General features: G+C 43.2%; 5 protein-coding genes, 1 long non-coding RNA gene and 1 pseudogene across 28 annotated transcripts in view; 2 read left to right on the top strand and 5 right to left on the bottom strand.

Annotated features, from left to right (window-relative positions):
• MCL1 (MCL1 apoptosis regulator, BCL2 family member) overlaps positions 1 to 4,552 on the top strand; it is a 4,875-nt gene extending 323 nt beyond the window's left edge. The window contains exons 1-3 of one of the 2 annotated variants that reach the window (XM_010996730.3): positions 1 to 477; positions 822 to 1,069; positions 1,598 to 4,552. The exon at positions 1 to 477 is cut by the window's left edge and continues 304 nt beyond it. In XM_010996730.3, coding sequence (XP_010995032.1) covers positions 1 to 477; positions 822 to 1,069; positions 1,598 to 1,714 — 842 coding nt within the window. In that variant the 3' untranslated portion in view covers positions 1,715 to 4,552. The remainder of the gene's footprint in view (positions 478 to 821; positions 1,070 to 1,597) is intronic. The other variant, XM_031436495.2, reaches the window with a different exon arrangement.
• Positions 4,553 to 13,972: 9,420 nt separating this feature from the next.
• ADAMTSL4 (ADAMTS like 4) lies at positions 13,973 to 24,810 on the bottom strand. Of its 4 annotated transcripts, XM_064477727.1 has the most exons (19): positions 24,695 to 24,800; positions 22,858 to 22,981; positions 22,103 to 22,331; positions 21,827 to 21,884; positions 21,179 to 21,522; positions 20,322 to 21,003; positions 19,985 to 20,087; positions 19,089 to 19,225; positions 18,484 to 18,688; positions 18,099 to 18,271; positions 17,837 to 17,948; positions 17,551 to 17,736; positions 17,231 to 17,360; positions 16,690 to 16,894; positions 16,185 to 16,361; positions 15,649 to 15,855; positions 15,381 to 15,560; positions 14,967 to 15,126; positions 13,973 to 14,816 (listed from the first exon to the last, which is right to left on the bottom strand). In XM_064477727.1, exons 3-19 carry the CDS (start codon positions 22,120 to 22,122, stop codon positions 14,680 to 14,682), a joined length of 3,216 nt encoding a protein of 1,071 aa, XP_064333797.1. In that variant the 5' UTR covers positions 22,123 to 22,331; positions 22,858 to 22,981; positions 24,695 to 24,800; the 3' UTR covers positions 13,973 to 14,679. The 4 variants fall into 4 exon arrangements, with proteins under 4 accessions (XP_064333797.1, XP_031292352.1, XP_031292354.1 ...); XM_031436492.2 differs by lacking the exon at positions 22,858 to 22,981 and having other exon boundaries at positions 24,695 to 24,810; XM_031436494.2 differs by lacking the exon at positions 22,858 to 22,981 and having other exon boundaries at positions 14,967 to 15,111; positions 24,695 to 24,810.
• Positions 24,811 to 45,188: 20,378 nt separating this feature from the next.
• LOC135318962 (uncharacterized) lies at positions 45,189 to 54,050 on the top strand. Of its 7 annotated transcripts, none has more exons than XR_010377438.1 (5): positions 45,189 to 45,262; positions 45,891 to 46,059; positions 49,484 to 49,590; positions 50,093 to 50,957; positions 51,706 to 54,050. It is a non-coding gene; the product is annotated as an uncharacterized LOC135318962 (long non-coding RNA). The 7 variants fall into 7 exon arrangements; XR_010377442.1 differs by having other exon boundaries at positions 45,189 to 45,266; XR_010377443.1 differs by lacking the exon at positions 45,891 to 46,059 and having other exon boundaries at positions 45,190 to 45,262.
• ECM1 (extracellular matrix protein 1) lies at positions 46,581 to 51,828 on the bottom strand. Its single transcript, XM_010996728.3, has 11 exons — positions 51,697 to 51,828; positions 50,456 to 50,518; positions 50,273 to 50,374; positions 50,078 to 50,155; positions 49,903 to 49,983; positions 49,350 to 49,364; positions 48,875 to 49,197; positions 48,239 to 48,613; positions 47,502 to 47,722; positions 47,245 to 47,332; positions 46,581 to 46,811 (listed from the first exon to the last, which is right to left on the bottom strand). The coding sequence occupies exons 1-11, from the start codon at positions 51,764 to 51,766 to the stop codon at positions 46,581 to 46,583; spliced, it is 1,647 nt and encodes a 548-aa protein (XP_010995030.1). The 5' UTR covers positions 51,767 to 51,828.
• Positions 52,348 to 63,505, bottom strand: TARS2 (threonyl-tRNA synthetase 2, mitochondrial). Of its 10 annotated transcripts, none has more exons than XM_064477720.1 (18): positions 63,377 to 63,505; positions 62,854 to 63,050; positions 62,420 to 62,543; positions 61,587 to 61,711; positions 60,536 to 60,653; positions 60,353 to 60,417; positions 59,898 to 59,994; positions 58,608 to 58,754; positions 58,319 to 58,417; positions 57,796 to 58,013; positions 57,139 to 57,301; positions 56,783 to 56,920; positions 56,526 to 56,603; positions 54,802 to 54,902; positions 54,488 to 54,589; positions 54,304 to 54,376; positions 53,617 to 53,731; positions 52,348 to 52,715 (listed from the first exon to the last, which is right to left on the bottom strand). In XM_064477720.1, the coding sequence occupies exons 1-18, from the start codon at positions 63,440 to 63,442 to the stop codon at positions 52,567 to 52,569; spliced, it is 2,175 nt and encodes a 724-aa protein (XP_064333790.1). In that variant the 5' UTR covers positions 63,443 to 63,505; the 3' UTR covers positions 52,348 to 52,566. The 10 variants fall into 10 exon arrangements, with proteins under 10 accessions (XP_064333790.1, XP_031292357.1, XP_064333788.1 ...); XM_031436497.2 differs by having other exon boundaries at positions 59,916 to 59,994; XM_064477718.1 differs by having other exon boundaries at positions 63,368 to 63,477.
• A 4,982-nt stretch (positions 63,506 to 68,487) lies between these two features.
• Positions 68,488 to 140,117, bottom strand: RPRD2 (regulation of nuclear pre-mRNA domain containing 2). Of its 4 annotated transcripts, XM_064477717.1 has the most exons (12): positions 138,890 to 140,117; positions 110,496 to 110,625; positions 95,141 to 95,241; positions 94,201 to 94,278; positions 92,878 to 92,930; positions 92,138 to 92,264; positions 90,546 to 90,721; positions 82,130 to 82,412; positions 80,520 to 80,780; positions 78,403 to 78,603; positions 73,949 to 75,130; positions 73,572 to 73,808 (listed from the first exon to the last, which is right to left on the bottom strand). In XM_064477717.1, the coding sequence occupies exons 1-12, from the start codon at positions 139,092 to 139,094 to the stop codon at positions 73,720 to 73,722; spliced, it is 2,886 nt and encodes a 961-aa protein (XP_064333787.1). In that variant the 5' UTR covers positions 139,095 to 140,117; the 3' UTR covers positions 73,572 to 73,719. The 4 variants fall into 4 exon arrangements, with proteins under 4 accessions (XP_010995023.1, XP_010995024.1, XP_064333787.1 ...); XM_010996721.3 differs by having other exon boundaries at positions 68,488 to 75,130; XM_010996723.3 differs by lacking the exon at positions 94,201 to 94,278.
• On the bottom strand, positions 113,581 to 115,262 carry LOC135318953 (protein farnesyltransferase/geranylgeranyltransferase type-1 subunit alpha-like; annotated as a pseudogene).
• Positions 140,118 to 142,081: the final 1,964 nt, after the last annotated feature.

Here is a 142,081-nt window from a genome sequence, read left to right as displayed (position 1 = left end):
CGGACGCCCGGAGGGTCGCGCGGCCCTCGCCCATTGGTGCCGAGGGCCCCGACGTCACCGCGACCCCCACCAGGCTGCTATTCTTCGCGCCCTCCCGCCGCGCGTCGCCGCCTGAAGAGATGGAATCACCGGCCTCCGACGCCATAATGTCGCCCGAAGAGGAGCTGGACGGCTACGAGCCGGAGCCTCTCGCGAAGCGACCTGCCGTCCTGCCCTTGCTGGAGCTGGTCGGGGAGGCCAGTAATGGCCCCGGTACGGACGGCTCACTTCCCTCGACGCCTCCCCCCGCAGAGGAGGAGGAGGACGAGTTGTACCGGCAGTCACTGGAGATTATCTCTCGGTACCTTCGGGAGCAGGCCACCGGCGCCAAGGAAGCGAAGGCAATGGGCGGGTCTGGGAGCGCCATCCGGAAGGCGTTAGAGACCCTACGACGGGTCGGGGACGGTGTGCAGCGCAACCACGAGACGGCCTTCCAAGGTAAGCGGGTTAGTGGCGAAGGTCGCACTTGGTTTTCTCGGCTCTCTGGACTCACCCACCTTCGATGGGTGGAAACCGAAACGAGTCAGTTGAAATGACTCTCATCCTATTTCTGAAACCAGAATATTCTGGCCGTGAGTCATTGTTTCCGCCCACTTGAGTCTTCTGGAAATGGCAGTTCTGTTCAAAGCCCGGAAAGGGTGGGATGTCAATTTTTAAGCGGGATCGGCCTTAGTTCTATAGAGCCCAAATAGCGATTTCCCCCGCCGTGAGTGGGCAGGAGAATCGTGCCCTGGTTTAGACAAAGGAAGCCGTGAGAGCCTGCATGCTTTTCTTCCTCTCAGGCATGCTTCGGAAACTGGACATCAAAAACGAAGATGATGTCAAATCTTTGTCTCGAGTGATGGTTCATGTTTTCAGTGACGGAGTAACAAACTGGGGCAGGATTGTGACTCTTATTTCTTTTGGTGCCTTTGTGGCCAAACACTTGAAGAGTATAAACCAAGAAAGCTGCATCGAACCATTGGCAGAAAGCATCACAGATGTTCTCGTAAGGACAAAACGAGACTGGCTAGTCAAACAAAGAGGCTGGGTAAGTTTGTTCTAAGGTTGAAGAGGGGCCTTGGAGTGGAAGTGGAATGGAGAAAGCCCGGATGTCTAAAGGTTTTTAAGATGCATAATTCAGTTTTCAGGCTCTAACTTATGGACCTCTGGTTGCTTGATGTTGATATTAAGTAGTGGGTCCATAGAGAGTATGGTATCATTGTCTTGAACTGTTGCATCAAAAATCCTGTTTTTCTGTAGGCTCTTTTACTCGTTGAGCCTTTTGCTTTGGGCATTTTATTGTAATTCAGCTGGATACTCCTCACACCAGTGGATTCAAATTTTGAAGAAATAAGAATCACCTGGGGATGAGAGTAAACTACATTCATTCTTGAGGCCCCCTCCCTTTTAATTGCGTAATGTGTGTCTTTTTTGCAGTCTGGGAGTAAATAATAATTGATTCCATGTTGCATTTTGGGGAGAACCTTAAATACTTTTATCTTTTCTTTGTAAATAGTGTTTTTAAGCCAGTGGAAGCCCATACTTGAAAATGTGCTTTTTCTTTTTTGTTTTCTAGGATGGGTTTGTGGAGTTCTTCCATGTAGAGGACCTAGAAGGTGGCATCAGAAATGTGCTGCTGGCTTTTGCAGGTGTTGCTGGAGTAGGAGCTGGTTTGGCATATCTAATAAGATAGCCTTTTAAGTGCAATAATTGGCTCGACCAACTTCAGCCACCAAAACCATATACATCTGCTGTGATATCAAATGTATTTATGAATTGGACTTCAAGCTGTCCACGCTGTAACCTCCACAAGTTCTTCTCTAGCAAGGGAGAAAAACAAGTGGCAGGAGGATTATGGCTAAAAGGAATAAATACATGGGAAAAGTAATCCCCTCTTTCACTGTCTGAAGGAAGCCGAGCTTGTTTTCGGCAACAGGCGAACTTAAGGAGGCCATGGAAGAGGACTTTTAGTTTTAGTGAAGATGATAAAAGTGGAGAGACTATCTTGTCTAGAACAGGAAAGTGGCCAGTAGCCGGGGTAGTCACAGAGTTCATTAAATATGCCATTGAATTCATTAACTTTTTATAGAGTTTAAAGAGAAGCACTAACAACGCCAGTGGTGTGTGCACAATGGATTTAAGCTACAAGTGATGGAACTATGACTAGAAGCCTCAGTACTGTACAACAGTCAGGGGAAGCTGTTTCCCCTGTTTGCTTTCCCAGGTGTACTTCCTGAAGAATAGAAAGTCCAAGTGCTCAGGACGTTTATACCTGTTCAGATTTGACTTGTTTTGAGTGATTCTTAGTCTGTTAGCCTAGTGTAATGGCCAGGAACTTGATCTAAGGCTCAATTACAGTTATGAATTAGGATTATCCTCAGTTTTTAAGACAAAAACTTGTAAATGTATTTGTCTGTAAAAATTGTATATTTTACAGAAAATTATTTCTTTGAAATGTAAAGAGGGGAAAGTGGAATTTAGTTTTTTCATACCCTTGGAAATTTACAACTTCTGTAGTTAGGAACCTATTTCTTACAGCTTTTCTATTGTAAACTTTGTTCTAGTCCTAGATTGTATACAAAACCAGCTGATGTAATTGTATGCAACCTGGTTGTAGTGGAACAATTCTGATTTATAACTATGCAGGATTTAATTTTTCCTATCTCATTTTGGTAAGTATTCCTTAGATAGGTTTTGGGGCAGAGCGGGGTTTTGGTTTCGTTTTTTTTTTTTTTTTAAACCTGAGACAGAAATTGAGGAATAGAAATTAATCCTTCGTTATATGTGGATTGTCAAAAATTGAGTCAAGGCAGAGTTGTATTTGGGGAGTGGGGCACACAGGCTGATGACTTAAAAATAATGGGCTCTGATTGGGCAACTACTCATTTGAGTTCCTTTCATTTGACCTTGTTTAATTGGTGAAATTTAAACTGAGCTCATGAGCTAATCTTCAAAGCTTTTGCTAAAGCATTTTCAGCTGTTCCAAGTGGGACTTATTAGCAGTATGTATAAAAAGATCATATCAGGTGGATGAGAGACATTTGATCCCTTATTTGCTTAATAAATTGTAAAATGATGGCTTGGAAAAGCAGGCCATAATCTAACCATGGTGCTATTAGGCTTGCTTGTTAAACACGGGTCTAAGCCTAGTATATTAATAAAACAAGTACTTCATTTCTGTTAATGATTTTTAAGCTTTGTCTCAAATTTTTGTATTACATTGGCATCTCTTGTGGATTTAAGACTTGATGTTTTATCATACTTACCGTTTACTTCCTATCCTTCCTTGAAATTTCTTGCTGCTTGTTCTGCTTCCTCTACAGTTACTCATATACATCGGTTTCTGCAGACTTACCGTGCCATCCATGAACTCTTACTAGCCCTTTCAGTTTTGGCACTAGGAACCTAAGTGGCGACCCTAGAGTTCACAGACTTCCATCCTTCTTGAATTTTGTCCTCAGGAGGTGGTTGTACGATGGGTGCTGACAGTAACAGTCATGACGTGAGAAGAGTCCCTTTTCCTTGACTGATACCTTTTTGGTTGTTGCTTTATCCTATCTTGGGGAGAAAATTTCAAAAGTCCCGTTAGGGATTTTCAGAATGGAGAACAACATCTTAACCTCTCAAGTTCCTTTGCATTTAAATGAGCTCACTGAAAGTTGTAAAAATTGGTGGGCTCTGGTAGACCTCAGTTATATAAAAGCTACTGGTAAACTGAAGAAAGCTTCCATAGAGGAACTAGGGTCATTTGAAAGCTTCAGCCTCCAAATGTGACCTTTAGTATGTGGACGCCAGACAAAAATAGGCGTGAATAAAATGACTAAGAATGTAATAGGGAAGAATTGCCCTGCCTGCCCATCTCCGAGCCATAAGGTCATCTAGCTAGAGCTATTTTTACCTGTGTATTTATCGTTCTTGATCATAGACCACTTATTTATATCATGTCTGTCTCTAAGGACCTAAAAGCACTTTATGTAGTTAATCTTAAGATCTGGTTACGTGACTAAAAGGCCTGTCTCCCCATAGCCAGTTGTGGAATAAGTGCAGAGATGTCGATTGGTGGAGTTTAGGGGCCCCATTTCCCAGTTTACTAGGTATGACTGCTGAAATGTAGATGAGAATCTTAGGTGATACTTTGGGTCAGGGGCTGTGAGGGCTTAGGGAGCCCAAGTGCTCTGGGGGGGAGAGTGGGTGGTTCTGTAGGGAGAGGAGGCATGTGTTCTTAAGTGCTGACTAGCTGCACAGTTCAGGCAAATCCTCCAAAATGGAAAGGGAGGAGGGGCTGCTTGGAAAGATGGCTCGCTCAGCAACTTCTTCCTGATGCTTCTCTCAGGGAGAAACCTGCAGTCCTCTAGTGTCGTCCGTGCACATTCTATTGGGGGTGAACACCTTGGTTCTGGTTAAACAGCTAACTCTGTTGACAGCTGTGCCAGGAAGGGTTAGGACCAACTACAAATTACTGTGGGCTGTAAATGTGTCCCTAACTTCCTGTTTTTCCTGAGAAGAAAATAAACCTTTTATTCAAATACAAGGTGTGGTACGGTTGTTTTCTAAACCATTCCTGTTTTCCTTCCCCCTCTTAGGCAATTATCTGAGGCATGTCAGCTGAGCAAATAAGTGAATTAAATAGGTGAATTAAACAGCAAAAGCCCCATAAAACTGATTTGCCTTAGAGCAGAAGTTTCCTTCAGAAAAACCCCTTCTTTCATTCAAATTAGAGGTGTTGGCTTTTTAATTAAATGTATTACTGCTCTAGTTTGGAATAGTTCCTGTACATCTTAATACAGAAATCAAATTCCCTGTCTTGATATCTGCTAGTGTTGGTATAACTTGGGTTAAGAGGGTTCATTACAGGGGTTATTGAATCTCCCCACCTCATTAAACCTTTTGAGACGAGTGAAAGAGCTAGAAGAATTAAGACTTTTGATAAGGTTCTTCGTACTCACGCTTCAGTACTTTCCCCTTTTCCCTGAGAAAGGTGAGAATAAGGAAGTCAGTATCAGAAGCCCTGTCCTGTCTCTTATTTTCAGCTACCTTGAAAGGGAGCCAGTCACCATGGAAACGTGCAAATAGGAGCTTTGCATATTGGTTTTTAAGCCCGGGCACCAAATGCTACTAGTCATGCGAACAGGATTCTGGGCTTTCCCCCAATCAGGTTTTGTGCATTTCTGTTGGGCAGCCCCTCTTTTGCTGGAGCTTGACTACCAAAAGGGGGCAACTTTTTATCATTACAAAGAAAACTGTTTTGTACAGTGAACTCCCAAGCTGAGCAGTGGAGGGTGGATAGCACAGGACTTGAGGCCCAAATCTTGATCCGAGTTAAGTTCTGCACAGCACTACTGCACCTGTTGCTGTGTTGTGATGTGAAGCTCTTTCTATGGCGATATTCCTTAGTTTAACACCTTAAAACCTTGAGTCAAATGGTAACCAGCAGCATGAGTCACTGAGGGCGTCAACATAATCAGCGCTTCCCCTCATCTGACACAACTGGGCTTTTTATTTAGTTCCGTTTTTCAACTTTAGTGCCAGCTCTTGCTTCATAACTGTTTCAGAACATTTTTCTTTAAAGCAGTTGTGACAGCTGGAGGGTTTTACAAAAGTTGAAGTGAAATAATTTGTCCAACTGGTGTGTAGCATGGCTCCAGCCAGATGCCCAGAGTACAAGCCCTTAATTCCTGGGGTTGGAGCTGATCGGCTGTGTCTGTCTGAATTTATCCTAGTTCCTTTTGGCTCCTCTTGTTCAGTGATTGTAGAACTTTGTCTTCCTGAACCCTCCCACACTGTTCAAGGCTTCTGGTTTCAAGATTTGAAATTTTAACTCTGCCCCTGTTTAGTTTCCAAGCGGTTACAATGTTATCTTAGTTATGTGAAGCATGTGGAAAGATGGGGGTTGGGACTCTGCCTCTAGGCAGATGGAACAGATCTCTCAGAATTCAGAGTTCTTTACTAATGATTCTCATGAGGTAAAAAGAATACTTATGGCAGGCTTTTGTTCCCATGCTATCTATACTGGTTTCATTTTTGCAGTTACTTTCTTAACCTGCATAGTACTACCTGACTCGGGAAGTGTGTTTGGGCCAAGAATACTACTCTGAATTTTACCCCCTCCAAGTATCTGTTTCCATGGCTTGTTTCTGCCATTGGTTTCTGTATTCTTACCCATTTTGCCTTCTCTCCTCAAACCCTATTCAGGGATTACCTTAGTTCATTAAGAATGTTTTGACACTGCAGTGAGCTAAGACATTTAGCAAGCTCAAGGCAGTCAGATGTCTGTTGCATCTTCATTTATTATTACCTGTCAGGGGACTGCTTACTGTGCACCATGCACTGTTGGATGCTGGAATTATAAAGAGACATTCTTCCCCTCAAGGAAGTCAGTCAGAAAAGACTAGGGATGGGTAGGGTATAGCTCAAGTGGTAGACCATTTGCTTAGCATGTGCAAGGTCCTGGGTTCAATCCCCAGTACCTCTAAAAATAAACCTAATCGCACTCCCCTGCCAAAAAATTAATAAAATAATACAATACTAAATAAATATTTTTAAAATAAAACTCATTTAAAAAAAGTGTAAGAGGACACTGAGAAGTTCACATTTATAGTAGGAGATTTCAGTGCCCCTCCCTCAATAACTGATAGAACAAATAGGCATAAAATCAATAAAATAGAAATCTTGACAAGCACGACAACCAACCAGGCCAAACTGACATTTACAGACTGCTCCACCCAACAATGGCAGAATACATTCTTCTACGTGCACACGTAACATTTACTAATACTGACCATGTACTGGGCCACAAAGTAAATCTTAACTTTAAAATGATTTGTCCACCACAGTGGAATTAGATCAATGACAAAAACAAGAACAAAACTAGGGAACAGTCAAAAGAAACATGACAACTAAATGATCTTTGCATCCTGGATGAAAAAAAGCTGTAAGGGAGATGACAATTGGGGGAAGTTTAATATGGGCAGTGTGTGAGGTAGTCCCGTATCAGTGTTCAGTTTCTTGAGTGTATTGTATCGTGGTTATGTAAAAGATTATCCTTGTTCTTGGGACATACATCTGAAGAATTTGTGCATAACAAATCCATAGAAAGCAAGCAATTGTAGCACAACGTTAAAGCTCACAGTCTAGCAGGAATGATGACACAGACAAAAATAATCAGAATACAGTGTACAAAGTGCTATAATAAAGGTATATAGGACAATGGGTGGGACAAAGCAGGGTGACAACTTCTGGAAGTAGGAGGTGGTCAAGAAGGCTTCAGAATAAACATTTTGAGGTTGGACCTTAAAGTGAGCAGGAAACACGCACAAAAGCATGGAGTTGAGAAAGAACCTCGGCTGGGGGTAGGAGAGGGGGAGACGCACAGGTAATTTTTTTCTTCTCATCTCCCCTCCCTGCCTTCCCCTTCACCATAATGGCCAATGAATGCTGTGTCTCTCCAGTTTCTAACATTTGGGGCCTTATATAAAAGTACTGCAAAACATTGGTAGGAAAAAAAATGTCTCTTTTGGTCTCAGAAGTGTGAATTTGGCCCCACACCGCCAGGTGGGTTGAGTTTATTTGGGAAGTAAAGAAGATAGACACTGTTGTTTCCTCTGTCTTGTTAACCAGTTGGCCCTGAACACACACACACCCTAAGGATCAGACCCATCACTGGCCCCTGGTGTAGGAATTGGCACCAGCAGAGCTGCTTTGAACAAAGTCATCTTAAGAGCACCTAGGATAGCTCACTCAGACATCCCACCAGCCATCTCATCCTTTACCCACCCAAGTTCACATAAGCAGGGAAAGGAACCAGGTTTTTAAACAGACCTGCTAAGCTCTCTGCAGAACAGAATTTACTAACAAAGAACAGCCCCTCAAAAGTTATTCAGCTGGACCCCAAGATACTGAATGGTGGCTCCACTCTCCCTAATCCTGTTCCCGTGGGAGACTTGATCACAGCTATTCCCATCCTGGTTCAAAAAACTAGTTTGCTCTGACTGCCCAGACTTCCCCACAGGCTGCATTCTTGCCCATGAGCTCATTGTTTTGGCTTCTCTGCCTGTTTAAATCCTCAGCCAGTGCCAGAAGTCTCAGTCCAAGCCCCCTAACTAGCTGGGGCTGCATTCCATTCAGAATTCCACCACCCCCACTTGGTTTTCTTCCCGCCCTCCGCGGTCACATGTGTGTGTTTACTCAGGTTGTCCTGGAACAAGGTGTGCTGGGAAACAGCCAGGGAAGCAGACAAGGAAAAGAGTGTTTAACTGTTGGGTTGCTACCTGAATTTGATGAGTTTTCTACTTTATTTTGATTAAGAAATGCCTTTAATTCTGTGCCCCTAAAAACGGCTCATTTTCTTGTCTAGTAGGAGGAGCTGGTTCCAAAAATTGTGCTACACATTTCAGCCTCCCCTACAGGGCTGGTACGACTCAGGTGTTCAGATCTGGGGGGAGGTAAGGGGCTTCCCTAGGAAACATCTCCTTCATGAACATTTTATTCCTGAATCTCAATGCCCAGATCTTTCATGCATTCCATCCTCAGCTCCATTCCTGAGGCTGCCTGGAGCGGTTCCCACCCACCTCCTGTCCTTGGTGGGAATGAGGTGGTGGGGGGAGGGGACGGGGACAGCTGGGCTGCTGCAGGGAGCAGCTGTTCGGTTTCACTGCTTTGTTGCTGACATTTCCTGAGAGGATAGCTTGTTTATTTCCTTAGGCCCTGAAAGCCCAGATCTAAGACAAGGTGGGGCCCACCTCAGCTGGAGGGCTGTGGGAAGGGCATTTCTCTTAATTTGTGAAGTTTTAAGTCAATACTGTATGCCCAGGCAGCACACTCCTTTCTCTAACTCTTCTCTCCATCATTAAAACAAAACTGCAGACTGAAACTGTGGGAGGTGACGTTTTTTCATTTCTCAGAAATCCTCCGTGAGGCAAAGCAGAGAAACAGAAAGAGGGAAATAACTGTGTTGAAATGAGGTTTTGTCTGTGTGCATGTGTTTTGAAATGAGGTGGCTTGTTTTCGGCTTTAAGGAACAACAGCTCTGCAGAGGAGCTTGGTAATGGTGGAGGAGTGGCTGGTTACCTGCTTCCTGGCCCCTCTCCCCCCACCTCAAAGTGTGGTAGCTGGGGTCAGGTCTGAAACAGAGGTTCTGCAGGTTCCTTTCCCCACCGTGAACTGTCACAGTGCTACTGAATGAAAGGAAACTTCTAACACAAAATAAGGATTTGGTAAGCAATCCCAGATATAGATTATTTTAAAAAGAAATGCAGCTGCATTGCTTCTAAGTACAGAACATATCAACACACAATTTTGAGTGGTAAAAATCTGTCCTAAGGAAGAAACCTGTGACTCAATTATTAATACATAAGCCTATGTTTGCATGACAGTGTACCTTACGCAAAGACGGTATCTATATTTAATTATTTCCTGGGGCCTAAATGCTGAATGTATTTGAAAGGATTTTTAATTCCTTGAAACTGTGAGTTGAAAAATAAAATTTAGGCAGGATTTTCCGAAAATGCTGAAAAGTCATGAAAGACATTTGAAAACAACAGAAACACTTGAATCCATTCTGGATCACTGTGGCCCAAATAATTGAGTATTTTGATAAAGGGGTGCCCTATGGGAGTAAGACTGAATAACAGAACAAAGGAATTAGGTAGAATTTTATAAGTGAAAAGCGTAGGTCAGCTGTAATTTTCTCTCCTGTAAACTGGGCTGAGCTGTCTTCCCTACCTTATTATGGGGAAGATTTAAAGTCAGAATATATTCAAGTGCTTTATCTTAAAGCACTATACAAACATAAGGAATTTGGGGAAATATCCCTTGAGGGTTTATTAGCCCCTATTAGCTGTGTCCAAATCACTGAATTCCCTGGGAGAATTCCCACTAAGAAGTCAGTAGATAGGACATTGAATTAAAAGGTTCTACAGCCGTATTTTGAAGCAAAGACCACACAAACAGGACTTTCTATGGCTGAGCAGAGCAAGGGTCCACCAGATGGAAGAAATCCCAGGGGTAGGTAAACTCCCTGCCTGCTAAATCCGCCTATTGCCTGTTTCGGTATGGCTTGAAAGCTGAGAATGGCTTTTGCATCTTTAAATGGTAGAAAAAAAGAATATCTGGTGACACATTAAAATTATTTAAAATCAAAATTTCAATGTCATCAAGTCTGACCGGAGCACAGCCATGCCCACTGGTTTACATGCTGTAGACAGCTGCTTTTGTGCTGCTTTTGTGCTGCACAGTCAAGTAGTTGCAGCCAAGAGTCTATGGCCTGAAAAGCTGAAATATTTCCTCTCCAGTCTTGTAGAGAAAAAGGTTGTCCACTCCTCTACTAGAGCTAAAAAGGGGTCTTATGATGTCATGAAAGAGGGAGGCAACCAAGAATTAACAGGAGTGAAGGGAGGAAGAGATGAAGGGAGGAAGAGATGAAGGGCGGGCCTGGGTCTAGGGCAGATCAACTCTGCCCCATCAAGGGCGGGGCCTTTGCCACCTGGCCTTTAAGCCTAGGGACCCCAGGGGCACACACAGTCTTCTCCCTTTATGAGTAATCCTCCCTCCCACTCCCAGTTTCTTTTCCTCCTCACTTAAAGTTTTGTAGAGCTATCTCTTAAAGAGATTCAGGCAAGCTTGGAAGTATGCAACACACACACACACACCCTCACCCCAACCTGAGACCTTCCTGAAACGGAACACATACCTCCTCTAACACGGAGGTTCTTTCCTAAGACATGCAAACACTGCTTTCTGGTGCTGGCTGATAAAATGCTCCGCCTGTCTGGTTCCTGGTCAGCGCTGCACCTGCCCCGCAGCTGGTGTGGCCTATCGGAGCCCGTGGCGCTGGCGGCCGCGGCCCAGGCGTACCTTGCTTTGGACTAGTTTTGCACATTCCTCCCCCCAACCCTTTCTACCCTCTGACTGCAGCCCTGAGACACGCTCTAGAGTTTTCCCCAGTCTACAGGGCCAGGGAGCCCAGAGTCAGCTTGAAGATTTGTGCTGTCTCGTTTGAGGTTAACCCAAACTGTTTCTCTCTCCTGTTGACAGACTTAGACTTAGGTACTTTCCTGAGGCTTTCTACTTCCTGTAGAAGGTGCCTCCCACCCTTTAAAGCTGACATCTCTCCATCACCTGCCAGTGACAAATAAGCCCCTCAGCTCTGACTTCCCCACCCAGCTACCTCCCAGAGCCAGGGGTGGCGGATCTGAGGGATTCTGGTAGCAGAGAGGGCGGGAACGTAGGAACCCCTCACTCCACCCCAAAACTATAATCTCTGGTCTGGCATGATTCTCCATGCTTCAGGGAGAGGAGGGATCACCCTGATTCAGTTTGCTCAGGTTGGGGGGGGGTGTTAAGTTCAAATGAAGTCTCTATTTGTAAAACTGGGGAGAAGGGGAAAGCAAGAAATGAAAGAGGATCTGGTCGGAGAGAATCTGGAGGGAACTTCTCCTTGCATTTTGTTCCCACCCTAATCCCCCTGCCCTCCTAGTTCTCCAGGTCCTTCCCCAAAGGGCTCCTGAGAGACGGTGTCTTAAGGTTGAGACACTCATGCTGTGCGCCAGCAACTGGGGCCCTCGGCTCTGCTTCACCGCCAGTTGCCAGAGAGGCTGAATCTGGATGAGTGAAGAGTCCAGATCGCCTCAGACCCACCCCTGCAGCTGTGAGCACCTGCTTGTAGGGAGGACCCCAGGTGGGGGAAGTCTAGAAGTCTAGGAGCTAAATTTAGTCTGAAGGCAGTAGCTTAGCTGGGTGGGTAATTACCCTGGGGAAGCTGGGAGGGGGCGGGGAGAAGAATTCTGACCCAGCTGAACTGAGACCTCACAAGTTCATCCCTCAGTCCACTGACATAGAACCACAGCCCCTCCCCCTCCCCCAGCAAACACTCAGAAATGAGAAGCCCTAGCAATCTGCTGGCCTTCTGCACGCTTGATCTCTCCTGTGCACATCAAGTGTCACCACCCCACCCCCACCTCAATTCTCAGGGGTCCAGTTCCTCTGAGGTCCTTCCCTAAATTCCCCCCAGGGCACCAAACCTAAGGGCCCCTCCACCACATCTCCCTGACCTTGGGTTACAGCTTCCTCTCTCCCAAGCCCCTCCAGAAGGCTTCAGAGGTCAGCAAGGAGGTATCCGGCCACACTACTCTCCTCGAAGGGGACAGGAAAAGGGGTGATTGGGGTCAGGTTCCCCTTCCTGAAAACTTTCACACTGATCCGCATACTGGCCTCAGTGACCAGAGGAATGAATCCTTAGAGGATGCACTGAATGCAAGTTCTAAAATGAGGAGGGGAGGGGGGACCCCTCAGATGAAGGCCCACAGCCTGAGAAGTCAGAGGCTGGAGACTGTAGCGAAGCTGGGGGCTAGCAGAAAGAGAAGGGAGGTGCTGACACTGGGGGAGCCCTAAGAGGGGCTGTGGCTGCATTCGCCACCTGCGATTGGTTCTCAGGCTCAGGCCAAACTCCAAACCTGCCCGGCAACAGCCCTAAGAGGCCCTAAGAGGGAGGAGGAACTTCGGGGAAGTCAGCTGAGCAGGGGCCACCGCCCAGCCTTCAGCTTCCAGGAATCGCTGGGAGGGCCCCAGCTACTCAGCACCGCCCTCCCGAGGTCTCAGGACTCCGCCTTCAGCCCTCAGTATCTAAAGGGCTGGCTCAGGTCCCACTTCCCTGGTCCCCCCACATCTTGATCCCCTTAGAGGTTCACCAGAGAGAACACCTGCGACACTCTCTCTTTAGACTGAGCGGAGACACCGAGACTGGGCTTCCCTTGTACCCACTTCCTCACTCCCCACCCTGGACTCGTTTTCATTTTCCTCTCCCTTCGTTCTCTTTTGCCGCCTTCCTCACCCACTCTACTCCCAAGATGTTGTCCAGAGTCTTCCTTCTAAGCCGCTTCTGACCCAGAGACAGCCTAAGCTCCAAAGCAGCAGTATGACATGCAGGAGGAGTCCCGTCTCCTCGGGGAGCTCTGGGGGCCTTCCCAGCGCCTGGGGGTGTGTGTGCGCTCAGGAAACAGCAGTCACTGAGTTCAGCTGTTTCTGTAGGCCCTTACTCACGGTCTTGCTCAGCCAGACTGGTGGTGGTGCAGGGATGGGGAGTTTGGTTCTGTTGCACTGCCCCCGCTTCCTAGGCACCGGGACCCCTGGGAAGTCTGGCTCCCACAAGTGGAGACCTGGACTCAGACCTTAGACTTGCAGGGGTCAGGGAGAGGATCTGTGTTACACAGAAGGCTGCCTGCTCTCACACCACCTCTAGCAAGCTATTTACCTTGAGAGTTGACATGGGCGGGGAGGGAGGAGGGAAATTAGGGTGAGACATCGAAGAGGAATGTCTTTGGCAGGACATCCAGTACTGCCTTGGCTCCACCCTTGGCTCCACCCCTGGGTCCCCTAGAGCCAGGCCAGGCTCCCCCTTCCAGCCATTCCTGCTGAGGGAAGGGGTAGGGGTGGGGGAAACCATTTCCTTTCCTCCCACCCTATGAAAAGCAATAAACCAAGAGCTTAATAGGGAAGTGGGTAATAGAAGAAAGGGTGAGGAAGGCAGAAAGGCAGGGCCAAAGAGAGGGAACAGGAAAAAGGACCCCTGAAAAGCCAGCTCAGCCCCAAATGGAAGTAAGTGCTGCTAGATTCCAAGAAAATTTACAGACTCACCCTACCAAGAAATCCACCAGAGGCCATGCAGTGTTTTCCTCCACTCCAGACCCAAGCGCTCAACTCCATACTTAAACTGGGAGAAGTGGTGACCTCTAGTGGTCGATGACCAACCTGCAGGGCCTGCAATCAGCCAGGATCCTCTCCTGACCAAGGCTCCTGATCTCAGGTGACTGGCGCTCACTCATTAGCCTTTCTGGGCCCAGACTCTCTCCACCTGGGCTCTAAGTGCTGTTTCCCTTCCCACCCTTCATTCTGACCTCACAGTGCTTGCTCAGGTGGCCCGGATGGCTGAGTTCCCATGAAGACAATAAAGAGCCTGTTTCTCATTTGTCATAATCATCTTTAATAAAAAATAAATTAGTTGGGAACCATTTTAGGAGGTGGGGAGTGGGAGCAGGGGCTAGGCTTTCTTATTCTAACCTTTCCGTTTTCCAGCCTCTGCCCAGCGGGTCCCTGCTCCGGAGGGATAGTCTCTTCCTGGGGAAAGGCAGGATTGGCCACGGCTGACCCCCATCCCTAGCTAACTATGAGAGGGAGGGATAGAGAGACTAGGCAAGGGGAGAAGGGCTCAGAGACAAAAGGGTGCTTTAGAAGATGGGAGGCCTGAACAGGAAAAACGAGGTTTAGGACACAAAGTTGGGACTGATGGAGAGGCCAGACTCTGAGTAGCTTGGATTCCCCAAAGGCTACAAACCTGCTTTCCTCTCAGCCTAGAAGTCTCAGGGAAACAGGCATCGTCCCCTCTCCATTCCTTCTCTGTCTGTTTAACTTCTTTTGGGGAAGTGATACAGATGTCCGAGCGCAGACACATCCACACAGGCCCAGATACACATTTGGGGGCAGGTGCACACACCATCACACCACCACACAGTAACTGTCAGTCATCTCACCACCCTCGACCACCCTGGGGGACGTCCCTAGTGAGACCAGGACAGGCTGGAGAGCTAGAGGGTACAAGTTAGGCTGATTGATGGTGACTGATGGTGGCATGAGAAATCCTTGAGGAGAGGGTCTCCCGGACCCATTTCAGGCGGGCTCTGGCGGAGACCGCTCCAGGACATGGGCGCAAGAGCGGCAACAGGTGGCTGTGTAGTAGGGGTAGACGCAGAGCCGGGCCTGCACCACCAGGGGGCAATGTGGAGAGCTGTCCTTGCATTGATCATCTGGGGACAGAGGAGGCCAGTGGGCACACGACAGCACCAAGATCTATCCCGCTGGAGGTGTGCTGCCCACTCCCACTCATCCTTTCTAATCTCCACCCACACTTCAGCAAACTCCAGTCTACTGGAGGTTGGGGAGACGGAGCTCTTTACCAGGGCGCTGGCTGCAGGGTTGGCTGTTACAGGATCGTTTCCTGGAGGGCCGCAGGTGAAGAGGGCATCGTATGCTGAGGGTCTGGTTGGCGGTCAGGCATTGGACCTCCCTCGTCTGCACGCCTCCCTGGCAGGAGCGAGAACACTGGGGAGACCCCAGCTATCAAATCAACTCTTTGCTGTGGCCGGGATCCTCCTGAACCTAGGCCTTCTCCTCTGAAAGGAGGTGGGGGGGGCTCTCCCAGAGCATTATGAAGCCCCACAGGGAGAGGGCCCATCTGTCCTCCAAGTGAGGAGGCAGGACAAGTTAAACTGCAGCTGGCCTTAGCCTGGGGCCCAGGGGGAGGAACAAGGAGAGAAGCCCTCCCTCCCCGGGAGTCCGTGCTGAGCCAGGCAAGGGGGCCAGGGACTCACCGGGCTCCAGGGTGTAGAAAACCACCGGTCCTGGCAGTCCTGCCCCTGACAGGGCTGCAGGGCGGGGGGCCTGGGCAGGTGGGAACAGTTGCTAGGAGAAGTCACATTGAACTCAGCCCCCAGTTTGGACACACAGATGATGTCTCTGCGCCGAGTGCCAGAGCCACATTCGGAGGAGCACTGACGCGGAGGGAGGGGAGAACAGAGATTACTCCCACCTCCCCACAAGGAATCCCACCGCAGGCCCCCTCCCAGGCCCTCAGCTCACCTCGGCCCAGGGCCCCGTGTACCAGCACCACGTCATCTCACAGGGCCCCAGGCTGCAGGCCCGCATGTCAGGGGGGCGGCTTCCGGGGGCACAGGTCTGCTCACCAGTTCCGACTCCTGATTCCTCTGGGCCCACCCCACGGGCCTCTCCACTCCCCAGGCAGACAACAGAACGTCGTTGGATCCCCGTCCCACACTCGGCTGAGCACTGTCAAGAAGCAGAGAGGGCTGGGTGAAGGGAGGCTGCTGGTGACAAGTAGGGGAAGAGGAGGGAGCTGAGGACAGACACTCCCTGGACCTGGGCATTAGGGAGTGCCCCTGGGGTACCAGCCAGATACTGGGAAGCTTTGCCAGGCCAGGGGTCCAGGACTTTAATGGAAGTTTTTCTCACTTATCTCCTAGTTCCCAGCTGTCTCGCATACAGCAGGTACAGGCTCAATGAATGTTTATTGATCTGGGTCAGAAAGGCTCCGAGAGGGTGTCCTGGGTCAGGGGCACCAGGGGTGTGGGATTTGGCTAAGGGGGTGTGGGACCCACCTTGGAGCTCCAGTCACTGTGGAACCAGGCCGTGGTGCAGGGCCCCATGTCACAGGCCTCTCGGCTGGGGGGCCGCGGGGGGCCTGAGGCGCACTCCTGCTCGCTCACTTCATCACCGTTGTTGCCGACACAGCGGACCTGGCGGCTCCTCTGGCCACGGCCGCACCGCACAGAGCACTGAGGGAACAAGGGGCATCGGGGTCTGGGCCTCCCAGGCTTCCCCCAGCATCCAGCCCTGTGGCTTTGGAACCAGGATCTGCCTTTGATCTCTGGCTCAGCTGTTACAGGGCTTTGTGGGCTGAGAAGCAGGCTGAGTATGGTGCTCTGAGCCCCTAATCCCTGGTTCAGTCCCTTATCTGACAGATGGAGGTTCTATATGAGATCTCATTTGTAAAAAGTTCCTGCTGATTAAAACAGAGTTGGTAAAACCCCTGCTCTAGCTCACTGGTGTCCTCTCCTCTAGGACCCTCCCCACCCGAGCACCTCCTTGCTCAGTTCCACTCACCTGGCTCCAGGGGGAACGAACCTCCCAGTGGCCACAGAGGCGCAGCTGGCAGGGCTGGGTGATGTTGGGCCGGGGGAGGTGTCCGCAGCGCTCGGGAGGCACTGAGGAGCCGCCACCCCCAAACTCCTGGCGGCAGCGTAGCTGACGGTGCTGGGTGCCAGGGCCACAGGAGCGGCTGCAGGATGTCCACTCGCCGGCCTCCCAGCTGTGGGAGTGGGCAGGGCAGGGAAGAGACAGATGGCCAAACAGAGCAGATGTAGGGGGCTGCCATGTTGGGGGAGAGGGAGGGCAGCCTGGGGGTGAGGGCCCCTCAGAGAAGAGTGGGCATATTTAGCATTTGGAGTCTGGGATCCTTTGTGGGGCTCAGGTTGGCAGGATTTTCTTGCTGTTTATGGAATGTCAGCCTTTCTAATAGAATAACATCTCTCTGTAGCCGGGAGATCTTGTACTGAGTGCAGAGTCCAAGTGAGATCCTAAGGGCGCGAGGATGCGCTTCCCCGGTGTTCCCAGGACCCTCACCCTGCCCGTGGGTCACACTCACTATGGTGGGCACGGGGGGCCGTGGCAGGGTTCCTGGGAGGCTGGGGGCCTGGTGCCCACAGCACAGCTGCGTTCGTCCAGTTCCTCTCCTGACTCACGAGAAATGCAGAGGAAGATGGGGCGCCAAACACCTGAAGGGGATGAAAGGGAAGCCAGGAGAGGCGGGATGGCTCGAAGTCCAATGTCAGTGGGGTCCTGGGCACTGAAGTCTGATCTGGCAGAGTCAAGGTGTGGACCCACGATCCAGAGTATGGGATTGGTGGCAAGATGGGAATTTGGGCTATGAGTGCTAGGAATACAGGTTGCTGTGCGAAGTCTCACCTTTTCCACAGGATGCCGAGCATTCAGAGTGTCCCACCCGTTTCCAATATCCGACCGGAGACCCCAGGGGTGTCCTGGGAGGGGGTGGGGCAGGCATCTGGGGGATCCGCACCTGACGCTGGAGGGTGCCTGGGGTCCGGGCAGGGCGGGCTGCTGAAGCAGGTGGGGGCTCCACCCTCAAAATCTCTGTGCAGGGAGTTGAGTAGACAAATCAGATGCATCCCCACTGCCTTGCGCTCCCCCCTCAGCCTGCCCTTCCTTCTAGATCTGGGGATCAAAGTCTTACCAGGCTGGAGTTGGGGGGTCTGGGGCTCTGGGGTGGGGTTCTCAAGGTTTGGAGGAGGTGAAGAGATGACGTACTGATAAAAAACACCTGGGTTTTCCTCCTGAAAGATCATCTGGGGAGAAAATGAGAAGGTAATGAATGTTTGGAAGTGGCCAGGGGGCATCCACTAGCCTTCTACCCATCTTGAGACCCACAGCTTTCCCCGCAGAGGAAAGGCCTCCCCTGAGCAGGGCAGCTTCCCCAGGCCAGGCCCCAGGCTCACGTAGACATCCACAGGCTGGGTCGTGGGGCCTTCGGCGGACAGGCTCTCCCCGGTGCCCTCCTCTCGAGGAGGACGGTTATACCGGAATACGGTCCCACCGGCTGTGTAGGACCCAGGGGGATCCACAGCCCAGTTTCCGTTGATGATGGACCGGCCCCCAGGGCCTCGAAGTGCTGGAGGCAGCAGATCAGGACACGCGAGCTTAGTCATGCCGTCCCCATCTCCCACCACTTCCCATTTCCCTAACCGCACAGAGCCCCAGATACCCCTCGCTCTCCCAGCTTCCTTCTGACTTCACCCCCGGTGGCCTGTCTGCTGTGCTTAATAGGGGTGTGAAGGGCAGAACCAACAGACCAGGAGTGGGATGGAAAGCCTGGGGATTTACCAAGGTAGTTGGAGCTGGGCCGGAGCTGGGCAATCTGGAGCCGTGAGGCTCCAGCAGGAATCAACAGGATCTTCTGATAGCCCAGAGGGCCGCCCCGGTCAGTGAGGTTCCCCGAGACGAGGCGACAGGTAGAATCATCACCCCCACAGACTCCACAGCCATCTGGACGCCTGCCAGAGCCGAGGATCCCATCGCAGCCAGGGCTCTGGGGGAAAGTGGAGTGAGGCAGGGGCTGCCAGAGCCAGACACCACCTCACAAGCCCCGCCTGGTCCTCCTAGGAGACTTCAGCTCTTGACCTCTGCACTAAAAGTGACACTGGTTCTTCATTAGCCCCACCACCCCCAGCCAGCCTCAGGAAGCTTGGATGGGCCTGAGGGGCTCCTTCTTGCAGTTCACTGCTTGGCAGGTAAGAACTTTCCTTTTGCAGTCTCCATCTGGCATTTTGTCGTCGTGATCATGAGCAAGGAGACTGTGTGTGTGTGTGTGTGTGTGTGTGTGTGTGTGATCATGAGCAAGGAGACTGTGTGTGTGTGTGTGTGTGTGTGTGTGTGTGTGTGTGTGTGTGCGCGCACGCACATATGCAAGCGCACCCCTTCCCCCTCACCAGACAGCGTCCAGCCACGCAGAGGTCTAGGGCTCCAGGCTGACACAGGGTCCCGTCCTGGACCTTTTCGGTGTGACGGACATAGAAGCGGAAGCCACGGGGACGACAGTTCAGCTCACAGAGTTGGGAACCCTGAACTAAGAGGTAGGGTAAAAGGGTGGTTAGCTGGGGTCCCTGGTGGAAGGGTAACTGGGAAAGACCCCAGGGCCCTGAGAGGAGCTTGGCTTATATCAGCAATGGGGCATCCTGGGTGGCCTAGATCACTGTGGTTGGAGGGAACATAGCAATTCTTCCTTTGAAAGGTTAGTTTGAAGGTCACACAGAAGTTGGGTGGCGTCAAAGAGGTGACTGAGATCATAAAAGGGGGTGGGAACTCTGAGAAAGGAGAGATACTTGAAACCATGTTCATGTGAGTTCAGAGCCCATGAGGGGTTGTCTTGGTATCAAGGTGACACGGGGCTAAAATCAAACGGTAGTAACCTGGGAGAAAGTGACACACCACCACCCAGGATCCACGGCGCACCCCCCCACGGCTGTCATCGCGGGACAGGATCTCTCTGACCGCGCCCCTCTCCTGTCTTGTCTATCTCAATTCCTACAACGGACTTCTTCCCAGAGGAAGTCAGCCCAGGGCACCTCTGGATACATCCCTCTCCCAGCCTGGCCCTCTGCTGATCTTCCACTACCACCTGACAGCTGGGGGCCCTGCCTGAAACCCCCTTCCCTTTCAGGGCCTGTTCTGTCTCTTTACGCCAGCCCTGGGAAATAAGAAAGAAAATATGACACAGGAGAAGTACAAGGGCCTACAGAGGAGACAAAGAGGGGCTGGATGTCTCCCTCCCCATCACCCCCCAACCCTAAGCCCCCTTGTCTGGGGAACAGGCTAGAAACCTCACCTTCCGTGAAGGGCTCCCATTGGTACAGCTGGCCCATGAACTCCTGGGAGTCAAAGGCTGCACACTGCAGGGCCCGGGGGTCTGGCTGCTCAGGGGGGCAGGGCTGAGGTGGGGGATACAGAGGAGTCAAAGCTGGGGAGGAAAATGGGGGTGTGGGTCAGGGCTGGATTTGGGGGGAAGGGAGGAAGGGCAGGTCTGCAGAAGAGCTTCTGAGGAGGTGGGGTGCCAAGGCCCTTCTCCCTCGGGTCCAGATCCGACAGACTGAGGACCCAGACTCAGGGTCAGGGAAGCATTGTTGGAAGTCCGGAGAGGGACCAGTGTCCAAGAAAGAACTCACCGCTTGGATGCAGGCTCTCAGCTGCTCACTCTCCCCGGAACATCTTGGGACAGGGCTACTGGGAGCGAAGAGGCTCCACAGGGAGCTGGAGTGGGGGCCAGCCCTCAGCAGAGGCAACCAGCCATCTGGGTGGGGAGGGGCGGGCTCCATCAGGGACCCGTGAAGACTCCCCCCAGGTCTCCAGTGCTCCCGGCTCTGCTGCCCTCGGCTCCGAGGGGCAGAAAGGAAGGGATCAGGGGGTCTCTCTGCCAGCCGGGGGCTGGCCCAGCCCTGGGAACTTGGTCTTCGTGGCTGAGAGGACACGTGAAAGGAGCCGCCTTCTCCTGGGGCTGGGGGGGACCCGGAGGGCTCAGTGCCAGAGGCCTGGGCGCTGGGGTGCAGCCGTGTAGGGGCAGCCCTGGTTCTAGGCGGCACCTCTGCCTGAGCAGCTTCGGGACTTGAGGGCTCTGCTGAGGGGGACAGGGTGTGGGCAGACGCTTCCGTAGGAGGAAGCTCAGTCGGTGGGGTGTGGTTTGCGGAGAAAGGCTCTGCTCTTGGAGTCAGGGGTGGAAGATCTGAGGTCTTCAAGGGCTCAGATCTGGGTGGTCTCCTGGGATGTCTGCGGTTCCTATGGAGCGGCAAAGCAAAGGGCACTCTCCCATAACCAAACATTCCTGGCTTGATGGGGTCTCGAACCCGGGACCTGAGGAAGTGTTGCAGACAAGGGGTCACAGCGCTGGCCACCTCTGACCCTGCCTCCCCTGTCTACTTCCTAGCACCAAAGATAAGCCTTTCTAAGCCCTGGATCCTTGGCTCCCCTTTCCTTCATCCCAAGTCCCGCCCCTTGCCCAAGGCCCCGCCCCTACCCCACCCCTCACCTCCTGGTTCCTTGAATCTCCTGGGCCTCCTCTCTCCCTAACTGGGAAGCAGGACCTCGAAGGGGGCCACCCCTTCCCCGAGGCGGTGGCTTGTACAGGGGAAGGGTTTCCCGGGAGGTCTGGGGTCTGAGGCCCTGACCCCGAAAGATCCGGGCTTCTGGATGTCGTGGGGGCCGGGGTGGGAGGGGCAGTTGAATTGTAGGGAGCTGACAGGTCCGGCTCCTGCGCTGCACCCCGACCCCGCAGGGCTGGGAGCAAGAAGCCCACTGGTCCCAAGGACCCCAGACACCCTCAGGGGCCTGGCTCTCCTCGGGGGATGCCTGAAGAGAGTGTCCAGACAACACCTAAGTAGACAAAAAGTTCAGGCAAAATTAGAATGATTTTCGAGGGAACTGTGCAGTATCTAGTCCAAAACTTGAGGCTTGGGGCAGCTGTTACTGGGGCAGCTGTTACATTCAGTAGCAGAGGTGGGACTTGAAGGTATTTGGCAAGGAGGTAGGGTGTTGGGGAGGCTGGAAGGGCCACGTGTGAGAGAAAGGGCACCCGGCTTATCAGAGGCTGAAGAAAATGGAGTCATGGTCTGGAGATCGGGGCGGGGGTGGGGGAGTGGGGAGGTGAAGGGATCAGAGCCTCTAGTCCCTGGCTCACCTCCTGATCCAGGCAGAGCTCGGGGAGGGACAGAAGCATCACCAGACACAACCAGAGCCTGCAAACCAAAGGCAGGAGTGAAGGTGCCAGGAGCCAGAGGAAGTGTTACGCGTTCCAAAACAACCCTCACCCCCAGCAGGCTCCCCACGTCCTCATGCCAGCTTCTCAGAAAGCAGAAATTACTCACCACTCCCCCCAGCCCCACCCAGAGATCTTTCCCTCACTTCCAGAGATGGAGACAGAGTCATCACTCACCCAGGCCGCCCCATCGCTTACCTGCCTGCCCACTTCTCCATCGCTCCTCCCTTGATTGCCCCGGGGTGAGGGAGGAGGGGACCGGAAGTAAACACTCTACTCAGGCATCTGGGCTTGGAAGGGGGTGCGCTCTGCAGGGACAGAAGCCTGGTCCAGTCTCCAGAAAGCTGAGGGTTGGGATGACGCCTCAGAAGGACATCTCAGAGTGAGGATGGAGGGGTGGGGAAGGCTGGCCCACCCCTTTAAGATCCTAAGGGTGAGAGGGAGAAGGAAAACAGCTCTGTCCATCTGCCCAGGCTGGAGGGTGGGGGGTCTGACCTCAGCCTCCAGACTCAGGCTCAGACCCCTCCCCTCAGTGGTAGGAACCTCTCAGCTCTTCCAAGTCCTCACTTCAGACTGTGTCTAGGCCAGCTCAGGCACACACATCTTTCTTAAGATAGTTTTCATCTGGCTCCCCCTCCAGCCCTCCCAGAGGTCCTGGAAAGCTGGAGGGAGACTCAGTGAGGACTTGCCAGACACTCCCCCCCAACCCGTCTGAGGAGCTGACAGGAAGCCCCCTAGGCTTTCTGTTTCCTACCTGCCTCCCAGCTGTTTCTTTCCTTCTTAGAGAACCTCCTTCTGGAACACACAGGCACATCCTTGCCTCAAAATTTTCAGCCAAGGGATAAACTAAAATGGCTGATGGTTTAATCTCTAGAGAAGCAGGTGATTTTTCCCACTGAGATTTAACCTCCCCCTAGGGGCCAGGGTCCAGCATTGGATCATTGAGAGCTTACTTCAGGCGAGACTCCGATGGGCTGGGGAACCAGAAAGGGGAGATGCAGCTAGAGATGCCGTTGCTCCCCAGTCACACATGGGTCTATCTTCTCAAGAGCTGGGAAGTCCATCCTGAAGTCTAGCCTTCATCATCAGGGAAGCAGAGCTTGGAACCCTCTCCTGGTCTCAGCCTGACTCTCCCACCGCTCCCCCTTGCCCCCCAGCTCCTTCCTGCTCACGATGAGCCCTTTCCACCCCTAGTCCTCATGCTGCTCTTAGTTCTGCTTTCCAGGAAAAAAAAAAATGTTTCTGTTGGATCTGAAAGGCACCCGGGAGAGGAATCCAAGGAGCTAATGCCGAGGTGGGCCAGCTCAGAGGCAGGAAAATGACAGAGGGAAGGGCAGGAATGTGCTTGGGGGTGGCAACTCTCAGCCCCACTCCCCTCCCTGGGACCTCAGGACTTGGGATGCTGAAGGAGGGAGGGATCACGGTGGTTGAGCCTGAGCCTCAGCGTCTCCTCAGCTCCTTGGGGTTGGGAAGGGCTTGCTGATGGCTGCTCCTCTCCTGGCTGGGCTGTCCACTGAGGTCAGCCACTCCACCCTGATAGGGGGACGGGTAGGGGCTCCAGAGAAGGGCCATTGTTCCACCCAAACCTTCAGCCCTCTGCCTGACTCTGTTATTGGAGTTTGAAAGGAAAGAGAGGATGATGGTCACTGTCTGCCCAAAGGCAGACAAGAAGTTGCCGCTGGGTCCCCTCTCCACTCCCTCTCTGCCTCTGCTTCTCTCTGCTACCCCTGGTCTGTATCTTGCTGTCTCTCTCCATGGGTCTACCCAGTACACATAATCCTGTCCTGAGCTGGGTTTGGCTTTGGCAGTTCCCTGGAGAAGTGATGGGTGGGGGGTGGGGTGACGTGAGCTCCTGGGGCCAGGGCCAGGCCTGGCTCCCTCTCTGGAAAAGTCCCACACCACCCCCTGCACAGCTGGGCAGGGGGCCGACACCCTCCCCACTGTGGAAACAGGCACACATTTGTGCTTTTCACCCCTTTTCATGTTCCTCATCTGGTGTGTCTCACTGCCCAGGGTAAGGAAAGGAGAGGTCAGAAGTGGTCACTCTTGGGCCAGGCTGACACTGGCCTGGACAAACCTGGGCTCCTCCTGGCCACACCTCCACACTGGCCAGTGAAGATCGAGGAGGAGAGACTTGGGCAGAGGTAACCCCTTGACCCCTAGAGGGACCCACCTCTGGGGAATGAGTGGTGCAGGGGGCAGGGAGCTGGACCGCAAGTTTCAGGGCTGGCGGGAGAATCCCTATCCTGGGTGAAAACTCCTTGGTCCTCCTGGTGCCCTCCTGCGTCCTGGAGGCCCATCCCAACAGGTGTCCTTCCTTTAGAGTCGGCAGACTGAGCAGGATCAAGGGCACCCACCTGCATGCCTCCCAGAATCACTGTCCCCCAACTCCAGGACCGAGGAGGGTGACGGGGGCGGTGGGGGGTGGGGGAGAACACTTCCTCCAGGAGCACCCTGCTAGAAGAGGAAGAGGGCAGGAGGCGCCGGGCGCGTGCCGGGAGGTCCTGGGTATGTTTTCCAACTTTACTATGTGACTTAGTAGGAATTTTGGCTGATTCTCCGCCTGGGTGATGGGGCCAGAGTTCCAAGGGATCAGAACCCCCTCCCCAGGAATTCGACCCCAGGGACTGGAAGATCTTCTAAGGCTGTAAGAGCTGGGGCCGGGGTCGTGGCTGGGGCAAGACCGCAGGGCGCAGGGAACCGGGGCGGCGCGGATGCGCAGGGCGGGTGGTCTAACGGGACCTGGGAGAGAGGGCGGCCGGGGCCGGGGATCCCAGGGAGGGTCTGTACCTGCTCTGCGCGGCCCCGGCGGCCCGTTAACCCCTCTGCACCCGGGCGCTCTCTCGAGACAGCCTCTCTCCGCGGCGGCCACTGCGGCCCGTGAGCCGCGCTCCGGACACTGCCGCCTCCGGCCGGGGCTCCGCCCCCGCCCCGCCCCCGCTCCGCCCGCCAGCCCGCCCGCCCGCCACGCGCCCAGCCCGCGCCCCTCGGCGGCCCCCGGGTCGGGGCAGCCCACCCCGAACCCCCGGCTCTCCAGGGCCACCCACCCCGCGGCGGCGGGCCTTGGCCACCGCCGCCCGGCGCCCGCCGACGGCTCGGGGGTGGGGTGGCGGGCGAAGCCGAGGGGGTCGCAGCCGGGTTCGGAGGCGGCCGTCGCTCCCGGGTACTGTCCCCTGGCCCGGCTGGGCTCGCGACTCCAGGACCCCGGCCTCCCGACCGGCTCCGCGTGGGCGGTGCAAGCGCTGCGCTGCCCAGGCGGGGCGGCCGCGAGGGGCGCCACGGGGCTGGGTGGCTCCTGAACCCGAGCGGCGTGGGCGAGCGCCGGGCCCCACATCTGGGCGTTGCTGGGCGGAGACGGTCCCGCCCGACCCCAGATCCGCGTCGTCGAGGCCTTCTCCTCCAGGCAGCCTCTCCTGCGAGCCTAGCCATCTCTGCCTCTCCCACGTTAGGCTGTGAACATGTGGTTCTGACAGCTCAGGGACCTCTATGAGCCTCGGTTTCTTCATCCATAAAATTTTACACACGGGGCAGAGCGGAAGGAATGCGCTGACATAGGAGTCAGACGATCTGGATTTGAATCTCAGCTCAGTACTTGTCAGCAATGTGGTCTTGGATGAATACTTAAACCTTTCTGTGATGCAGTTTCCTCATCTGTAAAGTGGGGTTAATCTGATGTATATGACTAGGCTTAGAGATATGTCTGTCCATTCCTTTATTTCTGGAAGAATACACGCCAAACTCGTAATTGGAGGCGACACCTGGGGAGGAGTTGCGGGGTTGGGTGAGGGAAAAAAAAACAGGCTTTTGGTTTTTACTCTATATGTTTATACGTTGTTTGATTTTTTAACCACAAATGTGTATGTTAAATAAATTATGTGTGTGTGTGTGTGTATATAGGGCTGACCTAGATTAGATAATAATTGGTCATTACTATTTTTTTAATTTTCTTTGCCATTTATTCACAAACCACGGTCGTGTATTGTTAGGTCTACTCTATTTTAAAACTTTTTTTCAGTGACTCGTCAATATTTTTAAAAGAGGGTATTTTATAATTTCTCTTGAAAAACAAAAACTTAAAATAGCTGTCCTGCATCGAATGCATAAAAATGTGTCCTACACAACCTTGTCCTGCATCCCCACAAAATAACAGGGTCTCTAATGTTCGCACCCAACATTTCTTGAGCACTTTCTGCCCTAGGTGCCTAGGACACAGAATACAGTCTCCTGCCTCAGGGAGCTGGGTCTAATTGGAGACAGACAGTTCTGGGGAGGTAAGTACTGGACTCAACGGAAGCAAATGTTATCTGGAAGAGATGAGGGAAAGGAAAATATAAAATGCTTTTCTTTATTTATTGAATATTTTATTTTGGGGGGAGGTAATTAGTTTTTTTTTTTTAATTTTGTTTTTTTGGGAGGAGGTAATTAGGTTTTACTTATCTTTAATGGGGGTACTGGGGATTGAACGCAGGACCTTATTTAGGTCAGTCATGCACTCTACCACAGAGCTATGCCCTCCCCGCCAATGCAAGCACATGTTTTGCTTGTATTGTTTGTATTTTATGAGGGGGAGGTAATTAGGTTTATTTCTTGATTTCTGCAGGGAGGAGGTACTGGGGATTGAACCCAGGACCTCTTGGGTGCTGAGCATACACTCTACCAATTGAGCTATACCCTTCCCCCTGTTTATTTATTTATTACTTAATGGAGGTACTGGGGATTGAACCCAGGACCTTGTGCATGCTAAGCACGCACTCTACCACTGAGCTATACCCTCCCCCTAAAATGCTTTTAACATGTGAGAATTATATCCTTATTTGAAGTTTAACATCCATATTTTGTTTTCTCAATAAATCCCTAAGTACTTTCAAGACAAGGACTACTTAAGGCTACTTTGTGTCATCTATATTTTTTCATATTTTGTATTTGTGTTTTGTTTTTTGTATTTGTAGAGTTAACAGAAATATCTGAATTGGAATGTTATAGAACAGACAAATGAGTCCCAGGTGCCCAGCTTGCTTTCCAACTTTTTCACCGAAGCTCAGAGACCCATGGGGTGGTGGGTAAGCTGCTGGGAACACCTGAGGCTCCTGTTATTTTGTGAGGATGCGGGACAATGTTGCTAGAGCTTCTATTTTAAGTTTTTATTTTTCAAGAGACATTATAAAGTAACCTTGATTTAAAACATGGACCAGTCACCAGAACAACTTGAAGACACCAAGTATGTCCCACAAAACATGGCCGTTGCTCAGATCTGTCTGCAGGCCTCAAGTGTGTGCCTCTCCTTAAAACAGCCTCAGGCCTGGTCTCATGTTCCTAAAGAGCTTGGGAAGATAATGGGTTAATGCCCCCTCCGGATGGGGCGGTTTATCTTGGGACTGTTGGTGACAAGCAGTTCTAACCAGAGGCATATTTATAGTCATGGATTTGGAGCGGGAAGCCCCTTTGCTCAGACTTCAGAATACAATGCTGATGACGAGAGAGGCCCAGCCCACAGGGGCAGAGGAAGATATTTTAGGTCAGAGACCTTCCAGTGCCCCTAGTCACTCCCCATTAGCATTGACTTACTAACCAAGAGGCCAGCTGCAGGACCAAAAGGTGTGACCAAAGACAGCAGATTGGGAAGGGAGCCTGGGAGGAGGGAAAGTTCTGCCTTTGACATTTGTAAAGCCGTGAACTGAAGGTCAGAAATAGTCCTTTCCATTAAGATGTGGCTGCAGACCAAAGATCCCACGAGATTTACTACAGCTGTCACCTCCCATGACTTGTTGGTCTGAAAATATTGTATAAAGAAAGGAATTTCCTATGCCTCAGCAATGTGCAAAGTGCCAGACAGAATTTGTGGACACCATCTTGAGGGGAGAAAGAAATTTCTTAAAAGATTATGCAATAAGTAGATGTTCACCCAAAAGTATCTCCAGGGACAGGACAAATGAAGGACAGAGAGGGGATAGGCTGAGTATTCCCCTGACCTTGAGCTTGACCCAGGGCTGTAATCGTCAGAATAGAGCTGACATGTATATAGCACTTCCTGAGTGCAGTCCTTGTCGTTAACAGGTTTGGAAACAAGGCACAAAGAGAAATTCAGTAATCTGCCCCAAACCTGACAGTGAGAAGCTATTACCTATGTATGTCGCTGTGCAAGCAAAATTTTTGAGAAATTTAGCTGAGTTCACGTAATAATTTTTTTTCTGGTACTAAATTAAAAAGTTTTATTTGTGTTGAATTAACATTTTAAACTGATGTTTCCTGTGAGACGCTGTCCCCCTCCAAGATAATGCCGATGTTGACTCCAGAGTGCACGGGGTGGGGGGGCCCGGAAACGAGTGTGAAACTGTCTTTTGATCTGTGGCCATAGCACCCATGTTCAGAAAGCCTAGTGTTTGCCTTTCTGCCTCTGGGAATCATGGTTTGCTCAGCTCCTTTGTTCTAGAAGAGCCGCTCTAGTCCCAGTCGCTACACACCAGGCTGGTCTCCAGTGTTGATTCCCAGTGTCCTGTCACGTTGTCCTGCACTGTTTTCTTTCACTAATGCCATTCTTCTGACCACTGACCTGCTTAGCTCACTCCCCACAACACTTACGAGAATGGCCGATGGTGACCCGTTCTCTTCAAGGAACCTAGAGGGTGGGGACCCCCGGCCATGTTTGCCTTTGTATCCACCACCTCGCCTTGCACAGAGTAGGCATTTAATAAATGCTTGTGGGATGAGCCATGAACGAGAAGTGGTCAGCTCTGGCCACGTTCCAGGACTTTCTGGTTGTTGTCTCGCCCCATTTTGGCGGAGGTGGCTCTAGGATGATGAAATGGTGAAGAAACAGGATGTGACCCATTTGGAAAGATGAGGACCAAGACGTGGATGGGACATCCTGGTCTCCCAGTTACTGCTCTGGAGACTTCAGATTCAGTCAGAAACTCCCAAAGCCAGGATTCCTCTTGATTTGATTTCCATATTTCAATCTTCCAAGGCCTCTCCTGAAGGTCCTGGGATCCTTGTGACAGACTTTGCCTCAGTACCACCTGAGCCCTATGTCTGTCTGTCCATCGGCATTCCAGAGAAACAGGAGATGCTCAGTAAATGTTTATAGAATTGAATGAACTGATCAGATACAACCTTGGCAGCCATTAAGTTTACAAAATCATCAGTACTGTGACAACTATGTTAAGTGGTTTGAATTCATGTACACGTCTTACATATGTATTTGGGAAACATGGCCATGAACTAGAGCTTCTGGATTAGGCCTCCAGAATGTTTGAGAATATTATTTGCCAAATTGGGAAGATTTTCAGATGCTATTCTTCCTCTATGATAGTCTCAACATAACCGATTTATAGATTTTTTAAAAAATGGTACCCATCATCAGGGATAGGGGCCAATTAGCCAGGACCCCTCCCTCTGAAACAAGCCTCCACTCAGCCCTGCTCTTAGGCTCTTGGAGAACATTCCCAGGAAGCCACAGCTCTGTCTCAGCTCCTAGAGCCTGGGGAGCCCCCAGAGTCCTGTCCTTGCTGCCACTGGGTCCTAAAGAGATTAAGTGTGGGAGACCAGCACTGATCCAGGTTCCGTCCCAACTCTGCCATTCCGGAGCTGTGTAACCTTGGACATGCTAAGCTTCAGGCTTATTTCTAAAATTTGAGTAACAAGGTACCCAGTTTATCTACTTCACAGGTTATCCTAAAAACCAAAATAAAAATGATAGCATGTGTGTGTGACGCTGTTAAGTCATGTAGAAAAGCCAGTCAGTGTTATGATTAATGATGAGGTTTACATTTTAGTTGACATGCCGCGTAGATCAAGACTCTAGACTGAAGCCTGAGACCTGCCTCCTCACGAGGCCCAGCGCTCTGCTGAGGACGTCCCCTCAGAGCCCAGCAAGACGCAGCAAGGTCTTGCCGGCGACAGCACGTATCGCATGTGTTCTCGTCGTAAGCTGACACGGTGGCCCAGCCTCTGCGCCAGGGACTCGGGGGAAAATTATGTTGCTGTCTAAGCAGAACCTATCTTCCTCACCAAGAAATCTGGCAGCAGCTATACCACCAGGACTGAGTTCTGTGATGTCTTCCCAGCCTGGCAGGCTCCTTGTGCCTCGACGTTCCTGGACCAGAAGGTGAGGTGCTCTGGGCGGGCACAGGTTCAGCAGCCGCTGAGGGCAAGATGCACTGGGAAGGTCCCAGTGCCACAGAACGAGGGGCCGGCGCTGCCTGAGGGGAGTGGGGTGAGGCTTAAGGACGCCAAGCATTTTGAGAAAACAGAGCAACCTATTGTTTTCTTCTTGAGTCTGGAATTGCACTTAATGTACTGGCCACACATAGTACTGTGACCAATTCCAAGATCAACTGCAGATGTGAATTAAGAGCAGGAAGTAGCGCATTTTGTCCCAAGTAAGAAAGGTGGCAGAAACCCATCTCCCCCTACAAAGAGGCTCCTACAGAGAATAAAAGTCCATGAGATAATTGGGCCCAATTTCTAACCTCTCACTAATTCCAGAAGTAAATTAAGAATTTCTCGAAGCAGAGCAGAGGCGTGCAGAGGGGCATGCACTGGAGGCGACGCAAACCCCGCGTGTGGTCTGAAGAAGGCATCCCTGTCAGAGCAGAACAGGAAATCAGGAGGCGAGCCGGGTTCCACAGCCCAGAGTCTCAGCAAGTTATTTCTACCACCTGAGCCTCAAGAAATGGCTTCTTTCTTTAGTGGAACAAGCTGGAGACAGAGGACCATAACCCCAGGACTAGACTAAGGAAGGGGCCATGGTAATTCTCCCACATGAATCTTGCTCTTGTGCCTAGAAGTCTCCCTGACTTTCTAGAGAAAGCCAGCTTGGTGTCAAATTAATCTTGACAGATTATGCTGAAGGCCTAAAAAAGGCAGACATAAAAGGGTAGAAATCAGGGTACAAAACTCAAAACTGCGGCCAGAGAGGCGGGCAGGGCAGCCAAAGGAGAGGCAAGAATTTCATACATACCAAGGACTTGAAGTCAGAAATGGAAGAGTCAGGACACACTGCGAAGGAAACATGAGTTGGGGCAGGAGGTGGTGCGGGCTTGCCCCTCTGACCAGAGGCCCAGGCTCATCTCAGAGACCTTGAGGGCCCCACGTGGGAAAACAGGGGGCCATATCTTCTCCCAGTGCTGGAAAGGGTCTTCCTTGCTCACAGCCTTCCCAGCTCCTGGCAGCTCTTAGCTAGGCAGTCAAAGCCTTGCCCTCTGGCAGCCGCCGCCCTCCAGCTTCACCACCCAAACAGGCCCAGCCCCTGGCTGGGGCCTGTGTGCCTCCTGGCCTGAAATGCCCTTGCCCATCCCTCTCCTCTGAGCTTGAAATCCTCCACGCCCCAGTTTAGTCTCTCTCTGAGTGAGCCCCTGGCCTCCCAGGACCTCCTCTGCCCACCTCTCCCCCTGGCCCAAATCCCTGGCCCTGGCAGCTCTCTCGGCCCGGGAGTCCCTCACTGGGTTGTGTCTGACAATTGCCTGCGGGGATATTAAAATACAGCTGTCTGGTCCCCAGTCTGGGTGCTCTTGTTCCTGAGCTTCAGCGGGGGTTCTATGCACACTCATAGGTGAGGGCCACTCCTCGGAAGCGTGCCTGTGAACCAGGTACTCATTTGGGTCCCCCAACCCAGATATGCAGGAACCACACTCATTTCTCACTAACAGCCTCATTTCTGTTTCAAATGCCCCTTCCCCTGGGGCAGTGGAAACTTAATTATCAATTTAGGGGTCTCCCACCCTCACCTGCCAGCACTTGGCAGCCACACGCTTCCTAGAGAGACTGTGCTGGTGATGGAGAAGGCGTTTGAATATTCACTGAGGGCAAAGCTGACAGATCTCCTGCAGCAGAGGCCGGTTCCTCTTCCTTGCTCTGGCCTTGACAGAGCAGAGGCTCTCTCTCCCAGGGGAGGGAAGCAGTGGATGCCCCCGAAAGACTAGGAACAGATCAGCCCGTGGCAGCTGTGACGAGACCCAGTCAAAGGAAGGGCATGAAAGGGTCCACTTGACTTATCTAAACCTGAAGTCCTCTCCCCAAACCTGCTTTCTCTCCTGACTGCTCACCTCCTGTTGCTGGGACTGTGCTTCAGAGCCCTACAATCATCCTTACTCCCTCCCCTCCTCATCCCAGAGCAGTGCGGCGCTTCGGAGGCCTTTTTGCCTCCTTTTGTTTTACAGGTGAAGAGACTGTGGCAGTTTCTGGCAAGCCCAGACTTAGATCACAGATCATGTCATGGACGTGACGTCCTGTCCACTTAGCTCAAAGACTTCCTGTTCCTCACATAGTTGTGTCCTCATCCATTCTAAGAGCCCCACCTGACTAAGCTCTTCTCCCCACCTGCATGGATCACAGTGACAGTGACCAAGGCAAACGAGTGACACTTTGCTCCTGGCATCCGTGGAATGCCATCTCTCCGTCTTCCCATCCCTGACGTCCCACTCATCCTTCAAGGTCGGTTGAAATGCCACCTCCGCCACAAACGGACGCTGGTCCTGCACGACCTCTCCCGCTCCAGCTGCACCCGGCACCGCATCCCAGCGGCTCCTGGCAGGTGGGCTGTCGGCAGACTGCACCTTTACGCTATTCAGTTTTCAACAATTAGATTATAAATTCCCAAGAGCAGGTGCTTGCCTTACACTTCTTGGTTTCCCCTGCAGGGACTGGCATTGAGGACTACATGGTAAAATTTCAGTCACTGCTTGTGCGGCAGAAGCTGAGTGGGAAACTAACAAAATGCTTAGAAATGTCCACTAAGCTGGTGGCCCCAGTGAACTGGGAACACAGACTGAAAAGGAAATGTTTAATTTCTGGGGTAAGCAAGCTCCAAGAGCGGCTGAAGGTGAGAGAAAGGACTGGTACCTCAGTCCAGCAGGCATCTTGTTCCAGGACAAGAGGAAAGACTGTACATACCAAGACCCTGACGTCAGAAGCGAGAGGGTGGAGGCTCACTGCCGGGAAAGCGCAGGCTGGGCAGGAGGTCACCATCTCCCGGCTCTGACCGCAGCCCCAGGGTCACCCACCCCCAGATGCACAGATGTGCCTGGACTCTGGCTGTGGTCACTGGCCCCGGTGAGATTTCTGGGGCTCTAAGAGGCCTACTGCTCTTCCTGGAGCCGTGAAGCATGTTGGTCCCTGATCAGTGGCCTCATGTTCAGTCGGGGACTGCGGCCTGGCTCCCCAGCCGCCTGGTCTGGCTTGGGCTGCTGCTCCAACTTGATTCTTTTCACTCCATGTTCCCAGACAGGCCCACACAGTCTCTTGGCTCTGCTCCTCTGTCAGTGCACAGGGAACTCCTCCACTTGCCAGCAGGGCATCCACCTTGCCCTTGAGAGCTCAAATGCCTTGCATTTGAAAGCTCAGTCTTCCAGTGTGTGGTACACAGTAGGTGCTCAATTACATCCTTTAAAGAGTGCACAACCATTTGGTGGTCGCTCCCCAAGCGTCTCCTCTGAAGCGCTGCCAGCCAGCCCAGGACCAGCATCAGAAGGAAAACCATTTCTGAGCAGCCTGTGTTTTCTGGCCCCACCTCGGCTCCCCGAAGGCAGTTCAGTCTGCTGTCTGGCTTTCCTCCCACCACAGGGAGGGGCTTGCTGCCACAGGAGGGGCGCCTGCAGAGAGGGCGACTGTTTAGGAGGCGTGAGGAGGGGTTCAGGCCCCATCCTCATCTCAGAGAGGGAAACACCAGGCCACAGAGGGTAAGAGGAACGCCTCGGCTCCAGTTCCTCACCGTGCACAGAGCTTCCAGGTCTCCAAGGGCTTTTCAGATTCAACATTTCATCTGATCTTTCCCCACAAACCTTGTAAAGTAGGGGTGGAATGGCAGACATTACTTCCATTTACCAGATGAGAAAAATGAGGCAGGAGATGATACCAAGTGCTTGACTTTGGAAGCAGAGCTGGAGCCAGAACCCAGGTCCCCCGACCGCTGGCCCAGTACCTTCCTGGCTCCTTTACGAGCCGCTGGCACAGGGAAAAGCACTGGTAGGCCCCACGTCGGTTTTCACAGCCAGCACCCCAGCAGGAGGAGCTCATGCTTTTCTCAGAAGTAACACGCAGCCGTTTCAGAGCTGAGGGCGCGAGGAAGGAGCCCAGGTTGCAGTGAGCTGCCTGGCCAGGAGTGAGACGGGGCTATGATCCTGCCACCACCTTGGGGCTCTGGGGGGGTTTGAGATGACACACATAGTCTTTAAATGAACAGTGCCTGGCCCAAAGTAAATAAGTAAGTAAATACTGACTGGTATTATGATTTAATCTGGGGTTAGAAGATTGAGCAGTGAAATTCTATTTGGCTACACAAGTCTGAGTGCCTGTGCTGACATCTCAAAGCAGGCCCCAGGAGGAAGCTATTGAATGGTCTGAATTTTCCCCCAGCAGGAGAGCGTCTCTGTGGTTTAATCGGCCTGCACAAAGCACCCTGGTACCTTCCCCAAGTGTGGACCAGGAGGCCCTGGCCTGCTCAGCACCCTGCCAGGGACCTGTCATCAGCAGCTGATTCCACTTCTTGACTCATGACCTGGGATTACTGGGGATCTGAGCACCCCAGGGAGGCGGGTCACTGCCCACTGGCTGATCGCTGAGAACGGGTGGGTCCTGGAGGCCGGGCCAGACCTATCTGTGAGGAGGCAAAGCAAATCTAAGCCAAGATTCTGGACAGAATTAGAGAAAACATCCCCATCTCAGCCTCCATCTGCCTGGCTAGGGCTGGGCATGAATGCCAGGCAGAGTGAGGGAAATATTACTCAAAGCTAAATGACCAAGATGCTGGGGATGGACCCTTCCTAAGAGCAGCTGAGAGATGCATTCAGATCTGAGCCCAGAGCTCCTGGCGGAGTCGGCAGTGTGCCGAGCTCCAGGGGCCCCGGCCTCTCTCTGTGAAGGTGTAGGTCTCAGAGGAGAGGACAGTGGCTTCCTGAGCAAGGCCACCGCCAGAGAATCTGTTCTGGTCACTCTCCCAAAGCAGTGCAGTCAGTTCTCACTGAGCAGTGGCGCCCTCCTGCCAGGGACCCACTGCCTCTCTGGGACAAGCTCTTCAGAGCTGAGGGCTGTGAGCACAGGTTAGGGGCGGGGTAAGTCAAGTTAGGACCAGTGGGTATGTCACTGCCCCGCCCTGGCCACACTGAGACTTTTGTTCTCTATCCCTTCTTATCCAGCTTCAGTCCTTTACACTGAAGTAGATTTCTAAAAATAGGAAAAGCTGTGGTGATCATTTTGTAATGTATAAAAACACTGAATCACCACGTTGTACACCTGAAACTAATGTAATAATATTGCAAGTCAGTTATACTTCAATTAAAAAAAGTAGCGAGGAGGGTCTAGCTCAGTGATAGAGCGCACGCTTGGCACTCAGGAGGCTCTGGGTTCAATGCCCAGCACCTCCATTAAAAATAAATAAATAAATACATAAATAAAAGCCTAATTACCTCCCCCAACAAGAAACAAAAAAAAAACAATAAGTAAGTAAGTAAATAAATAAATAGGTAAAGCACATAGTACACAGTGAAAAGCACCTCCCGCCTCTCCCTCCTGGGTCCTCCCCAACCTTCGGCCAGATGCTGTGAATTTACTAAGATAGTGCACGCATGCACAAGCATACCTGTCTGTAGGCTCCTTTTCTATCTCCTTTCGGTTACAGAGACTCCTCTGAGAATCTGATAAAGCCTGGGTTCTTCCCAAGAATAGAGCACACACACATACGCACAGAATTAGTGTACAACTGCAGGGGTTTACACACACTCTGGGGTCCACTTTGTCCTCCTCAAAGGGGGATTCTGGCCGTGACTTACAGCAAGTGGGTCTGAGCCACGTTCTATCTCAACGCCGTCAACCCCACATACATACATCCCCTAAGTGCCGAGATCGCGACAAGATCTCAACAAGGGAGCCCTTCTAAGGCTTTGACAAAGAGGCTGAGGCAGGCAAGCCATTCAGTGCCTTCTTTCAATAGCTTCCTATTATATTTAGAATAAAATAAAATCAAAACTTTAAACATGGCCCCCAAAGCTCTTCGTGCATGGTCTGACCTGAGCTTCCCTCCTGGTCTATCCCACCACTATTACCCCTCACCCCCATCCCCTCACGCTGCTGTAGCCACACCAACCTTTTTCTCTGTTCCACCTTCTTCCTATTGAACAGGTCAAGCCCAGCCCCACCTCAGGACCTTTGCTTAAGCTGTCCCTTCTGCCTGGAAAATGACTTCCCCTGATAGTAGTATTGCTGGTTCCTTCTGGTGTAGCTCCAATGTCATTCCTTGGAGAAGCCTTCCCCAACGACCTTTCCAAATGCTATGCCCCCGGCACCTCTTCTCTCCAACATCCTATTTTATTTTCCTTAGGGCATTTGCCACTTCTGAAATTATATATATATATATATATATATATATATATATACATATATATATATATATAGTCAATTATCGTCTGTCTTTCCCCAGCAGGGTGAGCTCCAAGAAGCCAGTGGCCTTGCCAGTAACATATACAGCACCTAGAACAGTGCCTGGCATACACTACGTACTCGGTAAACATCTGTGCATTGGATAGAGAATTTTGGAGGAGGTTCGGTAAGAATCTTGACTCAAATCTCCATCCACCAAGACAGCCGCAGGCAATCCCTGTTCCAGTTCTAGGCAAAATTCCTGCCTTTCCCTCATTTCTCTATTCCCAGCTCTCCTACCCTTTACCCAGATCTCTGGAGCCCCTCCCTCCCAATCAGCATCTAACAAGAACTCTTTTGTGATTTTCTGCCTGGGAGATTTAATCTGAGTCAATCTGGCCTCCATTGCTCTCACTTGGTTGAGTCCAAAGGTCTGCTCAGCATTTCCAGTGGATCAGCCAGCAACTCTGCTGTTTGAGGGCTCAGAGCTCCACCCCAGGGGGAACCGGGGAACTGACAGAGGTCTAGGCCTCAGCTCCCTGCGCCTTCCTTCCTGGGTCTTGTGGAAACAACAAAGACCAACCAAACAAGAGGCAGGCTATTTATTTACTCTGTCCTTGCTATAGCAAGGAAGCCAGCCATGGTCACTTGCATTTTGGCAGAGACTCAAAGGCACGCAGAGAAGTGGGAAAGCTTCATACTGGAAAAAAGGGAAGGCTTTGGGTGTGCCCCGACTGTGGCTGTGGGCATGAGGACGCCTGTAGCCCAGAGCACCCTGTGTGATTGGTTATGCGTACATAGTTGGCTTCCTGTAGTTGGTCCCACATTGGAGGCGGGGCCACAGGTAGGGAAGCCACCAGCTACTAATCCAGTGCTGGCGTTTTGAGCCAGTTGTTGTAGAAGCTATTGTTCAGCATCCTGGGCTGTTACTAGAGATAGTCTGGCTTCCTGCAAATCCGATGCATAGAGTACCTGGGGGGCTTACTGAATTAAGACAAGGGGTTGGTTTCCTGGGCAGGTTTCAGAGGGTTGGGGGTCAGAGTTCTATTTTCCATATGACTTGGCCGCTGTCTGTCTGTGTGCTCAGTCTCAGTCTACAAGGCAGACTTGGGTCTCAGCTGATCTTGTTGAGCCACTATGAGGCAGACACATTATGTGTGAGGTGCTCTGTGAGTTGTGAAGGTTTCAGTGTGAGGGAGGGCTGTGGGAGGCAGCTGCAAAGAGCCTCTCTCATCAAAATGAGGAGCCTGAATAAACCTAGGCAGTAATAATAATAATAATGCCAGCGTTTAGTGAACTGGAATCACTGCTCTGAGCCCACACAGAACCCCTAGAACAATCCTATGAAGTAGTTACTATTATTATCTCCATATAACAGATAAAAACATTGAGGCACAGAGTGGTTAAGGAACTTGCCCCGGATCACACAGTATCAGAGAGAAAAGAACGCTTAGATTAGCACAAGATTGGCAGCAACTATGCTCCCCCATATGCTGCCTCCTGATTCAACCTCTTGTCCTTGAATGTGGGTCCCGATGCATCACTAGCCATTGGGTATAAAAACCACCTCTTACTAAGTGCCAGGCATGGTATTAAGCATGTACACGTACTAAGACATTTAATCTTTGCAATAGCCCCGGAGATAAGGAACTGTGACTATCATTCCTGTTTGATAGAAAACTGCGGAGCCAAGTTGCACGGCCCAAGCCTCTGAGCCTGGAGTCTGCACATCTACCACTGAGCCACGCTGATGAGTCAAGCCCTGATCGACATAGTGGCTCCATGCAGTGGCTCCATGGCTAAAAGCCAAATCCAAGTCAGTGGTTCTTGCCTTTCTGGATCACAAACCCCTGTGAGAATCTGGTGGAAGCTATAGACACTCACCCCAGAAAAATGTACAAGTACACACACACACACGCTTCAGGAAATTCACAGGTCCCCCTCACAAGCCTTTCCCCGGCAGGTGGATGACAGGGGCAGACCTCTGCGGTGAGTGATTCAGCTAAGGGATATTCTCCAGTCTGGAACTAAAGGGCAAGCCTTGAATTCCAAAAGGTTTAATCTATTGAGAGTGGAAATAAAATTCCGTATCTACTTTTATTTACTTTACCAGAGAACAGAACAGAAAATTAATGGAATAGAATATAGGTCAGAAGAAAATATCCAGAATGATGCATAGTAGAGTAAAAAGATGGGAGATGGAGAGGAGTGAGACAAGGAAGTCACAGTGAAAAGGTCTAGCGTCCCCTGAGAAAAGGAAAGAATGGACATAGGCAATGCTCAAATTTTTGAAGAACTGATGAAACCCACCAAATCATACATTTAAGAATGGAACAAATCCTAAGCAGGATAAATAAAAAAGAAACTCACCACCTTAGACATTACAGTGAAATTGCAGAAAACCAAAGACAAAGAGAAAATAGTGAAAGCAGTCAGAGTAAAACAGACAGATTATGTTCAAAAGCCATAATATCTGGAGGACTCACACGTCCCAATTTCAAAGCTTACCACAAAGTTACAGTAATTAAGACAGTGTGGTGTTTGGCACAGGGGTAGACAAATAGGTCAACTGAATAGAATTCAGAGTCCAGAGTAAATCCTCACATTTACAGTCAGTTGAATTTCAACATGGGTGCCAAAAATTCAATGGGGAAAGAATAGTCTTTCCAATAATGGTTCTGGGACAACTGTATATCCACATATAAATGATTGAAATTAGACCCCTACCTCATGTCATATACAAAAATTAACTCAAAATGGGGCAAAGACCTAAGTACAAGAGATAAAACTAAGAAATTCTTAGAAAATGACAAAGATAGTACTAAATCTTAATGGCCTTGGGTTAGGCAATAATTTTCTACATATGACATTAAAAGTATAAGCAACTAAAGACAAAACAGATTTACTGAGCTTTATGAAAATTAAAAGCTTTTGTATTTCAAAGGAAAAAGTGGAAAGTGAATATATATCTGACAAGGGACTTTTGTCTAGTCTATATAAAGAACTATTACAACTCAATAGTAAACAGACAAATACCAATTAAATAATGGACAAAGGATTTGAACCGACACTTCTCCAAAGATATACAGATGATACATGGAAAGATGTTCAACATCATTAACCAGTAGGGAAATGCAAATCAAAGCCACCAGGAAATATCACTTCACGCCCAGCAGGGTGCTAAAATAAAAGCGATAATAACAAGTGTTGCTGAGGATGTGGGGAATCTGGAACCCTCATACACGGCGGCTGGGATTGTAAAATACTGCAGCCACTCTGGGAAACAACCTGGCAGCTCCTACTTTACACCTAGGTATACACCTGAGAAAAATGAAAACATTCGTTCACACAAAAACTTGTACGTGAATAGTCATAGCAGAATTGTTAATGATAGCCCCCAAATGGAAAAAAACCCAAATTGTCCATCTGCTGAAGAATGGGTAAATAAAATGGGCTATATCCATACAGTGGAATATTAGTCAGCCACACAACATGGATGAAGCTTGAAAATACTATGCTAAGTAAAAGAAGGCAGACTTAAAAAGCTACATATTGAATGATTCCCTTTACATGAAATGTATAGATTAGGCAAAAATCTATAGTGACAGGAAGTAGGTTAGGGGTTCCCTAGGGCTGGTGTCGGCGGGGGTGCTGACAGGGGAATGAGGATGACTGGTGAAGGCTAAGGGTCTCTTTCTGGGGTGATAAAAGTGTTCTAAAATCCATTGTGGCGATGGTTGCATAACTTTGATGAATATACTAAAAACCATTGAACTGTACACTTTAAATGAGTAAGTTATATGGTAAGTGAATTATATTTCAGTGAAGCTGTTACCAAAAAAAAAAAAAAGAAGATAGAACAGGTGGGACAAACTGAAACTAACAGATATAAATGCAAAAATATCACTGTGTTAAATGTCAGTGGACCAAATGCTCCCGTTAAAAGACTAACAGTTGTCTGACTGGATTTTTTTAAAAAAATCCAACTATATGCCTTTGGAGACAAAACAGAAAAAAAAAAAAAAAAAAAAAAAGAAGAAGAGAAGGCACAAATGAACCCTATCAGGAATGAGAAACAGGGCATTACCATAGTCCCTGCAGACCTTAAAAAGAAACAAAGAGGATATTATAAACTTTATGCTAAAGCACTGGAAAGTTTTTACAAAATGTATAAATTCCCAAGGGGGAAAAAGACAACTTACAAAAATTTAACCAGGAAGAAATAGGAATTTGGAACAGACTAATAACTTAAAAGTACTGAAACACTAGTTAAAAGTTTTCCCACAAAGCATGTTCCAGGCCCGCAGGGCTTCATCAGTGGTGTCCACCAAACACTTGCAGAAGGAATGAGGTCAATTTTACAGACTCTTTCGGGGAATAGAAGCTATTACATTTGCCAGCTCATTTTGAGGCTAATACAATATATTGTAAGTATACTATATTAACATTTTTTCTAGACATTATGATGTTTTGACATGCTAAAAAAAATCCTTTCTGGCTGGGGAGAAACAATTCTTAGAGATGGTGAAGGGTCCAGCTGGGAGCGTAACCCAGGACCACACCTCCTTTCTCCCGCCCTTTCACTCCAGGAGGCAATATTCCTCTGTTTCACTTATCCCAGGGCCATGTGCCAGGCAACTAGGGACCACACATATAGCCTAAAGTTGGCCAAAATTATTCAAGCTAGCTCACTCTGCCCTGCCCTACATTCCCATAGAAACCCCAGTAAAGGCTGTGTTCTAAGCCTTCCCCCACCACACTGCCTTCTGCCTCCTGACCACCCTGGTGTCTTTGCCATGTGTCCCTGTGCGGTGGGACATGCCTCTTGTTTCTGGGACCTCTGAGTATAATAAACTTTTTTTTTCCTGAGCCTCTCTTCTGTTTCCTCTGAGACTATCCATCTCATAAAAACCACAAGACACATAATCTTGATATCAAAATCTTATGAAGACATTGTGAGGAATAAAAATTTTAGGTAAATCTCATTCATAAACAATGACACAAAAATTCTAAACCAAATATTAGGAAGTTGAATCCAGCAATACATAAAATTCCACTCCTGGGTATTTATATGAAAAAACAAAAACACAAATTCAAAAAGATGCATGCTCCCCAATGTTCATAGTAGCAGTATTTACAGTCGCCAAGACATGCAAGCAACCTGTGTCCATCAACAGATGAATGGATAAAGATGTGATGTGGTATATATATACAATGGAATACTACTCAACCATAAAAAAGAGTTAAATTTTGCCATTTGAAACAATATGGATGGACTTGGAGAGCATTATGCTAAGTGAAATAAGTCAGAGAGCTACAAATAGTTACACGTGGAATCAAAAAATAAATAAGTAAAACCAACTGCTGAATATAACAAACACAGACTCACAGATATAGAGAACAACCATGTGGTTACCAGTAGGGAGAAGAAGTAAGAGGAGAGGGGCAAGAAAGGGGTATGGGATTAAGAGGTACAAACTACTATGTATAAAATAAATCAGGTACAAGGATCTATATGTAGTGCAACACAGGGAACATAGCCAAAATTTTATAACTATAAATGGAATATAACCTTTAAAAATTGTGAATCACAACGTTATACATTTGAAACTTGTTTAATATTGTACATCAACTATACCTAAATTTAGAAAAGAATGACACATCATGTCCAAGTTATGTTTATTATTATTTTAGTAATGCAAGTTAAGTTATCTTTTAAAAAAGTCAATTAATTTGCCACATTAATAAACCAAACAAGAAAAATCATAGATCATCTCAATAGCTGCAGGAAAAATACTTAATAAAATTCAACAGACACTTATGATATAAACTCTTAGCAAACTAGGAATAAGAGAGGACTTCTTAATATGACAAAAAATACCCACAAAGCACCAACAGCAAACTTGTTAGTGGTGAAGTGTTGAGAGCTTTTGCTTTGAGATCAGCGATTTACTGCTGTGTAGAAAATTACCTCAACACTTAGTGGATTAAAATAACAAACATGTATTGTCTCACACATTGTGCACTAGGAATTTGAAAGTGGCTTACCTGGGTGGCTCTGGCTCAGAGTCTCTCATGAGGTTGCAGTCCAGAAGTCACTCGGGGCTGCTTCTGAAGGCTCGACTGGGGTGAAAGGATCCTTCCAAGTCACTCGCTTGGCTGTTAGCAGGAGGCCTCAACAACAAGCCTACTGGTTGGCTCGATTCCTCAATTTCTCCAAAAGACAGAATCAACCCAAGTGTCCATCAACAGGTGAATGGATAAATAAAATGTGGTATCTCCATACAATGAAATATTAGCCTTAAACAGGAACAGAGTTCTGATGCATGCTACAACATGCACAAACCTGGGAAACACTATACTAAATGAAATAAGCAAGACACAGAAGTATCTACAAATACTGTAGGTACTTACGTGAGGTTCCCACAACAGGCAAATTCAGAGGCAGGAAGTGGGTTAGAAGTTACGAGGGGCCAGGGAGAGGTGGGAATGGGGAGTTACTGCTTAACGATTATAGTTTCTGTTTGGGGGTGATGAAAAAGTTTTGGAAGTATATAGTCGTGATGTTTGCACAACATTACAAATGTAACTAGTGGCACTGAATTGTATACTTAAAAATGGTTAAAACGGCAAATTTTTGTTATATACGTTTTACCACAATCTTAAGAAAGTAAAATGTAATATATTGAAAACCATGGTATTGTGCACTTGAAATGGGTGAACCGTATGAATTATATCTCAGTAAAGTTTTTTAAAAAACCCAAGTAATTGTTTTTAGGATTCATATTTAGATAGTAAAACAATAAAGAAAAAGCAAGTAAATGATTATGCTTATCAGGACAGTAGCACAGTGGTTACTTTATGGGGGCTGGAGGAGTCTGTGACCAGAAGGCAGTATTATAGAGGGCTTCCCGGGTGCTGGCAATGACCTTTTTCTTGACCCAGGGGGGTTTCATTTTATAATAATCCACTGAACTATATACATTTATGTTTAGTGCATTTTTTAAATGGGTATTACTTTTCACAATGCTTTTTTATATTTAAAATTCAGCAAGAACAAAGTATTGGGGGGTTGGAGGAGGGTGGCTTTTTGAGTAGACAAGAAGTGTCTGCCATAAGGAAACAGAGCTCACCCATTTCAGCAGAGGCGGGAAGAGAGTCCTATGCGGACAGAGCAGCATGTGAAGTCCCTAAAGCACAAAAGGATGTGTGAACCTGAGGAAGTAAAAGGTGACCAGCCCAGTTCTGACCAGGCTGAGAGAGCAAGAGGAGAGACGTGTCTGTGAGATGAAGTCCGCAGACATCTCCTGCAGCACATAGGTTCTGTCAATGCTATCGCCTAAATGTCTCTAAAAGATGTCCCTGCCGTATTCATCCTCTGCACCATTAACAAAGTTCCGCTCTCGGAACTTCTCGGTTTTATTGATATTGAAGAGTTACGACTAATTTCAACCCCCGAACTGGTTCCAGTCTCTACCCTCTCTCTAGCTCATCCATTCCTACTCGCTTGTCTGTCCATCTAATTTATCTTTTTTAAAAAAAAATAAATTCGTTCACATCACTTTTCTTTTACAATTCTTATAGGTGCTTATCCCCAGGTTGGCATGACTTCTGTAGTGCTTCAAGATCTTCCGGGGGGGGAGGGCATAGCTCATATGGTAGAGTGCATGCTTAGCATGCACAAGGTCTTGGCTTCAATTCCCAGTACTTCCCCTAAACATGAATAATTAACCTAATTACTTCCCCCCAAGTAAATAAATAAAATTAAAAATAAAAAAACTTACAGAAAGCATGACTAAGCCTAAATTTCCAGCCTCATGCCTAGCCTCTCCATACTACTACTACTACCTAGTGGCTCTTCAAATATTCTAACCACACCTTCTGCATTGTTGCCTCCTCCAAGAAGACCTCCCTGAAAGCCAGGCTAGGTGGCTCCCACAGAATCCTGAGAATATGTCTATCATTATATTCTAGTCTCCACAGAGCTAAAAGTCCTTGAGGACGGTGTTTTAATATTCGTTATAGCCAGAATACTTAGCACTCTAACACAAAACAGACACTGAACTTTTCATACACTCAGTGTTTTATACATCCTCTCTTTCCTTCCAGCAAAACCCTACCCAAGCTTGCATTCCTCTATGAAAGTTTCCCAGGCCCCTCCAAGTAGTTAGGGTCTTGGACTTCTTTACCTGAACTAAGTACATTTTATTAATTTTTTCCCGGTTTTATTGAGATATAATTGACATACAGCACTGTATTGAATTCTACATATTTTAACAGTTTATGTGTACAACGAAATGTCCTAATGTTAACAGGTCACTAACGGCAATACTATCCATGCTTCAGTGTTCTACCCAAAGCCACCTCTTCCATTTAATAGTTCGCCAATCCCTAAAGAGAATTATTTCCGTTAACTCTCAGCTCATGATGTTTATATCTATTGAGCACTTGATATTCTTTCATTATAGCTGCTTACTACTGCTTTCCCGGTCTCCTCCCCGGTAGACTATAAACTCCTCGGGGCTGTCGTCCAACCCGTCCCTCTCCTCTCCAGACTCCGCGCTACGCTTTGCCCATACAGTCCTTAAAGCACCTCCGGGAAGCTCCTGTTGAGACAGAGCCCTTTAAAGATGCCTCTGCCGGCAGAGCCGCCCGCCCGTCCCTCCACAGGCCGGGGCTCCTCCCCGCGAGCTGGTTCGGACCCGGACCCGGAGGGCTGACGAGCTGATCGGGTGGTGGAAAGAACCCACCCCGCTCTCTTCCCGCCCAGTCCTGCCCTCCAGCGGCGGTCGGCAAGGCGTCGGATGTCCGCGCAGGCGCGCTGACGCTCTCCGAGAGCGAGACCCGAGCGTGGGGCCCTTGCTGCGCAGGCCCGGGCGGGTGGGCGGGCTTGCCGGCCTAGGGGCGGGGCCCGGGAGGTTCGCGCCCGCTCATTGGCTCCCGTGCTGACGGACAGGCGAAGAAGATGCTGAGACGCTGCTGGGTTAGAAACAGCCATGCGAGCAAAATGTAAGTAAGTAAATAGATGGAGGAGTCGGGGACGGAATGGCGGGTGTCGGTTTGAGAGCTGCTGGGGCTCAGCTAGTCCCCGGCTGGTCCAGGACGGCACTCCCTGTTTCACTCTCTTCCGCCATAGCCTGGGCCAGAGAGGATCTGCTTTCTGGAAAGTTGTCCAGGCAGCAGAGTCACAGAGGACTCGTCCCTGCCGGACCTGAGTCTTCATTACCATTCTTGCAGCACCAGCCTGGAGGCTCCGGTTTCTGGAGGGCAGCCTCGAAGGGCCGCAGGGTCCCGCTACCGTGTGGTCTAGCTCGGGTCTGGGAGCTACCGCTCAGGCATTGGCAAGGCAGGGCACTGTCCGTACAGGCTTCCCAGGTTGCTGCCTGACTGCCGACTGACTATTCATTGTAAAAGGCAAATCTGAGCACATCCTCTGCTCCAAATCGCCGGCGCCCTCGCGGCAGAGGCGCCCAGATCCACTTTAAACTTTGCGGATGAGTCATTCGTGATGCGTTTCTGCTGATCTTTCTAGTCACATCTGGGAGGAACTACCACCAGTCAGGTCCTTTCAACCTTTGTGTTTCTGCATGAGCTGCCCCCTCCCCTCCGCCATACCTACCCCTTGCATTCTCTACAGCTCTCCTGGAGAAGCTCCGACCTCAGCCCCGCAGAGGCCTTCCTTGGTGTCCACGCACTGCCCCCAGCCCTCCTCCCAGCTCTGGCCGGGTTATCGCCTGCTCCAAGCATCCTGGCGCTCTGGCAGCCCTGTGCCACAACACTAATCCCACCTGCCAGGTTCCTGGAATGTGAGCAACCTGATGGAAGAAACTGTGTGTTATTGGGATGTGTGGTCTAGCCTAGTACACATCAATAGGAGTTCAATATATGAATGAGTAAACACATGGACTCCAAGGATCAAAAGTGAAGATTGAAAAACGTCAGGCAGGGCTGTGGCATTTTGGGGGGCTCACCAAAGATATGAGCCATGTCCTTTTCACTTCTGAATCCTGGTAGCCAGTTAACAAAGTGACATTCCTTTAAAATATGTGAATAAATTCAAGATGACAAATAGTGAAGCTAAGCAGTTTAGTTATGGTCCCAACACAGCCTGTGTAAGGACTTCTGCTCAGCTAGTGGGGGTGGGGCACTAGGCCTCAGGGGCCAGTCACTGAAGAAAATCTGGACAGGCTTAGGAGGGTGTGTTTGTGTGAGACATTACAGACAACAATGAGGCCAAATCCAAGAGGTGTTTACTGTAAGGAGTATTCCAGGAGGGTGGGGTGGGGCGGGGTTCCCCCAATCTGATCCTCCAAGGCTGTGGGGTGACTCACTCTTCCTTGGGCTCATGGGTGGGGCTGAAATTTGTTCCCTGAGTTGGGTCCTGCTCCCCCTGGCCCTTGGCATCCCCAGTGTCTCCAGCCACTAGAGCCACATTCCTCAGATAATTAGTGTTGAAGCAGTTGATCTGTTCATCCCCAGGACTCAGTTTACAGCAGAGGGCAGAGTCTCGCCAGAAGTTACGTCGGGGGCCACACAGGTCATCGATGAAGGCTGATTTCTGATGAAGGAGTAAAACAGAGATGGTGGGGTCAGAGGGTTGTTAGAGGTCAGGTAAGGCTATTTGGGTGCCCAAAGCCCCTCTTCCCTCAGCTTCTACTGCTCTCTTTGTGCACCCCTTCCTGGGGCTGAGAGAGTACTAGGCTGCCTTCCACAGCTAGGCTCCTTGTGACCTTGTGACAGACAGATGTGAACACCTAGAAATGTCAGAAGCTAGAGGCCCGGAGAAGGCATAATAGGAACTTGGAAGTGGAGAGCAGATCGGGTCAAGAATGAAGACTTCTGGAACTAAGAAAAAAGATCTTCCCACTAGTCTTCATTGTTTCTGTGGGCTGGTTTGAGGCACTAAAAGAAGGGGTAGCCAGCAGTCCAGCTCCCTCACTCCCCACCCCCGCATTCCTTTGAAGACTGTGACCTCCTGCCCTCACACTCACTTCCTCCTCGGCACAGCAGGCCTGCTCTGGAAATGGCAGTTCACAGCAGTGGGCAGTCATGTTCCGGATCAGCCCAGGAATCTGCTTACTATGTTGGGGGGAAAAGGGCAGAAGTCAAAGTCTCTGGGTATCCCCAGACATCAAAATGGTGCTTGTAGACCATGATTTTGCTTTTCCCAAGAGTGTCCCAGAGGGTGCCCCAGAAGGGAGGTTTTGGGGAAGGGAAGAGAGTTGGAGGAGAACTGGACAAGACTTACTGCTTGGTGAGAACCCTTTGATTTCCACAGAGATGGCTCATGAGGTTGGGGGTGACTCGGCTGAGGTCAAGGGTCAAGATGTCCCGGTCATAGTTGGGATAAGGAGCCCGACGGGCAAAGCACTCATCGCGGGCAGGGCTAGGAGGGTAGTGGCAACACGAGTGGTGGTGGGTCTTTATAGCCTGTTCCCAATCACAGTATCCATCAAGGGTATCCTCCCACTGTGGGCCAGAGAGAGGGAAGTCAGAAGCTAGGACCCTTGGCCCCTTCTCTCCTGAACTTCTGCTTCCCTTACTGCCCCATGTTATGAGATGAGGGATGCCCAGCCCCGGTGCCAAAAAGGAAGGGCGAAGAACCAGAGGGCAAGGAGGCAGCTGTGGTTGTATGGGGTCGGGAAGGTGGAAAGGCAGAAGCACAGATGAGGTTCCAAGCTGGCCACAGGAGATGAGCTGGAACGGGAGACGGAGAGGGTCAGGTGAGGCCAGAGCTGGACGGATGGTTGGCAGACAGGTGCATGTGTGGGATCTTGGGTGGACGAGACCAGGAGTGCAGGATGAAGATGCATGACGAATAGACTCAGACGAGGAACACAGTGGATGGGCGGACACTCTCAAGCAGACAAACGGGCATACGCGCTCACAGTGGGTAGGTACATGGATGAATGGGCCGGTGGGATCAGAGGTCGGAGATGGGTGGGCAGGCAGAGAGGCTCTCGGGATGCTGGGATGCCCACTTACAGCCTTCCATGTACAGGTGTGGTTGTTCCCCTGCCGGCAGCAGCGCTGGAACTCCCCCTCCAGGCGGGTCAGAGCCTGCAGCTGCCTTTGGATGGGGTCAGTAGCTGGGAGGTTGCGCGGCACAGAGCGGAAGCGTCTTAGGTGGCAGATGTTCTTGATATTGTCCAGTGTGGGAAGCCCCGGGGGAAAAGGCAGCTCAGGGCCCGAGGAAATACCAGGCTGGCGGCTGGGGCAGGCCCGGAGCTGATAGTGTGGCCGGGGAGCTTCCTCCTGGAAGCAGGAGAATCGAGCCTCCCCCTGCTGTTTGCAGCACCAGTGGGCTCGGGTCTTGACCGAGAACTCGGCCTCACAGAACCGGGTCATCGCGTCCTCCCACTAGAGCGAGAGGGGTGGATCAGCCCAGCAGCCCACTGTCCACATTCCTGTCTTCCTCCAGAGAAGGACCCCGGGCAGGCAGACAGGGAAGAGGCAGAGGCCGTGCTCTGCTCCTCTAGCACACCGAGGAGGCTCACGGTCAGGCCAGTCAAAGGGACCTGAGGTTCCTACACCCCAGGCCTAGGCCTCTAGTCCTTGAAACACACGTATACCGTCTAGAGGGTTAAAGAACACCTGCAAAGTCAAGAGCCCAACCCTTACCACGAGTTTTGCACAGTCCAAGCGGTTTGTGTGGCTGTGACAGCGGCAGCAGCGGGAATATCCAGTCTCCAGGAGATTGAGGGTCTCACCCTGGCGACTAAGGTGGGAGAAGCCAGTCTGGGGCAGGTTCCAAGGGCCGTACACCACATGCTGACGATTAGGAAGGCAGATCTGGTCCAGGTTGTCTGGAGAAGGCCGACCGGGGGGGAAGCCATCCAGCCGGTGGCCCCAGCCCCCGCGGGATCGGCCCTGTTGGCAGTGCAGGGCTGGATTCCAGGACTCAGGCTCTGGGGGCTTGTGATTCATGAAGGCGGCTGACTTGTCTAGAAAGTGGAAAACAGAGTGGGAAGGGGAAACATGTGGAGGAATAGAGAAAGGCTGGATTGAGTCAGAAGGTTTGAGAGAACTTGGGGTTGAGGAGAAAGAGTTGGGAGGATATGGGGAAAAGAGGAAGAAATGAACTTGTGGCTCTTACCTTCAGAATGACTGACTGAAAGGCAAAGAGAAGTAAGTCATAAAAGGTGTCACCCTTACAGCCCCCACCCCAGCCCCTAGTCCAGCCTGCTCCCTGTGCTGCTGCCCCAGGCTCAGGACCCTTGCTTCCCCCAGCGCCCTCCAGCGGCTGAGCACTTAAGCAGGAGGATGGACAGACCGACGCTGTCACTCGCTCGCTCTCTGCTTAGACTGGAAGGTCACGTCTTCTTGATATAGGAAAGGTGGGTGCATGAACAGAAAGCATGTTGGGAGGGGCCTCTCTAAAAGATGGGGACCTGGCCAGTTCCCATTCATAAGAAGGAACTCAGTAGAGAAGCAAGCGAAAATAAATGCTACTTTTGTGTCATTTAACCTCATAAGTTTATAAAATAGGTATTATTTCCCCAATCTTATAATGAAGACACTAAGGCTTGGAGAGGTAGCTCACCCCAGGCAACGACACAGCTAGTAAGTGGCAGAGCCCCAAAGGCCGTGCTCGTCAGGCCGTCAGCCAAGGGCAGGCAGGAGGGTAAACAGGGGAAGGAGGCTCTTACCTTCCTTCTGCTCCGTAGGGAGCTGGGGAGGGGGCAGCTCTTCTTGGAGGGGGATGGCTTCCTGAGGAAGAGGGGGATCCCCTGCAGGATAGGGTGAGGGCACAAAGAAGCAAGGATCAGACTGATGTCAGCAAGATGTAGTGGGCTGGAGGCAAGGAAACAGGCAAGCACTCACCTTTCTTTCCCACAGGGAGTGGAGGGGGCTGCTCCTCCTCCTGGACAGGGATGGCTTCCTGAGAGCGAGAGGGCCGCACTACAGAAAGGGGAGTGTGTGAGTAGCTCCCCCTTCCTCCCCTTCCCACCACAGATCAGGAAGTAAGCCAGGCAGAAGACCGGAGGTGCAGCTGAGACACGTGCATGGTGCACTTACCTTCACTCTGCCCCTCAAAGTGAGGGCTATGCTGAGAGGTGTCAGGGTGATCCTGGGGGAGGGCTCTGGACAGGGGTGGGGAAGGGGGTGCAGCATAGCCAACTAGAGGCAAGAAGGGAGATGGTCAGAGCCTTCATTTCCTCCTGGACCCCCAATCCCATGCCACTGTCCCAAACTCTTTACCTTCTTGGAGGTGGTGGGTGAGGTGCTCTGGCCCCAGCTCCTTCTGCCCTGGAGCCTTAAAGCCTGGAAGAGGAAAGGTGAGTCAGGGGGCATTTTGAGGGGCCCTTTCCTGGCCCTGAGAATGGGAAGGGGAGGAGGTGGAGGTCAAGAGCTTAAAAAGATGACCAAGACACTAGAAGCTTCTCTGTATTGTTCCTGCCCCACTTCCCTAAGCCACTGGCAACACACCTAGTCGTGACTGAGCGGGTTCTGAGAAACCCTGTGATAATCCTACAGCCTCACCTTTACCAGGCACGAAGCCTTGGGTCTCCCAAGTCCAGGCCTAAAGGGAATGTGACACATGGGGCTGGGGAGGAAGGCCTTAATCTCCTGTCAGCATCTTTCCCTCAGGGCTTCTGGGCTCTCCCCGGAGTCTGGACCTTAAATTGGCTGGAGTTTCACCTGCCTGTCTCTTCCACCCTCCCACCTACTCCAGGTCCTTTAAACATCTTTGGACTTTCTGGTAAGGAGCCCACCCAGAAGCTGAAGTGCTTCCCCTCCAGCTAGTCTCAATTTAGGACCTGGGGAACCCGGATGGTTCAAGACTCCTGAAGCAAATCACCCCACAGCCACAGGGAAAGGAATGGCTTGTTGCTGATCTGTAGTCACAAAAGACTACGACCTGGGAGGAACGAGACGGGGCCTTGCAGAGATAGACTAGATCTATGACGCTCTCTCAGGTTTCCCTCAGTAGCGTCCTGTTTGGTATCCAAGCAGATAACGTGTGTGCGAGCGAGCGTGGCCATGCCGGGCCCCCTGTGGATGGCTGAGACCCTCTCATCTCCTCTCCTAACCAGCCAGGGGCCGGTCAGGGCTCTCTGGGTCAGCAGACTGGTTTTGAGCAGCCTGGCAGCCCCTTCTTCCTCTCTCCTCTGCCAAAGAGGCCCCACATATATATCCTCCTCAGACAGAAGCCCATTAATTACTCTGTGAATCCACCCATCCCCTCAGGAGTTGTCCATTTGACTCCAATTATGTGCTTCTAGGCAGCGAACTCTAGGAGCCCCTTTCTTTCTGTGCCCCTGCTCCCCCGCCCTGGTTAAAGGCCCCAGTGCCCAGGCCTACTGAGGGCCTGCTCAGAAACGGGCATTCAAGCGGGGATCTTCCTGCTGGTGAGGAGCCAGCCAGGATGGCTAGCCCCCGGCCCCCGGCCCGTGCTGGCCAGGACCCCTTCCCCAGTGCTGGCTCCAACCCCAGCTCACCTTCCTCAGAGGCTACAGAAGCAACAGCCAAACAGGCCAAGACCAAGGCTGCTCTGGACCTGGTCCCCATCCTGGGGCAAGGACTGGTTGGCGGCCACCCAGGTAGGTCCTCAAAGGCAGATCTGATTTGAAGGGCTGGGCAGCTGGGAGCCTGCTTCTCCAGTCGCTCTGACTGCTGTTGTGAGCTTCAGGGCCGGTTCCCTCTCCTTTTTATATGGCTGTCTGGGGATGGCTCCCGCCCTCCTCAGCTTCCTGCCGTGACTCAGGCCCAGCTGCTCCTCCTTCCAGACACTCCTTCCAAACTCACCCTGAAGCCTCCTGAGAGGATTGAGAAGAATGGAGGTGAACCCAACCCCAAGAGAAACTTATTCTGAGAGTCATGGAGCATGAGGAGTCTGAGGCCTTATTTCAGGCCTCAGTGCCTGCATTTGCAGGCCGCTTCTGTGGAGAACGGATCTGACACCCTGCTGGACTGGGACTGGGGAGACCGGGCACCGAGGAGAGGGACAGGGCAGCTACCCCGGGAGCTCCCCTACCAGTGAGAAGCCTGGGCTGTCCTCTTTCAATTCCTCCAACCCCCAGGACAAAAGAGAGGGAGAAACTCAAATTCCTTTTCATGTCCCCATCAGGAGTCAGAGATGAAGACACACATCCAGTAGCTTCAAGTTTATTATTTTTAGTTTCACTCTCCTCACATCCAAACAGCGACAGCTCCCCTAGACCAAACCTCTTTTCTGGAGAGCAGATTCATGTCTACATGAGTTCTGAGGGGCCCGGGGGACTCCAGACTCTGTCAGTTAGGTTGGGCTCTCCGGCGTTAAGCAGGGCTGGTGGCTCCTGCAGGTCTGAGCCACATCTACATACGGATGCTCAGAACATTTCTTCGGCATTTGGGGCCCTGCTGTTCTGCAGCTCCAGGAGCCGCTGCGCAGCCTCCGCCAGGTCCCATTCCCCAAGTTGACGGTTATCTCGAGTCCGAATGTTCACTGTTCTCTTAGTCTGCTCTTTCTGGCCAACCACTGCAGGAAGAGGGGAGGTTTGGGAATCTCGGGGTAAATTTATCCAGAGGATATCTCCTTCTGCCATGCAGAAATGTCAGAGACCTAAACCTTGAGCAGGGGTGGGAGCTCGGACGTGGTTCCAGGAAAGGATATATTTAGCTGTCTCTTGCTCGAGTTAGTTCTCTGCTCATCCTGAAGAGATAATGGAATGTTCCGGACATTCTATTACGTGTCTTATCACTTCCACTCAGGAGCGCAGGAGTCAGAGATAGGAGGGTCAGCCAAAGAGAGACAAACAGATAAAGAAGCAGACACAAGAAACTGTGTGTGTACGTGTGTGGACGTTAGAGAAAGGGGAGGGCAGTGGAGTGGAGCACACACGTGCAGGTCCCCAGGGTCGCGGGGCGGCCTGCTCCCGGTGCCGGCTGTGCACAGCTAGAGTCAGGTAATCCGGCTGAGAGGTTTCTGCTCCCTGCCTTCAGGACAGAGCTTTGAACCTCGGAAAATGGAAAAGAGGAGCAAGGTAGGCCTAGACTTTTTTCCTTAACGCCTTTCTCATCTCATAGGGCTGGGTTGACTCCATCTAGGTCTAGAATAAACAAAGCTAATTAATGCCTTATTAACTCTTCCTGTCCCTTTCTCTCTGATGCTCCCTCGGTTAATTAACCTAACAGACACCAAGAGCTAGGGCGGAGGTAAGAAGAAAACTGTCCTGAGGGTCAGAGGTGGCGGTCAGGGGAAGGAACCCAGGGCCCAGATGTCTCAGGCACTCTGAACCCTGGCTCCTGCCCAGCCCAGGTAATGAGCCCCAGTTAACCGAAATATGCAGACGACCAAACTCAATAGATAGGAAAGAAGAACACAGAGGCCAGGTGGAGGAGTGTAGGGCTCTGGGGGTCTGTGCTGCCAGGTCACTTACCGAATAGAAAATTGTAGTGGGCGAGCTGAGCCCGGCGGACTCTCCGGCCGAGAGTCAGCCCGGGGTCAGCATCCAGGTCGGCGGCCAGTCCCACGGCTCGCAGGCTCTGCTGGGCCTGGGGCAGAGGATCAGTGACAGCAACTTGATTTAATGGAGGGCTGAGGAGCTGGAACAGCCTGACGCTAATTTTCCTCACGCTCCCCCATTGGCTCCTCCTTCCTCTGCCTCAAGGCTCTCCAGTCCGCAGGGACGACCCCTCCTGACTCCCGGCCCCCGCAGCTTCCCTGTCTGCCTCCTGCTGGAGCTGAGCCCGCCAAGGCTTCCCTGGGCTCTGCCTGTTTCTAGGCTCCACTCTACCCAACCAGCTGCTCGGTTCTGGTACCATTCATATCTTTCTCTCTAGAAAGGAAAAATAAAACCAACATTTTATCGAAGCCTGCTTTAGTGCCAAGGGCTCTGTTGTCAGCATTTAACATTTATTGTTTAATTTTCACACATCTCCACAAGGCAAGAATTAGCTCATTTTTTGGATGTGGAATCCCCAGCACACAGGCCAGCAGCCATTCAAGCCCAGCCTTGTGACTCCAAGTGCTGTGCCCCTCTCTCCACCCAGCGTGGCCTCTACCGCCCACTGCTCGGTCCCTGTTAGTCCTGCTCCGGCCTCCGTCCTTACCCCCAACTCCTCACCTCTCTGGCATATTCCTCTTGCTCAGCCCCCACAGGAATGACCACCACCTGGAACGGGGACAGCCACAGGGGCCTGATTGAGAGAACAGAGGAGGGCAAGTTACTTACCCCGGCTCTGACCACACCTGTGGCCACAGGGAACAGATCCTAGAAGGAAACAGAAATCTGGGGTCAGGGGTCTCACCATTTTCCCCCACAGCTTTCTGCCAGCACTCCCAACATCCTTTCCACAGAACCGAGCACTGCTCGATGAATGAGGACTGGACGCTCCAGGGCCCCCGCCTGCCTTGGAGGGAAAGAGGAAGGGGGATGGAATGGAGCAGTGTCACAAAACCTGTACCCAAGATCACTTTCCAGTTTCCAAGAACGCTTCAGTCCTGGCAAGGGAGGGTGGGAAGGGTTTGGTTTAGTTTTTAGGGTCACAGGTAGAAAGGGGAGTTGTTCTCCACCTATTCTATGAGCAGCCAAGGGAAAAGGGGACAGGGCAAGGTTCTGTACCCCCTGTACTGGAGGTCAAATCTCAGGGGCAGCTGGAAGTCAAGCTGGATTGTTCCACACTGATGGGGTCGACCCAGGGCATCATGGAGGTGCACATCAATCTGGAGGAGACAGAAGGGAGGACGTGAGAGGCACCAGCATCAGTACCCTCCATTATGCACGCCAGCCCTTCTGCCCACCCACGCCCCAGGCTGTGTGGAGAGACGGTCAGCCAGCTGCTTCATACTCTACTCTCTTGCTGGCAGCAGCTCTTTCCACTTAATACTGGTGTAATATCAGGGACACCGATACTCACACGAATGGCACATCCACGGCCTGGCCTCTCAATTCCTTGAGTTCCCCACCTCAGAGACCTTCGCCTGCACCTGCACTATAGCTGTACCCTTCATCCTGTCATCACCCAGAACAGCTGCACCTCCGAAACAGCCCATCAGATAGCCATCTCTTGTCTTTCCACCTCTGACAATTATTCCTATTAATAGCTCTTCAGTTTCCTGGTTCCTTAACTCCTCTTTTTTCTTCCCATTGACAGACCTCTCGGCTTCTCCCACCTTTGCTTCTTTCCCCATGCAGCTGTAACCACTCTCCCTGGTTCCCCAGTATCATTGATCTTCTGTCACATCCACAGGACAAAACCCCTCCCTGGTGGCACCCTTGCCTCCCACCATCTTGGTCCTGTAACAGAAGTGCCCAGTGCTGCCCAACATGTCACATCCCCCACAGACGCAAAAACAGGGATAGATGCAAATCAACTCAAGAAACCCTTGCTCTGCTAGCAAATCCTCTGGCGGCCCTAATCAGCTCCGCGTCCATTTCTCAAGGATTTAAGCTCTCTCCTCTCTTCCTATCTTCAGCTCCCTCACTGACCACAATCCTCTCCCTACTCCCATCTCAGCAAATGATCCTGGCTCCTATCTCATGATGAATTCTGATATCATGAGACAAGAAAACGTCTCAGCTTCTACCACCACACCTATACGTTTCCTTCCTGCTGCCCTCCCAACAACGGCGAAGGCAATCCTTTCTGCAGAGAGCTCGCGATCCTACCCCTCAAACGGCCCCAGAACTTCCTTCTGCTGAAAGCCCTTCCACAACCTCAACTTCTCCCTGACCCAGACGGGATCCCTCTCATCACCGCATTTAAACATTCGCAAGTCTCTCTTTTCATCAACATCCCTGTTGATCTGTCAGCTACTCTCCTCTGCCTTCATAAGAGCCAAAGTTCTTGAAAGAGTTTGTTCATTCACTTCTGACTTCACCCTAGCCCCCAATTTACCAAAAAATGGTCGCTCAAAACCTTACAGCCTTTTCACTAAATCCAGCAGACACTTCTCAGTCGTCTCCCCCATGACTTTTCACTGTTTCCACCTTGCCACGTGAGTTTTCACCCTTCACCACATTTTCTCCTACGATGTTGCCCCCGAAACACCTCTTTACTTGGCCAACAATACCTTTCAGATTGGAAAGCGATTCCTGCAGGAAGCCGTTCCTGACCCTCCTGACAACACACTCCTGTGGCGCCTACGCAGCGCGGACCCCATGCTGCTGAGCCGCCCTGCGTACCTCCCACAGCCCTCACCAGACCTGAGTTCCACGGGGGCAGGAAGTGTATTGCTCTTCTTTAAATCCTACATGAGTTTAAAAATATCCCTTCATATCTATTAAGTATTTAATAAAACAAACAAAAAAAATTCAAATAAGACTCTAACCAGGGTCCCCATTACCTTAGGCCCATAGAAGGCACCATCTCCAGGGTTAAGGTCCCAGGGTTCGCCAAATTCTTCCAGGGCCTGTTGAAGGACCTTCAGAGGAAAGGAGACAAGAGAAGAATATGTCACCTTTGACTTTATGAGCAACATATCCCACTAGTCCCCCGTAAACGACCCTCTCAGCATCTGCTTCTACGGAGACCCTGATTCCCACCTGCCATCCCCCTCCATCGGCTGGTTTATCTGCCTCTGCTTCCCTACCACCTGCTCACCTGCTCAGCCTGGTCCCAAAGGCAAGGCTCTCCTAGGAAGCCAGATGGCCGGGTAGACAGTGCCAGGTGGAAGGAGAAGCCAAGGACAGCGTAGACAGAGCGGAGGAAATCAAGGCAGCTTCGGATCTCTGCTTCCAGCTTTGAGCAGGAAATAAGGGCAGGTGAGCTGCTAGCTAGAGCTCTGGGGTGATGGCAATTTTGGGGAGAGAGGGCAAAAACATAGAGGGAAATTGGGGATAGAATATAGTTGAATTGCAGTATATAAAGAGGGCAACTGAGGGTCAGGAATGCTGGTGGTTCGCAAGGAGAATGAACGGTGGCTCAGAAATGCTTTGGTGGAGCTGGGGAAGGGCCACCTGAGCCGGGGCACAGAAGATGTGAGCGTCATCCTGCTGGAAGCGCCGCAGCCGGGTCAGTCCCCCTAGGCTGCCAGAGGCCTCGGCCCGGTGCAGGGCCCCGAAGTCTGCCAGTCGCAGGGGCAGCTCTCGCCAGGATCTGGGTCGGTGGGCGAACATCAAGCTGAAGTTGGAGTAGGGGGAGGTCAGGACCACAGTGAAAACGAGCCCCTGAAGACTGCTCTTCTACCCAGGCTGCCTGCTTCCCTTCCCCGCACCATCAGCTAACACCCTCTCTGGCCTCGGCATGCCTCTCACTGAGTCCTGACAACCCCACTCATCACAGTCTGGGCCCTGCCTGGTTCAGAAGTGAATTTCTCAGTAACAGTAATAATAGACATCATTTACTGTTGTCCCTCTGTGTGATAGGCACTGAAGTGAAAGAGGAACCTTAGGCAGCAACTCCAAACCCTAGATGTTACACATAAGGAGACTGAGGCTTAGGGAGGTAACAGTGAATCTCCCAAATTCATGTGTTAGCTGGAGCGCAGATTCAAGACTCAAATCAGGTGTCCCAATACTATTCCAAGGTGCCTTCTTAATATTACTTAATATTTAGCAACCCGGCTGCCTAGCCCTAGCCCTGGGAGGACCAAGGCCTCCTGGATCCCAGCTCACCAGTGTGCAGGGCAGTTCATGGGCTTGAGGGCGAGGGTGTCTGTGGGACGACTGGTGTGGTGGTCATTCTGGGAGCAGGTGGGCCTGTCAGAGCCTGGGGTCTGCAGGGCAAACATGTCTTCCCGATAATGCTCCCAGTGCCCGGACTGTTCCCAGAGTTTTGTAGAAAACAGCGTAGGGGTTTTCACTTCTGAGAAACCACGGCGGGTGTACTCGGCCTGGAGAGGAAGGTACAGACACAGAAGGCCAGGGAGGCACACGGGGACAGAGGAGGCAGAGTGGCAGCTGTGAGATTCTTCCGGGCCCTCAGGTTGTGCAGATCACAGCCACAACCCAGTCAGCGCCACGGTCCCTCCCTGTGCTCCCCTTCCGCAGAGCACACACTTCTATTATCTTGAGAAAGGTCACTAGCACTTTGCAACGTTTATGTTTATGCTTCTAATCCCCCTCTTTAACACCTGGCTTCTTCAAAGCTTTTAGTCCCTCCCCAGTCCTCCTTCCCCTGGTCTAGTGTTCTCCTTACCCTGATAAAAGCCACCAGTGCATTATACACCCTTGTCCCTCGAGGAAGGAAGAAGCAGCTCCCAGGACTCAGTTCATGGAAGAAAAAGAGCTCTTGTTCCTGGGGTCAGGAATGGCAATGGTCACTTAAAGGGGGATGTGAGGGCTTGGGAAACCAGGAGAGATAACTGACAAAGCGGCTTGCCTGTGGGATTCTGAATCTGCTCCCAATTTCACAACCAGGTTCCTTCGTCTCTCTCCAACCCTTATAATCACCCCCTGCCCCACCACCCCTTTCCCCGTCTCGGTACCTTCCCAATGCGCCGGTGGTCCCGTAACTCTGCTTCCTCCCTCCATTCTTCCCAGGCCCTCAACTCCTCTGCTGTGGGGAAGGAAATCCCTGACACTCTCTGCAGTGTCTCTGGGGCACCTGAAAACCTCCATGAGGATGATGAGTTCTGTGGGAAGACACAGAGTCCAAGGGAAGAAGGGGAGGACTGAAGCCACCCAATCTCTTTCAATCCTCATATGATACTCTCGCTGTAAGCAGCACAAGTGTGCCACCGGACAGCAGTCCCATCTCATCTCTCTCTACCTCCTTCCCCACCATCACCACCAGCAGGATGGCCACCACTATCTTTCAGATACCGCTTGTCACGTTTACAGCCTTGGAGGTGCCTGAGCCTTGATTTCCATGTATGTCCTGCCCAATTCTAACCTTACCCTGCCACATCTTTTTCTCCCCATTCTCACCACCACTGCCCTCCGAGCATACCTGTACTTCATCCCTTCCCGTTCTAATCACTGACTGCTCAGAAGTAACCCTAAGCTCTGGTCAAATATCAGTCTATCTGTCCCCTCATCAATTTCCCAGATGGCTGCGAGGACACTCAACATCCCAAACTGGGTCCTATTCCTGGCTACCTGACATGCAAATGTCTCTACTTGCTCTTTATTTAAACAACAGTACTAATAAGAAACAGCCTGCATTTTACAGCACTTGTAACTTTTCCCCAAACTCTTCCTCTCGTGTTAGTTGATGTGTATGATGCGGATCTGCTCGTAGGACAGGAATATCAGCCTCATTTGATTGATGGGGAAATGAATAAGGAGATTTACCCAAGGTCACACACTTCATCAGTGGCAGAGACAGGACTAGCACAGTGCTTTTTGATCTACATATCTGCCTCTCTCCCTGCTCCCTGCTCCCTGCTCCCATTCCAACTAATAACTCACCTTGCCCAGGAGCAGTATTTGCATAAAGGGCCTGCCCTTGACTTAGAGTACCCTCTCTGTGCCTGTCAAACTGTGTTCCACACCCGCTCTCTCCACAGGAGCCTTCCCTACGTGACCCTGTCCAGCCTGTTCATGCCCTTCCTCTCCATCTTCCTTAGCACTGATGTCTGACTGTGGGGTTGGAACTGGCTTCTGGGCCCTGGAGGGTGTCCAGTAACTGTCATCAGACTGGGAGTTTCTAGAAGCGAGGGACTAAGCATCTTTCTTATTCTGGACCCCCCCCCCCCTTAGCTGTCAGAGAAGGATAGAGGGTCCTCTTCCCATTCCTCAGCTCATGCCAGTGAAAACAGGAATCTCAGTCTAACCTGGCCCTCACAACTGACCGTTAGCAGCTTCAGGCCTCCAATCTGTCCAGTATGCCGAAGGTGCGGGCCCCGGCAAAGATCAACCAACAGGCCACACCTGGGAGGAAGAAGGGGCCAGTTAGTGATTTCCAAATTCTTTTTTTAATTTTATTTTTAATGGAGGCACTGGGGATTGAACCCAGGACCTCGTGCATGCTAAGCATGCGCTCTACCACTGAGCTTTACCCTCCCCCCAATTTCCAAATTCTTCAGCTTCTAGCTTCCTCCCTCTCAGGGCCTTCAGCTGACAGAAAGAGGAAGTGAAGATCTTTTCCACAGAGAAAGCAAAGTGAGATAAAAATCAGTTCCCATTTCTTTTTGGGGACTACCCTCTATCTTCTCTCCCTTATTCCTTTCTGGCCTTCTCCAGTGCATCCCCATCTCTTCCTGTTTCCCTCAATCTTGACAACCCTCACCCATATACTGTTGCCGTTGGACCTGTCACTTTCTCCTCGATCAGGCGAAGCTTAAAGGGGTTATCCTGGAAGAAGGGAAGAATGCAGACAAGTCTTTATTCCCAGAGGACATCCTGGGAGAGAGCCACCCCCTTCCCTCATGCCTCTAGATCATCCTCCTAACCCTGTGTGCCTCCACCCCACCTTGAAGAGCTGACGCAGCTGGTCCTGGGAAGCCTCTAGTCTCCGGAAGGGCTGCGCAGCAGCGGCAAGCTCCCTGCAAACCCGCTCCAGAGCAGGCAGCTCTGAGCCCCGGACTGTCCTGGAATGATGAGAGTTGGCTGGTTTCCATCCCCTAAGGAGCATCACCTGGGTGACACATCTGTTGGCTACGGGGATGAAATCCAGAAATAACTAGAACTATTGGCAAAGACAGACAAACTAGGGGGAAACACAAATAGCAAATCAGGTACAGCATTGAGAGCTGGAATGCAGAATAATATTCAATATCTTGTAATAACCTATAATGGAAAAGAATCTGAAAAAGATTTATATCTAAATCACTCTGCTGTATACCTGAAAGTAACACAATATTGTAATTCTAGTGTAGTTCAATTTTTAAAAAGTTTAAAATAATAAAAAAATTTACAGTTAGAGCAAAAGGTCTATGTACGAAATTAAATGTTGAATGCAGACAAGCTAAATAAACAAAACTAGAGCAATAGTAAAGTAAAAGCTGAAGAATTCATAAAGGCTAGAGAAGGTAAGTTTTAAGCAGAATTAGAAAATGAAGGACATGGACTAGTGGAGAATGTGGTGCCAGGTCACAGCTGAGGCAGGAAGGGACCCTCTTCCCAACTTTCTTTCTCCTCCAAACTGAACATGCCCAAGGCCCCAGAAACCACCCCAGCAAATGGGTACAAACTTTAAGTTATAAGATGAACAAGGCCTGAGGAATTATGTATAGCATGGTGGCTACAGTTGATAAATTCTGTATTGCATAATTGAAATTTTCTAAAAGTAGATCTTAAGCATTCTCATACACACAAAAAAGCATGTGATAATTAATTTGATCATGGCAATCCTTTCACAATGTATACGTGTATCAAATCACCACGAGTACACTTTAAATATATAATTTTATGTCAATTACACCTTAAAAAAAAAAAAACCTGAAAAATGAAATAAAATACGGTGCAATCTCTAAAAAAGAAACCACCCCAGAACCATTCCCTTCCTTCTCTGCATTGCTCACCGTTCCTTCCCCAGGAAGAAATCATGGTAGAAGCCACATTCTGTGCTCGGACCTTGGCAGAGGACAGCACCTAGGAGTTGTTCAGCTGCTGCCCCCAGGACATGGGTGCTGGAGTGCCAGAACACCTAGGTTCACAAGAAAGGAGTTCATGAGCTTGTAACCTTCTCCTTTAGCCCCTGGCTTTCTGATCCTCTCCTCGGAGAAGCTGGTGTGAAAACCAGCAGGGTCTCCTAGGAATAACTACCACAGAATGGGGAACCTGACCTGTGGGGTGACCACTAAACAGTAAAAACAAAAACAAACAAAAAACCCCACAAAAACTGAATATAAAAGAAGGAAGAAGGCCAGCAGGAATAGTGCAGAGAAGAGAGTGAGCCCCACTCCTCAGTGCTTCTCGGTCCTGGAGTACAGAAGTAGGAGGCCAGTCAGTTTTCATGCCACCCAAGCTGACAAGAAGAAAAGTGGAGAGGAGGCCAGGTTGTGTGCTCAGTTGTGGGAGCCACATTACAATTAAATATACCACACAGATGACTTATAATGTGTGTCTCAAGAGCTAGGGTGAGGGGGACAAACTGGCATATTATCCTTTTATTTTCAACTTAGTATCTCTCCCTTTCACTAGCACAAGTGATCACCGCTTAACAGACCTAGGCTGAGGAAAACTTTTCATTCTACGTTCTTCCAGCTTAGCCAGGAACAAAGACAAGCAATCTGTGGCCTCCCATGCAACTGCAAACAGAGAAACTAGAGCAAAAGAAATAAATGCTAGAAACACCCACTTTAACACCTCTTAGTTTAGTAGCCACTGTACCCCCAATAAGGAAGAAACTTACTGCTTTCCCCTCTGGGGAATCGAATGTCAGAAATCTGAGATCAGAATCTGTCTCCAATGGCCGCTCCAGATCATAAGGCTCTCCATTCACTTGAGCAGCCACTGCAGTATCTGCCAGTTTTGAACTTCAGCAGTGACAGATGCAGATAAAGAAAAAGACAAGGTTAAAATCCACAAAGGATGAGAGGGACTAATCTCTTAGCAACTCCAAACTGGCAAAGGAAATGTGTTACCAGAGCAATAGAATCCATTGTTTCCCCCCATGCATAGCAGAGGAAGGGCAGAAACTATGAAAGTAATGCATGTAAAAAGAGATCCTCGAGAAAGGCTATCTTAATGGGGATGGAATAAACAAGCAGAATTATTTCCCTGTTCAGGTGGAGAAAGTTTGGAGGTAGAAAGATTATCCTAGTAGGCATAGGATGAGCCTGGTACCTGATCTGCTGGGCTAGTTGGTAAGGGGTTGTCTTCCATGCCACAGCGTCCACTTTCTGACCTCCAGGAAGTGATATCCTGATAGCCCGGTGTTCCTTCTGTGCCATGCTTTCTAACCTCTTTACCTGGGCAGTCCATAGCTCCTCAAAAAGGCCACGCCGCTCTACCAACCAGTTTGGAGGGGTCGGCACAGCTGCCTGGAGAGAAAGATGTTAGGAGGTAACACAAGTCCCATCATTCCTTCTCGGGATTCTGGATAGTGGGAAATGAGGTCATTTAAATGGCCGTGGTCCTAATTCCTAGTCTTTAAAAGGACTAGGTGATACAGGGCCCTAGGCTGGGAGCCCTACGCTCCCCCGGCTGCTGACCCTAGTAAAAAGATGGGGCATCTACAGGCTAGGGTAGCCGGGTCCAATGACGCAGGGCGGGAGTAGAAGGTGTCAGGCTGGGTTGAGAGCCTACACTTTGCGCTTCCGCTAGGCTGGGTTCGATAGGGTTCGGAACTTTTGGGTACCTCACGCACCGTGTGCAGCCCGCAGGCTTGAAACCCTGGGAGCCGGAGCAGCCGCCACCTCTGACACAGCCCCATGTTCCTTCCGATCCCAGCTATATCCTCAAATAAACGATCGCTGCTTCTCCTTCACCAGATTCCTCATTGGCTTCTGGCCCAACAATATCCATGCTTATTGGTTATTACAGCTGCCACTCCACTCTAGGACCGCCTCCAGGAACTGCGAGGAGGTACACCCGACACAGCACGAGCAGCGGTGTGGGTGGTTCCGGCTGACCGGAAGACCCGAACTGTTACACAAACGGGCAATTCCCGAGATCTGAAGAGTTTCAGCCTAAAGTGGCAGTAAGATACCCTGCGGCTTTGAGGAAGGGGCAAGAAAAGTCTCCAGAGAGAGAGTGGGAGAAAAACGGACGAGTAGTCATTGCCCTTCAACCATAAGTTTTCTTTCACATAGTTTTCACTGGCAGGTAGGAAACACGTAAGACTTTGGAACGAGACAGACCTAGTGTCCTGGATCACTATGTAAAAATTTTGGTAAATTTCTTAACTTTTTCTAAGCCTCAATTTTCTCACCTATAAAATGGGAATAATAATAGTATAATTATGAATTGTTGAGGTTGATTTTATGTAAATTATCTAATATACTGTGCAGTACACGGTAATAGGCAACAATAGCGACAAGCTATGAGAATAAATGAATATATAACAACTTTGAGGCTGGGGCAAAGAATCTGAAGAGGGTGCATCTTGGAGTCCCTTCAAACTCATGGTGCTTAAAGAGGGCTCTTAGAGACCTCTTAATCTTACAAATGAGGAATTTAAGGGAAGAGAAGGTAAATGATTTAAGATCAAACAGTAAGCGCTGATGCTGGTTTCTAAATGCAAGTCTTGTATTCTTATACCACACCAGATTTCTCTGGTAATAGAGTTTACTCCCAATATAATTTGCCCATCACTTCAGAAAGAAGTGCCTGACCCTAGAATATTAGCTCTCTGTTTCCTACACAAGACCTTTGCCTCTCATTCCCATCCTAGCTCTCAACTTCCTTTATCCCTTCTCTTCCCTGTTATATCTAGAACACAGGACTAGATACAATTTGTTTTACACAGTAAAAATTTAAACATGGCCAGGTTTGTAATAAAAAATGAGAAATGAGCTTGAGGGCAGCTGTGAGGTCTTCAGTAATTCCCATTAGTTCCCTCACCTGGGGGTGGGGATGGTTGGAGTTTGTTCTCAAGTTTCCAGTGGTGATGAAATCAAGGATTGTGGAGGAAGAGCTGTCAGAGAAAGATGTTTAATCTAGATTTCCAGAGGCCAGAGGTTCTGTCTGGGAGAGGGAGCAGTTGGTCTGTGTCATAGGCACCACCACTTTGGATCTTGGCTCCATCTTCTGATATGTTAGACACCCTGAAATACAAAAAGAAAGAGACAAGACTGTGGAAGAGGAAGATTACTTGTGACTGAGTGTGTGTGTGTGTGTGTGTGTGTGTGTGTGTGGTTGGGAGAAGGTACTGAGAATTTTAAAATGGCATTCAGAAAAAGTGTGACAACAGGTAGAACTTTTCCCATGGCTCTGACCAAAAGGAACAGGGGAATATTACATTGCAGGCAACAAAATGGTAGGCACTCAATAAATATTGAGTTAAGAACGTACCAATTGCTGTATTGACTTGAAACTCCATAGGATACATATACTGACACATACCTTCTTTAATCATTCTACTTTGTAAGGATAGCAGAGGGATGATGGAATAAGTAAATTACACTGTTATGGTAGCTCCCCACACTCATCCCTCAAACACTTACTGACTGCTTACTGTGTGCAATGCACTGAGCTGGGTGCTCAGAAGATGCCAATCAATCAATCAACTACTACATCGTTGCCTGTGTAACCTGTGTTGCAGTGGAGGGAGGAAGACAGGAATGTCAAGAGTTAGTCCGTTCCTCCTTGTGTAGCAAGCAAGCCAGCAAGCAAGCAGGCAAGAGCAAGCTAGCCGAGGCCAACTCATTAACCGCTAGTTCTTCTACAGCTTCTGATTTGTGACCAGCATGTCTTAGCCTCGGAATTTTAACCCCTTAGCCTTCCTGGGAAATATCTATTCCTGAAACTGCTCTTACTTCCACCAGAATATCACAGAACAACTATGTGCCAAGCACCATGCCTTCACTATCTCATTTATCTCCTAGAAGCCCAACAAGTAGTAGGTCTTCTTATACTCCCTTTAAAACATTAAAAATGACCCTCAGAGCAGTCAAGCCCCAGTCCATCTGAATCCAAGGCCTGTTTATGCCATGCTATTCTGTCTCTCTGGGACCAGGGTAATCATGATGCATCACATTTAATACACCTGCCTTTTTCTCTCCAGGGTACACTTCTTGGAACTTTGGGGCCTATGAGGCCTTAATATGGGGTAGAGAGAAGGGTCAAATAATAAGTCAAGAAAAGAGGCATCTTACCAAATTTTCTCTACCAGACTAGGGTTAAGGAAAAAGAAGAATTTAGGAAGTAATGCCAGATTTCACAGACATTTAGGGAAAGGGAATCCTCAGTAAAGGGTATCCTCGACCCTGTCAATTCTGGGAACTCCTCAGCCTGACTCCACTCTCAGAATAGACATCCTGTTAGCTAAACCTTTGGTTGAGGAGGTATTATTTTTATAATCATAAACTGTACATAAGAATTCTCTCACTGAAGGTGAAGTACGTTTCTCACTTGTCATCAGGATCAGTATATGACTCCAAATCTTAGTTTGTAGAAGCAAAATTTTCTTGCACCAAAGAGGTAGAAAAGATACTGGAAGTAAAAAAGAGAAATGTAAGAAGGTAAAGAAGGTTTGTACCATTGCCACCAAATGCTTTTGAGGCCTAAAGATCTAGCCAAGTGGCTAACGCTACAGTAGTAGGTAGTGTGGGGAGGTAATTCCACCCCCGGCCCCGTACTAATGAAGATCGAGGATAGGGTCTAGCTTTTATTTTAACTTTGCTCTAAAGACGCCATAAAGGGAGAGAAAGTCCAGCCAAATTTGCTGAGTAAATCAAGGAGGGGAAGCATCCTACCAGGGGGATGGGGACACTGTGAACTTTGCTTTGAAAACAAAGCCTTAGGCTCCCCTAAAATCTCTACTAAGATTTCCCTTTCCCAAGACATCTGAGTCTGTAGAAGAGAAACAAGGTAACAGCCACCTCCACCTCTGCCTTTTAAATGACCCTGGTTTGTCAGGTGAAGACCAAAGGAAAAATATGGAGAAGTCTCCCAAACACAGGAGTCAGTGCAGGTACGCGGCAACTGGTTTGATGCTGAAGTAAAAACAGCCAAAAAACAAACAAGCAAACAAAAACAAAGAAAGAGCAAAGTTCTCTGAAAGAAGGTCCTAGATACATCTAGAGAAATATACAACTGTGCTCCACTACCCAATAACCAAGATTTCAAATTAATACTTTACTAATCCCCTTTGGTCTCAACAACGATTGGCTACTTAGAAAATATGGGACCTTAAGTATTGTCTCACGTAGGTGCAAGGGATTCCTAGCCAGGGATGAGAAAACAAGGAACTCGATGCTGCCCATCTCCTTTCTACCCATTCCAAATGAAATACCCCAAGAAAAACGGAGGAAATTTCAAGTTGTCCTATCTCCTCCTTTCCACAAATTATGCAGCAAAGAACTTAATTCTCAAAAAGGGGGTACAATGGGAAGGGAAAGGAAGTAATGTTGGAACATCTAACTTGCTAGGAACCCCAACAGATCTGGGGTGTAATGGTTTAAGCCAACACCCTTTTGAGTCAAACACAAAAAGCCTAGTCTATATTTGTTCTCTGTTGGTGCTGCTCACTAGCCCCTCCACCTGTATCTGGGTTTTCAACTTATGATACGTTATGGTGAGAACAAGGAGAAAGGATAGGAAAAAAATTGAAATAATGGAACCGTAACTGTAACATCATGAAATGTAATTCTAAATAGATCTCAGCCTTCTTATCCCGTTCCCCTCAAAGTTGTAACTAAGCATTAAAGGCTTTTCCTGTCCTTCCCCGGCAGCTAGTCAGAAATAATTCGATATATAACTTTACACTGCTCTTGGTCCTTTAAAACACATGTGCTTTTGTTTACCCCTACATGGGGGAAGGGAGAACAGGATGTTTACCTAAGGGCCGATATCTCACTGACAGGTGTCCCTCTTGCGGCTTTGTCTCTGTAGCCTCAATGAGTTATTACTCAGCAGTCGTGCAGGGCAGCTGACCAGACTTGTCCAGTTACTCATAAACAAGTATGAGAAACACCTCAGTACCCCAAAACCCATTCCGTGTCACCGTCTACATACATGAGCTGGTAACTCATCCCTCGCATTCCAGATTGGCTTAAAGAAAACAATTTCAGTGAAGTTAATATACTTTCAACATGTCCACAAAGGCCAATGAGAAATTCTAAGAACTGTTGCTTCCTTGGGGTGAAGACAGGAATCAGGAGGGCAAGTCAAGGTCCCAAGAGGGGGCCCGGAAGAGGGCGAGCCGGATTCCAGGAGCAGCCCGCACAGAGCTACACCCTACCTGCTGGGTGTGCTCCTCACCCGCTGCTATTTCCAAAGTGTCTGGTGACACGAGTTTCACATAATCAAGGCTGCTGTCTGGAGCCTTCTACCCTGCCGGTGACCCAGGCCGGGTCTCGATGCAGTGACTCTTCATCCCTTCACCCAACATTCCATTTATTAGGCCTCACTGGGTTATGAAAAAAGGGATGGTGCAAAGTTTGTGTAGCTTCTGTGTGACAGACTGCCAATAGGCAAGAAGGGCAGACGTGTGCAAAGAACTGGCCAGGATCCCTACCACCACCACCCCAATCTATGCTTGCTTTTAAAATGCTCACAACTGTACAACTTTTGAAGACATACACAAATCATCATGCATAAGGTCTACCCACTTCATTATCAACCACTCCCTGAACATCCTGATCTCACCCCACCCATCATCCCTTTCCAAAAGTGAATTACATCAAGGATCAAACAGAAAACCCACAAGGTCATGAAGATCTCAGAGGCTCAGACTGTCTTCGGTGACACTGAGTGCAGAAGTCAAAGGGGACAGCTGGACAAGATCAGTGTGAGAGGGGAAAAGTCAACCACACAACAAAGGAAACCATACTTTATTAAACAGGAAAACAAAAACGTAATATTGGGGACAAAGAGATTAAAAAAAAAAAAGGAATGGCTGGAAGTGAGGAAAAGTGCAAGTCGTCACGAGGAAGGGACGAGACGGGTGGTCTGTGGTATCTGTGTTTGCCTCAGAACCATGCGGGCACACACACCACCCCTCTACCCCCTACGCACTCTTAGGCCAAAAGCCAATACAACCGTATCTTCGCGATATATCCAGGCTTTTCTTCCTGCATTCTGTAGCTGGTTTCACCTTCAGCCCTGGACAGTCAAGTAGGGTCTTTGCAGAAAATTGAGGTTTATCCAACCACAGGCCTGCTCCTCAAAGCAGCAGTTTGAGCTCCTGGAGAAGTTCCTTCCTATTTGCACTCACCAGAGAAGCAAGGGGCCCTTGGTCAAAGCCCCAGATCTCAAAGAAAAATGTCAAACCTTTAGAACTAGTTATTTTATTAAATGATATTAATACACATTTTGAAAGGATTTCATTGTTGTTGCCTCTAAAGCATGTATTTGTTGTTTTCCACACGAACACGTGAGATTATCAACCCAACATATCTAATTTTAATCTTAACAGGCACCCCAGCCCATTAAAGAAAAAAAGGCGGGGGGGGGGGGAAGCAGTAATTTACAGCGGCTTCAAAACAATAATGGCCGAAGCTTAATTATGCATGAACTAGAAACTTCAGGATTGATAGTGGATGTTCTGCAATTAGGAGGTTTAGCATATTCACATTATCTAGACAGGTTTGCTGTACCATATATATATATATCACAAACTTTGTATTCCTGGGACCGGAAAGAATAAAAGGCCTACTCTCTGATCATCTTACCCTCCCTGGAAACAAATCAAATTCTACTTACTGTCAACTTTTGGGAGGGTGGAGGGGAGCAGGGAGAGGTCTCATCTAAGCCGACTGGAGATTAAACTCTTACAAAATTCGTAAGGACTCAACTTCTGATACTGTTATCACTGAGTTCTACGTGGTACCAGTGTACTCACGGCTCCCGTCCACCAATTCTGTGATTTTACAGCGAGCACCAAGGACCTTACTAACAACTTCGCATATTCTTTCAGATGAATCATGTCCTTGCCAAGACACACTATGCTATGCTTTCTTTAAAAAAATCTTGTTTATTTTTTTAAACTCAGGTTGAAATACAAAAGTCAGAGCATGGGAATGGAGTTTTAAATCACAGACACAGAAAGAATAAAACCCCTTTGTTTCATGTTATGAATACCAGAGTTGTCTTGTTTCACTATATCACATATATACATTGTCATCTTCATTTACTGCTGCAGACCTATTTCCTTAAAGTTAACAACAGCTGACAGTCACATAAAAATCCTCACTTCCATCCTGAAACAAATGCATTAAGGATTTTGTGGCTTAAAAAACAGAACACTCCACACAAAAAAACCAACCCTAAAATATCCATCTTTTAAACTGTACAAGGTCCTCCTTTCATGTATTAGCCGTCAAGCTTTTGAGGACAATTACCCTGCCCCAACACTCAGGAAGCCAATTTCCTCACAACCCCACATTTTCTGATAAAATCAAATGGTCAGAGAGCCTTTTCAAATAAACACTACTTTTAGCTTAAATGAGAGCAGCAGAAAGAATTCACATTCTTTTATTCTAGAATGAAAAACATCTCAGTTTTCTGCCAAAAAAACCCCTATTTCAGTTTTGAGTCAAATAGAACTCCCCTTTCCCTCCCCTCCGCCCCCACCCACACCCTCTTTTATACTTTTCTCTAAACAAATGTCTTAGGACTCAATATAACTATGCTGTTTCTTCGCTTTGCTACACTATATACCCCATCCCATTTACAAGGTCATGGTATCATGCATTTTTTGTGGGGAAAGCGACAGGGCAGAGAGGCTTGAGAAGATCAAAGGAAGAAAGAACAGTTGGCTTAAGACCAGAAGTGCGTTAGGAAGATGAATGACTTGCATCGTCCTAACCACAGAACACATGTTGAGACTAAATAAATAACGTGGAGTAAGTTACACAAAAACTCTCAAACTATGATGATGCACACCTGGTTTAAGCTGCTCTTTACCTGAAAAGAAAGTTTATTCTGAGATAAAGAATCATCTTTCACTACACTGTCTGCTCTCTGTCTTTAATATTTTACCGGAGGAATCCAAAGCAATCCCCATACTTGTAAGTTACTTCTATACTGACTTAGAAGAAGATACGAAACTTGCTAGGATTTCCTTTTCTTTTACTCATCTAGCTGGAGATTACCAGGGTGTACCTTGGGGTAAGACACTAAATAATAAAAAATCGTAGTAAAGGAACATTTGCTCTTCAGTGTCCTTGGATATAAAGATATAAACACTCAAAGTGTAATGATTGTCTTTTCCCCCAGTACTAGTTGTAGAAATACAAATAAGCCTTTCAGTTCAGGGAAAAGAAAAGCACTTCTTTCTCATGTAAAACGACTAAGGGCAGAAACATTTTTTATTTTCTAGAGTGGGAGGTGAGGATAAGGCTTGAGCTTTGAAATGTGACAGGCTGCTACCTATAGAGTGGGGTAAATTTGGATTTATCAGGTCCTCCTGTTTCCCTGTAAAGATACATATAGTAACACCCACTTGTCACTAAGATCTGAAGAGGTAAAATCTAAAGATGCTACTGAACTTCCTCCTTTGAAATATCAATAGGGGTGAATACAGGATGAGGTCAAAGGGAAAAGAAAGATAAAAGACAGTCATTTCTTTTCCCCTTTCCCTTGCAGTTAATCTTTGCTGAAATCCACCAACAAATACCACTTATACTTGGGAGGCACTACAGTAAAAATGTCTACTTCTTATTAAAAAATACAGGGATAATATTTCAGTTGCACTTTTGTCTCAACTGTCAACCGTAGTGATTTTCTTTCTGGCTATTAAGTGAAAACTGAGGGAGAAAAAGTCAAGAAAGCAAGCAGGAAGCAAGAGCTTGATGCAAGATGTGTGAAACTCCTCCAGAAATGACTCCTTGTTCATGACAGGTGGGCAGGTCACATCACACCATTAATGGTTCCTTTCTTTAACCCTCTATATTGTAGTTACTCCTTACTTTAACCTTGACATTACATCCAGCCCCCTTTCTTTTATTCCAAGGATAAAGAAGGAAAAATTTTACTAGGATAAAATGAAGTCTCATCTCAAAGTTACTGCCTGATAGTACTTTAGTAGAGGCTGACTTGAAAAAAAAAAATTTAGATTTTAGGAGAAAGGTAAAGCACTCAACTTCAACATGCCTTAAAAAAACAAACAAAACAGAACACTCGACAGGCCCAAGGTCTCTCACATTCTCTCCCTGGCAACAGCTCTTGGCTGTCAGGGCACAGAGCACACATGGAAGGGGGCCGTGCTGCTTACAGCAGTTACTCAGCTGGAGAGGGAAGGGGACGGGAAGCCTTCTATTGACTATTCGATAAGCCAAGCCCAAATAACACCCCAACATTGCACATGTTGTTATCTGTACTGGTGGAAGTTTTATTTCAAAATGTAGTAAAATTCTTCAATAGATAGGGCAAGGTAAGATTTGTTTTCCTCCCCACCCCTCAAGCCCCCAGCCAAATGAAGTGGTTTTGGTTGTTTCTGTGCTCCCACCCCCTGCAAGACATAAACCACTCGGAGAAGGTAGGTGTAAGTGCGATGGGAGGGAGGATGGGATGGAGTAGTGAAATGTAAGCGTATGTGACTTTTTAATTTGGAAGGGAGGCCCTCTGTGATAATAAAAAAAGAAAAAAAGAAATCAAAGGAGGGAAAACAAAAACAACAACAATAAACCAAACACCTACTTCCAACGCTTTCTAGACTGTTCAAAATGCCTCTCCCTTAGTCCCCATCAGTACCTGGGCGGGAAGAATGGGCGTTTTGGTGCAAAGAACGGAGGGCCCCTAGCGAAAGGGGGCCTGGGTCTCTTTAAAGTGTGGAAAGGGTCTCTGTTGAGAAAAGGTTCCCTAGGCCGAAAGTCTGGCCGGGGACTCCGCAAGATCATACCACTCCGGCTGATGGCGTCTCTGTGTGAGGGACCCAAGGGGGGGCCATTGCCGCCGTTGCTGCCCCCACCACCTCCTCCTCCATGGGCTGGGCCCAAGTGCTCCAGAGAATGGGAGGACAGGCTCAGGCTCTCGCGTACACGGCTAAGGCCAGGGCCGTTGAGGTCCCGTTGGGTAGGGCCCCCATGGTCCCTGGGTCCTGGGAGCACCCCAAAATGATCAGCCAGTGTCCCTTGAAGGAGGGAACTATGGTCCTTGGGAAATACTGCCACAGCCCCTGCCACTCCATGCTCTGCCAGTGGTGGGGCTGGGAAGGGTACAACCCCAGAGTGGTCAACAGGAGGTGGAGGAGGAGGTGGAGTAGAGAAGGGGACACCACTCCCACCACTGCTGCTATGTTCCCCAGGGGTTGGAGGAGGGGGTGGGGTGGGGAAAGGAACTCCGCTGTGCTCTCCAGGAGGAGGTGGGGCAGCATGGGCCAGGGCTGCCTCCTTTGTGAAGGGGTTCGAAAGATCCACAGAGGGTAGATGAGTGGGTGCATCTCGAGAGAAGATACCACCATGATCCTTAGGAGGAGCAGGTGGGGCAGATGATGGCCCCACTGGCTCTCTCTGGAAAGGTGTCCCATGTTCCAAGGGGGACGGGGGGAGATGATGCTCAAATGTTGAGTTGAAACTGTTGGAACGAAAGCTGCCGACACTTTCCTGAAATTGGGGTGCCCGTTCCTTGTACGGTGCTGTTTTAAAGCCAGTGAGGCCTCCGCTGCCCCCACCCCCAAGGGATGCCAACTCAGAGGCACTTGAGGGGCCATTGTCAAAAGAGCTGCCTGAGGTGCTCAGATCAAACCAACCCACCCTCGAGGCCTCACGCCCATGTCCTCTACTGCCCTTCCCAGGGACTCGGATGGACTCGACAGTCTGTATCGGCTCCCCGGACATCCTCCTGTTGGATGCGCTGTGATAGCCCAAGGTTTCTATGGGGGCGCCCTTCTCTTCGGTGCTGTCGGGCACGTCTAAGCAGGAGGAGGAGACGCGGGTTTCTATGCGGTAGTGCTCTTCTTGTTGCTGCTGCTCAGTGGCCGTCAGGCTGGGCTGGCCGAGGTTTGAGAGACTGACACCATCACTTGAAGCGCCCTTGCCGGGGGCCTGGCCAAAATGCTTATCATCTGAGGGCTTCCGCGAGGCATTTTTAAGCATGTTCTTAAACTCAATCGTCGATGTGGTGGAAATGGTGGAGGCCAGGACTTTCTCCACACCCGATGTGGGTGGGTGGCCTGTGGGAGCGGCAAGGGTATTCTGCGGAGAGAAAAGGGAACGGTGTGGGACCGGGTGAGGAGAGTCTGGGTACTGCTTCTGTGGCAAACTGAGATGCCCACTGGTAGACTGAGACAAGCTACTGTGGTTGGAGTCGGGGGTGAAAAATGAATCATTCTTACTCGGTGATGGTGACCGGTCAGACCCAGGTTCATTCCCTCTTATGCTGAAGGCACCAAATAGCCCAGGGGAAGATGAAAGACGGTCACAGTTCTCACTAGAGTCCAGAAGGGCCCTTACAGATGGCGGGAAGGCAGGCTTTACCCCAAATTCTTGGGCTCGGTGGCTATAACTGGACAGGATTGGCTGGTACTCGGGGGCATCAGAAAGCTTGCTTGATTTCAGGATAGATTTGGCTGGTTTCTTCTCTAGGTTCATCATGGCAGAGGGTGGAGGCCCTGAATATTCAAAATCTCGGTAATCCTCATCTTCCTGGAAAGAAGTATCTGGATAGAACTTCTCCTGTGAAGAGTCCATCAAGGAAGACGGCCTCTCCATTCCATCAGGAGGCTGCTTATAGGGCGACTCGCTGCCCAGGCCGAAGGGCCGGTACGCAGACACTGAACTGGACAACTCTCGGGGGTAGCTTTCTTCTCTCCCAGGAGGTGGTGACCTTGTGCTGCTGGGCGTTGAGGAACCAGGGCTAATGATCTTAGAAAGCAGGGACATGGTGTCCACACTGCTGGACGTGGGCTTGTCCATCATCTCATCCTGGGTGGGCGTCCCACTTCGTTCATCTCGCACCGGGGTTCCATCAATGTTGTCGATCGACGTGCTCGTAGGGCCACGCTGGAAGTCTGAGGAGTGGCTTTCTGCGGGGGCACTGGACCCCAGACTGCTCAGGATTGGGATGTTCAAGTTCAAGCCGCTGAAACCAGGGTTACCTTTTAAGAAGTTGTGGATCTTCATTTCCAGGCTTGGGGAAGTGGACTCGGACTCCAGCTTTGGCTTGGAGATTTCTGAAGACTGGCACATGGCAACTTCAGTAGGTGGGGCAGCAGGGCTAGTATTGTGGGTACCTGTAAACCCCAAAGTGTTGGATGGTAGCTTGAAAGTAGTGCTTGGGAGCGCTGGGCTTTGCCCAATTGAGGCCTTGCTGGCTGAAGTTGAAGAGACTTCAGAAGTTGATGAGTTAGGAGAATAGCTGAAGTTTTTGGGAATAAAGGATTGGGTATTTGAGGGCAGACTTCTTCCTTTTATGCTAGAGACTGTGGTGTTGGCAGGGGAAGCTGAAGTGCTCTGGGATGCAGCTTCACTGGATGCAACGGGGTTCCCAGTAACGCTCTGAAGTAAAGATGACAGGCCTGTAGAAACAAAGATTAGCAGAGTTAAAAAGAACAACTCCCCACCTTACAATGAAAACAACGCAGACTAATCGGATATTCTCACTCATTCCAGTGGGAACCAGATAGACATTAAAATATGAGATCAAAGGGAAACAGGACCAAACAAGCAATGGCTAAACGTCACAGAGAACACCGGACCTATTTATCAATATAAAGAGAGCAAATTACTGAAATGTTTCTTGTACAGTCATGAGACGAGTCCAACATGGCACAATAAAAGGCGACAGGAAGGGGGAGATTTTAGTGTCAGAATCATTCATGGTTTAAACAAGACAAAGCAGAAAAAGAAAGGGAGCAAAATTATTTTTAAAATAACACTTTAAGCCAGTATTTCTTAATGTTTGGCCTGTGGAACTGTTTCTCTAAATGCAAAAAGATATTCTGCCCTCTGCCCCACCCTTCCTTTCCAGCCTCCACATCGTCCCTGACAAGCTAAGGTGCACTGTCATCCTCAGGAGCAAGGCGGCACGTGCAAACTGCAGGATTTTATGAGAATAGCGATGCTCTTCTCAAGGAGCACCTCTAGCTAGACTGGTGTTACCTACGCGAAGACAAAGCTTTGGTTGTTAAATTTTTAGGTGCAAAATGTAACAATAATAAATATACAAACACACACCGTAATGACTTACAAAGCTAGACCACTGGAGCACTGATCCTTACACAAGAAAACATACAATCCCCATTTTACAGCTTGGAAAAATTCAAGGATTACTGGTCTACTTAAGTTGACACTGATGAGATTCAACCCTACTTACTGACAAATAAAACCTTCTCAGAAGCACTGAGAAAGAATTCTTTGGGGCAAAGGCTGAAATCCAGCAAAGCAAACTGCTCCTGTAGAAAATTTCTTAGAAAAATACTTGACAAAGAGATAACAGAAAGTCCTTAAAATTCAACCATATTTTGAAAAATTTACTCAATTTCTGATCATAAATGAAAAGTTTTTATGTACACTTCACCTGTGTTTATAGCTTTTAGTCATATACTAAAATCGTTCCTTCATAATCATATGTGAAAGAAAATAATCATTCATATGATACGTCAATTAATGTTTCTTCAAAATTTAAATTTTTATCCACATTTGCTAAGAGACAAAAGGTCTTAAGAATTTTAAGGCCACTCGTAACATTCTCAAATGCCATCAACTTCTAAATGAGGAAGCATGGTTTTTACTATTATCCAACATTCAATAATATTCAAATAATTGAAATATTGTTTATTTCACTTATTATTGTCCTGAAAAAAAAAAAAAATCCATGTTTTATTTCCAAAAAGTTCCCTGGCTGTGTAATTTTCCTCCTCCTAATAGTTTGACTTAATTCTTAGTAGTCACTGCTCTTACCAAAATCAAGACATCCTCAAGCACTAGAAAGTAATAAATGATATTATCATAAAATTTTACAAAGCTGTTTTCAGTGTATCTTTCAGATATTGTGAAATAAATTCTTCAAAAGACCATCCTGTTAACATAGATACTATGCAGATTTCTGGTAACAGGTGAAACAGTCTCTTACCAATAAATATTACTTTTCTTCAATCTTAAGCCATACTCTATGGCCTTCAACCCACTGAAGTCATTCTTTTGTGTTGAAAATCTGTCGATAAGGGCTGTGGGTGACAATTCAGAGCAAAGTTCTAAGAAATTTCCTTTATGGTCTTTGAAGAAATGTATCTATTTTAAGTTGCCGGGCACAGTTCTTTTAAAAGTCAAGAATTCCACTTTCCACAGGAAAATGAAAAGTGATCAATTGCCCTGTTACCCACAAAGCTTGTTTCCTGAGACTCCCACTTCTCACTTTGTCACAACACATCTAGATCTGTTCAATTCTGCCTGACGAGAGAGTCCACATGATACTGTTGTAACAATTTGCTGAAGGAAAAAGCTTCTTCTTTAAGACGCTGTATCTATAGAAGAAGCTAGGATACAAGTGAGTTCAAGATTTTTACTGTAACTATAGGACAGTGACAGAAGAAGGACTAGCACATGCCAATCTCTCAAAATAATTCTTCCTGAAATCAGCAGTGTAAGATGTACTGTAGTATTATCATTACTCCTTTATTGCTGGTGCCAATATGTAGGGGTGTGGATTAATTATTATTTAATAGTACTTAGTTTTGTGTAGCAAAACTCTCATATTGTAAGACAAAGCTCACTAATAACACAGCGCTTGGCAGATCCACTTACAGAACAGTTCAGAAAATTGAGAAAATTAATAGATACCTGTAAGGCTGCTCTCTATTCATGTAAAGCAGTGTTTCTCAACCTCAGCACCACTGACATTTTGGGCTGGATACTTTGCTGTTGTTGGAGCTGCCCTGTGCATTGTAGGATTAATTAAGCAACATCCCTGGCTCCTACCCTCTAGATGTAGTAGCACCTCCACCCCGACCCCAGTTGTGACAAACAAAAATGTCCTCAGACACTGCCATATATCCCCTGGAGGCTGCTGGTTGAGAACTACTGATAGAGAGTAAATCACTATATTGAAACAGTTCAAAATTCATTGCATAATTACACTGAGGTGCTTACAAGAGATTGTTGGTATCTGGAGGGTCTGAGAACAGAGAGCAACGTAAGCTTTATGAAAAAAATGTTAGAAGCAGACAGTTTTAGGCACAAAACAGATGGTCAGCAAAGCTGAATGAGAGGGTCAGAAAGGTAGAGATAATAGGCAGGCAAAAAGCCGAAAAAGGTATGACATCTCCAGAGGCCTCCGTAAACCACTGGGACACAAAAAGGAGATAATCATGCCTCATGAGAGTTCTGACAGCAGACTGATCTTTCCTACTACCTTTAGCTTCTGTTAACATTAGAATATGTAAACCTCAACATATACTAACCCGACTAAAGAGATGGAATAAAAGCAGCCCTGACGGGTGTCTTGGGGTAGGTGAAAGAATACTGGACTCCAGTCAAGAAATCGGGCTTTTGGTCTCAGCTCATCGTTGAAGAGACAGATGTGTAACCTGCAGCAGGTCACATCACCTCACTGAGCCTTAATTTCCTCCCCTGAAAAGGAAGGGATTAGACTACATGATATGTGAAGTCTCTCTCAGCTTTGACATTTCGTAATTCTATAAATGCCAGCTCGTAGGTGATAAATACAAAGAGAATAATGAATTAACTGTATTACACATTTCATGGCTTTGGGTTCCTCAGAAATGGAATCCAGGATTAAGCTGGAGACAAACATTCACAATTCAGATCCCTCTGGCACATGTCAGTTTACCTTGCAGTGCAGGGGCTGACTGTGTCTGGGTTTTGGAAAGAGCAGACAGAATGCTCTCTGGGGTGATCTCCACCTTCGAGAGGATATTTGCCAGAGGGTTGTGAGATGTTGTCGTGGCAGGTGCAGGTGTCTTCAGGCCACTGGTGAGGTTGCTGGGACTTGTAGGAGTTCCTGGAGAAGGTCTTGATGCAGGACTGACCCCTGGTGGCAGAAAGATTAACTCAAGAAAATGCAATTCAAAATGACCTTTAAATTCACAGTATTTTCCAGTTTGGTATATTTAAGAGGAATTCTGTGACTGATCCACGAATGGTCCATCTTGTACAAAGAAAAAACCTGAAAATTAGATGAAGATTTGCTTCTGTCTACTTGGAACGCTTAAATTAAACAAGTATTAAGGTTTTTTTCCCATATGTATGCATTAGTTTTCAGAGCCCCAGTAGAAATAGACTAAAGAATCCATTTCTCTTTTCTCTACCAAGTGGAACTTACACATCAGAGTACTGTAGGCGCTCAATCAATACTGCTCGCTAATTATGATCACAGCCATTGTAACTGTGTAACCTGGCCATTGCATAGTTCTATGTGATAAAATTATTTCCTTTTGAAATTAACTTTAAAATGAGATTATTTAACCAACTTTTACATTTTTAAATTTTAAAACACTGGGTTGACTTTTAACATAGGACAAAATATATATAAAAACAAAAGAATAATTTTTGATTTTTAATGATCAAAAATATGAAGATATTTCACAAAGAAAAATAAACGATAAGCAAATGAAAGAAATTTTAATCATATCTTTAATCAAAGGAATGAAAATTAGAACAAATAATTTTTTAAGACTGAATTTGACAAAGATTAAAACAAAAAAATATAATGGAGAGGTTGAGGAACAATGGGACCTTTCATGTACTTGGAACAAAACAGTACATTTTCAAAGATCATTTTAGTCATAACACGAGAAGACTTAACCTACACGCTGATTTGTTTTTGAGTCTTTACCTTTTAGAAGTACATATTTAATTATTTATGAAGAAATTAAGTACTTGGGATTTTCTTCCAAATAATCAGGACTGGGCAGGGCACAGCAGAAACAAGACTGGCCACGTGCTTATACTGCTGAAGATGAGTGATGAGCACATAGAGGGGCTCTACTTTTGCATATTTTCATTAAAATTTTCATTTAAAGAAAGCCCTACATACTTATCAACCCTCTTAAGAAGGGTTGTGCATAAAACTTTAGCATCAAGGTTGTTCATTACAGTATTCTTTATAACAGTGAAAAATTGGAAACATACTAGATGTTCTCATAATAAAGGTTTAAATAAATTACTGAATGCTATGTAGCTATTAAATGACATAGATGAATATTCAATGACTTACAAAAACGTTCACGATATGTAGTTAAACTTTAAGTCGGTTTCAAACAGTAGCTGTCTCTCAGTACCCCTGGGGATTGGTACCAGGACCTCCACGTATACCAAAATCTGCCGATGATCAAGTCCCTTATAAAATGGCATAGTATTTGCATATAACCTATGCACATCCTTCCATATACTTTAAACCACCTCTAGATTACTTATAATACCTAATACAATGTAAACAGTTGTAAATACAACGTAAATACTATGTAAATAGTTGCTGGGGCGATGCAAATCCCAGTTTCGCTTTTTGGAACTTTCTGAAAAATTTCCCCCTCAAATATTTTCGATCCATGGTTGGTCGAATCCATAGATGCAGAACCTGCAGATGCAGAACCCATGAATATAGAGGACTGACGGTATATGCAATGTGCTTCAATTATTTAAAGAAAAATTATTACAAATATTTAATCTCCTAAAACACACACACACACACACACACACACACATTATACATACTTGTAAGGTTAAAAACAAGTGGTTTCCTTTGGGGTGGCAGAAATATGAATATTTATTTTATTCTTTTTACTTATTCTTATTTTTCTATAATGACCACATACTGGTTTTAATTTTTAATTTAAAACATTACTTTGAATTAAAAAACACTTGCTTAAACAAAAGCCAAACCCAGACTTGACGGCTCAATTAGAAAGATGCAAGTAAGTTTTTATCTCCCTTACTGGGCTTACTTACCAGTATTTTTCATGACTGATGTCAGGCTGCTAAGGATGGAACTGATCTTTGCCAGATCCACATTAGCCAGGTTTGGCAAAGCCAGTGCTGGAGAAGGGGAGAGAAGAGACGTATTCACAGGCTTTGGAAGAGGTGGGGTTGCTGTCACGGTCACAGGCACTGGAGTACATGAAGAGGCTTTTGAGATACTTTCTGTAGGCTTTGCAGGTGCAGAAGTGGATACAGCTGACTTCTCCACCGGTTTTTCCTTCCTGTCCTCCACTGTTTAAACAAAGAGACGATACTGAATCCTATGACTTTCCAGACTCTGCTTCCAATACAAAATAGTTTGTCCTAATATTTCCTAATTTGGAGGTAAAAAGCACTATGCTTTAGAGAAAAATCATTCACTTCATGACTTTTTTAAAAAAAAATACTCTTTATAATTTATGATCCTTCTCAACTTTAATATTTGCTTAAATGAATTTTTCAAATGCATCTTTTATCTTGCTTTTTTAATGATTTCTTAGTATCTTCTTAGTATCTGTGTATTAAATTTGTACATTTCTAGAATCATGTTATTATTATTTGGTACACATCAGTGTTGTGTTTTTCAGTAATGATATTTATGCCATAAATTGTCCTGTCTTGTCTTTGCCATTAACCCGAGAGCTTTCTAAGAGACAGAAACTCTGTTTATATGTCAATGTATTTCCTTTCGCTTCCTGAAATTGGTCCACTGGTGGGTGCAATTAGGCACTAATGCAATGTTTTAGCTCTTGATGCCTTTGCAGTATACCCCTCTTAATACTTTAAAGGCTATGCACTATATGGATAGTGCATTAAATTCAACACAAGCCAAACTGCCTAATAAGAATACTTATAAAAGCTGGAGTTGTCAAAGAAACAGTTCTCCAATCCAGGTTAATTTTGAAAGTGTGGTTAACAAACTGTGGCTTTGGAATCTTGAAGGCCAAGAGTGACAGAGAATAAGGAATTCCAGCATAAGCGGCCCTCCCTCTAGAGCAGTGCTATTTAATAGAAATATAATTCAAGCCACATACTAATCATAGTAAAAAAGAAAACAGGTAAAATTAATTTTAGTAATATATTTTATCTCAATATCCCAAATATTTTCATTTTAATGTTACAAATATAAAAAATTATTCATGAGATATTTTCACTCTTTTTTAAGGTACTAGGTTTCTAGAATCTAGCATGTATTTCTTTTTTTCAGCATGTATTTTATAAATAGAACACATCTTAAGTTGGACAAGCCACATGTCAAACGCTTAGTCACGTGGAGTCGGTGGCTACCACAGGGAACAGCACAGATTGTGAACAGTGATTCTTTTTTTTTTTTTTGGCAGGGGGAGGGAGGTAATTAGGTTTGTTTGTTTGTTTGTTTGTTTGTTTGTTTGTTTGTTTGTTTTTGGAGGATGTGAGCAGTGATTCTTAACCCACACGGCATACCAAATCCTGAACCACTGCTCTGGAGACAATAATGCTACATTGGTGTTCTAATCTTTTAAGGATTAAACTACCTTTTAATACCTGCCTGTGGCAGATTCACTGGTGGGAAAACAAAACAGGTGAGGCACAAGGTGCCTACTAATCACAGAAGGACATACCAATGATTTTTGACCCATCATCCTCCACATCTGAGAGTTCCATATCTTCCACATCACGATTATCTGTTGCAGGCTCAGGTGTGGCTGATTTCTCACTCTCCATGGCTGGTGACTGGGATTCCTCACCTCCCATTCCTTGAAAAGGAGATTCAGAACCAGTTGGGGAGGGAGCATCGACACTTGGGGAAGGGACTGGTGATTCCTCAGGATCAGGAAGGGTTGACTTCAATTGATCCAGCTTTTTCTTTAAATTGTTCACTCGATTAGCGAAGGTTTTGTATGCCTATTGGAGAAAAAGAAGAGTTTACTCCTCTGAGAAATAACCAAGAAGCTACCATTTTGACTTTGATCAGATTTCCCCATTATTATTAACTGTATCACTAGCATAAAATAAGAAACTATCAGCTGTCAGGCACAGAGTAGTTTCCAACCTCTGCCTTCTGTATTCCCTAAATGAATATTACCATCCACAAAGTTGCTCAAGTTAGGAAGTAAGAGGTCATCTGTAATTCATCCTCTCTTACTCTCGCCCTCCCCTCCAACCAACCAGTATTTATTGAGAGCCTAAATGTGCTGGGCACTCTTCTAGGTACTGGAGATACACCAATGACCAAGAAGACAAAAATCAAATCCATAAACAAAGTACAGCCTGAGAGGTCAAACACTATTGCTTTTTAAAAAAACCAACCTTTTATTTTAAAACAACTTTAAGTGTACAAAACTGCTGTGAAAAATAGAGTTCCCCTCTATCCCATACCCAATTTCCCCCTATTCTTAACATCTAACATTAGTATGACACACTTGTCACAATTAATGAACCAGTCTTGATAATTTATTAACTAAAGTCCATAGTTTGCTCAGATTTCCTCAGTTTTTATCTGATGTCCTTTTTCTATTCCAGGATCCCATAATTTACTAGTCATGTCTTCTTAGGCTCCTCTTGTTTGTGATAGTTTGTTAAACCTTCCTTGTTTTTGATGAACTTGTCAGTTTTGAAGATTACTGATCAGGTATTTTGTAGACTGTCCTTCAACTGAGGTTTGTCTGATGATTTTCTCATGATTAGACTGGGGTTATGGGTCTTGGGGAGGAAGACCACGGAGGTGAAGTGCTACTGTCATCACATCACATCAAGGTTACATACAATCAATATGATGTACCACTGTTGATAACCTTGGTCACCTGGCTTAAATCTATTCATCTGATCATCTTAATTGCCACTGCCTTGAAGCTGTGGGTCTTTTTCTTTTTCTTTTTTTGTTAAGAGTCTTGGACTATTAGATTGTGGAATCATTTTGATTAGTCGAAGAAGCAGTATTAATTTTAAAAATGGGGTGGAACAGAAAAGAATATACTAGAACTGAGCTTTTGCTTCTGGATATAATTGAGTAGCTTGCAGTAGAGCAATGCTCCCATCAAGAACAACTAGAAAAGCCAGATGTGTACACGTACCTATTTATACACACACGCACACACACAGACACACATCTGAATGTACTGCAGAGTGCGCAGGCGACCAATGCTCACGTGGCAATTTCTATAGTAAGAGGAGACCAAGAGGAGAGCTAAGTGGGCTTTTCTGTAGCTGCTTTTTCTCTCAGTGTCCTGCTCATTTTGGGGAGCCAGGCAAAAATTTTGAGAATTCAGGCAAAAGGAAAAGGCAGAGGGCTACTACTAAATAGTATAAAGAAAAAGGCAGAACTTTTAAGTCTTGTTGGTCTGCACCGGTAAGTCAGAAAAAATCAGCAAGGCCAAGATTCTGATGAAAGAGGAAGGCTCTTTCTATCCTATTCCATTGCTCTGTACATCTGTTTTTGTGCCAGTACCATATACTGTTTTTTAAATTAAAAAAAATTTTTGAGTGGAGGTAATTAGGTTTATTTATTTATTACTATTTTTTAACGGAGGCACTGGGGACTGAACCCAGGGCCTCGTGCACGCTAAGCACGCGCTCTACCACTTCCCCTTCGATCTGCTTTGTAGTATAGTCTGAAGTCAGGAAGCCTGATTCCCCCGGCTCCATTCTTCTTTCTCAGGATTGTTTTGGCTATCCTGGGTCTTTTGTTTCCGTACAGATTTTAATATTTTTTGTTCCATTTCTGTAAAAAATGTCATTGGTAATTTGATTGGGATTGCATTGAATCTGCATATTGCCTTGGGCAGTGTAGCCATCTGAAAAATACTGATTCTTCCAATCCAAGACCACAGTGTATCTTTCCATCTGTTTGAGTCGTCTTCAGTTTCTTTCATCAGTGTCTCGTATTTTCAGAGCACAGGTCCTTTGCCTCCTTAGGTAGGTTTATTCCTGGGTATTTTATCCTTTTTGATGTGACAGTAAATGGGGTTGTTTCCTTAATTTCTTTTTCTGATATTTCATTTTAGTGTGTAGAAATGCAACTGATTTCTGTATATTAATTTTGAAACCTGCAACTTTACTGAATTCATTGATGAGCTCTAGTAGTTTTCTGGCGGCACCGTTAGGATTTCCTCTATATAGTGTCATGTCATCTGCAAACAGTGACCGTTTTACTTCTTCGTTTCCAATTTGGACGCCTTTTATTTTTTTCTTTTCTGATGGCTGTGGCTAAAACTTCCAAAACTACGCTGAATAAAAGTGGCATCCTTGTCTTGCTCCTGCTCTTACAGGAAATGCTTTCAGCTTTTCACCACTGAGTATGTCAGCTGTGGGTCTGTTGTATATGACCTTTACTATGCTGAGGTATGTTCCCTCTGTGCCCACTCTTCTAGAGAGTTTTTTTTTTATCATAAATGGATGTTGAATTTTATCAAAAGCTTTTTCTGCATCTATTGAGATGATCATATGCTTTATTCTAATTTGTTAATGTGGTGTATGACACTGATTGATTTGTGCATACTGAAAAATCCTTGCATCCTTGGGATAAATCTCATTTGACCATGGAGTATGATCCTTTTAATGTATTATTGGAGTCAATTTGCTAGTATTTTGTTGAGGATTTCTACATCTATATTCAACAGTGATACTGGCCTGTAATTTCCTTTTTTTGTGGTATCTTTGTCTGGTTTTGGTATCAGGGTGATGGTGGCCTCATAGAATGAGTTTGGAAGTGTTCCTTCCTCTGCAATTTTTTGGAATAGTTTCAGAACGATAGGCATTAACTCTTCTCTAAACTTTTGGTAGAATTCCCCTGCGAAGCCATCTGATCCTGGACTTTTGTTTGTTGGGAATTTTTAAATTACTGATTCAATTTCACTGCTGGTAATTGGTCTGTTCATATTTTCTACTTCTTCCTGGCTCAGTCTTGGCAAATTGTACCTTTCTAAAAAATTGTCCATTTCTTCTAGGTTGTCCATTTTGTTGGCATATAGTTGCTCATTGTAGCCTCTTATGATCCTTTGTATATCTTAGGTGTCAGCTGTAACTTCTCCTTTTTCCTTTTTGATTTTATTAATTTGGGCCCTCTCCCTTTTTTTCTTGATGAGATTGAGAAAACAATAGCAGCCAATTGCAGCACAATAAAATTAAGTCTAATACTTATTTTTACTCAACACTTAACACTGACTATATAAAATGACTATAGATTATGTGTGTGTGTATAATTAAAATATGTAACAATAAAAAAAATATAAATTTAGATGGTGGATATAGCTCCTGTGATGATATCTCCAAGGAACCTGAAAGCAGCAGCAGCTAAGAAGCTAAAGATCTGAGGAGAAATTTCAGCAGCTGCACAATGCCAGACAGAAAGTTTACAGAGTTTATGCACCGTCAAGTTAGAGGCCTAGTAAACACCTTCACTTTCTATTAAAACCCCACAAAGGCCATGGGTTAGGAGTAAAGACCATGTCCCAGGACTAAGGGTTGTCTAAACAAACCCACCTTAACAAAGCCTAAAAACAAGCCTTTGTATCATAGTGATCCACTGATAACTTAAAATTGCCAGGAAAAAAAAAAAACAAAAAAAAACAACTCCGTATGTTTTAAAGGAAAATGACACAATTCACAGCCTCCGTAAGTATCATGCAGTATGTTTCCTGTAAAATATATTCTTAGACTTGCAAAGGGATGTAACAGACATGACTAAAGTACACCAAAACCAGTTGGAGTACATACCTAGATGACCGAGATACTGGAATTAACATACAAAGTCTTTAAGACAGTGATTACAAATTTGTTAAAGAATTTTCAAGATGAAGAATGGATGAATAAATAGGAAATCTCAACAGAGAAAAGGAGCTCTAAGAAACAACCAAATGAAAATTCTAGAACTGAAAAATACAGCAGACTGGGCTCAGTGAAACAAAGAGTACCTGAATTTGAAGACAGGTAAATATAAAGTGGCCAAAAACTGGTCCAGATATAAAAAATGAACAAAATGGAACAGAAATATAAGAACAGATGGGACATGCAACTGGAGTCCTAGAAGGAAGACAGAGAATGAAAGAAAAGAATTATGTTCAAAGACAGTAATCAAATAGGTTCCAATACTGATGAACAATTATCAAACCACATATCCAAAAAGCTCAGTGAACCCCAAGCAGGATAACTACAAAGAAGAAACCTAGGTACAGCTGACTTCTCATTACAGCACGGGAAGACAGATGGGAGTAACGTTTTTTTAGTAATGAAAGAAAAAAAATGTCAATTTAGAATTCTTTACCCAGTGAAAATATTTCTCAAAAATGAAGGTGAAATAAAGATATTTTAAGACAAACAAAAACTGAGAAATACATCACCAACAGTGCTGTGCTACAAGAAATGTTAAATGCTTCAGGCTGAAAGGAAATGATCCCAGGTGGAAATGTGGATCTGCAAAAAGGAATGAAGAACTCCAGAAGGGGTAAACACAAAAAGACCACGTTCCCCCCTGAATTTCTTTAAAGGTCTATTGACTGAAACAAAGGACACACAGGACAAACAGAAAACAAGTATCAAGATGACTGACTTAAACTCAAGCAAATCAAGAAATGGAATAAACACTCCAATCAAAAGGTAAAGATTGTCAGTCAGATTAAAAACCAACACTAATAAAACAAAAACAAGACCCAAGTATATGCTGTTTGTAAAAGACACACTTAAGTAGAAAAACCTACAGGATGCAGCTTAGACTAGGGAAATTTACTGTATTAAATACAAAGTTTAAAAAGCTGAGAATCAATTAACTAAATATTCATCTCAAGAAAAAAGTGCAGGAAATGAAGTAACATAGAAGAAAGCAGACCTCCCAGTGTATCATATATAATAAGAGTAAGTTTTGGTTTGTGAAACTTTTGCTGTGTGCATGTGCTCGTGTGCATGTGGTTCTCAGTTTTCATACAAAATCTTTCCTTCTTGTGGACTGTGGTCAAAATCTTTTTGAAAATATTGCTTAAAGGTTTAAGTATTTCCACATAGGTCAACCTGAATTATTTCAATAACCTCCTAACTTGTCTCTCTGCCTCTAATACTCTCCTATTTCTGCATTCTGCTATCTTGATTCTAATATGCAAACTTGATCACATCACCAGCAAAATTAAAATCCTACAACTGCTTCCCACTGCTTTCAGTGCAAAATTCAAAGACTTTACGATCAACAGGCTGTTCAGAACTGTGTTCCTGACGCCCTCTCTAGTTTTATTTATCACTTCCTCATACATATCCAGTTATAAGAAATTACTTTCGGGTCTACCAATTTTGCCACGCTCTCTTATGTTCCCATGCTTTTGAAAAAGCTCTTCAGAGAATATGGGTTCTTGTTTAGCTAACGACCACAAATTCAGAGTTTCTCCAATGAGGAAAAATTTCTGTATCTTATACCCCATTCCAAATTAGGTAAAGCACCTATTCAGTCTGTTCTCACAGCACCCTAGTTACCTTTATTATAGCATTTATCACGCAGAACTGCAATTACATATGCTCAATAAATGCTTGCTGAACAAAACTCTCCCAGTCATTTTCTGAGGCTCCTTCAACACAGACTAAATGACTTTATATGATTTCATAAGTAAGTGATGATGGTTCACCCCTCAAAAATTATAAAATGGGTCAAAACGGTTAACTGACCACTCCTATTCAGTGACTCTTCCTCCTGGGATTCCTATAAAGTGAACAGTAAAGGAACACAAAGGTACAAACCAGTAACAAGAAGCATACCTGAGAAAAAGGTTTCCATAAATTTTTAGAAGATAGAAAGTGGACGTAAGAGTAAGAAATGATGAGTCAGCGTGGGAAAAAAGAGGTCAGGAGTATACAGAAAGGAGTTATATCAGGGAAAGGAGCTGATCTGTCTGTAGAATCCCTCAGAAGTTTTGATTCTGGAAATGATGAGTATAAAAAAGTGGAGTGAGTAGTGAGGCTGATAACAGAAATTACAAGTGAGAATACCACATACTCAGTACTACCTCCTCTGTAATCTTCATACTTGGCAGCCAAGGCACTATGTCCCAGGTAAAAAAATAAGACTTCTTCTCTAAAGAGTTAAAATAACCTGGCAGAAGGATCCAGTCTTCTGACATTTAGGGCTCTTCTTGTCCCGACTAACAACCAGCTCCTTACCTGCACAGACTATTATCATCACTATTATGCATTCTTGAATTAAACTCAAGAGTAGATAATCTCTGTCTATGTAGAAACCCCAATTTTTTCAAATCTTATTCTTAAACTTGAATGGACAAAAAAATATTATCTGATTTTTGAAGAAAGCCAGAACCATAAAAAAGAAAGACCGAGGTAACAAGAGGGAAGGAAAAAAGACTACATCTTTCAGAAAGGAAAACAAAAAGATCAAGGCTGAGAAAACACAGGACACACAGAGGATCAATCTAGGAGGTCTGACTTGTGATTATCAATGTCCAGTAAAGAGAAAATGCAAAGAAGTTATCCCAGAATTAAAGAATACCAATCTGTAAAAGCTTCCAAATAGGAAAAAAGCCACCTGCAAAGATCTCGTGAAGACTTCACAGCAGCAACACTAACGACAACGGAGTAATGCCTCCTAAGCTGTGCGGGGACATGGTTTTCAAACAGCCAAGTCTATCAAAGCAAATGTGAACACAGAATAAAGGCATTTTTAAGTATAAGAACTCAGAAAATTTATTTCCCACAAACTCTTTTTTTTGGGGGGGGGGAAATTAATTGAGGACGTGCTCCAGCAAAATAGGAGAGAAAACCAAGAAAAGAAGATATGAAAATTGGAAAACAGAAGCCTCAGCTTAGAACAGTAGTCAAGAATAGTCCTAAGATGAGACCCAGAAACCTAAAGCTGGAGCACGAAAATAGAAGCTCAGGTAAGGAGGTCTCCGGCGTGAAATGTGGTTTCAGAATATCTGATGTGATGGAGAATTTATTATAAAGAGAGGAAAAAAGAGGCTAGAAGGCAATCAATGCAAGAAAAATAGAAATTCTAGGAAAAAACAAAAAATCTCTAATATAAACAGAGTTACCACAAGACCTTACAGTGAACAATGTTCACATAATTTTAATGTAAGTCTTATTAATTTTCAACCTTTAGATCAAGAAAGACAATTAAAATTATAGAATGGAAGGTAAACATTATCAACCTTGACAATGCAGAAGTAAATATAGTTAACTGATGTTGGGAAACTGAAGGGATAGATGAAAACTAATGGGGAAGGACAGGGATGGTAATACCCTCATTTTACCAAAGTGGGGCATCTAGAGAAGTGGTCAAAAATAGTAAATTTGGTGCTTCAATTTACAAAGGGAATCAACACATTGTAAACAGTTAGATAATGATATTAGCAGAAGAGGGAAGGCAGGTGAGTATAAGCTAAACTCCCATTTGTCACACCAAGAGGTTAACAGATACTTTTTAAATAAGATAAATCAAGAAACAATAATATGAGTATATTATTCAGAAATATGAAGGCAAATGCCAGGGAAAAAAATAGCTAAATGAGTTAGAGAAATTGCTTCTAGGAAGTGGCACTGGTAAAATCTGAAAAAGCATATACTTTTATAACCATATATAGTGATTAAAACTAAAAAAATAAAGACAAAGTATGAAACAGTTTCTTTCAGAGGTCATTAGGCAAATGTCCAATTAATCAACCTTCCTTCCAGTGGAGGTGGGAAGAAAGAAGGCCCTGAGGTTAAAAAAAAAAAAAAAGTATACATAGTTTTGCCCAGTTTGATATCCTGAAGCAGTAACTTGGCACACCCCCTTCGAAATGCTAAGAGTCAAGGCTCCAGCAAAGCTTAACGGTCACGGCACTCATGAGCTTCCGCATCTGGAAGCCCTAGGCCTTAGTTTCAATGCCTCCACTTGCTGGCTACATTATTACCTTGTATGAGGTTACTAACCCTCTTTAAAAGTAACTTCTTCATCTGTGAACTGGAAGTAATGATGCTTATCCTCACAGAGTTGGATAACACATATAAACAATTATTGATACATAGTAAATAATCAGCGTTCAGACAGCTTCCATCATTACTTACATTGGCCACCACTTTTACTTCTTTGTACTGTGCTTCATAGAAAATTCCAGCATTTTCCAGTGCTTCTGTTAGTGAGGGCCCATTTTTCACTTGCTTATCTAGTCCATTCACAAATTCCTCCAGCTTGGCACTTGCCTCTTCAAATTCTTTGGAGAATTTCTTCCCACCTGTCTTATCTGAAACAACAGAGGAAATATTCATCTCAGGATAAAAAGGAAAAATTTTAAAAATCAAACTTTTGAAGAAAACTCTTCTCTAGATAACCTGTGAACCTGTTCTTGCTGCCTTAGTGTGTGCTATTCTTGGTCTCACAGTTTCACCTTAAAGAAGCTTCTCCAAATCACAAAAATCACAAAACAGATTATTTAAATGTTTCATGTGATCCTGTTAGAATGAAACAAGAGTGCATCAGGAAGACACCTGTAATTAAGGTAAAGAAAAGAAAGTTCAACTAAATGAAAGTTTGTTAATTGCTCTTTCACAAATGTGATGCCATACTGCTACTTAGGAATAAAGGAAGAAAGCTCAATTCTGTACACTTATACCATTTACCTTTACACTACAGAATGTAATAAGATACATTTCTTAGATGAAAAAACAGAGGTTCAGAAAAGTAAAGTGACCTCTGTGTGTATTACACTAAAAATTCTTTCCTATTTGAAGAAGATTCCTGGTAATTTGATACTAGAAGAGCACCATAAATTATTGTTTTTTGACCATAATGACATTACAAACTATTACCTACTCTTGTAAGTACTTTTTCCCCAATGATGCTGGAATATGGCCTTAGATGTGGACACAAATTTGGGCTCTGCCTTTTTTCAGCTGTGTAACTTTGGCAAATTTCTTACCTCCTTAGGAGGCTTCAGATTTCTCATGTATAAAATGGAGATTTTTAATATGCTTCCATTCTATGGGTTGTTGTGAGGATTAAATTAGGTAAAATGTTAAATTTAAAGCACGGTATAACAACAAAATAGGTGCCAAAATGATTAAGCTGGTAGCCACTTACTCATTATTTCAATAATAGTTATCAAATGCCTATTATGTACCACGTATTGCTCTAGGCACTAGGATACAGCAACGAGCAAGTAAGGATAATTTCTACCTTCATCAGATTTATGTTCTAATAAATTATCATTTATAATTTACAATGTAAGAAAAAGACACCAAGTAACTAGATTTTATGAGGCATTTCAGTGATCTTATTAAAGAGTATACCCAAACCGGTTAATCACACATGCGAAATAACTATCTATACATAATATGTGTAATCCAATACATCAAGAAAGGACTACAAGTAGGGAAAATGACAGAATTTACTTATTTAAAAATTTATTTATTTATTTTTCCTTCAGCTTTATTGAGCTATAACTGACATATAACATTGTTTAAGTTTAGGGTGTACAATGTGAAGGAACAGGAATTTACTTAAGAAATTGACATGCATGAAATCACGACCTGGGAAACAGTGCCACAGCTTCTTTCTACAACATTAGGACTTTACTTTACAGAAGAAGTCGGTCTAATCGCATGAAAATGATATATCTGGAAAGAAAATCTGAGTTATTCTGTTCAAAAGGATGTATTACCTTTTAAGCATTTGAGCGTTTCTGTGCTGCACACGTCCACCCTCATAGTTGACAGCTGTTTTTCTTTCAATTCTATCTGATCTTCTGAGCGCTTGTACAGCAACAGCTCCTCAATGAGGGCCTGAGACTGGACACAGACAGGGTCATATTTCATTTATGAGATCATTCACTTATTCCATCTTTCCCCGTTAAAGTAAAATATGACTAAAAAAAACTAACAAAACCACAAAAGGGAAAAACCCCTTCATATTTCCTCATAATGAGGGATATCGATACCAATTCTCATGCCAAAACCGTATTTTCAGTTATATACTTTAAAAGTATGTAACTTTTCGTTAGTTATTCAACGCTTATTTATGGATACAGGGTTAAGACTGAAACTGACAAAAGCCCACTTACACCTTCTTCAAATTTTAATTAGATAACAATCTTATTATGCTAACAGCAAATTTTAATTTAGTAGAGCTTCATAGGAATATGCACCCCTTGTTACGGGGGTTCAATATAGAACTTAGGCGATAATAGATATTTTAGAAGAAGGCTATTTCTTCCATTGGGGAACAGATAAAATGCTTAAGTAATCTGATTCCAATCTGGATTCATTTAGAGCAGTTCAAACATGCTGAAAATATAACTAATATACAATTGAATAAAAATAAACCTTACTGGACCATACTGAAAACTGTAACACAAAAGGAGTGAATAATACTTTGGCATGTTAAACATATTCTGTAACTTACTCGAAATTCAGCAACTATCTTAGACTTGAGAGCAGCTTTTGGATTCGTGGATGCTGTTGGAATTAAACAAAAGGCCATTTAAGAATATAGATGCAAAATGCTGACTAATATTCAGGAAAATTTCCAGCTTTATAGTTAAGGGTGTACTCTTTAAATATATGTCAAACATGCACAATTATATCACAATTAAAAAAGAATAAATCATATTTACTGGAATAAATAGTGGAATATGAAATTAACACTGCCAAGCATGGTCAATATAAAAATATACCATTTAGATAGGTCTAACCTACTTACCTCCAACATACTCTTAAAAACTGGAGTCCTAGAATTATTGATTTGGAGATAACTGAGATAACATTAAGTACATTTCTACCTAGTCTGACTGAGTATAAGAGGACCTCAGCTTATGAGTGTTCAGGAGCAGGACATCCAGTTAATCCTGAGCACTGACTGAAGAAAATCACTTACAAACATCAACTCTATTATTTAGCTCTGGATTTCTTTTTCTGCTGACTCAATTCACAGCAAAAATAGGCAGGGAAAGTTCTAAGTACAGTATCACTGTGGTTGAACTTTGGCTGAAATGATGACTCTTGTTCCTAGGCATGCAACTTATGACCAATAGGATGTGAGAGGACTCTCTTAATCATGATGAATATCACATGCTTGCCGGAACAAAACCATCCCAAGTGTTTTTTCACCTCCCAGTTCTCACTGTCTTTCACCTTGTTCCCTCCACACTTTCAAGTCTTTCTCAATATTCCTCAGTTTGGCCCACAGCAGCCTATCACATGCAGTATTCCACTCCCTTGATCTCATGCTGGGTAAACGTGATAAAGATAGCAGGAGCTCCCATTAGAGAATGAGCTTCTGGCCAGGATTTGAGGCCCATGTCTAATCTGGTAGAATGTATCCCCAAATCTGAAGGAATTCATGGCTCCCACAGAAATGCTTCTGAATGCCTAGTCTCCTCTTCAGCTCTGTTGTTTAATGCCAGCTGCCTCTAACTTCACACATCTTTGAACCTGAGAGTTAGCCTGGGAGCTACTAAGTATTTTTTTCTTCTTTCACTCCCCCAACTACTCTTGAATCTTCACTGATTTAACCCCTTTTTTGCATTTCCTTTGTTTAAAAGTAGTTTTATTTTTATTTTTTAAGAAGTAACTCCATGATGGTTTATTAAGTCACTGGGAGCTTCCTAGGCCTGGAAAACACAGGCTTGCCCATGGTTTATGCCAGGTACGATGTCAAATGGTCTACATTTTCTTCTGCTCCAAAAAGAGGAGGTAATTTTATATTAGTTGAGATTTTGTTCCTTACTTTGTGATTTCTTCCACTGCTTATTCGGTTGTTTGTTCAGATTTTCTTTCAGCTGCTTCTGAGTTTTGAAAGTGGTACCTGGAAAACATTTCAGTTTTTGCAATCTGGCGTTATGGGAAGCTGTTCTGTCTGTCCACTTCAGTGTCAAAGTTGTAGCATGAAAAAAGGCAATCCGAGACTGTGTGTCGTTTCTTTCTTTCCTTTTCTTTCATTTTTATAAAAAGATAAAGACACCCAGCAGATCTAAGAAGCTGTCAAATAAACATTACTACATCAGTGAAATTACTAATTTTGAGAATAGGGCAGGAAGCTGAAAAATACCAAGTAAAACATTCAAAGGAAGAATTTAACAGCTTCTTAGATGATGCTATTTTTAAAGCAAATTTCTAGTCCAATTATGGTCATGGTATCAGATATCACCAGCTTCTATTCAATGACTTAATTACATGCATCTTATAGATAGGAACTAAGTAACTTAAAAAAAAAACAAAACAGGTACACAGCTTACTGCAAATCTAAACCAAAACAGAGACTGAAGAATGCTAATATATGCTTAATATCAAATAGCTTAGTGAAACCTGAAACCCTGTCCAAAAATTCTTCAAAAGAGGATAGGGAAATAATCATGAAACATAAAAGATGAACAGTTTAAAGTGCTCAATTAAGGTAAAGCAAATGCAGGAACATACTGAGATGGCCGTCATCACTTAATACGTTTGACTTTCTTTAGTCAGTAAAAATAAATTTCAACCCTCCCCAAACCAATTCTACTTAACTTTTAATTCAGACTTTTATTAACTATTTAATTTTAAACAAATAGGGCCAAATCCAAAACTTTATTTTTCATTATTAAGCAAAAGAACTAGCTCTATAAAATACACATAATTTTAAAGACTGAAAAATGACTCAATTTTTCTTTCAGGAGAGAAAAGACACTTACTCAAAGCTTCTCTTAATGCCATAATCATTTCTTCTGGGTATACATTTCTATCTTCCCAGATTTTAAAGATTCGTTCTATAGACTTAGAAACAGATGGATCCCTGAGAAGAAAAAGTGAGGCTACAGTTAACTTACATCTCCAACGAGAAAACTAGAAATTGGAAAATAAAGTTTCCAGCAGAATTATTTCCAAATGTCTTCTGATATTAATTTTAAAACATTTTTTTTCTAGTGTCTAGGACTAAAATCTTAAAAACTTGTATTCAGTACTTTTTATCAATGACATAGATGAGGCTATAGATGACATATAACATTATGTAAGTTTCATGAGTACAACATTACATTTCTACTTCTGTATACACTACAGCACGTTCATGACCAAAAGTTTAAGTTCCCATCCGTCTCTATATAATTCACTCCCTTTACCCATTTCACCCTCCCTGAAACCCCCTCCCACTCTGGTAACCACTATTCTGGTCTCTGTATCTATGTGTGTGTTTGGTTTGTTCATTTATTTTTGTTTTCAATTTTTAAAACTTATTCCCCATATGAGTAAATCATACAGTATTTGTCTTTGTCTGACTACTGTAATGCCCTCAAGGTCCATCCATGTTGTTGCAAATGGCAAGATTTTATCTTTTTTAATGGCTGAGTAAGTATTCCATTATATTCATACTGTATCTTCCTTATTCATTGATAGGCATTGAGGTTGTCTCCGTATCTTGGCTGTTGTAAATAATGTTGTTGATAAACATATGGGTACATTTATCTTTCTGAACCAGTGTTTTCATATTCTTTGGATAAATAGTCAGAGGTGGGACAGCTGGATTATATGGCAGTTCTACTCTTAGGTTTTTGAGGAATCTCTATACTGTTTTCCATTGTGGCTGCACCAATTTACGTTCCCACCAGCAGTGTATGAGGGTTCCCCTTTTTCCACATCCTCTCCAACACTTATTACTTGCCTTTTTGATAACAGCCATTCTAACAGGCATAAGATGATACTTCACTGTGGTTTTGATTTGCATTTCCCTAATAATTAGTGATGTTCAACATCTTCTCATGCACCTGTTGGCCATCTGTATGTCTTCTCTGGAAACATGTCCATTTAGCTCCTCTGCCCATTTTTCAAAATCAGGTTGTTGGGTTTTTTTGTTGTTGAGTTATATGAGTTAGTTATATATTTTGCATATTAACTAACCCCTTATTAGATATATGGCTTGCAAATATCTTCCCCCACTTGTTAGGCTATCTTTTCTTTCTTTTTTTTTGGTGGGGGGAGGTAATTATGTTTGCTTGTTTGTTTATTTATTTATTATTAGAGGAAGTACTGGAGATTGAACCCAGGACCTTACGCATGCTAAGCATGCACTCTACCACTTGAGCTACACCTTCCCCCCACCCACTGTCCTTTTGTTTTATTGATGGTTTCCTTTGCTATGCATAAGCTTTTTAGTTTGGTATGGTCCCATTTGTTTATTTTTCCTTCTGTTTCCCTTGCCTGAGGAGACATAGCCAGAAAGATACTAAGATGGATGTCAACAAGTGTACTGCCTGTGTTTTCTTCTAGGAGTCTTATGGTTTTAAGTCTTACATCAAGTCTTTAATCCATTTTGAGTTAATTTTTGTGTATGGTATGTGACAGTGGTCTAGTTTCATTTTTTTTTTTTTTTGTTATGTGGCTGTTTAGTTTTCCCATTTATTGAAGAGACTATCCCTTCTCCATTGTATGTTCTTTGCTCTTTTGTTGTAAATTAGCTGTCCATAAATGTGTGGATTTATTTCTGGGCTTCTGAGTCTTGACCATTGATTTATGTCTGTTTTTCTACCAATACCATGCTGTTTTGATTACTATGGCTTTGTAATATCATTTGAAATCAGGGAGTGTGATACCTACAGTTTTGTTCTTTTTTCTCAGGATTACTTTGGATATTCAGGGTCTTTTGTGGTTCCATATAAATTTTAGCATTTTTATTCTATTTCTATGGAAAATGCCCTTCAGATTTAGATAGAGACTGCACTGAATCCATAGACTGCTGTACCCAATATGGACATTTTGACAATGTGAATTTTTTCAATCCATGAGCATGGACAATCTCCATTTATTTGTGTCTTCTTCAATTCCTTTCAACAATGTCATAGTTTTCAGTGTGCAGATCTTTCACCTCCTTGGTTAAATTTATTCTGATGTATTTCATTCTTTTTGTTGCAATTGTAAATGGGATTGTTTTCTTAATTTCTCGTTCTGCTAGCTCATTGTTAGCATATAGAAATGCAACCAATTTTTGTACATTGATTTTGTATCCATAAAATTTACAGTACTTATTGTTTCTAACAGTTTTTGGTGGAGTCATTGGGGTTTTCTATACCTAAAATCATGTCATCTGCAAATGGGGACAGTTTTACTTCTTCCTTTCTAATGCCTTTTATTTCTTTTTCCTGCCTAATTGCTCTGGCTAGGGCTTCCAATACTACACTGAATAAGAGTGGCAAGAGTGCTCATCACTGTCTTGTTCCAAATCTTAGAAGAATAGCTTTAAATTTTTCACCATTGAGTATGATGTTAGTCATGAGTTTGTCATATATTGCCTTTATTATTATGTTGAGGTATGTTCCTTCTGTACCCATTTTATTGAGAGTTTTTCTTTATCATAACTGGGTATTGAATCTTGTCAAATGCCTTTTTTTTTTGCATCTATTGAGATAACCATATGGGTTTTTTTTGCGGTAGAGGGATTAGGTTTTTATTTATTTATTTTTAATGGAGTTCCTGGGGGTTGAACCCAGGACCTCATGCATGTCAGGCATGCACTCCTCCACGGAGGTATAGCCTCCCCCTGATCACATAGTTTTTAATCGTTCTTTTTGTTAATATGATGTATCATGTTGACTGATCTGAAGATGTTGAACAATTCTTACATCTCTGGAATAAATCTCATTGGATCATGGTGTATGATCCTTTTATGATTTGGTTTAGTAATATTTTATTGAGAACTTTCACATCTATGTTCATCAGAGATATTGGCCTGTAATTTTCAATTTTCTTTTTTTTGTGTTGTCTTTTGTCTGGTTTTAGTATCAGGGTGATGCTGGCTTCATAAAACGAGTTAGGGAGCATTTCCTCCTCCTCAGTTTTTTGAAATAGTCTGAAATGGACAGGTATTTTTTTTTTGAATGTTTGTCTACTGCCACTTTTTAAGTGTAGAAAGTCTTCCTACCAGAAATTTAAAGTATTATAACTCATTTTCTTTTATCTCTCTTTTAACGATTAACATTTTTTAAAATGTTCAGTTCTATGACTCACTTAAAATCTACTGGGGTATAAAACATAAGTTAAGGTATAATCTAAATAATTTCCTATTATTTCAATATCATAATTTGTTTTCCTAGGGGGAGGGTATAGCTCAGTGGTCTAGTGCATGCTTTAGCATGCACAAGGTCCTGGGTTCAATCCCCAGCACTTACATTAAAAATAAATAAATAAACGTAATTAGCCCCCCTAAAACAAAAACAAATAAAAAACACCAATCTAAAAATATTTTTAAAACAACAATTTGTTTTCCTCACTGATTTACTGTGCTTCCTCTACCATGTATTTAATTATTAATATTTTTCTAGGCTGCAAATTCTGTTCCACTGATCCATTTTTACATTATACTGCATTATTTTCAAAACTGTAGCTTACCTTCCCTCATTACAATTATATTTCAGAACAATTCTTATATTCTCACTTCCTTATTTTCCTAGAGTAATTTTAGAGTAATGTTAAGTTCCAAAAGAGGGGAGATTTTGGCATTTTTAATTTGAATTATATTAGGATATATTAATATGAAAAAAAATTATCTAATTAACAACTATGAGTTATTAATACATTATTCATACTGCAGCAAAACATTAATATTTATGTGTTTATATCTAAAATTCCCAAATAAAATTTATTCATCAAGGCTTCACATATTTCCTGTTAAGGCTATTCTTAGATATTTCATACATTTTATTGCTAGTATAACTCAACATCCCTCTTACTGCTAACTTTCCAGAGTAAAAGTGATTTAGGAGTTTGTTGATGGTAAATTATTCCCTGTTTTTGTTTCTCTGGAGATATCTTTATATAGTTTGTCTGGCTTTTGAAAATAGTTTTGCTTTGTATGCAAATCCACGTTGACAGCTATTTTCTTCTTCTCTTTTTTAATTGAAATACAGTCAGTTTACAATATTGTGTCAATTTCTGGTGTACAGCATAATAGTTCAGTCATACATATACATGTATTCATTTTCATATTCTTTTTCATTATAGGTTACTTCAAGATACTGAACATAGTTCCCTGTGCTATACAGTATAAACTTATTGTTTATCTACTTTATATTTAGTAGTTAGTATCTGCAAATCTTGAACTCCCAATTTATCCTTCCCACCCCCGACATCTATTTTCTATCAATGTTACAAAAATATTTTTCATAACTGCCTTCTGGCTTTCACTGTTATGGCAGAGAAGTCTATTGTCAGTCTAACTGCAATCCTTGTGTATGTGATCTTTCTGTCTTTTCTCTTTGGCTGCTTTGTCTTTACTTTTTTTTTCTTTTTTTACTGTGGTAAAATAATATCATAAAATTTGCCATTTTAACCATTTTTAAAATGTGCAACTCAGTGGCATTAGTAATATTCACAAAGTTGTACAACCACCACCCCTATCTATTTCCAAAAATTTTCATTACCCTAAACAGAAACTCTGTGCCCATTAAACAATTAACTCCCTATTACTTCTTTTCCCCAGCTCCTGATAACCTCTAGTCTACTTTCTGTCTCTATGGATTTGCCTATTCTAGACATTTTATTTAAGTTGAATGATACAATATTTGTCCTTTTGTGTCTGCCTTATTTCAGAATAATTTTTTCAAGATTCATCCATGTGTAGCATGTATCAGAACTTCATTCCTCTTTAAAAAATTGTGGTGAAATATACATACAATTTACCATCTTAACCATTTTTAAGTGTACAGTGCAGTAATGTTATGTACATTCACACTGTTGTGAAATCAATCTCCAGAACTCTTCATCCTATGAAACTGGAACTCTGTATCCATTAAACAACATCCCCCAAACCCCTTACAACCACAATTCTACCTTGTGTCTCTATGAATCTGACTACTGCAGTTACTTCACGTAAGTGGAATCATACAATAGCTACCCTTTTGTGACTGGTTTATTTCACTTAGCATAATGTCTCCAAGGTTCATTTATGTTGTAGCACGTGTCAGAATTCTTTTATTTTTAAGGCTGAATGATATTCCATTTTATGTATAAACCACATTTTGTTTATCTGTTCATCTGAAAATTGAACTGGTTCTTTGTTTTGGCTATTGTAATAGCACTGCTATGAACATGGGTGTACAGATATCCATTCAAGTTCATGTTTTTATTTCTTTTTTTGTATATGCCCAGGAGTAGAACTGTTGGATCATACCGTAATTCTACGTTTAACTTTTTAAGAACCATCAAACTGTTTTCCATAGAAGCTGCACTATTTTACATTCCTAACAGAAATGTAGAAAATTTCCCCATCCTAACATTTGTTATTTTTTGGTTTTGTTTTGTTTTTAAATTATTTTTATCTTAGTAGGTATGAACTCTGATTGCTCTTAAAATCTTTTTGTTTTTTAATTTCATTGTAATGTAATGAAGTGGAATTATAAAACAAACTAGATGTAAATTTCTTTTTTATTTATCCTGCTTAGTATGTTATACTTCCTATATTTAGAGATTCAAGTTTTCATCACTTTCAGAGCATTCTCAGCTATTACCTCTCCAAAAGAATTCAAAAGTTTTCGCCTCCTGGATTCTAATTTGATGTAAATTAGGCCTCTCATTCTAATCTTAATTTTTCCACCTCTTCTCTATTGCTGAATTCTAATTTCTTAAGAACTATTTTCCTAGCTTAGTCTCTTTTTCCTTTCTAGAAATCCTATTGGTTCTTTTTCAAACCTGTCTAAATATCTTATCTATTACTCATTTTATTCTATTTAATCTTTAACATTTTTATAATTGTTTTATATACTCTGTCTGATAATTCTTTCTTTTTTTTATTACATTAGGTCTCCAGCATTTATTCGTTTTATAACTGGAGGAATGTACCATTCACTAACATATCTCCATTTCCCTCACCCCAAGCCCCTTACAACCACTCTACTCTGTTTCTATGAGTTCAGCTTTTATAGATTCCACGTATAAGTGATATCATACAGTATTTGTCTTTCTCTCTTTGACTTATTTTTCTTACTATAATGCCCTCAAGGTATATCCATGTTCTTATAAATGGCAAGATTTCCTTCTCTCTCATGGCTGAATAATATTCCATTGAATATACATGACACATCTTTTTTATCCATTCATCTGTAGACAGACATTTAAGATTGTTTTCATTTCTTGGCTATTGTGATGATAATTCTAATATCTGAAGCTCACTGTGGGGGAATCTAAAACTGCTGAATTCTCTTGGGGTGGTTCATTTCCCAATGTATTTAATGAGCACATGTTTGGCCTCTGGGATTCCTGGTGGTCTATGCAGGAAATGTGCTACTTGAGAGAAAACCTATACTGGAAGCCAGGGGGACTTACAACTTTAAGATCCCTTTATCCACTCTACAGAGCCCAGATCACGTTGTACTACTGATACAGGCGTATAAATTAATGTCAGCTCTGCCATTCTAATATGCCCATTATTGCTGGTTCAGCTTATATTCTGAATATATAGTAAATTACATTAGGGAAAATTACATTTCCAGAATTAGTGTTACGGCTTCTTTTGGTACTTAATTCTGTTCTAATTTTTATGTTCTTTCTAACAACACTCTTTTAATTACTATAGCCAAATAATAATTCTTGACAATTATCACAAGTCTGCTACCTCAGGTAGGTGGAAGGGATTGTGATCTTGAAGGGGCCCACTCAGGTCCTCTGGGGAGCTAGCAGTGTTCTACTGTAGAAAAATGTTTCCAAATTTTTATTATTACAGACAGTGATGTTATAAAAATCCCCTCCCATTGACCTTGCTGCATATATGTAAAAGTTTCTCAGGGGTAAAGGCCTAGGGGTGGAATAACAAGATCATGGGGTGTACACAACAAACTTAAAAATGAGGTTGTTTTATACCAATCAACCTTCAAACCAACAGTACATGAGAGCTTCCACCGTGCAACAACTTGCTAATGTTGGTGGAATTCAAGATTTATGACTTATCTGGTAGGTGCACGTGCCAGTTATTAATCTACTGCCTCTCAGCTCTAAACACGTTCTTCCTTGTGATACTGGATGCAGACTCTGCAAACTCTATCTCCCCTTGGCTCAGTGTCAGACGCTGCCAATAGAGGGCCCTAGAGGGACACTGAGAGGCTCAAAGAGGCGGCAGGGATGCCTTGGGTGTTCTGTTTCCAAGTGGATCAGCACAGAGGCAGCCCGGCAGCGTTTTAGCACAGCTCTTCCAGTTAGTTCAGCAGTGAATGCTCTCTGACAGAAAGTCTCTAAAGACTGAAGAAAGGCTGGTCTGACAGTTTAGTCAGAAAGTGAGAACACTGCCAATCCAAACTCCCAGATGGTTTCAAGACTTTCTTCACTACCCAGCAACTAGGTGTGAGGTGATCAGAAACCCTCCCTGTTGGATTTACTTCAGCATACCAAGCTTAGCACTCCCCCGAAATCTGTCATGACATCTTTTTCCAACAAAGGTCATACATATAATTCTCTTTACAACCTGAGTTAAAAGAAACCACATTAAGCTCTGATGATAACAACTAGCACAAATTCATTCTTCAGTTCAATTAAAACTGCACACCATGCACAAAAATAAACTCAAAATGACTTCAAGACTTAGATATAAGAGAAAACACCATAAACCTCCTAGAAGAGAACACAGGCAAAACATTCTCTGATATAAATCATAGTAATGTTCTCCAAGGGCAGTCTATCAAGGCAACAGAAATAAAAGCAAAAATAAATGAGCCCTAATTAAGCTTTCACACAGCACAGGAAACTGTAAATGAAATGAAATGACAACCTACAGAACGGGAGGCAATATCTGCAAACAATGCAACTGGCACGGGCTTAGTTTCCAAAATATACAAACAGTCATACAGCTCAATAGGAAAACAACAAACAACCCAAACCAAAAATGGGCAGAAGACCTAAACAAACATTTCTCCAAGACATAAAAATGGCTAATAGGCGCATGAAAAAATGCTCAATAGCACTCATTATCAGAGAAATGCAAATCAAGACTACACTGAGGTATCACTTCACACCAGTCAGAATGGCCACTGTTAAAAAGTTCACAATCGATAAATGCTGGGCAAGATGTAGAGAAAAGGGAACTCCCACTACACTGTTCTGGGAGTGTAGTTTCATGCAGCCATTATGGAAAACAGTAATGGAAATTCCTTAAAAAATTGAAAACAGACTTACCCTATGATCCAGCAACCCCACCCCTGGGCATATATCCAGAGGGAACTCTATTTGAAAAGATACACACACCCCAATGTTCACAGCAGCACTATTTACAATAGCCAAGACATGGAAGCAACCTAAATGTCCATCGACAGATGACTGGATAAAGAAGTTATGGATGTGTGTGTGTGTGCGTGCGTGTGCGCATACATACACACATATGCAATGGAATATTATTCAGCGATAAAAAAGAATAAAATAATGCCATGCAGCAACATGGATGGACCTGGAGATGGTCATCCAAAGTGAAGTAAGCCAGAAAGAGAAATAAAAATACCAAATTATATCACTTGTATGTGGAATCCAAAAAAAAAGAAGGGAAAAGGACACAAATGAACTTATTTACAAAACAGAGACAGACGTGCAGACATAGAAAACAAACTTCTGCTTACCAGGGGGAAAGAGGGTTGGGAGGGATAAATTGGGAGTTTAGGATTTGCAGATACTAACTATGTATAAAATAGATATACAACAAGGTCCTACTTGTTGTATAGCACAGGGAACTATATTCACTATCTTATAATGGCCTATAATGGAAAAAAAATGAAAAGGAATATATATATATATATGTATATGTATATGTATGTATGTATAAATAAATCACTATGTTGTACATCAGAAATTAACACAACATTGTAAATGAACTATACAGCAAATACATACATACATACATATATACAGGCTGTGTTTTATGAAAGCCTGGGATAGTGACTGGCCTTAGAAAAGTTCTATGCACATCAAAGTTACACCTACCCTCACACAATCCTCACATAATATAAGCAAACCTTCAGTTCTTATAGGAATTCTTCTGCAATTCATGTATGTATGTACAGGTATGTATGTATATGCACACATACAGGTGTGCCCCCGCCCCTTATTGAAGTCATTGCTGGTGGCAGAGTAGTCCATACTTTTCTAAGTGGTAACTCAACTCTGACATTCATAAAAACACTTTCCCCTGTGCTTCAAATTGAAGTTTCAGCTATTCCATGTGTACATCATTCAGATGAACTGGCCTTTTTGTCCCTTAGCTAGGCTCTCTAGGACACAAATGGCAAATAAATATCATCAAGATGATTTACCTTCATTTATGCCCCCCTCTCTCCCATATATATTTTCATTACAATAATTAACTAGTATGTCTAAAAACAAAATCTCCAGGTTCTCAGCCTATGGAATTTCAAACCAGTGAGGGAAGGATAAACCGAAATTTAATAAAAAAGGAACTGTAATACGTGGATAATTATTTGCAAAGAAAAAGTTTCCCAATTCATCTGAAAGCACTAGTCTCCCTCTCTGGTCATCTCTCTTCACATACGTCAGTCAGGAAGTCCACTCCGTACCAACTTTAAATCAAGTAAAATCAAGTTACTACTTAAAGGGACTAAAGGAATAAAATGAGTGCCTTAATGCAGAGGTCTCTAATAGGTTGCCCATGGGTCAGATTTAGTCAACAGATGTGTTTTATTTGGCTGGCAGCAAATTTTTTAGAATGTGATTTAGCTTCACACATTTAAAAGTTGAGAGACTTCATAAAATAATTCAGATTTTGACCTAGTTTAAAAAGTAAGGAAGTCTTGGGAAGGAGAAAGCATGTATGTAACAGCAGTGTAACACTGAATTCACATTTCTTTACAGCCATAGACTAGGGTTGAGTAGCTGCTGCCCCTTTTAGATGGGTTTTTCCTTATATTCAACCCCTTTCACACCTATGTTATCTGCCTGGAACTGAGGGAACACTTGTGCCTCCTGAATTAAAGGGATTAAAATGATAGCCTTAAATTAAGAGAAAAGAATTCACAGAACTGAGTCTAAAGTATAACTGTGAATAGAAATTTAAAAGCAGGTAGAGCGGATGTTTAGGATAGGGCTGTTTATGCAATACTAAACGCTCTTATCTTAATATCTTTTCATTTATTACATACTTTGTAATTAATTTCTTTACAAGCAAGGATATATTTTGTTTCATTGATATAGTCTTCTACTCCTGATTCTATCATTGTTTTAAAATATATATTGATAACTGACAGGGGAACTCTTAAAGTACTTTCAAATAATAATCTTGGATATTTACCCTTCCACATTAAAACCTACTGAATTCTTTTGGGGGGGTGTATTTCATTTTTATCTATCTATCTATCTATCTATCTATCTATCTATCTATTTACCAGGGATTGAATCCAGGACCTTGTGCATGCTTAGCATGCACTCTACCACTTGAGCTACACCCTCTTCCCCACACTGAGATTTTGACTAGGATTATAACAAATTTATAGATTATATATCGGGAAAGAATCATGTGTGTGTGTGTACACACACACACACACACACACAATTTTTTTTTTTTAAAGGTATACCTTTGCTTAACATTGTCACGTATCATTGGGAAAAGATGGTTACGGATGAGGGATCCTAGCATATGTTTTAGGGCAAAAAACTGGATTTGGAGGCAAATGTTTTAAAGTAAATGTAGAATATGTCATAGGAAATTACCACTTTATGTTAGATTAGTTACTAACTTTGCATCACTATCACTCTCCAGCAACACTGGGTAGTGATAATGGAAGGCTGGGATAAGAAAAGGATTTTCCACTGTCCTGTGTATTTATTTAGGTTGCAGGGAAGAAACTACATCTTTATGATGGTAGTCAAAAAGCTACTCAGTAAACAAATCTATGGTTACCAGGGGAAAGCGGGTGGGAAGGGATAAATTAGGCAGTTTAAGATTTGCAAATGTTAACCACTATATATAAAAAAAGATAAAAAACAAATTTCTTCTGTATAGCACATGGAACTATATTCAGTATCTTGTAATAACCTTTAATGAAAATCAATATGTGTATATGTACACATGACTGGGACATTATGCTGTACACCAGAAATTGACACATAGTAACTGACTATATACCTCAATTAAAAAAAAAAAAATCCCTACTCAGTGACTAACAATTTAAAATATTTTTTCCTGGAAAATATTTCAAATTCCTTAATACACATTAGCCCAATTTTTTCCCATTTGCATCATATTTTATCTTTTTTAATTTTTAATTTTTAAAATTGAGGTGTAGTTGATTTACAATGTTACTTTCAGGTGTAGAGCAAAGCAATTCAATTATACACATAAATATGTACATATCTTTTCTTTTCATATTCTTTTCCATATTATTACAAGAAATTGAATATAGTTGCCTGTGCTGTATAGTAGGTCCTTGTTGTTCATCTATTTTATACATATTAATAGGTATCTGTTAATCCCAAACTCCTAATTTATCCCTCCCCTGCCCTTTCCGATTTGGTAACCATAGTTTGTTGTCCATGAGTCTGTTTTTAGTTTGTAAATAGAATCTGTATCATTTTTTGATTCCATATATAAGTGATACTACATGATATTTGTCTTTTTCTGTCTGGCTTACTTCACTTAATATTATAATCTCTAGGTCCATCCATATTGCTGCAAATGGCATTATATCATTCTTTTTTACGGTTGAGTTATAGTCTAGTGTGTGTGTGTGTGTGTGTGTGTACACACATACACCACATCTTCCTTTTCTAGTCATCTGTCAATGGACATTTAGGTTGTTTCCATGTCTTGGCAATTGTAAGCAGTGCTGCTGTGAACACCAGGGTGCATGTGTCTTATTATAGTTTTCTCTGGATATACATCCAGGAGTGGAATTGCTGGATCATACAGTTAGTCTATTTTTAGTTTTTTTTTAAAGAACTTCCATAGTGGCTGTACTAATTTACATTCCCACCAATAGTGTAGGAGGGTTCCCTTTTCTCCACACCCTCTCCAACAATTATTGTTTGTGGACTTTTTAATAATGACCATTCTGACTGGTGTGAGGTGATACCTCATTGTAGTTTTGATTTGCATCTAATAAATTAGCGATATTGAGCATCTTTTCATGTGTCTGTTGGTCATCTGGGTGTCATGAAAGAATCTTATTTTTAATAATACCAAATCTTTCCCTTCAAAATTATATACATATCTCTTCATTTATATAGGTCTTCTCTACCATCCTTTAATCAAGTTTAAAATTTTCCTTTATAAAGCCTTACATGCTTATTGTATTTACTTTTGAGTGGTGGAGGGGGAAGGGTGTAGCTCAAGTTGTAAAGCACATGTTGAGCCTACACTGGGATCCTGGTTTCAATCCCCAGTACTTACTCCAAAAACAAATAAATAAACCCAATTACCTTCCCTGCCAAATAAATAAATAAAAATGTATTTACTTTTGGGTGGTTTCCTTTATTTTTTTGGTAGGGAGTAGTACTTTTTGTTGCCAAAGGAATCTTTTTCTCCAAATTACATTTTTATTTGGTTACTGCTAACATACAGAGGAAAGCCATTGTTGTTCTATACTGAACTTGAATCTGGCTATTTAAGTGAACTCTTATCAGTTGATTATATGGAGGCCAGGGGTTGGCAAACTATAAGCCTCAGGCCAAATCTGGCCAGATGCTTGTTTTGTAAGTAAAGTTTTATTAGAACACACCCACACCCATTTGCTTATGTACCGTCTCTGGCTGCCTTTATGCTAGAATGGCAGAGTTGAGAGGAGAAGCAACAGAAATCCTAGGCCTGCAAAGCCTAAAATACTATCAGGCCTTTTATAGAAAAAGATGGCCCATCCCTGAGCAGGTAATCATATTAATCTGTAAATAATTCTATCTCTTCTAAATTCATTCCTCTTATTATTTATTTAGGAATGAATGGGATCACAGCATAATGGTGAATAGTAATGATAATAGAGAGCATCTCTGTCTTGGAATGCTTTTATTATTTCACCATTAAGTCTGATATTTTCTATAGGCTTCTGAAGATATCCTTCACTGAATTAAAAAAGATTTTCAGAGCTTAAAATTTTAATTTAAATGACTGTACTTTATTCTGAGCATTCCTACTTTCATCTGTGAAATAGTAATCTAAAGCAGTTATTTTAAAAAATATCTTGGGGGTGTGCGGTATAGCTCAGCGGTAGAGCACATGCTGGGTGTGCACAAAGTCCTGGGTTCAATCCCCAGTGCTCTGTTAGGGAGGAAACATTAGAAATTAAAAAAAAAAACCCAAATACATAAACAACAAGTTCATACTGTATAGCACAGGGAACTATATTCAGTATCTTGTAGTGACTTATGGAGAAAAAGAATATGAAAGCAATGTTAAGTGTGTTCATGTATGACTGAAGCATTGTGCTGTGCACCAGAGATTGACACAACATTGTCAACTAACTATACTTCAATATACATGTACCCAAAAAACCCTAAAAATATCTTTACATGGTAAAATAAAAGCTGACAATCCCATATTAATCCACTAACTAGGACATGAAATCTAAGAAACACTAGGTTAAGTTTTTAAGACTATAACGGTATTTACAGCAGAAACTCTAAGTGGAGATCATTCAATACCCTGCTTTTCTTACTCAAAATCACACTGGATTTATTTATGTAAAGAGCAACACAGACTAGTGGTTAGGTGTCAGAGGACATAAGCTTTGAGGTCTAGACAGGTTTGGATAGGAATTCTGCCAAACACTCCACCCTCCTGGACCCTGTAGCTGTGCGAGATCTCTAAATTAGGTTCCTCCTCTTTAATGTGAGCATAATAGCAGTAGCCACTTTAAATGCTCTTCTTGGAATTAAATGACCTGAAGCACACAAAGCACTCTGTATAGTATGTGGTCAATTATGAGTGTTCAATAAATGTTAGGTGCTATTCCTATTTTATATACTTCTGACATGTGTATAAACCTTTATTACTCGTACATGCAAGTAGGACCACATTTTAATATTTTGTAATACCAAAGTAGACATCTCAAATTAACTTCCAAAGGAAGAAACAAGGCGGGAGGGTATAGCTTGGTGGTAGAGTTCAGTTTGTTGCAGAAACACCTTGCTAAGCGTGCGCAAGGTCCTGAGTTCAATCCCCAGTACCTCCATTAAATAAAAATAAACCAAATTATCTCCCTTCCAAAGGGGAAAAAAAAAGGAAGAAGCAAAGATTATTTAGTTCCAACTTGGTTAATACTAACAAGTGGATCAATAACAGAGAATATTCACATATTCATACAAGTGCATATTATGCTAATAAATACTTAATTGGAAGAATTATTTAGCTATTTTGATTCTTCCATGTAATTGCTTATCCTCCAATTACGTAGATGTGTGTACTTTCTGCACCAAACAACTTACAAATATGAATGAAAACAAGGAAAACACTATTCTATTGGGGGAGGAGGTAACTGTGTTTGTTTATTTATTTTAATGGAGGCACTGGGGATTGAACCTAGAATCTTGAGCATGCTAAGCACGCGCTCTACCACTGAGCTATACTCCACAGCCCAGGGAAACACTATTTATACAGGGCAAAATTAAGATCAAACGTAAGTATTCCAGAAAAGGAAATGTTGGATACAATTTTGCTAAGAATGGAGAATCAATATAAGGTCAAGAATAAATGTTTTATTTCTCCTTAATTACACGGATTTCAAGGAGGGGGCAAGATTTCAGAAAGACTCTGAAACAACTGAAAGTGTAAAAAAACCCCACAAAAATAGAAGCAGCAGTTAGAAAGAAGTACAGTCAGTGGCCGTGACCAGGAAATACATACAATCAAGTTAGGAGAGAAGAGGCAGAGCCTAAACAGCAGACAAGTTTTCAAAGGGGAAGAAAGAGTTTTTAAAAGAAAAATGTATTACCAAGAAAGTTACAATGAACAATGTGGAAAAAATATCCTTAGATTGTCAAGCATGTGCAACTATTACAGTTCTTACACTAAAAAGGGTAAAAAGGGAAACTAAAATTTTAAATTGTCTAAGCTTAGATCCCAAAGAGCAGTAAGAATTTACTTACTTCACTAGAGCAGCTGCTTCGGGAAGCACATCAGCAAACGATTCCCGGAATATGATCGCATTTTTCCTTTTGCAGTTCTGTATGACATCGTTGGCAAGGTAAAAGAGATTCAAACGGTGGGGATAGGCAGCTGGCACGACAAAAGACAATAAACAGAAATCGAATGAGTCAATTTATGCTTAGTGCAATGTATTCCAAATACGAATACAAATTCAAATTGTGTATCTGCTATTACATGCATGGATGATGAATAAACAAATGAACTAATGGATCAAATTACTGAACCTTGAAATTATGGTAATGCCTAAAAACCTTGACAGCTTCAGATTAAGTTTCTCTTAAAGGTATTCCTTGAGCAGATTTCTACTCATTTTGTTCGTGTTTGGCACTAAAAAACTTACTGGCTCTGGAGAAGCTAAAATAAAACAAAATTGTTCTCCCAAACATCTGGGGAGATAAAAAAATGAGCTGGAGCAGTTCAATTTGTTGGCAAACACACCAGGGTTGGTGGAAAGAGCATGGGCTTTAGAATCCAATCAGAATGTGACCTTAGGCAAGTAAATTAGTTAAGTAAATTCTTAATCTCCTATACATTATTATTGTACATAAACTCTTTTCATCAACCAAACCAGATACCACTCAGAGACACCTAAGTCCTCCTCATGTACTGGAAGAGACGCTCTGCTGCCACTTTCATCACTGGGTGAGTGTTCTGGGAGATAAATAATTTGATCCATAAACACACCTAAATCAACCTTTTTTCAAAAGTCTAGGACAAGGTCCAATCAATTTATTATCTGGAACCCTGAGTAAAGCCACCCCAAATTTCATTATTATCGTGGACAATTTTAATGTCCAAATAGATGATTCATCACATTTTTTAGTCTCACTTTTCTGACCTCAAATTCAGCAACCTCCAAAAACCACTTCTTTCTATATCTTTTTTTTTTTTTTTAAATGGAGGTGCTGGGGATTGAACCCAGGACTTTGTGCATGCTAAGCATGTGCTGTACCACTGAGCTATTACCTGCCCCTTTTCTACATTTTAAAATCACCCTTTCTGACCACAACCTCCCACTTCCATTATATCTGTCCTTCAATTTCACCAAGATCTCAGTTCTTTGTTTTCTCTAACTCACATACAGTCTCTTCTGGTACTCAATTCTTTCTACCAATCCAGAGTCTTTCTGATCCATCATTTAAACAAGCAATATCAAAACTTTCATTTGCTTTTTGTCCCCCCAACAATTTAGCCTTTCTATCATGTGCATTCAACAAAATCCCAATCTGGATCAATCTAACAGAATGCCTTTACTGCACCTTTATTTCTGCTGAAGAAAAAATCATACTACCAGCAGGACTGAAACAAAACAAACTCAGTTCCTCCATTCATGAGCCCTCAGTGCTACAGATCTTCCACATGTCCTTAATCAGCATCCTCTCTCATTTGTTACAAGACCTATTTAAAAATTTTACCACTCTTGTCAAGCGCCCTATCTTACCACATTCTTTCTCATTCGGGAAATACGCTTAATATGCTACTTCACAGAGAAAGTAAAAATCATTAGATGGGAATTACATGCTCTCAAAAAGTGTATCCATATTTAAACTCATCCAGATCAATTTTCCTGAGTCAGTTAAGATCTTTCAGATTTAGGGATCTGAAAGAGTTTTCAGGGGATCTAAAATCTGTGTATTTTAGATACACTGTTTCTATTAACCCCGTAATTATAGGAGTTGACTTTTTTCCTGTACTTAAAAAAATATGCAGTTAGGAGCTTTACATAAATTACGCTACCTCGTTTATGTTACTCATCACTCCACTCAGACAGCAATTACCAAAGTTACCAATAAATTCCAACTTATTAAACCCAAAGGAGATTTTTTCCCACAAGACTTTCGGCACCCAGAATAATCTGTTACAGTAATTCCTCGTTTGGCTACTGTCATAACTATTCTCTTGGTTTTCCTCCTACCTGTCTGGTTCCTCCTCCATGTATATACACAGATGGGCACGTACAGGTAGGCAGCTCTGCCTGTGATCATCCTCCATTAAATGTTGATGCTCCCCAGGGTTCTCTCCTGAGCACTCTTCTCGATTCACCCATAGCATAGCGTTTTAAGATTTCAGGTTTGAAATCAGATAATCTGTTCCATTACTGGCTCTGTCACTTAATAGTTATGGGGTCTTATATATTACTTAACTCTTCTGCATGTTATCTTCTTTTTCTTTGTAAAATGACAACCTCACAGGTTAAAGAATTAAATAAAACAATGTATGTAAAGCATTTAGGACAGTGTTTAGCCATAAAAAAGGAGAATGTTATCAGCATAATCATCCACTTCTAACTACCACCACCTACACATCATGACCCCCATACTCAGATTTCATGCCCGGACTTCCCTTTACCAGTCGATGTACACGTCTACTTCTAAGTTTCAGAGGTACCTGAACTTGATTGTTCAATATTTTATTAATAATCTTCCTTTTCTTCCATCTGTTACTCCTCTTGTGTTAAGCCAAAATTTTAGCTATCTTTTTTGACTCCTCTTCCTCCCTGCCTGACCCTCGACCTCTTTTGATAAATTCCCAAGTCCAGTCAATTTTGTCTCCAATAGTATTTGTCAAATTTATCCCCTTTTCTCCTTCTCTTCCTACTATTGCTCTTTGCTGGATTCACTGCCTTTAACCTGGACTACTACTGCAACACCCTCCTAGCTGGTTATCTTGCTTCTGGACTTGGTCTTCTCAAATTTATTCTCTACATTGTTGCTAAATTCATCTTCTAATATGGAAACACTATCCAGTTATTTCTTGTATCAAAGCTGTCAAGGATTTCCAACTGCTTACTAGAAAATGTCCGAACACCTTAGTCTCCATTTATATTCTGGATCTTACCTTCCCTCCCAGTCTTTTTTTTAAAAATTGTATTTATTTTTATTTTTTAGGCTATATCTATAATTTTATTACAAAACCATTCTTTTGGCATTAGTTGGTTACAGTGATAGCAAGATACTGGAGTGTGGCATAGCAGCTCGAATGTAACAATTGCATTCCCTGCTTTCTGAACCAAAATTTAAGTTACCTCATCTTCCTTAATACGAGTTACCTGCAATCAATAATGCTGCAAATCCTGACACACAAATCATTTAGGGAGGAGTTGATGCTAAGGGATTAGAGTAAATGTTGATAACACTACAAAAATTCCTTTATGCAATTCTGTTTCTTCTCCCTTCCCCCGAATTACTTTGCTTAAAAACAATCAAATTACCAAGAACTAGTCTGAACAGCACCAGCACCCAAGGAACATCACATTTAGTCCGTGTTAAAAAGCAGTACATTTGGAGGTGGGTCTCTTTCTGTGCTGTTTGCTTTGAAGGGATCTTCCAATATATCTCCAATATTGCTTTCTTACAGTGTCCTTTTCTTTAGCTAGGACTTCACGTAACTCTAACGGTTTATTGAGAATGTCTTCCTTGTCACATTGGTTTTTCAGCATGTCTTCAAAGATATCCACAAGAAAGGCAATTAGGTAGGGGGGGACTGTGACTTGGTTGTAAATCAAGTAACTGATAACAGATTGGGATATTCGTAAAGACCATGATCCCGCAAAGATCCCTTTCAAACAGTTACATGCACTTTGATCATGTGGTACTAGTTTGATCATTTCCAGAGAGTACTGGACTTCTCTCCCCAGTATAGCATGATCATTGTAGCCAGTGGTGTTAGAAATTACAAAGTATCTTTGGCTTCAGACAATTTCTCACATCCTCATGAGAAGCTGGTCTACATACTGCAGCTCATTAACCCAAAGTTTAAATTACTGAATAACCTGCACAGCCTCTCCCTTCCAGTCTTACCCCTTCCCCTTCAAATTCAGTTTCACCTTTAATGAATTACTCACAGTTCCCAGAAACCTTGTTCTCTCTCTCACACAGAATTTTCCTTTTCTATGATAACCCATCCTATTCTACTCACCCATAGGAAAAAGTCCAAAAATTTTCACTTATTTGATGTCAGATTCTGACCCCCCTCTACCCCATCTCTACTTCTTCCAAAAACAAATCACCCCAAACTATTTTATTACCACTTCTCCCCTGTGCAAAGCCTCCACTCTACTCAGAGCACTGCAGGAATTCAGGAGGATGCAACACTGTATACTGACTACACTTAAATTAACCACCACCACCACAACAACAAAAAGGCAATTTGCAGAACAATGAAGAACTATAAAAGAACTCTGGGGAAAAGCAGACTTTTCCTTTGATATATAGTCTATTAAATTCTGACCTTTAGATTATCTTCACATTGGTTCTTAATAAATTGGCTAACCTCAAAAAAAAAAAAAAATCAGAAGGAATGAGAGAAATTGGCTTAGGTAGTCTGGGAAGATGTCTTATGGCAGGAGAATTTGAGAAGGCCCATTTTAAATATCTTTCAAACTCTCCATAACCTAGTTCTTGCTTACCTGTTTAGACTCTCTTCCTTAAAGCTCCAGTTTATAAAGCCACATTTTGTTTTTATCTCCAAGCCCCACCTTCTTCCCTTGCCACCCATATCAATAGGCTAATTCTCTTTCTTCAAGTCTCAGCTTATCTATCGTATCTTCCATGAAGCTTCCACTGACTCTGCAAGACTATGCCTTTAGTGCTCCCTAAACTTAAAACCCCTGTCATAACACTTACCATACTGTAGTGCACTTGCCTGCATCCTCCACTAGAGCATAAGCTACCCGAAGGCTGGGAGTCTGTCTTGTTTACTGCCATGTCCTCAATGACATTATCTGACAGGTGTTCAGTGTCTGATAGGTGCTCAATTAAATTAGTTAAATGTTTGATGAAAAAGTTAAATTTTCATAGGCAAGAGGGAAGGGGATGAGCACTCCATGAGAACAAGTCATGAGCAAAGGTACTGAACAGGACTGTGCAATGAGTGTCTTGTTTTGGAGAAGGGAAAAATCTAGGCTAGAATTTTAAGTTTATTTTTAAAATATTTCTATAGCACTTTTATTTGCTAGGTACTATTCTAAAAATGATACAAATATTGACTGGTATTCTTACAACAGCCCTATTAGGTTAGTACTGTTATCTCTGGTATTTAAGAGACAGAATGAAGTAAACTGTCCAAAGTCACAGCAAGTAAGTGGTGAGGCTGGGATTGAAATACAGTTTGGCTCCAGAGTCTACATTCTTAAGTACTACTTATTTCTATTTCTAATTGACCAGGAAGGTCTGGGTGGGAGAATAGTTGGAGAATAGGCAAAGATGACAAATTCTGGTGGGACCTGAAAAACGAACTAGAAAGTTTCAGCCTTTATTCTATGGCTAATAAGAAGTCATGAAAAGCTTTCACATAGAATGTTTTAGAAAAAGCAGGAAATAATTTTGTTACAAATAAAAAGAGCTAATAACACTGCAAGGTGTAATCAGAAAAATCCAGGTAAGATATTACGCAGGACAACTGGCCCAGTCTTATCAACAAATCAATGGCATAAAATGCACTGCAGAGATTAAGAGACTCATGGGACATCGCAATCTGATGTAATTAATTTCCGTCCCTAAACTGGATTGGATATTGGTTTGGACTAACCAGCTGTAAATGAAATTTTTGATCAACTGAAGAAATGTGAATGTGGTCTGGGGTTAGATGAAATGAAAATTTACTGAAGTGGAAACAAAGAAATCATCAACTGGAAAAAAAAAAAAAACAGTTACAGAATGATCTTATGTCAGAAAAAAAAAACCTGAGAAAGAGATCAGAAAGGTTATGGAATTAAGCTTTAATAGTACTGATCACTATTTTTCCCCTTTGCATGCCTGTATTCTAATTTTCTATAATACATATTTGCTGCTTCCATAACAGATTATTAAAGAAATACAATCATTTTTGCCCAAAAAGTTTAACTGGTTGTCTTGAAGTAATTTTTATAATTTTTATTTTAGCCTGGACCTGTCTGAACTGCAAACTCAAATATCCAACTGCCTACCCAACATCCCTCTCGGATGTCTAATACACAGCCAAGGTCAACATGTGGCATTCTGAGATCCTCCTCTTATCTGTCTCCCTCTACAGTCTTCCCTATCTCAGTAAATGGCATTTCTTCTGGTGGCAGTGTTCAGTCAAAAATCTTGAGCCATCCTTGACTCCTCTCTCTTTCACACTCGATCTCCAGCCTCACAATGCAGATCTCATTAATGCTACCTTTGAAATATATGCAGATTTAGGAAGTTAAAAATGCGGAAAGAAAGAAGGTTAGAATAAACCCTGTGGTGCTGGATTGTAACTGGAAGTCTTGGTATGAATTCATAGTTACATACAGAAAACATGCAGTGAATAAATGTGTATGTGTGTGTATAAATACCAACTACTTCCTAAATCTCTCCACTGAAGAGGCCTAGAAGTAATAATATGCTAGGTACCTAATACCTAGATCTTAGCTTCTAAGAGGAACCAGGGCTTCTTGGAGAAATGGCTGATTCCAGGCCAGGAAAGTATAAGAGCTTAGAACACCTTGTAAGAGAAAGCAAAAAAGTGTCGAAAGAATGATGTCAAAAGGACACACGCACATAAACAACAAGTTCATACTGTTCAACACTATACAGTATGAACTATATTCACAATAATCTATCTTACTCTCCACACTTTATACTTCTCTAATAGGTAGAGTAGGAAAGGGTAACTTGTGAGAAACCAATGTATTAACCAGGATATCATATGATATTTCAATAACAATGCCATCACCACCTACAATGCATAGGTGAAATCAGGAGTTGTAAAATTATATATTCACCAAAAACTTACAGAAGAACTAATTTCCATAAAACTATTATAATATATGTCAGCCAATCAATTGTCACAGTTAGGTACTATGCCCTGAGTTTTTTCTCCATCGATCTAATAAGTATAGAAAAATTTCCAAGAAGCAGTATAGTATGGCCCAGTGTAGTAATTCCCAAATTCTGGCTGTGGCCTATGATGAAATTTCCACAGTTTGCAGAGAAATGAGAAGAATAAGTACATAGCTTATTTTTTCCTAAAGCAAAATATATCCAAGTTAAAAGGTTGTTCCTTATCATCATCTTTCTACTTTTCTGGTAATTAAAATATCTTTATGAAATGAAAGTAACAATTTTAATGTTCTTAACTGGCAATATGAACAATCCTATTTCAACACCTTTAGATTTTATTTTCTCAAATTGATTGGCCCACATCTAGAAACTACTAGTCCAACAGATCTTCTTTGATCCTGATTCACTGTGAGCTGCCAAAATAAATGAATGTTTAAATACTTCAAGTGCTTATTTTGCCTCTCACAAACAATAATTAGACTTGTGTTTTAACTATGCTGGGAAAATTCCTTTCTTGAGATTATATGGACCCATGATCTGTGGGTCACAAAAATGCAAGAAGCAGCATTAGTGTATAAAGACAGAATTTTATTTATCCCAAGAACTCAAGGGTGGCTTTACCTTAGAAAATCTATAAACATTATTCACTATATTTACAGAAAAACTCTTGACAAAATTCAGTGCCCACTGTTAGCAAATAACAGTTTCCTTATTAGAAATAAAAAGGAATCACATAACCTGATTAAGAAGTCTTAAATACAAAGAGTGAAGTACCATCAGGGGAAGACTATATATAGCAGATCAATTCTTCAACACTGATCACTAGATTCAATACAATTACAGTCAATGATTTTTGGAAAAATCAACAAGCTGATTCTCTAAAATTTAAATGGAAAGACAAAAGACTCAGAAGAGCCAAAAAAATTTTTAAAATTTTGTTGGAGGATTCACACTACCTGATCTCAAAATAAGATGCAGTAACCAAGGCAATGAACTATTAGCAAAAGGACAGACACACGATCAATGGGACAAGACAGAGTTCAGAAACAATCTCATATGGTTAATTGATTTTTGACAAAGGTGCACAGGAAATTCAATAGAGAAATGAAGAAAGGGCAGTCTTTTCAATAAACGGCATTGGAACAGTTAGACATCCACTAAAAAAATTAAACTTGAACCACAACTCATACATACCATTTTAAAAATTAACTCAAAATGCAATTATAAACTCTAAATTTAAAACCTAACTACAAAACTTCTAGGAGTTGAATGTCTGCAGGGCCTGTACTTCTGTTCCTTTTTCATTCCTGTTATTAGTAATTTACACCCTCTTTTTTCCCCCTTTGTCTGGCTAAAGATTTGTCAATTTTATTGATCATGTCAAAGTTTTGATGGGGTTTTAAATGGGAAACAAATTAGCAGAATATACTTGTAAAGTCAAACAGCTGTGACCCTTCAATCCAGCAATTCCTTTCATACACATGTGCCCCAGGATACAGGTCCAAAAGAACCCACAGTAGCATTATTCATCACAGAGAAATAACTATAATATAGGCTGAATCCTAAATAGTTAGAATCTCTTGAATGATAAATCACAGAGATTATTTTTAATTTGATGAGATCTTACGTAACATGGCAAGGACATCCACTTGGATATGAAAAACAGCCTTGTTTAAAATTCTAAAGATAAAAAATTATTTCAAACTAATATTCAGCCACAAAGTTCATGTTAATAAAAGCAAATACACATACATGATCACACGTGTGGCTGCTAAACCAACTTTTTCAGGTTTCCTACTTCTTAAGCCAATAAGGGTTAGTATTTTTCATGGACACTTTTCTCCATTTCTCTAAGGCTTTCAAAATTACTAATGTAAAGTTGAACATGTATTTGTAATTTTAAAAAATTTCTTTATCTATATATCTAGTCTTCTTTTAAGAACACACTGGATAAAGAAAATGTGATATACATATATACATCTCATCCACACAATGGAACATTATTCAGCCTTAACAAAGGACAGAAACTGACACATGCCGTGATATGAATGAACCATGAAGAGACGTTATGCTAAGTAAAATAAACCAATCACAAAAGGACAATACTGTGTCATTCCACTTATATGAGGTACCTAGAGTAGTCAAATTCACAGAGACAGAAGGTGGTTGCTAGGGGATGAGTGATGGGAGGAATGAGGAGTTACTGTTTAATGAGTACAGAATTTCATTTTGGCAAAATGAAAAAATGTTCTGCAGATGAATGGTGGTGGTTGCACAACAGTGTTAATGTACACAAGAAATACATAAGAAATTATTAATAATGGAACTGGGCATAGAGAGGAAGGTGAAGGGTAATTTACTTTTCACTTTGTAACACATGTATTGTTTGATTTATAGTTACCATGTACTTTTATAATAATACAGTAGTTTAAAAAACAAACTAGTTAATGGCTCCCTAATATATGGAAGTGACTCTCATTTGAAAATAACTCTCCTTAACTACATAATCCATTATAGCCACCTCCTCATTTTTTACCTTTCCATCTCAAATACTTGGAACTATCTACTATAATGGCCAGATGTCTGGCCATGGCCTCATCTATGACTATTTATTTAAAAAGTCTGTATGTCATTAAATATTGAACATATCAAAAAAGTGTGCAACTTATGAACTGACATTCTTCTATAAAGAGCTTTTCCTTCTTGCCCCTCCCTTGTCTCTTTCTCTTTCCTTTTAAAGAATGTAACTATGGACTCAGGGATGTTTTTCTTCATTCATTACTGTCATTATCCTTTTTGATGTGCAAACTGTCCCACAGCCAGTAAAATCCCTTTCAAGCCACCTTTTGATATGATTTCATTCATATTTGAGCTCTTCTGAGAACTTCATGCCCTCTGGCCAAAGATGTTTATTCCATGGGCCTGATGTTTTCTTTATAGGAAGGTTTTATAAACTACTAATTCAATCTGGTTAGTACTTACAGAACTATTTAAGCTTTCTAATTTTCTTGGATCATTAATATTTTTAAGGAATTTGTCCATTTCATCTGAGTGTTCAAATTTATTGGCATAAGCTGTTCAAGTGATTTTTAAATTTCTACTTTACCCGTAGTCATGGCTGTTTTCCATTCCTACTATTGTTTATTTATGCTTCCTTTTTTTCTTCCTTGATCAATCTTGACAAAGGTTTATCTTTTATTGGGCTTTTTAAAGAAGCAAGTTTTCTCTTTGTTGATCTTTTCTATTTTATCTTTAAATTTACTCTACTTATTCTTTCCTCTTATTTCTACCTCCTCCTTCCTTCTTTCTAGTTTCCTTGGGCCTACTCTGTTGTTATCTTTTTTTTTTTTTTAACAAAAGATACTTAGCTTATTAATTTTCACTCTCGCATTTTAGATTATAAATTACCCTCAACTAAAGCTTTACTGCATCCCAGCCCAGACCTCTTAATCTTAACTCAAGAGCCATATACCTATCTGTCTAACATGACATCTCCACTGAAGTATCTAAAAAACATCTTAAGTATCTAAAAGACATCTCAAACTCAACACGTTAAAAACTAAACACTTGATCTCCCCCAAATCTTGTCCACTCAAAGCCTTCATCATTTAGTTAATGACAACCCCATCTTTCTATCATTTAGGACACAAATCTTGACATTATCTTTAATTCCGCTCTCTTCCTCATACTGTCAGCAATCTGTTCAATCTTCAAAATGCAGCCAAAAATCATTTCCTTCTTATTACCTTTATCCCTGGCACTGGAGTTTAAGCCACTATCATCTCTCACCTGGACTATTTACATTATTCTTACAATAGGTCCCTCTGCCTCTGTCTATTTGTCCTTTATTTAGTCAATTTGTCCTTTAGTCAATGGCAGTGGAGGATTCTTTTAAAAGGTAAATGAGAGTATGTTATTCTTTGCTTGAAACCCTCCAATGGTCACCCCTTCCACTATGAGTGAAAGCCAAGGACTTCTGCCCTCTGTGATCTGCTGTCTCCCTTATCTCTTCAGCCTCATCTGCTCTCACTGTCTTCCAGCCACACTGCTCTGGAACACTGCTCCTTGAACATACCAGACATACTCATACTTTCGGGTCTTAACTCTGTTTCCTTTACCTAGAATCCCCTTTCTCCAGATACCCACCTGGCTAGGTCTTCAGGTCTTTACTCAATTCTCACTCTCAGTGAAGCCTATTTTAAGTGCTTCTTTTAATACTGCAACCTGTCCCCCAATCTCCACTGTTGATTCCAGTGCCCTTTACCCTGCTCTTTTGATTTTTTTCCTATTAGACTTTATCATTTTCTATCATACTAGGTAATTTATTTTTTCATTATATTTATTGCTCCACAAGGTCAGAAATCTTGATGTATTCACTGATGGATTCCAAATGACAAACACACAGTAAGCATCAATAAAATGAGTCATTAGTTCTGATGTAGCATTCTTACTACTGTTCAGTGTTATGTATTTTTAAATTTCCACTATGATTTATTCTTTGATCTATCAGTTATTCAGAAATGCTCATTTTAATTCCCAAAGGGGAAATTTTTGTTTTGTTTACTAATGTCTATGTTAATAGTAGCACTATACAGTTAAAGAACATGAATCTGTATGATACAGAGTATCTGAAATTATATTAATCTTGCATTAGGGACCAGTACACATCATTAATTGGTTTAAATATTCCTTGTTTGTTCAAAAAGAATGCATTATATTTTCTAATTTTAGAGGATTCTCTCTTTCTGTGAGTCAATTAAATCAGATATGGTATAGTACAAATTCTCTATATTTTTACAAATTTTGTACCTGCTTAAACTACCAACAATTAAGAGTTACATTTTAACTTTCTTACTAGGATAATGAAGCTGATAAATTTTCCTTTTAGTAAAGAAATACTTCAGATATTACAAGCACGGTTCCAGGCTACCATAATAAAGTTCCAAATATCAAAATAAAGTGAGTCACGTGAATTTTTTGGTTTCCCAGTGCATATAAGTTATGTTTATACTATGCTGTAGTCTATTAAGTATGCAATAGCATTATGTCTAAAAAAAACCATATACACACCTTAATTTAAAAGTGCTGTTGGAAAAATGGCACCAATATATCTGCGTGATGCAGGGTTCCCACAAACCTTCAGTTTGTTAAAAAAAAAAATAGTATCTGTAAACTGCAATAAAACAAGGTAATCCTGTACACCAATGCATGCTTTATATATTGATATTATTTTATTGGGTGCACATAAATTTAGAACTGTTGTGTCTTCCTGGTACACTGAACATTTTGTCATTTTAGGGACTCTCTTTATCTCTAATGTTTTTTGTCTTAAAGTCTCATTTGTTACTCAATCAGCTACCGCAGTGGTATGTTTTTGTTTTGGGTTTGTAATTACCTTCTCCCTTTAATTTTTCCATTTTAAATATGTCTCTCTATATAGCTAGACTTCTTTTTAAATCAAAATTGATCACCTCTGTCTTTTAACTGATAGGATTATTATATTTATGATTGATATATTTGGACTTTTAAAAAGTTTTCTCTGCTTTTCCTATGTGTCATGGTTCTCTATTCGCCTTTCATACCTCTTTGGGAAGTTTGTTTTTAAACTGTTTTACCCCTTCTGGTGGCTGGAAATTATATATTATATTGCTAGTCATTTAGTAGCTACTCTTGACCAAAAAAAAAAAAAAAATATATATATATATATATATTTATATATATATATATATATTTATATATATATATAAAACAAAGTCTGAGTTAAAGAATATCTTAAACATTTCCTGTCCTTCAAAAAAAAAAATACAAGGATTTTAGAATATTTTCATTTCAAATCAATCTCTTCTTGGCCTACAATGTTATCTAGTATTTCAGTTATGACTTTTTTTTAAACTCCACAAATTAAACATTATTTTATACAGATAATGTTCATTTAGATTTGCTCTCATGGTTACCAATTTATTTGCCAAACACTGCATTTTTCTCTCTCAGCCCTTCCTCTTAAAATTATTTTCTTTCTTCCTTAAGTATATACCCATTAGAAGGTCATAAAGTGAAGATCTTTTGGTTTCCAGCTTTTGTCTTTCTGGAAATGACTTCATTTTGCCCTTGTTCTTAAAAAATAGCTTTGCTAGGTAGATAAATCTAGATTGGTAGTTGTTCTCTCTCTGCACTTTTGAATATTTTATCCCAATGTCTCCAGGCTTCCATTGTTACTACCAGTCTGTCATTTCTTGGCAAGCTACCTATCTGTTCTCTCTGTTTTTAAGGGCTTCTCTTAGAAAAGGGTGTTCTTCAGTTTAATTACAAAATGTACGGGCATAAATTTCTTTTTATTTAACCTCTTTCATATAATTCTACTTCCTATATATTCATGTCTTTCATTATTCTTCAAATTTCTCAGCCAGTATTCCTTCAAATATTGCCTGCTCTCTGTTCTTTCCTTCTAGGACTTCAATCACACATATGTTAAACTCACTATTACATCATTCCTATTAACTTATCTCTTGGCACTACATTCTGGAAAAGTAATTTAGATCCATCCTTCAGTTCATTCACTGAGATTTTAATTTCAACAATTATATTTTTCATCTCTAACAGTTCACTTTGGTTCTTTTGCAAATCTATAAAACCACATCTGAGGGTTTCATTTCTTGCTATATTTTCAATTCCATTTTTTATTAATTTAAACATTTTATACACCATTATTTTATATTTTGTATCTTATCATTCTAATAGTTTAAGGCTTTAGAGGTTTGTTTCTACCAAATCTCACTCTTAATGACTTCCTTCCTTGTGTTTGGTGATTCTCTTTTGTTGAATTTTATCTGTAGGAACTCAGAGATCCTAATGAGAAAAAGCTTTCTTTCAAAGTGTATCTGCAGTTGCTCTGACAGACTTGGGGTAGTACTGACCTGGGTCCAATTCAGCACCTTTCTTAGAGGGTTCTTCTACTTTGCTGTGGGCCGAAGGCTTAGTTTCCCATTAGTGTAAATAAGGGCAATTGTCTTAAGAGCAACTTTGCCTTTTCTGTTTGCTCACAGCTCACCGCTCCTGTTTCAGCTGACTCTTCACTTTTGTAGTGAGCTCTCTTACTTTTTTAGCACACCTAGTAATGCATTAAAAATTATGCTTGTAACCTTCTATATAGAATTCCAAATAATTGAGAAAGATACTGCCCCCTTGAGGAAGTGGAACATTAACTCCACACTCCTTAAGTGTGTCCTATGCACAGACTTCTTTCTCAAGTCTACAGTTTGATTAAGGGAGGAAAAAGAGTAATTTTACAGTGAAGAAGCCTGACAAATACTGCCTCAGCCAGGTGATCAAGGTAAGCATCACCAGTGATAAGCCACTGTGATACAACACTCTTGACATGAAGCAAATGGCACTTTTCCTGTGTTCTTTCCAAGAACCCATCACCCCAAGTTAATCAAGGAAAAAAAAAATCAGACAAACCCATACTGAGGAACATTCTACAAAATATCTGATCAGTATTCCTCAGAACTGTTAAAGTCTAAAGAAGTCTAAAGAGACACGATGACTAAATGTAACATGGAATTTTGGATGGGATCCTGGAAAAGGACATCAGACAAAAACTAAGGAAATCCACAAATAAAGTATGGACTTTAGTTAATAATTATGTACTAGCATTGGTTCATTAGTTGTAACAAATGTATTATACTAATGTAAGATGTCAACAACAGGGGAAACTGGGTGCAGGGTACATACTAGAACCCTATATACTATCTTTGCAACTTTCCTGTAAATCTAAAGCTATTCTAAAAGCTTATTTTTAAAAGTTATGTTTGTTCCAATTTCTGCAGGACTTAGTTATATTTTTAGTGGAAGCATCTTGCAAAATATCTAGTCTGTCACATCACCAGAAACAGAAATTGTCCTATTTCCCCTTCTGCCCAGTATAATCATGCTCTTTTCCAGAACCATGCTCCTCTGAAACTCCTCTGGCAAACTTTCTCTTCCCTTAATTTCTGAGAAGTCACTTTGCTCTGATCCTCTCCTCTACCTAGGACACTATTCCTTCTGCTAACCCCTAAAACTCTGGTGTTTCCCAAGTTCTTTCACTGGCCCTGTTCTCTTCTCATTTAAAGTGCTGTCCCCGGAGGGGCTCATTCATTAACTACTACCAGCATGCTTACACCTCCCAAGTCTACATCTCTAGTCCAAAGCTCCTCTCAAATACAATATAGTGGTTATGAACATACTTTGTACGTCAGTCAGACCTAGTTTCAAAGCCCAGTCCCTACTGCCAACCGCTGACTCTTGCAAGCTGCTCTTATCTATACAGTGGGACAATAGTACCTACCTATTCAAAGGTTTTCCTCAAGATTACATGATATAATACAAATAAAATTCCTAGGATAACATCCCATACATAAATGTCAATAAATATTAGCCAATATTAGGATTGTAAGTACTACCTAAATGGTTAATTATCTTTTAAACAACTTTTCTCAGATGCCCTCCAGACACTGCAGCTCCATGTGTTCAAGCCTGTTTTCATCATCTGTTTCCTATCAAATTCCCTGTCACCCAAGACAGCATCTAATAGAATCTATCTTATAAGCTTTCCCCTAACTTTCATCCACAGCATACAATTAATTGGTCAGCAAGTTCTGTCAAATTATACTTTCTAAATACCTCTTAGATCTTTTCTGTCTTCTTCTTTATCACTATACTAATTCAAATGTTTGTCATTTGGTTATATTATAATAATGGCTTCCAAACATTCCCCCAAACATTATTATTTCTTTTTAGGAACTATAATATCAGCTTCACATATTACAATTTACTGTGCTATTTTAAAGACAAAATACAATATTTCTATTGGCATAATACGAAAATATTTCACTCATTGTTCTTGGTTATCTCTTTCTTACCTAATCACCCACTCCAATTCCTCTCAATTTCACCACAAATCCTTACCCTATTTACTACTATTTACCAACCAGCTCAGGAAACTCCCCTGACTCATCCTCCTCTACCCGTCACCTCCCACTCATAGGGAGTCTCCACCTGAGGGAAATAACCCTCCATAACGAAGGATCTCTCCTAGGGAAAGGAAACGATTGAGACTCCATTAGGGCAATCCTTCCCAAGTTGGCCAAGAAAAAAAGTCAGAACTTCAACAATTCTGAACTACTGAACATACACAGATGGTTCTGAAAGCACCGGTAGGGGGAGTTAAATATGGCAAGAAGATACTAAAGTCCAACCCAATCAGCTACATCACACGTTGCAATTGTAAGACTGCCTCAGGCAAAAAGATCAAAGTCAAAGGAACAGCAAAGCCAGGAGTAGCTGATAATTATATTACAATGATAATCTATGTTTAATATTTATATTTTTGTAAATTTACATTTTTACTTGTTTTAACATATGATCCTAATTTTTAAAATATGAAATGCATTAAAAATCTGGGCTCGCTGATTTTACTTCAGTTTTTGAATTCTAAAAGATTTGAATAAATCCCAAAATGATACTGAAACCAGTATTACAAAAAAAAAAAAATTCGGTCCAGTGTTACAATCACTATCTATTGTAGCTTTTGGGCCTATATGTAGTTACTTTGTTTTCAACATACCTTTTCCCCACTATGTCTAAAAAATCATGACTTTAATTGCTTCTTTGTCTTTTCCATCCTCACTTGGCTTTGTGTACCTCTCACTGTCACTCTGTGCTTCTGATTCTTTCACATCTTTGTTTCTATTTGGGATGCCTTCTTTCACCTGCTTTACATCTTTCTGGACAACTGTTTCCTCCATGAAGTCTTTCTTACTACACACAAGTATAAATTGGTTCTCTCTGCTCCCTAATTGGGGGGTTTTCTAGAAAAATTTCCATAAAAAGACTTCCCAAAGTGTGTTCCTTAGAACACCAATCACGTGACATGGATAGAAAAGAAAGGAATTCCATGGTCAAACAAGTTTAAAGTAACACTGAATATCCTATCCCCCACTCTTCAAGGAAATTCATGAAGCACTTCATTAAAGGTGCTAAAGTCTAACAACATAAAACAAGGTTTAACTTTAATTTCATAGTACCTAAGCTTTGATGGTGATATCCTAAACTAAACGTCACCGCTTTCTGGGAAATGCTGTTATACAAATTCATAGTGTAATTATTGTTCATTGCTGTTTTATTTTCTCTGTATCTTATTCACATTTATCAGTTTATACATATATACTGTACATGGCAATTGGAAGATAAGAATGAATAAGAGGACAGATATGAATTCTTAACCTAGTTTATACTAAATACTATATATGTGTAAGGATGCCCTATAAACAGATTCCAAAAGCTCTTCACTTTTCTATTATCAGATTTTTAAAGACTTTTAAAACAGGTGAAATTGATCTTCCAAAAAGTGTCAATATGAAGTATTTAAAAAATCTTATTAAAAATTTAAAAAATTAAAAGAAAATATGATTAATATTTGGCCTTTATTATTCCAACTTCTAATTTTAGAAACCTCATTTTCCACAGGTTATTTTTAAAAATCCAGCAACACTAAACATACTGATGTCCCTTTGAAATCCCTTCTTTGAGATGCATTTTCAAATTAGCACAATAGCTATAAAAAACATATGAAAGATTCTTAAACTCTATGAATTTCTGGAACTGCAAGATGTTGTTATATGCGTAGGTACTTGAAATACTCAAAATAGATTCAAATTAGTGTGTTCTCCGAGTGTTCACTAGTATTAATAAAAATAACTCAAAAAATCCAAGTTCATTCCTTTGGATTATTGCCCTTAAAATTTCAACTAGAGTATGCAGGATTAACCGGAAGAATTTAAAGCTTAAGCAGACTGGCCTGCATGAAACATGGTGTAATAAAGTGTATACATACCATAATTGCATTTAACGATGACAATAATTACCATTTGCTGAGCTTTCTAAATGTCAGGTGGTTTGCAAAGCACTGCATGTGAATTATCTTTTTTAATACCACCAACAGTCATATAAGGTGAGCCATATTATTATTATCCCTGTTTAAAGGCTTTATGAGGTTAGGTAGCAACTATAATGCCTAGTGGCATCCAAAGCCCATGTTCTTTGCCAATTAACCACTATACAATATTGTGTATCTCCCTACATATATAAACCTATGTAAACAAAACTATGTAAAACCTCCATAGCAACAATTCTCCAAGTGTGCTCTGGGGTCAGGGTATAAGAGTCATTAACTAAGTACCTTCTATGTTCTATACCCTCTTCAAGGTGCTGAGGATACAGTGGTGGACAAAACAAATTCCCTGTTGTGATGGGCTTATATTCTATTTGGGGATGATAAGGAGAAATGCATCTCTGTAAATAAGCAAGTAAATAAGGTAGTATCTTATAACAAGAAAAGGCATAAAGAAAACAAAATAGGGTGATGCAGTAAGAGAATGACAGGCAGGAGTAAAAGGGGATAGGCTGTTTGGCTGGGACAATAAGGGTCAAGCTCTAAGGAGATGATATTTGAGCTAAGACCTAAAAGACAAAGACATCAAGGCAAATTTTTCATATAAAGTGGTAGTTTATAAGATGGTAGTGCTAACATAAATGGTAGTTATTTTCATGTTCTTATTTGGCAAAATAAAAATTTAGCAAACTTATGATCTCACAAATTAAAAAATAATAATTAAACAGTTGATAAAATAACATTTGAAAACCTCTGGGCAACATGCAGTATTAAGATGAGAGACAATGAATGTATACCTTGTAGAAACTTGATAAAGGTCATTCTATAATATAAGTCAGTGGATTCTCAAAACTTTTGGTTTCAGGATCCCTTTATACTCTTAAAAATTATTGAAGACCCCAAAGAGCTTTTGTTTATGTGGATTATATGTATGCTATTTACTGTTTTAGATATTAAAACTAAGAATTTAAAAGTATCTATTAATCCATTACAAACAATGATAAAACCATTACAATTAATAAAGTTATATACATTTTTATTAAAAATAACCATTTGCAAGACAAAAAAAATTTAGTGAGGAGGGTAGCATTGTTTTACATTCTTGAAAATCTAATGTTTAGCTTAAGAGAAGACAGCTAGGTTCTCCTATCTGCTTCTATATTCAACTTATTGTTAAGTAGTAATTAATGAACTTTTTCAACTCTGCAGCTGAGCAAAATCATCAAAATAGGCACAGGAACACATACAAACAGAGAGTAGAATGTCAGGTGCCAGGGGCTAAGGAGTCAGGGAACAGGGAGATGTTGGTCAAAGAGCACAAACTTCCAGTAATAAGATGAGTAAGTGCTGGGGATCTAATGCACAACATGGTGACTATAGTATTACATACTCACAAGTTGCTAAGAGAATCCATCTTAAATGTTCTCACAATCAAAAAAAGGGGGGTAATTATGTGAGTTATGTGAGGTGATGAAGGAGTTAAGTAACCTTACGGTGGTAATCATTTTGCAATACATACATGTGTCACATCATCACCTTGTATACCTTAAACTTACACAGTATGTCACTTACATCCCAATACAGCTGGAAATAAAACCAGGCACAAGGGCTGCTTGGGAACCATTATACTGTCTACACCACACTGTCTATGAACACTACAAAATAGCAACAAACTCTGAAGGAAGTGGGAGGCAGTCTAGCACAAAGGCACAGCAAAGGCTCTGCAGTCAGGACAGTGCAGTCGTGAACCTGGCTCCGCTGTTTGCTAGCTGCGAACCTCGAACAATTAACCTTACCTCACTGAGTCTTCTGGTGCTTCCGTTATTATCATCTATAATGTTTCGCCCGTCATCAGTGAGGTAAATTTTACGTATGTATCACTAATAGACTTACCAAGTAATAAAAATTTGGGGAGGAGGGTATAGCTCCGTGCTAGAGTGCATGCTTAGCACACACAAGGTCCTGGGTTCAATCCCCAGCACCTCCATTAAAAAAAATTATGTAATAACTTACCTCAATAATAGTTATATTAAGTGGGATCATATAAGAACTCAGAAAATGTTAGCTATTTATTACTAAATCTATTAGTCAGAATGTTTGTGAAGTTAATTGCTTAATGATTGGAAATTTAATAAAGAACACTGTAACAAATAACGATCAAGTACTTATAAGCAACTCAGGCTTTGAATCCACTGTGTATCTTTTCTTTCTCCTATTCACTCTCAGTTTCTGCCTTCAGAAAACAAACAAACAAACAAACAAAAATTTAAGCTTATGCTTAGCCAACCTGAAACCAGGCAGTTTCCTTTTCCTATGCTATAAATGTTCTGACAATTTCCTCAAAATAATCAATTGACTTCCCAGAGCCTCAGTTTACAAGATTTTTAAGTGGGGATAACTCCTACGTTGCAGAGCTGATGTCAGGATTATAGGTAACATAAACTCATTTTCTGAATTCTGTATCTTTGGACGCAGGATCACACTACAAAAGAAATTTTAATAACTCAAGTAATACTGACTAACTCCTGGACAGAGATCATAATTTTAAAGTAATGTACTATGCTACAGTTTTAAAACCATCATGATGGTAAAAGGGAACACAAAAACAGCATAGGATCTATCCGGGTCTTTTTTAAATTAAAAATGGTAAGTTATAGTACCTAACATGAAAAGATCTTTCCCCTCTAACAGTGAAACTTTTACTGAAGGTAATTAAGAATCAATCTCCTTCCTCCCTCCCTCCCTCCCTTCTCTTTCTTATTCTCTCTTTCTCCCTCCCTGCTGATGGCTACCAAAGAATCACAGGGCAAAAGTAAGTGAAACTAATCACTAGAGAGTGAAGTGAAGGAAGGGAAATGAGGGAAAGACAAAGGTCGCAACCAAAATTTAAACCCAGCATACTGAACATTTCAATGTTTCTAAGAGAAGAGGAAAAACAATGAAGCATTTTTTTAAACTATCTCTATCTTGGCTAGAAAGACTTTAATGTTCCAAAGCACAGATGGAATTGTTGCCTTTTCCCAAAAGGAGTAACTAGGTTCCACTACTTTCTCCACAAGATGTGCATTTCTCCTGAGTTCTATAATGAAAATCTGAGGGGGCAGTGGAATCTGAAAGCGCTACAAAACACCAAGTCCTTTTTGTTTCCTTGACGAGAAGATGAGAAACTCAGTCAAGCTGGTTTGTGCAACAGTGTTAAGTTTTTCAGTAATTTTTACTAGGGTCCCTGAGCAACTTCTACATATTAAAAAAAATCTCATGTTATTCTTAGTTCTCAGAGAGCTGAAATTTTAAAACTAACCCAAAATATCCCCTTTGGACTTTTTAAAATACTGCTATAAAACACCAAACACTTGGGAAAAGAAAAAAAGAAAGAGAGAAAGAAGGAGAGAGCGAGATCGTAACTGAATGACAAAAGTCTAGGAGAAAAAGGAGTTTGGATGTGTCTATTATTTATTAGTTTATGAAAGGCAGGAAGCCAAATCACTAAGAATAAAGTCAGTGAGCCTCCACTCCCTAAGAAATTACATACACATATATATATACTCACCCCTTCTCTATCGACAAAATTTTAATTTTGGGGTGTCTACTTAAGGAAATCTTAATGTTAATATTCTTTCATTGCCAATGAAATTCTGCTTTCAAGATATTTTCATACCACAAAATCATTTGAAGTTTATCATTACTGTTTCACATTTTATGTTATGGGAATGTTTATTTGCTACATAATTTAACATTTAGCTTATTATGGGATGTACAGTGACATTATGTTTCACATATTGCTTCAAATCCACCTAGGGTCATGTATGTAATACCACCTTTCTGCATTTGAGAGAAAAGTAGCTAAATGAAGAACGTAACAATTGCTTGTAAAGTCTCACAATACATGTAAAAAGGCTCATTCAGAATACACCATTATAATAATTACATATTATAATTAAGATATTTCATGTTTTGAAATGTCAGGAAACGTGGAAATTATTTACATCTCTATGAACCTAGGGCAATGGAAGGAAGAAAAGGTGACCTAGGCATCCAAAGAGGAGGGAGAAGACAAACTACACGATAATTTTACAACTGGGAATTAAAACAGACCCAGTGCCTAACTAATCCGTAAGTGCCATTAAGCCTAACCCAAAAGTAGAAACATACAAGAGATCAAAACAGATTTATTATTTCTTTGGCGAGCTCATATAAAGTCCACCTTGAACCTCAAAAAGAACCAAAGCCAAGAATTTGGTCTACTTAGACCAAGTAGAAAGAGGTACCTAAAATGCCCCAAAGTCCTCTCAGGACCTCTTCTCTATCTACACTTGTTACTCTATCCTTACTACACTTACTTCCTAGTACATTTCTTCCAGGCTGGTGGCTCTAAAGACAGTTTATACACTCAACAGACACCCTGTGGTGACAGTCACACAACTGTAACTATACCAAAGCAAGCTGATTGTGCACTGTAAATAAGTGAAGTCAGAATTTGTGAACTATACCTTAATAAAGACTTTCTAAAGTGTAGACAACCCAATCCCAACATATTCAAAACCAAATTTCTGATCTTCCTCCCAGAATGGGCTCCACTTCCAGCCTTCCCAGGATCAATAAATGTCAACTCTTTCTAGTAACACAGGCAAAAAAAAGTCATTTCTGATTACTCTCCTCTCTTACTCCACATTTAATCCATCTAGAAATCCAATTGGATTTACCTTGAAAACAGATCTATAATTAAACTATTTCTTATTACTTCCACAATCTGATCCAAACCATCAATGTTTCATCCCAGGATTACTACAACAGCCACCTAACTGGCATCTCTGCTCCTGCAGCAGTTAGAATGATTTTTTAAAAACAGAAATCAGTTCACATCACTTCTCTGCTCAAATGGTTCCCCATCTTATTCAAAATAAAAGCCCAAGAATGCCTATAAATTCTTTGTCTGCCCCTCCCCCCACCATCACCTACCATAATCTCTGAGTTCATCTACTAATCCTCATTTTCATTACTCCCTCCCAGTCACAAAAGCTTTCTAGCTGTTCCTTAAATTCACGAGGCACACTCTAACCTCAAGGCTGTTGCATTTTCCTGTTCCCTTTGTCTTGGAACAATTATATTGTTCATTTGTACAAATATGATACGTGATTAAAAAGCTTCATGCCTATGGCAGTACTGTTATAACTCTAAATGTCTAGCCAACATATCTGTACAAAGGATGAATTACAAAGAAAGTAAACAGTTAAAGGAATAGCTACATTTCAGAGGCCAGAGCTGCAGAAAATAGTCCCAGACCCTCTAGTTTATAGAATATCAAATACAGGATTACAAGCTCCACTCCCTACTGACCAGTATGGTACCCCAAACTGTTTGCCACCAAAAAATCCTTGTATTCTCCAATCTAAAAGAATCTCACATTTAGAGATTTTTATCTAGTAGACAGCTTTAATAACTAACACGTTCAACTTGTTTTCCCTATTTTTTAAATTATAAATGCGTATCAGAACTTCAAATCTATATAGGATCATCAGTTTTCCCACAGAAAGCAAAATTAAAAACAAAAACACCCACAAAGCTTCAAAATCTTGACATTCTAGTTAATCTATATGGCCTAGTCTTGAATAAGCAGATTATCAAAGGTTTTCTGCATTGTAAAATATATTTTATGAATAGGAAAGGCTGTCTGGTACAGTGGCTAAGAATATACACTCTAAATCAAGAATTCCTGTAAACTGATGCAGCCACTACGGAGAAAAGTAAGGAAAGTCCTTTAAAAAACTAAAAATAGTTACCATATGATCAAGCAAATCCCACTCCAGGGCATATATCTGGAGAAATCTCTAACTCGAAAAGATGCATGTACCTCAATGTTCGTAATAGCACTATTTACAATAGCCAAGACGTGGAAGCAACCTAAGTGTCCACTGACAGATGAATGGACAAAGATGTCTTTTAAAACAGACATGGAAAGACAAATATACAATATCACTTCTATGTGCAATCTAAAAAAATGATATGGATGAACTTACTTACAAAACAGAAATAGACTCACACAGAAAACAAACTTAACAGTTACCAAAAGGGAAAGGGGGAGGGATAAATCTGGAATTTGGGATTACCGGATACACACTACTCTATATAAAAAAGATAAACAAAGACCTACTAAATAGCACAGGGAACTGTATTCAGTATCTAGTAATAACCTGTAATGGAAAAGAATCCAAAAAAGGATAGATATATATATGCATAACTGAATCACTTCACAGCATACCTGAAACATTGTAAATCAACTATACTTCAATAAAAAATAAAAATTAAAAACAAAACAAAACAATCAAGAATCCTGCGTTGAATCCTGGATCTACCACTTATTAGCTCTGTATCCTTGGGCAAGTTACTCAATCTCTCAGTCTCTGTTTTACTATCTGTAAAATGGGGATCATGTAATATCTACTTGTAAGAATTGTGAGGACTGAATGAATTAATACTTGTAAAATGCTTGGAACAGTGCCTGGCACATAATAAGCACTTGATAAAAGTTAGCTATAAAATTGTTACCATCTTCATAGTCCACCCAAGGACCCTGAGACTCAAACTGAGAAACCATTGCCATACACCAAAAATGGTAACTGCGCTTTACAAAAATCTCTGCAACAAATTAATCCTGTATGAGGGGATTTTTTTTTTTTTTTGCTAGTCCATGTTTATATAACAGTTTCTCTTGTGGAAAAAATACCACCTTATATTGAAATTTGCTTCAAATGGGGGCAGGCAGTAAAGGGGATAGTAGAAAAAAGCTCAACCATTAATACGATAACCACTGAAGTGGGATATGGGGAGGGGGAGTGGCATTACTTTTCAAATCTTGTACATATTTAAAGTTCATACCAAAAACAGTTGAAAGGAAATCTTAACAGATTTTCTGCTCTACAAATGGTTTTATTTTCCTATATTCCTCTTTTCTTCAAAAACTCACATTCTCACACCACCTTCTGAAACAAGCCAACCCATTCAACAGTTAGAAACAGCGGGGAGATATCATGAACATGGTATTTCCATTTCGTGCTACTAGTTCTTCAGAGAACTTACTAATTCACCACAGAAAGGCTGGTCCAAATTGTCTGCCCCAGACTGGGAATGTAATTTCTAACACTGTACCCAAAACAAAATAATCATTTTGAACACTCAGGATCTTAAGAGTATCTTTATCTGCACCATCATTGTTATCATAATAAATAATCTGGACACATTTTTATATGCTAGGACCTATACTAAAATACATGCATTATCTTCTTAAAGATTCTCAGAAATTGAGACACACAATTTAAGTACTGTGCGTAGAACCACCAAGGTATTAAGTGATGAAGTTAAGATATAAACCTAGGTCTAATTCTAACATCTGTATTTTACATAAAAAATGAGAGGGATGAAGGAAATATAGAAATGATAATCCAGTCAAACTGCACATCCAGTCCATACAAGAGCCTTATTTTAAAACTGCCAACAACCATACCTACCACTTCTTTCACTAATTTGTAAACACTGCCTTCTGATAAACAGAAATTAAAACAATTCAAGTTCTTGATTAACTATTTCACAAAATTATCATGGCAAATATTTACTGATGGCTTATTGTGTGCCAAACACTGTTCCAGTTGCCTGGGGATACAGCAGCAAAGACAACATCGCCCTGTCACATGATGGAAGGTAAACAATAAACATATAAACAAACAAATAAGCTAATTTCATATACTGAAAATAAAGTGATGTGACAAAAAGCAACTGAAAGAACCACTTGAAATAAGATCACTAGGGAAGGCCTTTCTGAGGAGGTTAATACTTGAACTTGGATCTAAACGACGAGAAGATAGGATTGGAAGAAGCCTGAGAGGTAGTAGGCAGGAACTTGCAGATGTTTTACTTGCAGTAAAAGAAGTTTAGATCTTAAGCCTGTTGCAATAGGATATCACTGGAGGATTTTAAAACACAGAAATGACACCTGCTTATGCTACGAAGATCACTTCTAAAAACTGATAGTAATAGAAGCTTCAGTCACACAAATTAAAACAAGCCTGAATAAAATCAGTAGAACCCCCATGAAGTGTGTCTTCAGGAAGTCTACTTGCCTTCTCTAAATTATTTCCTTTAAAGTGAGCAAAAGTCTCTCATTACACATTATGAAATAAAGGACAAAAATGAAAATATCTTGGGAAGAGTTAACACAGTTACTGAAATTCATACTGATATCTAAATTTAAGTGACTAAATAATGGATGCCAGAAGGGAAAAAGAGAATCAGAAGTGGTGTCAGGAAAATGGACAGAAAGGCTGGGAATGCCAAAGACATGCACTTCTAACTTGCCTAAAGCTGACTTAGAAACCGAAGTAATTCTAACACCACTAACCTGAACCATTTCTCTCACATGGCTTTATTTACAATAAGATAGATGACATTCATTCAATGTAAATATAAAAAACTACAAATTACCCTTAACCATTTCCATTAGTTTCCAAAAGTTAAGTTCCATTCCACCAGGAAAAAAAAATCAGGTTTATACAAAGCCGAAAGCATTTAACTATACAAACTATATATAATGCACTTCAAATGAAGTACTGTCTTTCTAGAGCAAGCATTTTTTTTTGCTCTTAAAATATCAACAAGGGAAATAAACTCAGGCACAGTATCAACAGTAGAGGCAGAAAAATTCTGGCTCCAGTGTATCTCATTATCACTGACCAGAAAAAATATACTATAATTGTCATTTGTAACCCCACAAGCAGGGATGGGGACCAACTTATTCTTGCAAATGATGTAACCATACAGTTAAAGCACCAGAGCCCAAAGGTAGGAAAAAGTAAAAGCTTGTGTAATTTAGTAAAACTGTTTTAACACAGGAAGAAAACTATGTTTAAGGTGAATGTGTCCTCAGGCTCACCTGAACACTGCTTGCTACCACTAGTATACCAAGTAGACAAAGCTTTAATGTAAACAACCCCAACTGATTGCAGCAGCTTGGTGGGGAAACCCTAAAGAATAATCTTGAAAACATTAATTTACAAAGTTAAACGTGGCCACTGGCATGTGATGTGGTGGAGTCAAATCCCAACTCCATCAATTTACTGTGTAATCTTAAGCAACTTACTTAACATTTCTGAACCTAAGTTTCTCCATCTATAAATCAATGGTTAAAAAATCCACTTCTTAGAGTTATTTTAAGGTATAATGAGATACTAGATATATTGTAAATGACAATAAAGGGCTGGGAACATGGTAGATATTCAATATGTGAGTCTTTGCTGATAACTGTTATCATATTTGATATTGTATGTTCTAATTTTACCTCTTGGAAAGAAAGTAACTTTTACCTGCTATTGGTAAATATAGGTAATCCTGCCTTGGTTATATGACACTTTTAGCATATGTTATTCCATCAGCCACAAAACATCTTTCCCAACATTAACTCTATACACAAATGGTTTGAAGCTTAAGGCCTATGATTTTGCAAGTTTCATCCATCTGTTCCCTAAAAGGTAAACACAAATCAAAACACTACAAGGGCAATGGCAAAGTGGAATAAAAAGAATAATTGGATTATGGGTCTCACTGGTGACATGCCATAGACAGGAAGCAACAAAAGACCTAAAATTCAAATAGGTATATATGGATTTAGAGTCAACTCTCTTCCTAGAAGGAAGCAACAATGACTTCTCCACACTTCGTCCTAAAGATTTGAAATCTGCAAACAATCCATGCTTCCTGACAGTTTAATAGACCTCTTTTCTGCAGTAAAGCAGCGAAGTGAAGGGGAAAAAAAATATCCGCGATGAAGACAAAAAAGTAGTAACTGGGAGGGAAAAGTAGTATATATTAAAAAGCACACTTCTTGATTCCTTGTTTTGATTACCTATAAAACCAATTCCAATTCTTTAAAAAGGTATTTGAACTGATTAAAAAGCACCCGGATATGTTTTACATTTTAAGGTATTAAAGGCGATACTGACTACGGTTCTTTCCGGTCAGTATCAAGAAGCCTGTATTTTATTGCAGCAAACATAGGTACGGGGAAACCTCCTAGGTGGTCGCCTCAGCTCTATGTGGAGCTCACGTTACCTCCTAACATTCATCTAGGTAAGGCCCCCTTCTTATTACACATCACAAGTTTTAGGTCAGTGGAAAATAGGATGGTCCAACATATTCCAGCGAAAAACGTGCATATACTACTGCTTACACCACAGCTTGTCTATCATCAGGAAAACAAGAAATCATTAACACGTCAAGGCCTATAAGAAATAAACGGACGCGACAATTCCCGTGAAGGTTCAGTAACGACAGCAACACCTTGCAAGGCTCTGAAATGAAATAACATGTAAATCTCTATAGATTTGGGCCCAATGGCCCAAGGTCACACCAAGTCAGTGGCTATAAAATCCAAGAAATGATAAGCCTCCTGCAGTTCAGGACAACGCTGGCTAGGAATGGAGTCTGGGTTTGGGAACACTGGGGTCGAAGCTTTAATGTGAACGACCCCAACCGACTGCAGCGGCTCGGTGGGGAAACCCTAAGCGTTTCAGGCAGGATTTCCTTCCATTCCCCAGTCTTCCCTTCCCTAGTCACCCCCAACACTCACATCTCCGGAGCCACTTCATCCAATGGTAGACGATAGTAGTGTGGTGTTTCTTGTTCTCTATACACCAAGACGACAAGCCTTGAATAGATTCCATGGTGTTAGTTACCGACTGGAATTTTCGATCCAACGAGGACTCCAGTGCCCCTGCAGAAGAGGCCGACGAGGAGGAGGCCTTACTGCTGCCTCCGCCGCCGCCGGCCGCCATCTTCCCGGTTTGCACAAGCGCTGCTGCTCCTCAAGCGGCCGCGGCCCCGGCGGCGGCGACGGCGGCGGGAGCGGGCACAACAATCACTGCGAGTGCGTGAAAGCCGGAGGTGGGGAGGGAGGCCAGGGGGTGGGGATGGTGCACGCGCGAGGCTCTTCTGGAGGTAGGACGGGAGGACCAGCCGCTGGGCACGCTGGCGGCTCCTACACGCTGCAAGGCGGGGCTGAGGGCTTCCAAGGTTTATCAAAATTATTCAAGGGATTGTGTTTAAACCAGTCAGTAATTACGGAAGAGTTACAGCAGAAAACAGCTCCTGCAAAGCGTTTCTAAACGCCTGGCCCGGAAATTAATGGTTTTATACTCTCCGGCTCTCAACGCTTAAGGCCCTTCCCCACACTTCTCTAAGGGCGGGCGTTAATATCTTAAAGTTAATACTACCCGACAGCCCCTTCAGTTGCAGAAATCTTTCTCTCTCCTTTAGATCCTCTAGCACAGAAAAGGCCCAAGGCTACCTAGTCAGGATTTTTTTTGCAACGCAATAGCAGCAAAGGGACAGCAACAGTAACGCGCACGCGCTGCTTGGCCCCGCCCCCCCGCTTCCTTCTCAACCTAGAAAGCAGAGGGAGGCGTGATGGCGGGGCCAGCTGGCCAATCAAGGGAGAGGGACAAGAAGCGCGCGCAGGAGCCCACAAGCTCCAAGGGCCAAAGAGGCGCTCGGATTACTTGTGCGCCTGCGCAGCAGACCTGTGTGTAGCGGGTTGGGAGGAAAGACGGGGAGGGAAGGGTGGGGGAGTTGGTCAACCTAGGGAGAGGTTGGGGGAGGGGCTTCACCGCTCCACCCCGTCTTTTGCTTCCTAGCGACGTCTCTCTCGGGGCTGTCCAGCTCACACGGCAAGGCCGAGAAACTCCCACCGCTCAGCGGCCACTGTTATTTTCTGGCGCCTGCAGGTGCCGCCGCCGCCGCTAACTCCTCGGGATGCCGACGCGCGACAAAGTAGCTGGCGGCCATCTTGCGGTGCCTCATAGGATGCGCATGCGCCAGCTCCAGCGAGCCATTCACTACGCAGGCTCCCAGACCAGACAGTATTTTACACTCCCTTTGGACGATACCATTCACAGCCGCTTGACTTTTTGCATTATAGGATGAGGAAATAAATGAAGTGAAACGAAAATTCTCCCCGTAGAATTTTCGAGACGAGGGAAGAATAAAAGGCAAGAGGTGATCTCACCTTCACCAATTATGATATAGTCTCACAATTGCATATAGTTTACAAAAGCCTTAAATATCTATTGTATTGATTAGCACAACCTAATCAATAATTGCTTGTGTTCCATTGAACACTGAACACATGCAGTTATTGTATTTTAATTTTTTCACGTCTTCCCAGTAGACACGTTTCTTGAGGCAGGGAACCTGTTTTGTCTATCTCATATCTACTATTCGTTAATTTAACAGAAAGTTGTACGGGGTATAGCTCAAGTGGTAGAGCCCATGTTTAGCATGCATGAGGTCCTGGGTTCAATCCCCAGTACCTCCTCTAACCTATAAGAATAAAATAAATAAACCTAGTTACCTCCTCCCACTGAAAAAAAAAAAAGGGATAAAAATCCCTTCCCTCTGGGGTTATAGGTAGATATCAGGGAGTAATAAGTTCTATGAAGAAGCATGACAGGGTATTGTGTGTGTGTGACAGGAAGAAAAGGAGGCCAGTGTGGCTAGAGAAGAGTAAGAGAGGGGACAAGTGGTAGGACATGAGATGTGAGAGATTCAAGTAGGGGCTGGAAGGCCACTGTAGGGACTTTGGCTTTTAACTTTGAGGTGGGGAGCACTTTTATGTAGAAGGGTTTTAAGCAGGGAAGTTACATAGCAATCTTTTTAAAAGATCACATTGGATGCTATGTTGAAAATAGACTTCAGAGCAACCTGATAATCCAGACAAGGAAATGATGGTGGCTTGTACAAGAGTGGCAGCAAAAAGATGAGAAGTGATGTCAAATCCTGGATATAGTTTGAAGGTAGAGCCAGAAGAATTGTTCATAAATTTAAGGATAATATGGGAAAAAAAAAAAAAAGACCCACAAGTGAGTCAAATATGACACCAAGGTTTCTGACCTGAGCAACTAGAACAGTGTTTTTCAGCCCTTTTTCCCCCATTACTGTTGTCCCTAAAGGCCCTTCTTATATATTTTTTCAGTTCTCCCCAACCCCCATGAAATGTTAATGCCACAGATATACTGTAAATCTATTTATGTATGTATATCTGTATTCTCTGACATAAATCTTAGCAGTGTTCTCCTAGGGTAGTCTACCAAGGCAATAGAAATAAAAGCAAAAATAAACAAATGGGACCTAATTAAACTTACAAGCTTCTGCACAGCAAAGGAAACCATAAGCAGAACAAAATGACAAACTATGGAATTGGAGAAAATATTTGCAAAAGATGAAACTGACAAAGGCTTAATCTCCAGAATATATAAACAGCTCATATGACTTAATAGGAAAAAACCAAACAACCCAATCCAAAAATGGGCAGAAGACCTAAACAAGCAATTCTCCGATGAAGACATATGAATGATCAATAGGCACATGAAAAAATGCTCAGTATCAATAATTGTCAGAGAAATACAAATCAACATTACAATGAGGTATCACCTCACACCAGTCAGAATGGGCATCATTCAAAAATCCACAAATGATAAAGCTAGAGAGGATATGGAGAAAAGGGAACCCTCCTACAATGTTGGTGGCAATGCAGTTTGGTGCAGCCATTGTGGAAAACAGTATGGAGATTCCTCAAAAGACTAGGAATAGACTTACCATATGACCCAGGTATCCCGCTCCTGGGTATATATCCAGAAGGAACCCTAATTCAGAAAGACACCTGCACCACAATGTTCATAGCAGCACTGTTTACAATAGCCAAGACATGGAAACAGCCTCAATGTCCAACGACAGATGACTTGATAAAGAAGAGGTGGTATATTTA

Source organism: Camelus dromedarius, chromosome 23, assembly GCF_036321535.1.
Source record: "Camelus dromedarius isolate mCamDro1 chromosome 23, mCamDro1.pat, whole genome shotgun sequence".
Taxonomy (NCBI): domain Eukaryota; kingdom Metazoa; phylum Chordata; class Mammalia; order Artiodactyla; family Camelidae; genus Camelus; species Camelus dromedarius.
Note: the sequence above shows the minus strand (reverse complement) of the source record. Positions and strands in the feature narration are given on the sequence as shown.

Excerpts from the sequence above, each read along its gene's own strand:
- ADAMTSL4 (XM_031436492.2), bottom strand. The coding sequence starts at position 22,122 with ATGGAGAAGTGGGCAGGCAG. Across the intron at positions 21,523-21,826 it reads AGCTCTGCCTGGATCAGGAG|GTGTTGTCTGGACACTCTCT; the intron begins GTGAGCCAGGGA and ends TTGTCTACTTAG. Across the intron at positions 15,856-16,184 it reads ACAGTGACTGGAGCTCCAAG|TGCTCAGCCGAGTGTGGGAC; the intron begins GTGGGTCCCACA and ends GCTTCTTGACAG.
- ECM1 (XM_010996728.3), bottom strand. The coding sequence starts at position 51,766 with ATGGGGACCAGGTCCAGAGCAGCCTTGGTCTTGGCCTGTTTGGCTGTT. Across the intron at positions 48,614-48,874 it reads TGGACTGTGCAAAACTCGTG|TGGGAGGACGCGATGACCCG; the intron begins GTAAGGGTTGGG and ends CTCTCGCTCTAG. Across the intron at positions 46,812-47,244 it reads CCTGCTGTGCCGAGGAGGAA|AAATCAGCCTTCATCGATGA; the intron begins GTGAGTGTGAGG and ends CTCCTTCATCAG.
- TARS2 (XM_064477718.1), bottom strand. The coding sequence starts at position 63,442 with ATGGGGCTGTGTCAGAGGTGGCGGCTGCTCCGGCTCCCAGGGTTTCAA. Across the intron at positions 58,014-58,318 it reads CACTGGTGGCTTTTATCAGG|GCCGAGTACACCCGCCGTGG; the intron begins GTAAGGAGAACA and ends CTTCCTCTCCAG. Across the intron at positions 52,716-53,616 it reads CCACTACAATTTTCTATTCG|TGGTTGGCCAGAAAGAGCAG; the intron begins GTAAGTGACCTG and ends CTCTTCCTGCAG.
- RPRD2 (XM_010996721.3), bottom strand. The coding sequence starts at position 139,094 with ATGGCGGCCGGCGGCGGCGGAGGCAGCAGTAAGGCCTCCTCCTCGTCG. Across the intron at positions 92,931-94,200 it reads GCAGTGGAAGAAATCACAAA|CATCCACGAATCCAAAAGCT; the intron begins GTAAGGAACAAA and ends TAATTCCAACAG. Across the intron at positions 75,131-78,402 it reads GTCAGCCCCTGCACTGCAAG|GCCTGTCATCTTTACTTCAG; the intron begins GTAAACTGACAT and ends TTGTTTCTACAG.